Below are 110116 nucleotides of genomic sequence, written 5' to 3' on the forward strand. Positions count from 1 at the left end.
TATTCCTAGCTCCATGTTTGATTGTCTGGACTTCTCTACTAGGCTCTTGTATGAGTACCTTTCCTTCCCCCTTGCTTTTTTGCTCCCTTCTATGTGTTATTTTCCACCCACAAAAATGTAAGCTCCATTTTACTTGCCTTTGTATTTACTGTTTTGCTGTATACTGAACTTTGTGTAATCATGCGACCATCTTGAATTTACCAAGTTGCTGATTCAGATGTATGACTTGACACAGCTAATATAGGCCAGAGAGAGGATCTGGACCCAGATCTCCCTGACTCTAAGGCCAGTCTTCCATCTAATACCCTGAGGACTCATGAGATGATTGATGGGGGCTGAGGTATTCCTTTGTAGGATAATAGGTAACATACCAACCATGCCACTCAAAGGTAACCAACTGTAAGGTCAACCAAATGGAAAATAGCATACTACCCATGCATACCAACCTCATTATTTCCTTAAAGAGGGCCATCTATGGCTGTATCAGTATGATAGAGGAGTAATGTGGTGTGTGTATCTGTACCATAGGGATAGCACTTTAGGGTTTGCCAAAAGCTTCACATGTTATTTCATTTGATCATATACTTTAATAATTTATCTACTGGGGAATTACTTTTAGACTTATAAATTTCAGTTGGTGTCTTAGAAATATGACCTTTATCAGAGAAACTTGCTATAATTTTTCCTGAGATACCTGTTTCTCTTCTAATTCAAATTTCACTAGTTTTGTGTCTGTAAAAACTACAATCAATATTACCCAAATTGTCATCTGTCATCCTCTCTACTTCTTGTTGGTCATGAACTCTTTTCCAATTCATAGTTTTTGGAGGTAATTTCTTCCTTGTTCCTCCAATTTTTTTTTTATGATGTCACCCTTTATGTCTAACTCATAAATTCATTTGTTTCTTATTGTGGTGTATGGTGTGAGATATTGGTTTACACCTAGTTTCTGCCAGTCTACTTTCTTTTCCTTCCCAGAATTTTTTTTTCCTAACAGTGAGTTCTTATTCCTACAGGGTCTTTGGCTTTATCAAACACAAGCTTACTGGATGCTTGGGGTTCCTTGACTCCAAAGGATTAAAGCCTTAGGCTGCTGATATGCCTATATATGCTGGAGTGCAAAACTCCATGCACCCTTTCTGATGCTTGACTGGTGGATCACAATGGGCAAGTCAGGCAAGGGAATTTTGCTTAGCTAAAGCTGGAAGGATGCACATGAGTCTAAAGACTGGCGTCTTCAATACCTATCATTGTAAAATATCCTTCTCCTGCTATAGCTAAGTAAACATCCTTCTACTAGCTGTCAAACCACCTACATGTGTCTCATTCTTTTTTCAATATCAAATCTGAGGTACCAGGAGACTGGCCTGAGTCAGGCTCTACTCCTAATAAAGACTTTAAGTAGGACCATCTCCATTTGTCATATAAAGTCAATCTTTAAAAAAGAAAAGAAAAGAAATCTTTTGGCAAAGAATAACCTAAGTGTCTGTCCTCTCTGTTTGCATTGGCTTGAGAAAAGTTAATGATTAAAATGTTCTAGATTTTTCCAATCATTGCCCTCTTGGATATCTATTTGCATTTATATGATTTTATGTCCACTGGTCCAAGGGTGCTTCCCACCCCTATCTGCTTCTGTGTAGAGATTAATAATTGATTTGCTCATATCATGTGTGGGAAGGAGACAATCACTTTTGCAGATGACCTCTCATAGAGGTGATGAACCCTGTGGCATCAACATGAATTCAAGCAGTCTAACAATGATGAAAGTCCTAGTTTTGCTGCTTTCTGTAACATTTGTTCATGCTGAACACAGAGGTAAGTTTTTAAAGCTGTGATCCTGTACAAATTTTCTTCTATGCACATATTCCATTCTTTTTTTAAAAAAATCTAAAATAAATTGAAATAGAGAGCTGTGGGTTTTCTTTTTCTCATATAAGCATAGCAAGTCCTTGAATGGCTTTTTAACTATTGAGAAGCTTTTGAATTAGAGTGTGTGCCTTGTGTAAGACATTGAAGGCAAAGTATCAGATTGTAGGGGGTTTTTTCTATATTTTTTACAATAAGGAATGGTGTCAAATATATGGCTTTTAATTATAAAAATGAACACAAATGGCTAATACAGTACCTATAACATAAGAGCTGTGTGTTCCTTAAGTCTCAAATTGACATACATTCATAGGCTCGGGGAGATGCTACAACATTCCTTAAAAATTTCATGTTTTGGGGATGGGATAGTGAAAATGGGTAATAGAAATCATGATCCAAATGTGACTGTAAGTATTTTTTCAAACAGTGATTTGTACCACCTTCAACTAGAGCTTTTTCTGGAACCCTAGATAGTTTTTTTTTTCTGGACAGAAAGATTCAGTGACCTGATGAGACCTTTACAAAGCATTTGAAAATATGTTCAATTTCTGAAGTCAGCATGCAAGTAATTATTCTATGGTTAGAGTAGCTTGATTTAAGGAAGATCCAAGTTCGAATTCTACCTTTGACATTTACTAATTGTCTAACTCTGGACAAGTCACTTAATCTCGCTCAGCCTCAGTTTCCTCATCTGAAAAGTTCAGATAATTGTATCACTTACCCTCCTGGAACTGTTTGAGAAACAAATGAGCTAAAGGGTGTACCTTAAAAGTATACCTTTAAGTATACCTTAAAACTTTAAAAGTGCAATATACATGTTAGCTACTGGTTAGGACCAAAATTAAAATAAATGATGACTTCTAACGGAAACACAATTATTCACATTTTATATACATGTGTGTACATATGTATATCATATATATACACATATTCAATATACACATATACCTTACTCAAAACAAAGTCAAGTGCAAGTCATGGTATCATTTCTCTGATGGCATGGTCTTCTTCGGCAACGAAGGACAGACACACACATTGTATATTATCTATAATACACACATGTATATGCATGTGTGTACATCTGTGCATGTTTATCTACGTATAGGCACATATATTCAGAATAGATTTTTGATGACATTCTCATCTCTGCACTAAATCTAAACTTTTAGTAGAAACAATGCTACCAAAAGCATGCAAAAGAAAAACTTCATTCTGGCTGATAAAATTGTTCTCTAATTCCCATTGCTTTTTTTGACTTACTGAGAGATCTGCATTCATCTTGGTATGTCAGTCATGAAATTATTCTATTATGCTTACAAAATTGCTGAATAGAACTTCAGAACTCATTTCAGGTAACCTATTCAAGATGAAATGTCAATTGAATTTGCCTCAGGACTCACCTATTAGTCCTTTAAGCATTAAAATTAATTAGGCAAATATTTATTAAGCATCTGTTCTGGGAAGAGCACTGTGTAGGGGGTGGGAGGGGACACAAAGTGAAAATCGGTTGGGGGGTCCCTGACATCATGCAGCTGATAGTCTAGAACCAAGATATACCCTTCCCCAATGCAATACAAAATAAACTAACCACAGAAGATGGAGGCAAGGTGTCATGTGAGGTCTGCTGTGAGACAAAGGTGATTTTAAAATTTTACCTTTGTCCCTTTTCTGAAGATCCCAGAATTGGTTCACTTTTCTGAGAGTTGTCCAACCCAAGTCTAGAACCAGAAAAGATCTCTTGTGGTTACTTCAGACTAGGATGGCCCCCAGATCTCAAGAAACAGCCTAGAAAGTGTAATCACAAGTGAAGGGTGCACCTATATAATGGGATGCCACTCCAGGCACCTGCTGTTTCAATATATGCTTGTTGGTTTCATACCAGGACATTTTAGCACCAGTTGTCCAGTGACTAATGCCAGAGTATTCCATAACTGTAGACTGAATAGCAAAGTGAGAGAGAGCTGACTTCCAAACCAGGCAGATCTGGGATTGAGTCCTGACTCTGACACATACTGACTTATAGCTCACCTAACCCCTGTGGGTGAGGCAACTCTAAGACTACAAATTGCAGAGAAGGGCTAGACCTGCGTGAGAGACAGCAAAAGGTTAAGTTTCCACAGAGTTACTAGTTGATGAGGTTACTGAGAATAAGTCAGATAGTAAGAAAGTTCCTAGACTGCAGCTGGACTCAAACAATCAGGAGACAGACAGTGGCTTTCAGAAAATTTCAAAGTTCTTGATAAGGGAGACCAAATCTAAAACTAGCTTAAACTAGTCAGGGAATATGACCTAGAGTAACCGGGAGAAAGCTTTCCTTCACTGCGCTTGCGTAATGAACCTCATGCGTATAACCAGACACACCTCACATAAAATTATCCCTCCATTTTCTGATCATGGGTTCTATGTTGAAGCATGTTTGGGTGATTGCATAATGGGCATATAGAGAAGGTGGTGACCTAATGAAGAACGGACCAATCCATCTCCTGATGGGAGGATCTGTCCTGAATTAACAGTGTAAGAATGCTTTCTCTTCCGTATCCAGCACTCCCTCCTCCTGAAAAGGAGATTGGAGTCCGCTTTGGCCATGGCCAAATTCAATTCCATTCAATTCCTCTGAACTCTGTTGCAATAAATTTTTCTTGACACCTTTTTGGTGTCAAACGTGTTTCTAACACCTGCATCCACCAGATGGTTCCCTATAGCAGTGACAGCACAGACCAATTTCTATACCTATTCAATATTAAATATTTCCAAAGGGCCAGCAATAGGAGAGTGGGGGGGTTTCCATCTTACATAAGCTTAAGACTTGTACTTGACTACCATAAAAGAACTGTACTATAGTCTGCTCATTTCATATAAATCATATGTCAAATTATATTTACTTGTGATGAAAAGTCTGGTGTAAACATGGATGAAAGCTCTGACCACCTCTCCCCAACGTGGATGAACTCTAATACATTTTTCTGCCCTTCTATAGAGCACTGGTTTACAAGTCGATGACAGCGTAACCACTTCGCTCTTTTGAGGTTTTCCAAACTCTAAGTCATGCCAATTGGTAGGGCAACTGGAAAACATCTTTATCACTCCTGGATCCAATCAAAGGTTTCCAACCGATATTGGAATAAATTCTGGGGAATTGTTCAGTTGCTCCCCTCCAAATGTAGTCCAATTCTGGAGAACTCAGGAAGTCCTGAGGAAGTAGATGGTTCTGTCTCACTTTCCTTCTGGCCTCCAAATTTTTGGACTGATCTTGGAGATCCCAAAGAAGCCATGGCCACCTTGAGGTTTGGAGATGAGTTAATATAAGCTACCCAAAGATTCTGCTGTCTTTTAACGGGAACCCATGGTATGGTGAAATCAGAGTCAGCAACCCTGTAGTTCTTGGAGCAACACTAATTTAGGGAAGCCATCAAGAGGGGAGGTATTGATTTTCCAGTTCCTGCCACCTGACATCCTTCCCCAGCACTGTGATGGAGGGGGAGTGAGAAGAGAAGAATTTAACACCCTGGTCCTAGGGCCTAGTAGTGAGTCTGCAAAGGGAGGGGATGTCATAAGCTGCAAGCTTATCTATGAAAGCTGTCCAAAAAAGACGCAATTGTATATTTGCAATGGCTTCTTGGAGAATGGAATATTCTCTTTTCTGGTTGAACCATCACCAATTCTGGTCATATTTGAACAAATTTTAATTAAATTATATTTTTAAATTTATTTTTAATTTTAAATTTAAATTAAATTAAAATGATAAAATTAAAATTGATTAAATTTACATTAAATTTGACTTTTTAATTTAAATTATTTTAATTAAATACAGCATCAAAGAGCAACACTGACAACAGGATAATTTTCCTTTGGGTTCTGTAAGGAAGACTCTGATACTGTCTCTGTGATATTTTCACCTTGGCTTTTTCTAAGCAACGCTAGGGTCTGGTCAATATTTCCTCGACCCACTCAGTTGATCTGCTGCGTCGTTTCTCCTATAAGTTGGCCTATATAATTGACTGCCTATAGAATTCAACTGCCAATGTAGTTCAATGGACTACCTATATAAATTACAGTTGCAGGCTTGAAACACTCCTTTGAGGAATATCAGAACGCAGCAGTTTGAAAATGAAAACTACTTTACTATTCTCCAACATATCAATAAGCAAATCTAGAGTCAGTAAAATCCTTCAGGTTCCTTCTTTGCTACCTACAAACATGCCCCATCCCTTGTCTTTTCTTGTGTTCTTGCTGCCACCTGTCACCTCCTCTTTCAGTCCATTGATGCATCTCCCTCCATATCAGTGATAGGAGCTGAATATGTTTTATGTGGGCAGTGAGACACCGGGAGGTCGTTGTTAAGTAAGCAATATTGCAATGTAGCGATGAGGATGGGGATACGTTCACGACCAGGGTCACATCCAGAGCCTTGTCTTTCTACTTTCTTTTTTATTCCACCTCCCCCTTTCCTTTCCCCTGCCCTTATTTTTAGCCTCCCTATCTTCTCAATACCCTAAACTGGCCTTTTGAGGGGTTGGGTTGGTTACTGGTTTCTTCAGTATCTTAAGTATTAAAGGCCCGTCTTAGCAGGAAATGTTTCAGAGAATACCCGTGAATTTCTACCACCTTCTGGGAATAATTTACTGTATCCCTGACTTGGTGACTTTGGAGGAGGAAAGGATTAGGGTGAATCTTTTTAATCCTTTAATAGTCCATCAGTCAACAAATTTTCATTAAGAACTTACTTTGTGTTTAAACAGTGTGCTAAGGTCTGGGGATACAAAGAGAGGCAAAAAGCAAACTATGCCTCTCTAATATGAGAAGGAACATGGAAATAACTAGGTATGTACAGGATTATGCAAAGTAGAGGAAAGGAAGTATGCAAGGAGAGGCACATGGACATTTACGTGGCTAGGGTAGGGATTCTGGCAGAAAGTGGGACTTGAGCTGAGTCTTGAAGGAATCCAGGAAAACTAAAGAGGTAGAGATGTGAGGGTGGAGAGCATTGTGGGCATTGGGAATGGCCAGTATGAGACTCAGAGATAGAAAATGGAGTGCTTTGTTAAAGTAATTAGAAATAAGCCAGTGTCACCAGATGGTAGATGGTGCAGAGGAGAGTAAAGTGTAACAGGACTGGAAAGGTAGAAAGGGACCAGGTTTTGAAGAGTTTTAAATGCCAAACAGAGGCAATTTATATTTCATCCTGGAACTTATAGGGATTCGCTGGAACTCATTGAACAAAGGGGTGAGCTGGTCAGACCTGTGCTTTAGAAAATCAATTCTTAATCCCTTCATTAGCAAAATTGCTCTTGTTATATTTTGTTATCCATGTATGCTTTATTTCATTTCATTCAGTATTAGGAAGCCCCAGCATAGACATGGTTCATAATAACAATCCTCCTCTAACAATGGATGGGTCTTTCCCAAGAATATGTCTTGATGTCTCCCTCTTCTCTTGATCTCTACTATCTCTTTTGATATCATTAACTCTCATTGGATCAATTATCTTCTTTACATAGATGATTCCAGCTCTAACATCTCTTGTGAGTTGTAATCTTGTATTTTCAACTAACTAGCTATTAGCTCTTACCTACCTATTGCCCCTAGCATCTCAAGCTCAATGTGTTCACAACAGAATCTCTTAACCTTTCCACTTAAACCTTCACCTAAACTTCTCTTGCTATTAATGGCACAATCAGTTAACCCAATTCTCAATCTTGGAATCACACTTAAATTTTCATTTTCCTTCCTTCCTCATATATAAATATTTGCCCTGAGCCTTGTTGATTCTCCATTTATAACATTTCTAACATCTCTCCCCTTTCATTCTCTATCACAGTTACCACATTAGCTAAGCCCCCTGGCTTAGCTTTTCCCTGGACTATTGCAAAAATAGTTTTAATACAATAGTAATAATTACTATACAATATTACAAGAATAATTCTTTTGCTTACTTCAAATATCTCGCCTTTCCAATCTATATTCAAAGTATATCCAAAATGATACTCCTAATTCACAGGCTTGCCCATGCCTTTCTATTTACTAAAGATCTCCAACGGGTTCCTAATTCCTCTAGGATAATAAACAAATTCTCTGGTATTTAAAGGTTTTTACTGTCTGGTTCCACCTGGTGTTTTTAGGCTTATCACACAAACAGCTATACTTCACTGTACTGCACTTTGCTTTATTGGTTTTCATAGATATTGAGCTGTTTTGTTTTTTGTTTTATTTGCACGTTGACAGTTTGTGGCAACCCTGCATTGATTGAGTCTATTGGAACAAATTTTTTCAAGAGACACATTGTGTGTGTCTCTGTCACATTTTGGTAATTTTCACAAATATTGTCAACTTTTTCACTGTCTGTTATGATGATCTGTGACCAGTGAGTGATCTTTGAATACTATTGTTATTGTTTTGGGTCACCAAAAACTGTGCCCATATAAAACAGCAAACTTAGTTGACAAGGGTTGTATATATTCTGACTGCTCCACTGACCAGTCATTCCCCATTTCTCTCTCATCAGGCCTCCCTATTCCTTGAGACAAAACCATATTGAAATATCTTAGATATACTTAACTGATAAAGCACCTGCAGGATTTGAGAGGAATGACTCCAGTTTTGAAAGAAGTTCTACTGTGGTTAAAATACTACCAAACAACATGCTTGCTATAGAGAAATCTTTCATGAAAGGAAGTCAATCAATAGGGAAAACTTCACTTCCTATTTTAAGAATTTGCCATAACCATCCCAATCAGTCATCAACCATTAACGCTGAGGTGAGACCCTCCACCTGAAAAAAGATTATGACTCACTAAAGGCTCAGATTATAATTAGTATTTTTAGCAATATTTTTTAATTAAGATATGTACAATTCTTTTAGACAATAGATAATTATCTCAATAGAAGATAGGTTCCTCGATGTTAAGAAATATTACATTTTTTCCTCTTTATATTCCTAGTACCTGGCACAGTGTCTTGCACATGTTATTGTTCAGTTGTCTCAGTCTTGTCTGACCCTTCATGACCTTATTTAGGGTTTCCTTGGCAGAGATACTAGAATAGTTTGCCATTTCCTTCTTCAGATCATTTTAAAGATGAGGAAATTGAGACAAACAGGGTTAATTGACTTGCCCAGAATCACATAGCTAGGAAATGTCTGAGGAAAGATTTGAACTCAAGAAGATGTCTTCCTGATTCCAGGGCCAGCATTCTATCCATTGTGCTGCCCAGCCACCCTCTTGCACATGGAATGTGCTTTAAAATGCACATTTATTGACTGCGAGTGGTTATTGGCTCAGCATATTGGGGTAAATTCTGTTGCTCATTAAATCCATTATCAGGAGCACGTTTCATGGCTATAAATCTTTGAATTATTACAGTTGTTCCAGAGGTGATAGGTGTTTTTCACAAGGCATGAGAACCTTTCACAAGGTTCAAATCAGTGAGATACTTGGGAAACATCACACACACACACACACACACACACACACACACACACACATTTCTTCATAACAGCCTTTAGAGTTAGATGAAACCCATTAAAATGCTATGATATTAGAGTTCAGATGTGGATGCTCCACTCTTCTCAATGGTAGAAAGAGCTGGCTATGAAAAAATCTTGACAGTTCTTTTCCAGTTTTCTTTCTGTTTTTATTATTGTTTTGTGGTGGTTGGATTTTTTGTTCTCCATCAGTTTATTTTTAAACACCCTTAAGTTTTATTGACTAATATGGTCTTTAGGATTTTTTGGTCTCCATGTGGCTATTGATTTAGTATAATTTTAATGTCCGCATGAAATTTTTTAAATTGGTATTGATGTCCTTTTCATTATTACCATGGTAGAATTTTCAAGACTGAGGGTCATTTTGTATTTTTCACAGTTACATGCATTGTTGTGGACAAAGAATTCACCACCAAATGACCAGTTTACTAATAATGAGCCCTTCCATACTCTATAAGGCTGGTTCTAGAAAAGTAGGGCCATTGCTGGGGCTATGCTAGAAGCCAGAAGCTATCATGGTAGACCCTATCAGTGTTTGAACTTCACTCTTTTAGCCTTTAAAATCTGATAGTCATCTCCTCAGCATGACAAGGCATGATAGCATGATATTATGGAATTTACCAATCATAAGCTTGCTTTCTTATCTTTATTACATTTTATTAGAATAATCTACACATGCATTGTGTAGAGCATCATCAATAAAGATACCACCAGTGAACAAGAAGGCTTCTGCAAACAATATACTACCTTAGACAACATATTGAATACCTTTCTATAAGAGACCCTGGAGATGAGCCATATCCCCTCTAAGGATGATATCAGTGTTACAGGGGCACTTAAAATATGTTCAATTACAAAATTTAGCCCAGAATAACACTAAGTACTTATCATTTACTAAAAACATTTCCATTTAAAGAGAAGGCCTTTATTTGTTTTGAAGAGGTTTCATTTAAAAAAAAAGAATCCTCAGTGCCCAGATGAATTAAATAAGCATTAGAGCATAATATTGTGTATGCAGGAAAACCACACACCAGACATGGTGGCACATACCTGCAAAGAAACTGAGGTTGGTGGATTGTTCGAGTTCTAGAGGTCTGCATTATAGTAGGGCTAAAGACCATTGGATATCCGCACCAAATTTGGCACCAATATTGTGAGCCACTCTCCCTTTCCACCTCTCCAAGAGCAGAAGTTTTCTGAGTTGCCTGGGGAGGGGCAAAGTGCTTTAGATGGGAAAAGCAGAGCTTATTAAAGCTTCTGTATGCATCAGTACTGAGATTTAACTCCTAAGTGACTACTGCTTGTCCAGCCAGAATAATATTGGGAGAGCCAGACTCTTTAAAAAAAACACACCTAATAAATATATTGTTATAAAAAAGAATAAAAGTATCAAGGAACTTACCCCGGGAAATGTGACAAATCTGCAAGAATTAAAGATATAAACCAGAAAATGAGAATTCAATGTTAACTAAGGACATTTAGTCTATACATGATTCATCAAAGAGGAATGGGGAAGAGAACAGAATAAGCATCTATTAAGCGTCTGCCATTTTCCAGGCATCAAGCTAATGCTTTACAAAATCATTCACTCTTTAAAATTCTATTTGCTTAACAAAAATTATATTGACAAATACTTTTTTAAAGAACTCCAATTTTTACATAAAGTAGAATACATGGATTTTCTTAGAATTACTTCATTTTTAAAAATTCGAACCAGTGCCATTTTTTTTTTTACAAACATTGAGTTGTACATAATTATGGTGGAACAGGGACCAGACTTGTGATTTCACTGGTATAGGGAATGAGGAAACTTCCTCTGTCAATGCAGGTCAGCACTTTCTCTATGTCTTTCAGTCTTTTGGATTTTCTTAGAACACCAAGAAGCCAAGTGACTTGCTCAGGAGCACACAGTCAGCATGTATCAGAAGGAGGACTTCTTTGTCTTCTTGACTCTAAATCCAGCACTAAAACCATTATGCCAGTGGTCCATTGGGCCACAGCATAGTAGAAACAGATTGCAGTGTCACCAAAAATTATCTTATAATTGTCCAAAAACTTCAGATGGGAGCATGGAACAATACAAAGAGTCCTGAAAGTGGAGACACAGAGATTTGAATCCAAAATTTGTCACTAATACTTGCGTGACCTTTTGGATTAGATTTCTACGGCCCCTTGCACTCTAAATTGGAGTCTACAAAAGCAAACAATAGGAAATCCAATCCCTGAAGATGAACAATGATTGCCTCCTGCCCTCAGCATTGGGCTATACCTTAGCAGTGGTATACAATTGGGAAATAAATCTTTGTATGTTCTTATTCAAATGATAACCTTAGTCTGATTCAAAAACAATTCTACTCATTTAAGTATTCTACAGAATCTCTATGTCTTAGAAGACAGAGAGGATATTTTATTTTTTGTAGCTCTTTCAAAATTGAATTTACAAATAAAGAATTCAGGTTAAGTGCCCAGAACAGAGTCAGAAGGTGATATTAAAAACATAAGTCATGATTCTTGCCTTTACAGAGTTTATGAACTGGTAGCTGAGGTCCCTACCTGAAGGCATATGAACGGTGTTTTTTTTTTTTTCTCAATGTTTTCTTTATTTGTTTTTTAATATTATTTTCAATTTATGGAATAAAACAAAGTATTTTCATAACATAGTATAATAAAAAGAGATTGTTGTACATGAAACTGCAAATCTACTATGCACAATTTATAGTTTCTTTCAAATATACAACAAAATTATCATGTAAATTTCTTTTTTTCTTACCTCTCCCCTGCCCTCACTCTAGAGATGGCTACCATTAGACACAAATAGGTAGATAGGGAGATATTATAGAAATAGATTGCAGACATAATTATTCTATACATATTTCTATTTATCTTTTTTCATATTTATTTGTTTTTAAGATTTTTGTTTTCAGTTCCAAATTCTCTCCCTCCCTTTCTCTCCTCCCCCACCTGTTGAGAAGGAAAGAAATACAATATCCATTATGCATATGAAGTCATGCAAAACATATTTCCATATTAGCCATGATATGAAAGATTTATATAAAGAGAAAGAAAGTGAATGAAAATCTGATTCATTTTGCACTTAAAAGTTTTTCAGTTCCCTCTCTGATGGTGGATGGTATTTTTCATCATGAGTCCTCTGAATTCCTTTCTCAATAGAATAGTGTTAAGTACTACTGCTCAAGTGACCAAATGGCTCCTCAGTTGCCCCATGTGTCTAAAGCTTCATTAGACTCTCAGTTCTTGAGAACAGGGACTTTTTTCCCCTTCTTTATTATCTCAGCACTTAACATGGTTCCTGGTACGTAGAAATAAACATATATTGCCTTAAAGCTTATGATGGATTGGTTGGGATATTTTCTTATTTAAGATTTCAGGAGATGGTTTGTCTCTCAATTTAATTGGGGTGTGATGATTTGGTTGATTTACTCCATCAATCTTTCCCCCTTGCTTTTCCCCTTGCTATTTGCCCTCTTCAGCAAACATCCTAGAGTGGTTTAAATACATCCCTAGTTCCAAATCCTAGTCTGACTTTCAGTGATTTGGGGAAGTTCTGCATTATCCAATCTGAATTTTTTCCCTAGTACCTTGTACTAAAAGAGTGTTGAGGAAAGTCTACGTAGCAAAGTTCAAAGTCAAATATAGTTATTAACATCCTTCCATCCTTCCAAATATATGATGTTACAATTTAACAAAAAAATATCATTTTACAAAGTTCCAGTGGGTTGATGCTTATCTTACTGCTTTCAAAAAAAGTCTTCCCCCTCTCCAAAACAATGAGGAAAGAGAGATCAAGGGGGAAAAAATCAAGCAGCCCCTTCTCAGACAAAGACCTGGTCCCATACAGATATCCCAGAGCATCTGGGACTCTCTCAACACCTGAGGTTGTCTGGATATTACCCTTTCACCTTTAAGGAAACAAAACAAACTGATTTGGTTTAATGCTTTTGTAGCAATGCAGTTCCACTAGCCCCAGGAAGCTGGGGTACCTAACTTCTCTTTTTCTCTCCCCCTGAAGGGTCTATTCACTCAGGGCTCAGTAGGTGCCAAGCACTACAATAAAACTGGCACTGTTTGAGTTTAGTCACTGACATACTTAAAAAATGAAAAGAAAAAACTTCCTGTTCCAAAACGAAAGCTTATTCCCTCCAGAGTTTCCCAAACTACCCTTTTTCTTGAAGAGATTTTGGATCTCGGGTAAACTTGAAGTTATCTGTTCACTGTCAGGTGAAAAAACAAAGTGATTCATGCTTGCAATCTGTCTCTGACTTAGGGGTAAGAGGGAGTTGTAACTTTGCCCTTTCACTTTCCTGCTCTCTAAACCTCTCCCCTATAGTCATGTAAATATACTATAAAATTCCTCTGGGTCCCTGCAACTGCATAGAACAGCCCCAAATTTCTCCACGGATTCCCTAAAACACACACATTTTATCATAGGCAAATGAGTCCTTGGAGTTCCAAGAAAATTTCCTCTGGGTCTTTCTACAAATGTCGCCTGGAATTTACCAGCAGATGCCGACCAGCCAATACAAGTGCAATCCCTAAAGAATTCTAAACTCCCCGAGCAATAGAACAAGTAGGGTCTTTTAGAGACTAAAAAACCCAGCTCCAAACATGCATCAGGCTTTCAAAAATGAGGATGCAAGGGCAGAGTACTTAGGGTTTCTAAGTCAGTAGACAAAACGTATTCTATTTACCTTCAGTCCGTAAAAATTCTAGAAAAGCTGTTTAGACTCATATTACAATATGGCAAGTGTTTTAGATCTGCTTAAAAGTTAAAAAAAAAAAGAAAGTAAAAGAAAAAAATGGACATTTATGAGCTGTCTCAGTATACTTTAGGGAAACTTTTAGGCACTAGTATTTTAGGAATGCAAAACTCACCCTTTGTTTAGCTCAAATATCAAAAAGAATTTGTTAATACAATAGATATTAATACTTCAATATTCAAACATGTAAAATTCATCTCAAAAAGACCTGAGTTGGCTTTTTAAGGAAATAAATAGAAAAACAACAAAAGTTCCAGGTGGAGCATCTCTCCAGCATATGCTGTAAATGTGAAAAATCTAATACTTATCTGAGACAAGACCCCTTATGTGACCTTACAAACTCTGGAGATCCTTATCCCCATCCTCACTTTCACTCATGAGTTTGGTCTCCCAGCTATTTCTCTAACCCTTAGGGTAACCTTAACTTAGGGCTTCTGTGGGTAGCCCTGAAGGGGAGAGTCAGAGGTTGTCAAAGTTTTATAGCCCATGAGCCCCCATTGGCACGGTTTCAGTTTTGATTTTCAGTTGATATCAATTAGTCAAACAAAATTAGCTGTCAGAAAAGGTTATTTTTTGGTAGTGTAATAAAAGTAATTGATACAAAAATTTTCCTCCAAAAGCCCGTGTGGTGCACTTTACCATAAGTACCATAAGTACATATAGGATTCACAGGAAAATGGGCTCAAGCTAAGAGATTGTGCTCTAAGATAACATTTTGCTGCAGTCCTCAAGACAGTTCCCTTAATTATGGCATGTATTTCTGTTAGACTCTTGGAAAGAGCCTTCAATCTCTGTCCAGTGTTTCTGTGGCTCCTGATACTGACCCTTACATCAGTTGATGTGAGAATGTTGCTAGGTCAGTGGTAGGAAAATGGGAAGTCCTTTGGAGAGGTCCTCCTCAGATCAAGAGGTGGACAAGGAGACCTAAACTAAGACCAAGACTGAAGCCCAAGGCTTTGATCCTCTCCCCTAATGTAGTACTACTCAAGGCTTTAGTCAGATGGCTCTCTTCTCTTCAACTGCTTGAGTCTACCTAGTTCCAAACTAACTCCCTGATTTTATACAGAACCCACAGAGCATTACCGAGATTTCTCAGGTACTCTAAGTACTCTTCCTATGTAATATCGCTCTAGTTGATCTAGGACTTTTTCCTCACTTAAAATGTATGAGATGTGTTCTCCTCTGGTTCGTGTATCTTGGCAAAGATACTGGAGTGGTTGGTTTGCCATTTCCTTCTCCAGCTCATTTTACAGGTGAGGAAACTGAGGCAAACAGGGGTAAGTGACTTAGAGTCATACAGATAGCAAGTGTCTGAAGCCAGATTTAAATTCACAAAGATGGAGTCTTCCTGACTCCAGGCCTAACACTTTATCCATGGAGCTACCTCACTGCCCTTTTTGTACAAGCTTTTGAACAAACACAATAAATACAGTTAAAATTTAGAAGAGAAGGAAGTAAATGGAAAAAAAAATCTTTGCAGCAAGTTTCTGAAAAGGTCAAAATTAATGTTACCTGGAGTTTCTACTGTATTGGTTTCTATTTTATTGATTATACAATGTAAGTGATTTTGTGCTACGTTATTTTTATACTTGATCCTGACTAAAATCACCTTGTTATACCCTTGAGTTAAGCTCTGGAACTTAGATTTCCCTCTGAAATGGTTTAAAAGATTTTAGAAGATTAAAAAAAGCTTGTTATCTCTCATACTGGAAGTCTTCAGGATAGCCCTTGTGAAATTAGGGGAGAATTTATCTCTTCCAAGGAGAGAGTAGTATGAAAACTCCCTATACCAAGGGAAGTCAAAATCTCCTTGACTTACAGTTTTGGAGTTTTCTGGAGGACTAGAGTGACTTGTCAAGGTCACATAGCCAGTAGTACTTAAACCTAGATGACTCCAACGTCAGCTGTCAATCTACCCTCAACTGCTGCCTCTCAACCTTGTACAAACTATTTAAAATTCCTTTCTGAAGGGATTTATTTTCCTCTTTATAAGAATAGTGGGGATGATTTAATAAATAAATCCATTTATCCCTCTCCACTTAGGGCAATTGTTTTATGGAACCCATCTGCATTTTGTAATCCGACAGTTAGCTCTGACCAAGTGACCTAAGATCTTCCACCCACAAGGTTGCATCCAAGACTGGACATATTTATTTCACTCTTACTATCCAGTCACCTACAACCAGGCATAGAAACACAAAGCTAAAGAGGAACACCGGCTAAAGCTCACCTAGATGAACCCTCTTTGCTCAAGCTACCATGGGTGAGGAGTTACCCCTCCATGGTTAGCCTCAAATAATGATGATATGATCTCCAAATGGGGGAGGAAGGAGAGAGAGAGAGAGAGAGAGAGAGAGAGAGAGAGAGAGAGAGAGAGAGAGAGAGAGAGAGAGAGAGAGAGAAGCGGGTCATTCCCTTTTAAAAATCCACTGAGTCATCAGTTCTTCCACCTTAGTAGTCAAGGTGGGGCTTACTTTACCATTCCCAAAGCTCCCTTGTCCTTCAGCACTGACCTGAAGCAGATATGGAAGTTCTGCACATTTCTTTCATGGCTTCTGTTACTTACACTCATTGTCCCTTCATCTTGGGTTGGAAAACTTTGTGGGAAACAACTTCTCTGACTCTTGCTTATCACATTCTCCTCTATCTGACAGATGAGAATGCTAAGGGGTTAACCTGGAGGCGTTTGGCTTCTTAACCAAGGTCACATAAGTAGAACGTGCATGAGCTTGGCCCTGACTCTAGATGCTCTGACTCGCATATGTCCTGGTGAGGTGAATTACCCAAGGATTGAGAAGGGAAAAGTCACCACAATACCTTTCATGATACTTCTCTATGACAGTTCTTAAAATCAGGTTGATGAAAATATCAGTGGTTGTCTATATCACCACTCAGATGGACAGATGGGGAATTGGGGGAAAGCCAAGGTGATTTTAAAAGGACAACGATAAGGCAATACAAAAAAACAAATCTACTTTAATCTTTCACAAGACTAAAGCAAAGTAGGACATGATGTTACAAAATGTAGTTTAATGAATAAGACAGGCAAACACTGGAGTTAGATTAGGATGAAAACCCTGGCATTGCACTAGGTTCATGTGGTATTTACTGTGACTATGTCAAAGTCCAGATCACCCACTTTGTAACCAAAGGTTTCAAAGGTGGCAAGGGATTTTCCCTTCTTTAACCATTCCTTTGCAATGTGCTTTTGAAAAATCAATCAGAAGAGCTCAAATAGTGTCAAAGTACTAGTCATTAAGTACTATACAGTTAACATGTCTATTCCTTTTTTGTTAAAGAGAGACAATACTTCATTAAGTTGATTCTGTCCTAGGTCCTAAAATCTGTAATGAACTAAATCAAAGCTGTTTCTTTCCTAAACTGGGTCCTGGCTCACATCCGAGAGATAAATGATGCAACATCGCCCTCTGAAGGTCATTACTGTAGCAGCAATTGTTTCCAGTTTCAATCCTTATTTTCCAAGAGTGTCTCTGTTTCAGTCTTGGTCTCTGTCCCTCTCTGTCTCTGTGTCTGTCTCCCTCTTTCTCTGCCTCACAGTCTCTCTTATTCTGTCTGTTTTGTCTTTCTGTCTTTCTCTCTGTCTTCCTCTTTCTCTCTATCTCATAAATACACGCACGTCTCCACACACACACACACACACACACACACACACACACACACACACGTATATAGATCCAGAAGGTTGAGACCATTCAAAGGCATTCTTGATTTTGAAAACTAATTTCCTTCCTCATAGTACTCTGTCTATGTAGAAGTAGAAGTGAATCCCTGAGTACTTTTTCTGGAGAAAAAAATTGATATTGAATACAATTTATTTAATGTAGGCATTTTTTTACTGGTTAAATAGGGACTAGATCTGCAATTTCTGGGTTTTGATTAAAAAAATACAAACATATATGTACATATATATTGGTTTTGTGTGTGCATATTTTTATGTGTGCACTTACATGCAATAAATATAAATATATTATGTTCTGCATAAATAAATACATGCTATGTGTGTATATGTGTGGTATACACACAAACACATACATATATACATGTGCATATATATATACATACATATTTGGAACTATGCTGGATCCTTCTAACAGTAGTATTTTGTAATAATGTTAAATATATTTGAATGTTTTACTCAATTTTGAATGCTCTGTGTATGAATAGTACATATGAAATGATTATATGAAGTTTCTCCCTTCTTTCTGACCCTTTGCTTTCTAATATCAGTGAGACTTATGGCTAAGCGGGTGTATCTGTCCTCTGTCTGTGAATTGTGCTACCCTCATGAAGGATAGGGATGTGATTTCATTAATACAGAGAATTTTCTGATGAGGAAACTCCCTTCACCAGTGATGATCCACAGACAGTTGCCTAGTGCCAGATTCTAATAGTGAAGTGATTTGGCCAAGGTCATATGACCAATATCTGTCAAAGGTGTGACTCTACCTATTCAATGCCACCTCTCTTATTCATGACTATTATTTAAAAATAAACTTTGAAAGAGTTTTTTAAGAAAAAAGAAAAACTCTTAAATAAAATGAGAGTAAAAAAAAGCAACCTGAAAAACTGGCCAGTCAGTGAAATCTTAGTCTTAGTCTCTTTGGTAAATTAGCGATTTTCCCAAACCAAGTAAATATGTCCTAGTTGTAAATGGGTGGGGAGCTGGCATTTTATGCTGTTCTCCCTTCAGTGACCTTCCAGATATACAGGGAGAACTTGGAGTGGGTGAGGGTGATGGTGGGGGGAGTGATTCCAAATCTTATTGTAAAGGAATTAAACCTCTTTAGGTCATTGTGTAGCCCAGAGTTTAGGACAAACAACCTTATAACTGTGGGGTTTACTGGAAATATTTATTTTATAAAGTGAATAAATACAGTCATTGTTAGTTGTCTCTAAAGGATCTTCTTGGATCAAAGAATCTTTGTGTAGAAAGGGTCACTAACACTGCTCTGGTCTTACTCAATATAGAAATCCCTTCAATAATATCCCAGATATTTTATCTCTACTGGAATGTTCCCAGTGAAAGGAAACTCAATACTTCAGGAAAGCTGTTCTATTTTTGGTCAGCTCTAATTTTTAGAACATTCTTTCTTCTATTGATGTCAAACCTAGTTCCCTCTTAAACAACCTAGGTGGCTAGTGGATAGAAAGCTGGACCTGGAGTCAAGAAACCTGACTTCAAATTCAGCTTCAGATAACTTACTAGCTATGTGACCCTGAGTAAGTCATTTAAGCTCTGTTTTCCTGAGTTTCCTCAAGTGTAAAATGGAGAAATAGCAGCGCTTACCTGGCAGGGTTGCTATAAGAATCAGATAAGATAATATTTGTAATGTTCAACACCTGACATATAGTAGGTGCTTAATAAATGGTGTTTCTTTTCTTCCTGTCACTTTTCTTATTCTGTCTTTTGTGTCTGCTTCTTCCTCCATATGACCTTCCTATAAATTCTGATGAGAGCTATCGTATCTCCCCTTAATCTTCTCTTTTTTCGTGTGTAATGCTTTATCTTTTACAAAGTATTAATTAATTCATTAAATTCTCTGACTGTTTGTCTCTTGGTACTTTAAGGGATTCTTGAAATATTTCTTTGTGACCCTTTGACTTTACCAGGATATAAGATAATATTTTTTTCTTTTATAAAAGGAGCTTTGTTATCCTTCCAATTTATATAGTTATCACTTGCTTATGCTACTGCCTTCTTTATTAAGCACTATTCCCCAAAGGAACCTCCCCTTGCCTTGACACTTTACAGTCTAGGAAGCATTTTATGAGTCTTGAGGAACCAAGGTCAGGACCTGGATAGTAGAACAGTACCTAGTATAGCTGAACAGGGTTTAGTCCTAGGGGCTGATTTTCCTTGGGGCAAAGCCTACTTCCTTCCCACTTACAAGTCTGTCCCCTGCCTCACCTCGAAGTCCTCCAGCAGGGCTCTGTGACCCAAATATCTACTGGAGTCAGACTCTCTGGGGGATGGGATATCTTCTTTCCCAGAGCAATTCCACCTGCTGTCATATTGTTCTTTTGTGACTGTTTCGTATATTCCTCTCAACCAAATTCTTTCCTGGGGGTTGAATCCTATCTCTGCTAGCCAGAAGTTCTGAACTCTCTTTAGTGAATAAATAGCATGGTTGCCATTCTAGAGATAGGTTTCTTAAACTTTTTCCATTCGTGAGTCCTTCAACCCTTCTTAAACTGTGGATCTCAACCTCCCTATGAGGTTGTGATCCACAGTTTAGGAAGAGTACAATTCTATGTGTCTATGTGGTATACCAGAATCATAGAGATGGAGAGATGTACAGATTCTCTCATTTCTGTTTTTACAGGGCGTGATTATGAAAAATCTAAAGTCTGCAAGGAATTCACCAATCTGGGAAAAGATGACTTCCAATCTTTGTACGTATATCAAGACATACTTACTTATACACCGTATCTGCTCTAACCTACCTATAGCCTACCTATCAGGGATAGAACTTTAGTGTCAATCCAATGGATCAAGTGGCCACATTTAGAAAATAATTTAAAGGCAGCAGAATATATGTTTTCCCCAAATTATCATGTCTATCTTTGGCCAATTTGTTCTGAAATTCCTACCTGAGATGAAAGAGGCAGAGCATTAGCTCAAGAAGGTCAATGGTAAAGTATCCTTTGGGAATAGACTCTAATCCCAGATTAGTTACTGGATTGACTCTTTGATCCTGAAGAAAATTATATTCAGGAAAGAAAAATGAAGGCAGGAAAAGGAAGAAGTGGTTAGAAGCAACAAGCTTTGGATCGAGGGTAGGGTGGGAAGAGAATGGGCAAAGAAGGTCTAAAGAAAAAAAGGTCAATTTATTTTCCTAATATAACTTGACCCCAAACAGGAAGTAATTTGAAATAGTCTAGCATTCCTCACTTAAGCCACAAGGTAGGCAATTCTGGGTAAAACTGCTACATAGATTTTTTTCACAGGCTTATTTCAACATGATTTATTGTAAGTAAAATAAAAATCTTATTTGATAGTATATAACCTGACATTTTCTCCTCTTTGCTCCCCAGGTCATTTGTTTCATACAGCAGAAAATTTCCCAGTGGCACCTTTGAACAGGTCAAAGCCTTAGTGGATGAAGTTGTCTCCTTGACAGAGACCTGCTGTGCTGAGAAAGCTGACCCCAACTGCTATGACACAAGGGTAGGTCTAGGTAACTGCATGGGACTGTGAAGGCCTCCACCAAAACATGGCCAGTAGAACATGACATAAGCAAACACAAAGGATCTAATGTGGTAGGTAGGATGCAAGCACAGAAGGCCTATGTAGCCTTGGTGTGAAGGCACCATGAAGTCCAAAAGTCCCAGAGCTCAGGGTGGTTTACAGAATAAGCAGGGTCCATCTAAAGGAGGGAACCCATTTTGATACAGTGGGGCTGGTCCCTAATCATCCTGAGGATATATCACAGAAGCAGAGAACTTTAGAATCAGAAGGAACCTAAGGAGTCAACTAGTCCAACCCATTCCAGAACATATCAAATGAGTGGTCAAGAGGTTATTCAGTATTTTTTCAAGTAGACAGACAGAGAGATAGATAGAAGATAGATAGATAGATAGATAGATAGATAGATAGATAGATAGACGAATAGAATAGAGGAATATTATATATATATATATATATACTCATATGCACCTCTATATATGTGTATTTGTATATGCAACAATATGATATAGATCAAGAAAGATAAAAAAAGAGATATAGAAGAGACAGAGGGGGAAAGAGAGGGGAGAGAGGCAGATAGACATGCAGAGAGACAGAGATAAACCTAAAAATTTTCACTTGATCTGGCCATCCCTACTAGCTCAATTCCTCTATCTCTCCTGCCTTTTATGGCTAACCTCCTTGAGAAGTCCTAATAATAGGATAATAATAAAACACTAAAAAGTGTTTCCTCTTCCTCTTCTCTCATTCTTTTCTCACCTCTCTCCCATTTGACTTACAACCATATCATTCCACTGAAACTCTTCTCTGCAAATTTACCAACTAACTCTTAATCACCACATGGAATGCCCTGTTCTCAGTGCCCATCCTCTTTGACCTCTCTGCAGCCTTTGGCTCTGTCCACCATCCCTTTCTCCTGATCCTTTCTTCTTCCTCAGTTCCTGTTACTCTCCTTTCTCATGGTTCTCTTCCTACCTCTCTCAGTGTTCTTTCTCACTTTCTTCTGCTAAATCTCTATACAAGTTAGACTCCTAGAGATGCAGCAAAGCTCTGCCATGGCCCCTCTTGTGATTCTTTCTATGCTTTTTTGTTTGGTGATCTCAGTCACTACCATGCATTCAGTGATCATATCTATTTATCTAGCCCCAACCTCCCTCTTGACTTCTGCTCTTGTATCACCTTAATAACTTCAGTGTCTTCTTATCACTCCAAGATCAAGTAAAAAATCCTTTGACTTTAAAGGACTTTAATAAAATGGCCTTTTCTGACTTTTCCAGTCTTCTTGCATCATACTGCTCTGCATGTATTTTATTCTCTGGCAACAGTGGTTTTATTGGTCCTTGCACACAGCAACACTGCATCTCCTAATTCCATTGTTTTTCATTGACTACGCCCCAGTCTAGGATGTTCTCCCTCTTCATCTCTGCCTCCTGGGTTTCCTGGCTGCAAGAATCATCTCCAATTCCACCTTCTGCAGCAGGTCTTTCCTGACCCCCATCTGCCCCTCCTCCACGCCACTGCTATTGCCTTCCCTCAGAGATTATCTCCCATTTACACAGTGTCTAGCTAATACATTCATAGTTGTTTGTGTGTTGCTGACTCCATTAGACCATGAACTTCTTGAGAGCAGGGATCATGGAGTTTTTTGGGAGGAGAGGGAGTGTAAGGGTTGTCTTTCTTGGTATCCCCAGCACTAAGCATGGTGAATTACACATAAAGCTTAATAAATGTTTGCTGTCTGATTACCTGGAAAAACAGTCAGAATCTAATAAAGAGAAAGAGAAATATGTGTGTAGGCATGTATGTGTATGTATATATGTATGCATGCACATATATACACAAATATGCATTATGTATGTGTGTATACACACACAAACACATATTCATAACCCCTTGTTTTCCCTTCTGGATTCAAAGCACTTTTAGAAAGGTATTGGCTTTTTTTCTTTTTCTTGCTTTCTTCAGAACTTGTTGGGCACAGTAAAGGTAAGCAAGAACCATAGCAGTAGAACAGGAAGGAATTAAAAGGAGAAGCAGAGAGTAAAAACATATCAGTTTTGGGAGAAGTGGGGAAATGAAAAAGATACGTTTGAAGACTGACACTATAAGTTTATCTTTCATTTTCCTACTTCTGAATAAATGATTACTGATTTAATCAAATTTTAAATTTTATCAGCAGGTGAGTACAACTTACTCAGTTAACTGATTGGAAAGGTTAGAAAATGGAAACAGACAGGGGAAAATCTTGAAGGATTAGTGAATAACTGTTGTGGGAGAGTGTGATGAACAGTTGTTCAAACATTTCTATTTGTCTCCCTTATTGTGCTACTGATCCATTGCCCAGAGAGGTTTCCCCGTTTAAACACGTCTCCTCTGCTCTGGAAAATTGTATCAAATATCTGTACTTCTCTCTATCTTGTGTAGTTCTGAGTCCCTAGTCAGAAACAATGTCCTGGCAAAACACCTCATGGTTCGATCTCTCCCTCTTCTCTGATGTTTCTCTCCATTTATTTGCCCTTGCGACTTTCAGTAAGTGTACCTAGACTAGCAAAAGCATGTGGTTAATACTGTTTATTAAAAACAAATACTAAATATTTAAAACAAGGAAAGTTATGTAGAATTACTAAACCCTAAAGAAAAGGCTTCCACGAGGAACCCCAGAGAAGAAAGGATTATCACCCTGGAGTCTATAATCTAGGGAGTTTTCAGCAGTATATTTTCTTTCCCCACACTGCTCATACCCAAATAGTCTCTCTGCCAGGTCCCTTTCTTTAGAGTGGTTATTTTTAACTCTACTTCCAGGTTTTACGCTCCCCTTTCTCTTACTGCACGAACAGGAGGTGAATTCCCTTTTGAATCTCTTTTCTAGACTACTGAACTGATCTTTTAAAGGACATCTGAAGGCATGGTTTATTATTTTTCAGCTTTCATTTCTTTCTTTCCGATTCACTCAAGACACTCATACATAGCACATAAAGGTGTCCCCTAGCATGGTGCATTTTTATTATCTGGTCTCTTTTCTGTGATTAGGTCTATAAAAGATCAAGCCTCTTACCTGTGAATCTACTTTTTACTAATTGAAATAAACACTAAAACCAAACCAAGATAAAATAACTGCAAGCAAGGAAGAAAAATTAATAAAATTTTTAGCATGTAACACTTTTTCATCACTGTCAGAAAATATTGAGCTTGATCTCTTGTAAGAATGATTTAAGTTCATAAATACATTCTGAAATTCAGTCACATATTCTGGTAAGGAGTCAACAGGAGAGGAGAAATAGTTCATAAATACATTCTGAAATTCAGTCACATATTCTGGTAAGGAGTCAACAGGAGAGGAGAAATATTGCATTGACAAAATATACCAGCAAAAATCCTACTTGAAAATATCACCTTCACACCCACCACCAGTCTGAGATTCATTAACTGATAAGCTCACCTGGGGAAATGTGTATGTGCATTTTCTAGTCATTTACAGTTTGCTGTGAATTATATCAGTCATATCATGAAATAGTTTTCTTCTTGAGAACTACTAAACTACAAAAAAAATGAGAGTTTAGAAGCAGAAAGGGCAAAAGATTCTTGGAGAGCCTTGAGTTTTTGTCATTGATATGGTCAGTTAGTTTCTCTAATACTGAACCAGTACTGCATTCCTGATATAAATCCCACCTGGTCATAGTATATGATTAGTACTTTCTATATCAAAAACTATTGTCTTTTTGTAAACCTTGAAGCATTTTTAAAAATGTGAATTATTATCCTACATGCCATTAAATATCAACATTTTGCTGAGAGTGATGAAATGTGTTTACAATACCCTAGGACCATAGGACGTAGGATCTAGAGATAGAGGGGATTTTTACTTACTTCATGCTCTTTCATTTTATTATATTTTTTAACATCAAAATTAGCCAAAGATTTACTCTACTACTATCCAGGAATGTTGATGATAATGGCTTAACTCTTTTATCGTATTTCTAAAACAGACTTCAGAACTGGCCTTCAAGTCCTGTGAAAGTGACTCTCCATTCCCCAAACACCCAGAAACTGACAAGTGTTGCATCCATGAAGGTCTTGAACGAAAGCTCTGCATGGCAGCTCTCAAGCACCCGCCCCAAGAGTTCCCAACCTACGTGGAGCCATCAAACACAGAAATATGTGACTCCTTCAGAAAGGACCCCAGGGGCTTTGCCAACAAGTAACCTTCCTCCCAACTAATTTTATTTACATATATTTGCACATGTGTGTTCATGTGTATGTTGTATATACATGTGCGTGCGTGTGTGTGCAGTTCTGTGTGTGTGTTAGAAATGCACTGGATCCTTCTGGCAAAATGAAATTTTGTAGTATAGTTATCTATTTTTGAATAATTCATTCAGCTTTGTACTTGTTATGAATTTCTTTCTTCTGTCTAGTACTGTGCATCCAATGATGACTGGTTATATTAAGAGGATGCTCCTGCCCTACTTTTGTGAACTTTGTTTTCTTCGTAAAAGATAGAGGTAGAGACTGGACCTTTGATTTCATTGGTATGGTGAATCCCCAAATGAAGAAGTTCTCTCTTCCCATGCAGGGAGCTCCTGATAACTTAGAGAACTTCTCTGTGTCTTAAGGATTGCCTAGATCACTTAAGAAGTTAAGTGACTTGTCTAGGGTCACATAGACAGTATGTGTCAGATGAGGGGCTTGAATATGTCTCCAAGGCTAGTTCTCTAGCTCATTGGCCCTACTGTTGCCTTCTTGAAAGTTTTGCATAGGCTATGAGCCAAACTTTGCACTATCCCTGGAGATTTCATCCTCAACCTCATTTAGCAAAGTCTGGAACTACAAGTTTGGAACTGAACAGAAAGATCTATAGGCAATCCTTGAATAGAAATCCTATACAGATTCAACTTCCAAATATTTTAAAAACAAATTTAATTAACATAATTTTTTTGACTTTTTTTCCACTTGAGGATAACTTGTAAATAGAGTAGCTTTCATAGAGAATTTAAAACTTCTTTGATTTAGATTATTTTATTTAGGGGCACAAAAACCCTATATTTTCCTAGGAAAATGGAAGCAAGCATTTTTGAAAGATATATGTAGGCCTGTGTTTCTTATGTGTGTGGTAGCTGACATTAAACAGGTTAGTTGAGGATTTTCAGCTATTATCATTTTTAAAAGGAGATAACAAACCCAAGTTGTCAAAGGCTTCAGAAACCTATTTAGCCTTTTTATGTATTTTCCTTTAAGTTAGGAGTCCCCAGTTTTTGGTGCCTGTACAATATGAAAGGAAAAAATTCTAGAGTTTACCAAGACAACATGCATAAGACAGGGTTTTCAAGGTACCTTTGAAATATTATTTCAAATAAAATTTGGGAGATGTTATTATTATCCTTATTTTATAGGTGAGGAAACTGAAGCAGGCAGAAGTTAATTGATTTACCTAAAGTCACAAAGGCTGAATTGAAACTCAATTTTTCTTGAATCCAAGTCCAACACTCTATTCCTAGTGTAACCTTGCTGCCTAAGTAAAAAAAAATTAATTCATTTTAATAAGATTACATACTTATTTATCAAATATTCCCTGTAACTCTTTAACAGGCTTCTTATCACCCTAGGAAGGATACATTTTACCCCATGTTAGAAATTGCTTTGTGCACATAAAATACCCACAAGTTCAGGGGATGCATAAAATTCTCTTTTGAAATAATAATTAAAACTCAGCCTATTCTTTTCAAGACCTGACCAATCATTGTGTTTCTTTCAGGTTTTTATATGAATATTCAAGCAATTATGGACAAGCTCCACTCCCCTTACTAGCTAGTTACACAAGGAACTATTTGTCCATGGTGGGGACCTGTTGTACATCTCCTAACCCCACAGCATGCTTTGTCACAGAGGTAAGTTCTTCTTTACATCCTTGCCTGTTTTGATGCTTTGATCAGAGTTTTCACGTCTTTCACATGTGATTTTTAAATTATCTTAAGTCGTTATCTTAACTGAGCTATTTTACTACTTCTCTGACTTAATGAGAATTGATATTGAGTCATAAACCAAAGTCTAGACACATGAACACTCAAAGGGTCTAGAAATATTGGGCCATGTTTGACTGAAGATCCTCCAAAATCATACCAAATATCCTTCTGAGTGTGATATCTACAAGAAAAGTGCTATGGGTTTTTTTTAGAGCAATATGTAAAATTTCTATGTTGATATAAATGAGAAGTTTTGTTTCTAGTGTTACCACTGAGAAACTAAGCTAACTCAAAGAATTTAATAGCCCAACGTCTTGGAACAGTTGTTGTAAGATTCAAACAAGAGTTGTAGTGTGGTTAGAGTGCTGAACTTAGAGTTAGAAAAACAGCTCTTCTGGTCCTGCCCCCATACTCTTACTACTTGGGTGGCCCTGGCCAAATCAAGTTATTCTGTGCCAGTTTCAGTTGCCTCATCTGCAAAATGGATGATAATGATGGCAGCGATCTCATGGGGCTGATGTGAGGCTCAAATGGGATAATATATGCAACACACTTTGAAAACTTTAAAGCCCTTTATTAATAATAGTTATTATTGTATAAAGTAGTTAGAACAGGATAAAGTATTCTATAAAGGACGGTTCTTATTTCTTTTCCTTTATTGCCAAAGTAGAGGTAGTATGGCATAACAATCATCAATGTTTTATAGAACATTAAGTATTTTAAATACAAATTGTATACATATATATGCACATATATATACAGATGTGCATATATATAATATATACAAAATATTTTATATACATTATTCCATTTGAACATCTAATCAACCCTGTAAGGGTCTACAGGTATTATGACCCTATTTTACAACTGAGGAAACTAAGTAGTAAAATGTTTTGCCCATGGGCACATAGCAAATCTTATAAATGTAGGACTTCCTTTCTCTGAATTCAATTCTCCATCCATGTCTCCAAGCTGCCTGTCTGGGTGCAGTCCGTGGAGTCAGGAATACCTGAATTCAACCCCCACCCCTCCACCTCTGCCATTCATTGTGTTACTTTGGACAAGTTGTCTATTCCTTACACACTTGGGGCAACCTTCTAAGACTCAGACACCAAGATGGATACACAAATTCGAAGATATCCTAGACCTTCACATTTGCCTAATGAGTGACATAACGTTTTTATTCTTGTGTTTCCAGAGCAATTGCCTCCAAGGCTTGGCCCCTGGGAGCTTTTGTCATCCTAACCCTAAATGCACTCTGGATTTTTTACGCTAGGGGAGTTATGGTGCAATATTAGCATTGCTGGACCTTTTAAAGTGTTCTCAGTGTTCTATAAGGTGTCATTTACATACATACATGCATACATATACCCCCACACACAAGTACACACACACACACACACACAGTTCCAAGTGTTGCAGGAATTTCAGAAGTAAGGCTTGCCTTGAGTTCAATACAACAAATTAATTTTATTAAAAAGTATTTTTATTTATTTCATTAAACATTTCTCAATTACACATACAAAAAATTACCAATCATAGTAGAAAAGGGTGTGCTGCAACCAGTTCACAATAATCTGTGAGAGCCAATTGTTATATTCTCAATGTGAACATTTTACATCTCAGAAGCAGGTATAAATCAGGGCTTGATGTATTGCTTTGTTTATTATCTAGACTCAAGAAAGGTATCGGGAAAATGTATAATGCATCTGAAACCTAAAAGTATATTGTACATAGTTTTTTTCAGAAAAAGTCAGTTGTTAAAGATGTACCAGGACATTGCTGGAAATATAAAAACTAAAGACATCAATAAAACATTTTAAATATATAGGTTTACTGTTGGTCCCCGTTAAATTAATTTTACTTGGATCAGTCCAAAATTCTAGACCATCAAGATACTTTTAGATCTTGACTCTATGATCCAATATCCTCCCAGATTTCTGGTCATCTACAAATATGGCAAGCCTGTCAATTTTGTCTTTATCAAAGTCATTGATCAAAATTTTTAAACATCTCATGATCAAGGACAGATTCCCTGGAACTCTCCACCAAAGAATTTCTTTCAATCTGACATCAAATCACTAATGACTGCTCTTTACATCAAACTACCCACGTTTTTTCAGTTTTCCCATCAGAATAGAAAAGAGAGTCTGTCAAATTCTTTGCTAAAATCAAGGTAAACTATGTCTATGCATATATACCAATCTAGTCAGTAGTATGTTGGTAAATATTTAACAAGCAGCTCTTCCTTCAGAAAAAATCAAGACAACTTTCTAAGTTTAATCTGTATTCTTAATATTTTTCTCCATCACTTTTTAAAGACAGTAAACACAATGAGAAATCAAGCCCTGCCTTTGTAGATTTTGGAAATGCAAATACTCACATGGAAAATTTAACAATGTTTTGAACTGACTCCAACACACCCCTGAATCCTTTAATATTCCTTGGAAGAGAGCATTTTCTCTTCAGGAATGTTTTGTTTTGTTTTTTTGTCTTCAGAGTTTCAGTTTTTAAGAACTTTGCATTCTTCATGAGATGACTTCTGCACACACACACACACACACACACACACACACACACACACACACACATATATGGTTCCCAACCCTTCTCTTCCCCACTTTTCCCCCTTTCCTTCTCTTGTTTATGGATTTCCTCACATAAGTATATGTGTATGTACACACACACACACACACACACACACACACACACACACACACACCCTTTTACCTATCCATTTCCTTGTGCATACAGTATACATCTGCAGAAACATATTCCAATAATGGGTCCCTAATCTTACCAAACTTCAGTGATATCTCTCCAAGAGTCCAATACAATGTAAACTTCTTGAGGGCAGAATTATTTCATTTTAGTCTTAATATTCCCAGCCCACTACAAAGTAGGTATATAATAAATGCTTATTGTTGAGTCAATGAAGAAATAAAGATCTAGGAGTCAGAATTGCCTCCTTGACTAAGAAACTCTGGTTTTACTTGCTTACTACCCACTTAGGTATGGATATATGAGGACAAGCATTTATTTGTTAGATCTCCTGACCTTTGTCTTGGGTCAATTTCTCAGTGTCTCTAGTTACCATCTTTCCTCTTGCAATGAGACCATTCTCTTCTAGTAGACTGTAAGGTCCTTGAGGATAGGAGCTCTATTGTTCTTCATCTTTGCAGACCCAGGGTCTAGTAATAGTACCTTAAGCATCTCAGGTACTTAATAAATGTTTGTTGAATTGAGTTGAATCAAAAGTAAATAATATGAAGTAAATATTCTCTATTTGAGGAATAGCTTACAGTGTTTACAGATAATATTGTCCATCTAATGAGACATTTCCCTCTAATGTTCTAGAGGCTTCAGAATAAGCATCTATCCCTACTCACCACAATGTCAAATAGAGTCTGCTCACAATTTGCTATCTATGGGATGAAGGAAACAAGATTCAGGTATGAAACATTATTGGCATGCTTGTTTTCAAATTATCATTCTCATTTCACTCTTCATTATTTCATGCAAGCCAATCCAAGCCTTCCTAAGACTGCTGAGTTCATCATTTCTTACAACACAGTAGTATTCCATCACAATCAGATACCACAACTTCTTAAGCCATTCCCCAATTGATGGGCATCACCTTAATTTCCAATACTTTGCCACCACAAAGAGAGCTACTATAAATATTTTAAAACATATAGGTTATTTTCCTTTTCCCCTAATCATCTTTGGGTCAAAAGGTATAGGCAGTTGAATACTCTTTCTGCATAATTCCCAATTTCTCTCCAAAATGGTTGAATCCATTCACAATTCGACAATAATGAATTAGTGTCCCTGTTTTTCCACATTCCCTCCAACATTTACATGATAATTTTATTATATATTTCAAAGGAATAGCAAGTTGTACATAAAACATTTGCAGTCTCATGGGCGATCATCTTTTTTATTATAATATGTAATAGAAATGAATGTTTTATTCCATAAATTTCAAATAAAATTTTAAAAAACCTAATTGCCATTCTTTTGCCCATTGGAAATGGAACACTTTTTCCTTTCTATGATGCACAGAGGAACAAGGGAGAGTAGAATGAGTAGGTAGGTAGTGCTCTAGGCTACAGTATACAGAAGAGGTTGAATGATGCTGAATATTTCTTTTCAAAAATATTTTTGCGCCAGAAAATCCCATTCATTTCATTTTGTGATGTTTTAAGCATTACAATGAGACCTAAATTCTCCAGTAGAACAACAATGTTCAAACTTCATTTGCCCTGCCTCTCACCCAGAATCATTTTAGATTTCTCTCCAACTCACTAAATATTTGCACATCTTCCCAGTACCCTGTAGTTTACCTCATAAGGAGGCTCTCCTCACTAAGTTAGACTGGTCCTCAGATGACAAGCATACAGTTCATTAATACTGGAGTCAAAAATGCCCTCTTGGAGACGGCATCATCTACCTCTGCCCACCTAGCTAGTGAGGCAGTACAGGCTTTGGGACTTCTCCCTCTCTTCCCAGAGGGTCTATTTACATTGACAGCAATTATTACCCAAGCCACGACTGTCTCAACTTCCTGCTCAAATTTCCCCAATGAATCATCCCACACCTCTACAGCTGTGTCTTGGAAGAGACTCAAAGCTGAATTCTGAACTCTTCAGAAGCCAGGATCTAATTGTCTCAGAGACCATCTGGGCATAGATGTGGCAGGTCTTGAGCAGGCAAAATGGTGATGAGAGGGAGGGTGCCAGCCTACATCCAAGCTATCAAACCCATTGGCTTTTAGAACTTCACTTCCTTCATTGCAGATGTTTATCTGTGAGGAAACTGCAAAGGGCATTTTTCTTTACCAAGCCGGGTGCAAATAGCTCCCCATCTCAATCACCTAAAAAGGGGCAAAGAGCATTCTCATCTGGAAGTTCTAACAAATTTGGTTGGTTCTCTAAAATACACACTCAGCAAGTTCTTCTAAGTATGGAAGACTGCCTCTCAGCATAGATTCCATTAGACCATGCCCAAGGGATTCCTAAGGTTTCTTTTGGGGCTTCTCCAGCAGCTACCTCAGCTTGGGGGTGGAGAGGGCCCACGCACAGCCTGTTCCCTGGGGCATGGAGTCACCTTCCTCCTCCTCCTGGAGCATCTGGCCCCAAGCCAACATCCTCACTTCAAGTTGTTATGGAAAGAGGTTCTTCAACGTCATTGAAAATTTAACAAAAGAAGGATGACTTTTTGCCCTTAAACATGAAGAAAATATAAGGAAGATACTGTGAAACTTATCTTCTGTGGAAGGGGGAATGGGTCACCTATTCTTTTTTACCTCTAAACCAATTTTTGCTATTGATAGACATCTACTGGCCTCCCAATGGTACATATAAGGGTATGAAAACAGTGCTGAGCATGTGCACAGAAAAAAAGCTTAGGAACCTAACCTAGAGACTAGAAGGGACCAAAGTGATGACCTGAGCCAATACCTTCATTTGGTATATGAAGAAACTGAGGCCCAGAAGGTCCCACAGGGAGCAAGTATCAGAGCTTGCATTTGGACTCAGGTCGTTTTATGGTCCACAAGGAAGGTTTGTTTTAGAAATGCAGACATGAGCAGAATAGTGGTGACTTTTGCAGTTATTTTTCAGTTGTCTCCCACTCTTTATGACCCCTTTTTGGATTTTTTTGGCAATGACACTGGAATGGTTTGCCATTTCCTTCTCCAGTTCATTCTTACAGATCAGGAAACTGAGGCAAAGAGGTTTAAGTGATACAACTAGTAAGGCCAGGCACTCTATCCAGTGCACCACCTACCTGCCCAAAACTCAGCAGATAACCCTTAAAAGTCTGATAAACTGGACTAGAAGCAATCGTTTTATTATCTCCAAATAGTGTACCCTCTTATACTACATAGCAATAAATAAATATACTTTGTTTATATAGCATAGTAGTAAACAATTAAGAGAAAAGATATTTGTGATCTAAGAAATTTACAATCTGTCTAGCTACATCGTCAAGTTTTCCCAAAAAGTACCAACAGCTGATTTTGAAGACGTAGTCCAACTGGCTGAAGATATGACTGATGTTCTCTCCAAATGCTGCGACTCCATGGCTGAGGACTGCATGGCCAATGAGGTAAGAGGAAATGAAAATACTTTTATCAGTTTCCTTGTATTTACATTTTCACCTGACATCTTGCGTATCAGCTTAAGAGCCAGCTGACTTCCATTTCCCTTCTGGATGTGGAGCCTTGGAGAAGGCACTAAGCATGCTCAGTTGCTCTAGGCAGTTGATTCAGACTAGAAGGTGCTGATCAGCATCGGGGGATTGAATTTCCTCATCTGACAGTTATTTCCCTTATCTTTATTTTGCATAGTGCCAGGGGTGTGTTGGTATTAATGAACTCTCTGGAAGAAAATAAAAGACATTACAACAGACACTTTTGAGTTTAATCTTCATCATTAACGTTTTCTGTATCATTTTCTTAGGTCTATAGGAGTGGGGAACTTGCAGCCTTGAGGCTACACTTGACCTTCTAGGTCCTCAAATGAGGCCCTTTGAAGGAATCCATCAGGTTCTGTCAAAGGGTCACATCTGAGGACCTATTCAGTCAAAAGGCCACACTTGAGGACCTAGAGGGTCATGTGTGACCTTGAGGCCACAGGTTCCCCACCCCTGGAGGCAATCAGCAAATCAATAGAACAAGCCCGGATTTGTAGTAGTTTGCTAACTTCCAAAGTGTAAATGCTCATGGTGAAAAGTAAATGGTCATCTCTCAGAAACCAGCTAGAGCTGATGCAAGTTACCACTGCATGGTGCTGTGCGTTCATAGCCTTCTTTCACTGGAAGTGCTGATGTCAACAAGTCAAATGGCATAATTTAACGTGAAGCTCACTTTGTCCCCAACCTAACATACAGAAGGATCCCAAAAGTCCTACAGACTTTGTCATGAGCAGAACATTCCTATCTCCTCTGCTCCTTCCATGTTCTCTCACCCCTTCCCCAGAGTTTTTATTTGCTCTAAATAGGTCCATAGAATGGGACTGGGAGGGAGACTGTGACCAAATCAGAAATCCCTTGTGGATCAGGATTTCTGGTGATATGACCCCACATGAGTATATCTGGGAGCTAGATCTTCAGGTCCCAATTCTAACTAGACCCGTATACCACTATGAGTCAGAGGCACCTTCTTGATCTGAAAACTAGGCTTTGGAGACAGTTTAGTGAAAAGATTGCTGGATTTAGAGATAGAAGGCATGAGTTCAAACTCTGCCTCCCAATGGTCTTGGGCAAATCGCTTAAGCTTTCTGGGTCTTAATTTACTCATCTATAAAATAGAAGTATGGGACCAGATGATTTCCAGTATCATTTCCAGTCCTTAATCTATGACCTATGACCTTGTGGCCTCAGATGAACATCCTTGTGCTACTAAAGGGCAACCAGGTGGTAGAGTGGATAGAGTACAAGGTCTGAAGACAACAAGATTCATCTTTCTGAGTTCAGATCCAACTTCAGACACTTAATAGCTAGTGGCCCTGGGCAAGTCACTTAACCCTGTTTGCCTCAGTTTCCTCATCTGTAAAGTTAATTGGAGAAGGAAATGGCAAACCAATCCTGAACCTTTGCCAAGAAAACCCCAAATAGGATCACAAAGAATAGAACAAGACTGAACAACAACTGCTGAGGGGCTGAACTGAGAGCCCCACACTTCCTCAACAATGCTGCAAAGAAACAGAATTCAAATCTGAAATCATTTCATCTAATCTCCTTATTAGACAAATAAGGATATTAAGTTCCAGAAAAGACTAACTGACTTGACCAAAGTCATACAGTTAGTGGTAGATCTAGGACTAGATCTGATCATTGGACATCCTTCCCAGTTGTCTTTCCACTACATAGCACTGCCTAAGAGAAAAGCCAAACCACCTTCTTTCAAGGCCCATTCCCCTCCCATCTCAGAGAGTAAGAAAAATGTGAACACTTACCACTGCTTTTATAGTTAGCAGAACACGCTGTGAAGGTTTGTGAGAAGCTATCCACCAAAGACAAGAGGTTCCAATATTGTTGTACTGAAAGCAGCCCCGTGGACATTTTCCTGTGCGTTTATTCTATGCCAGCTGCACAAACTGTCAAACTTCCAGAAATTTTCAAACCTCATAATGAAGAGATATGTGTCACAGAAAACAACGAAGCACTGGACAGGTAAGGAGATTTGAAATTTGCTTTCATTTTAACATGATAAATGGAAAAAGGAAGGAGGGAAGGAAGAAAGGAAGGAAGGAAGGAAGGAAGGAAGGAAGGAAGGAAGGAAGGAAGGAAGGAAGGAAGGAAGGAAGGAAGGAAGGAAGGGAAGGAAAGGAAGAGGGAGAGAGGGAGGAAGGAAATCAATATCTATAATTTTTTTATTATACTCTTTAGTATAACAGTCTTTAGTCATAAGATTTAGTTCAAGTTCACAGGCTTGAATCATTAAGGGCATAGATAGTCATTGGATTTACAGTGAAAGAGAACTTAGCATATACAAGATGCAACCCCCTCATTTTACAGATGGGGAAAGTGAGGCCCAGACAAATAAATTGACAGATTATAAATGGCAGAGCCAAAATTCTAACTCAGGCTTTCTAAATTCAGGCTGTTAATTCAGTGTTCTTTCTAATGCATGATTGCCTTGTGAACAAACAAATACTTAATTAAATGCAACCAATCTGCAGCATATCTGTTTGCATTGGTATATTATAATCTACTATTAGATGAAAGTGAATTGATAAGAGACAGAAGACATTATAAGGGGAGAAAAACATTTTCTGCATGATCATTTTTAACATATTTGAAAGGAAAGGCTAGAATGAGTTTGCACACACTAAATACAATAAAAATACTATTTAATTCCTGGGAATGCCTCAGGCAATATATCTGGGATTTCAGGAATATCTGACAAAGTCCTTCACCATTTCCTTGTGGAAGATGACTAGACATGGTTGGAATGATACAGTTAGGTGAATTAAGAAGTTGTTGAATGATAGGAGAGGGTTTGGATTTGTGCTTATACTGGAGCAGAAGGAGAAGGTAGGCCTACATGCAGACTTGGTCAGTTGCTGTCAGGTTAGCCAAGAGGACATTCTAGCTGCCCAGAGCAAAGAGAAGAGCCCATATAGAGAAGCCATCTTGAGCATAAGGCTAAGTACCGAAGGCTGAACTCCTCAGATTGGAGGATGAATCTAAGAAAATATCTTAATTCACCACTAGAAAATCACTTCTTCTCTTATGTGTTTATATGTATATTTTTGGCATATGTATATGCCAAATATATAGCGTGTATGTATTGCATTGCACTTATTTTATGAATATAATGCATATACATATTAAATAGTTGCAGCTGAGTCCTTTTTCAGTCATGTCTGATTCTTCATGACCCCTTTTGGGTTTCCTCAGCAGATTCTGGAATTCCTTGCCGTTTCCTTCTCCAGCTTATTTTGCAAATGATGAAACTGAGGCAAACAGGGTTAAATGACTTGCCCAGGGTCACGCAGCTAGCAATTATCTGAGGCTGGAATTGAACTCAGCTCCTTCTGACTCCAGGCCTGGCAATCTATTCACTGCACCACCTGGCTGCTCTCTATATTATACATATATAATATGAATTATATAAACTTATTAAGTATATCTAATAAATGTAATAGTGTCATATTATACATATAGAATTTATGTATTATAGAAACATTATATACCCAATCTAATAAATATAGAACATATTGAATTTTATACGTGTTTATTAGCTATACATAATATGCTTCTATATTTGATCTTGCACCCTCCACCTTTGATTTCATTCGTGTAGGGAACTTCTGCTGAGAGGGCCCTTCTTCCAATGGTTGTGAATTTCAAGTCATAGAGAGTTTCCTGAGACACTGAGAGCTGATCCCATAGACAGCATGTGTCTGAGGAAATCAGAGCTTTCTTCACTTTGAGGCCATTGACTTGACTTCCATTCATAGCACTATGCTGCCTCTTAATACCTTGGATCCAGTGGTATCATTCTTTCTCTGTGTACCTGCAAACCACTGAAAATGGTTCATTCAGGATGCAAGGTTTATGGGGAAATGGATTTTGAATGAATAGAGTTTTTATTTCCCAGGCTTTTTTCCCAGAAGCACCTTGAGTTATTTAACTGGAAGGGCAATAGTCCTTGCTTCAAATTATACCTCATCATAAATCAGTCTTTGAGTGTTAAAGAGGTTTGAGAGAGAGAGAGAGAGAGAGAGAGAGAGAGAGAGAGAGAGAGAGAGAGAGAGCGAGAGAGAGAGCGAGAGTGTAGCAAGTTCTCATCTGTATATACAGATTCTGAAGATGGGTACATAGGGTATACACACATATACACACAGACAAACACAAGGTCTTTTCCTCCTTTTTTCTCTCCCACTACAGATACACATATGAACTAAGCAGGAGGAAACCCAACATTCCAGAAGTGTTCATCACAAAAATATATGGCTTAATGTACAAAGTTTTGAGTGACTGTTGTAAGGCTGTGGAGCCAGAGGCTTGTTTGAATTCGCAGGTAAGTTTCCTCAGATTTTTTTGATGACATTTGGTCATAGACAGTGTAATCTAATTCATACACACTCAGAGCTAATCCCCTCAAAAAATAAAAAAGCTCAATCAACAAACATTTATTAAGCACCTACTAAGTGCTTAATACCTTGATAGTAGCAGGGATTCATTGGAATTTATTGGCAAAGATGGATGACATGGTCAGAACTGTGGCTCAGGAAAATCATTAAGGCAACTGATGGATTGCAGAGAGAAGAAACTTGAGGCAGGAGACCAATGAAAAAGCAAGAAGTGAGGCAAGAGGTGATGAGGTCCTAAACCAGGCTGAAGGCTATGCAAATAGAGAGAAGAGAAGTTGTGAGGGTAGACATGATGAGATATGACAACAGATGAGATATGTGGAGTGAGAGTGTGGAGTTGAGGGTGACACTGAAGTTAAGGACCTGGGCAGCCAGGAGAATAATAACACCCTTGACAGCCCTAGGCAAATTCAAATGGCCCAGTGTTTTAACACAAGCATGTCCTTTCTGGAAATAATCTTTTCTTCTTAATGTATTACAGAGACCATTAGCAAAAAATGAGATGGTCTTGTTCTTAGCCAAGGCAGAAGAACTCTGTGGTGATTACTCTCAACACACTTTTACTGAATACAAAAAAAGGTAAAGTATATTTCAGGTAATGCTTTGGGAGATTACTGAGATCATTGTACTAAGTAGTCTGAATTTTTAGTTCTAGTAAGGTTGTGAACTTAGGGAAATGTATTTGCCCAGAGATGCCCCTGTGAGGTGGAAACAGGAATGTAAGCTTCTGTAGAGAAGGAATTGTACTTTTTGCCTTTGTATCTCTAGCACTCAGCATAATGCCTCACATATAAGGGCACTTAACTAATTCTTGTTAACTGATTTATTGTAGAATAGGAATATTTAACTTCTGGTCAATATCAAACAATCCACATAAGACTAGCCAGTAGACTCCTCTGCTGTGGTAAACACCATTTTATGTGTCAGGTGTCTGGTGGATTGGGACACTATTCACCCAAGCAGAGATCTGTTCCCTAATCACTTAGGGTGTGAGTAGAATGAGGAACTACTAGTTTGTTGTCTCAGAATCAGCCTAGCTAAGTTTTAAAAAATACCTAAGACCTAACAAGAGAACACTGGCTGATATATGATGAATTATGGAGAATGCAACCAATCATGAGAGTGCCCATTAAGACATGAAGGAGTTTCAATCTACATTGAAAGAGGGATCATTCAGCCTCATCTATCAAAATAATAGGAAATTTGCTTGGAAAGTTGAACAGAAGTGCATCTCTAGAATTCAGGAATCCTGAACTCCATTGAGCTAAGCTTATTGAGTGCGTCCATTAAGGCTAGCACCAATATGCTGAATTCCAGAAGGCAGGAGGTTCACCATGTTACCTATAGAGAGGACTGAATCAAGTCGAATCAAAAACAGGGCAAGTCAGTTTTCATACCTATCAATAATGGATTTGGAATGGGGTTTGGGTTCATGAGTGAATGAATGCTGCACTTCTAGCCTGGGTGAGATAGAAAAAAAAAGAAGGAACGAAGGAAGGAAGGAAGGAACAAAGGAAGAGGGGAGGGAGGAGAAAAGAAGGGAGGAAAGGAGGAAGAAAGGAAAAACAGAAGGGAGGAAAAAACAAAGAAAGATAACCTGAGTAAGTACCAAGAAATGGTGAGCTCAGGGTTCTCAATGAAGATGAACAGGTTTATGAGGAGTGAGGCATAATTAGAACGACAAGAGGTTATGGTCAGACAGAAGAACATCTGAGTTCCTAGGGAAACAGTATACTCGTGGGTAATGGTAAGATCTAGTGTGTTACATCCCTCTGTATTACAGAAGTGGAATGAAGGAAAAGGTCATGGAACTTAAGGATCCTAAAGAACTGATTAAGGTTGAGGGCTTCTATTGGATGTGAAAGTATCCTATTATGAGGTTAGGAGCTGGGGAGGACAGGAAGCTGCTGAGGCAGATCTTGAACTCCTTGGGAAAAGAGGGAGGATGAGCTAGGCTTTGATGTATTTCAGCCACCATTATATGAAGTGGGTGGAACATTTTGATAGAGTGAACTTTAAAAGAGGAAAAATTGCTGAGTAAAAGAGGTAAAAGTGAGGAATAAGGAGTATTCTGAGTCCTTCTCTAAAACTAATGTGTCAGTGGATGTGAGAGAAGCCTCAGACATTTCTGTGTCTAATCATAGCTACCATTTTAGCCACCATTATATGGAGTGGGTAGAACATTTTGATGGAGTACATTTTAAAAGAGGAAAAATTGCTGAGTGAAAAGAGATAAAAGAAGAGCACGGAAGTGAGGAATAAGCAGTATTATGAGTGCTTCTCCAGGACTAATGTGTCAGTGGGTGTGAGAGAAGGCTCAGACGATGCTGTGTGTAATCATAGCTACAGTATCATGAGAGGGGAGTCTAATCTCCCTGAAAGCTGGTAGTTGGAAAGGCTGTGGAATGGCTGAACAAACTGTAGCATAGGAATGTAATAGAATGTTACTGAGTCATAAGAAATTACAAAAAGAATGGATTCGGAGAAACTGGGAAGACTCATATGAACTGCTGCAGGGTGAAGTAAGCAGAACCAGAAGAATAATTTCTGCAATGACTACAATATTGTAAAGGAAGGTAATTTTGAAGAACTTGTTTGCTCTGACCATTGCAAGGACCAATCATAACTCCTAAAGTATGATCACAAAGCGTGCTTCCCAACTGGAAAGAGAGGTGATGTACTTTAGGTGCTAAATGAGACAAATGTTTTCAGACATGGACAATGTGGGAATTTAATTTTTTGCTTGATTATGCCTATTTATCACAGGGGAGAGTTTTTTTTATTTTGGCAGTAGGGAGATTTATATGTGGGGAGAGGAGAGGTAATGACTCAAAAATTTTCAAACCCAAAGAAAAATATTTTTAATAAATACAAAGAAAACAACAAAAGGAAGGTCAGGAGGAGACACAGGCAGTTATCAAGCATGTGTGTGTATATGTATGTATACATGTATATGTGTATGAATGTATGTAATAATATTCATATATATTATGCATATATATGTATATACAACATGTGTGTTCATACTGAACTCTTCTTTTTGTTTTTTTATATGAAAATATTTTGTATATTAAAATACAATCATGTTAAATTTAACAAAGGCTGTATATAACCTGTTTATCCATCCATCTATGCCATACATGCCTGCTCATTTTGAACCTTCTTTTTATGTTCTTTGTATATGAAAATGCTTATGTTCATTGATAATTACTAAGCTCATAATATAAGAAAGAAAATTTGAATAGCATTTTTTAAAAGTCTTTATTTTTCCAGGTTAACAGAGCAATTTAAGAATAAATTTCCCGAAGCTAAGTCTGAAAATATTAAGGAGATGGTTGAAAATCGGGCTGACTTTGCCTCCAAGTGCTGTCTGATGAATTCACCTCCCCTGTACTGTGGCACACAGGTAAGGGTATTTAACTCTTCCATTTATCACCTCAGTACCCAAGGACTTGATTTTCTCTGGATTATCCCTGTCCTTTCTGCATGATTGCCTTTGTGTTCATGAAATCATCTTTCCAGGAGCCTTTATAAGTCTGTTTTATTTAAGACTTACCCTCAAATGCAAATTAATGAACAAATAATGACAGAAGATCATTCATATTAGTATGAAATTTTACACATTTGTTGAAAAGAAAATACAAGAGAATAAAGGCTCCTGATTTTATATTCTTGGTAATAATCTAGGTTCATTTCTCATAAAATATGTTAACATGAGTTTTTATGCTTATTTTAAATGAATTAATAAATATTTTAATATAAAAATAATCATCTAAGTTCATCATGGAAGATGACCACTGAATCATTACTACTAAACAGAGCTGTACATTTCATAGTCATGCTTTTACAAATTTAACTTATTTCAACATAAATAATCCATGATGTGATGTCATTTAGACTAGATCTGTTAATATTCATTTTTAAATTACCTATGAAAAAAGAGTTACATAAATGCTTCATATAAATGAGATTGGAAGGGGAATGTTTCACTTACTTAAGAAAAAAACTGGCTTTGTAGCACTTTAGCACATTCAGAAAACAGAAACTGACATGCTAATGATTTGATGGACAAATTATGAACCATTCTATATTCATCAATGCACATTCTTTTACACAGTTTTGACATTTGATTTTGGTCTCTTCAGTTATGTAGGACCATTAATAGTATAGTTTGTCTTGGCAGTGTAGTACGTAAATTGAGTCTTGAGTCAGAAGACATGAGTTCAAATCTCATCTCTGACACTTAGTACTCATAAGTCATTAGGGCAGGTCTCTTTAACTTTCCTAGACCTCAGCTTCCTCATCAAAAAGAAGAGTCAGTTGAATTAGATGGCTTCTGAGATTCCTTCCATATCAGCATCTATCATTCTCAAAAATGGTAAAACTCTGCATCTTATAAAATACTTTGTTATTAAAACTTTGACCAATTCAAGCAGGACTTCTATGCATCACCTCAGGATTAGTAATGAATGAATGATTTTTTAAAAAATATGTACCCAAGCCCAGCATAATAACAAACACTACAGATACAATTACAAATGAGAGGTGATACCAGTCCTCAAAGACCTTACATTCTAATAAGGGAAGGCAACACATGGAGATAAGAGTTGGCCAGAGAGAGACTTGGTTTGGAAAGTCACAGAGATGGTGATATTAGATTCATAAGGCAATAGACAGATATGCCTTTTCCAAAGCAGCAGTAGTATCAATTTGATTCTAAAGCATTGTTCTAGAGCCATCTAAATTCTAGATTACTTTTGATCTAGATTTTTTTTAATCTGACCAAAAGTTTGTGGGTCACCAGTTTGATACATCTGTCATAAATTATGAAGTATGGCTAGCGGTAGATAGCTAACCGAATAAAAGAAATTTTATATGGAAAAATGCATCCTTTCTTATGATAGAAATGCTACAATTTCTTTTATGTTATTTCCAGGGGAGACCACAAAGATTTGATAAAAGGTCTTTCATTAGTTCAGTGTCACAATGGATAGAGTGCTGTACCTGGAGTCAGGAAGACAGGAATTCAAATCCGACCTCACCCATTCACTAGCTGTGTAACTTTGGATATCATTTATCCTCTGTGTACCTCAATTTTCTCATCTGTAAAATGGAGATAATAACAACTATCTCTGAGTTTTTGTGAAGACAAAATGAGATAATATTTTTAAAGTGCTTTGCAATTCTTAAAGCACTACAAAAATGCCTAGTACTAGTACTACTACTAAAACTACTACTACCAATCAACATAAGGAAGAAAAAATATTACTCTTTCTGAAAATTCACACAGGTCTAATGCTTTTCTAGAATGCATTGGAAGTATATCACAGCAAAGACTGTTGATATCACTATTTCTACAGTGCTAGACAGTTCCTAAATTCTTTTTACAATTAATATTCACTTGATCCTTATTATAGACCAGTGAGGATAGATTTTATTGTCCCCATTTTACAGGTATTGCTACTGAAAAAGAAAATTTCAATGCAGAATAAAAACCACAAATTTACAATAAATTATAAAGTTTAAGATGCATCATATATATAAATATATAATATATTTGAAATGACAGGGATTTTTTTAATTGTTAAAAGAGTAAAGAAAGTAGATTACCAAGGGAGTACTGAGTAATTTTTTTTTGAAAAGGGTAGGCCAAATAAGTTTGGGAGCTTCTGTTAAGAACCTGCCCTAGTGACACCACAAGGTTGAGAGTAGTGACATCTTGAAATACCACGGACAGCTCATGAAGGATGTTATATGAAATTACATCTCGCAAAGAAGGCATTCTCATATGAATTGGGCATTGGGGTTTGAGGTCTGTTTTGTTTGTCAAGCAACATTGGGAATCCCAAATCCAAGATTTCTGTGGTTCAAAATTTTCTTTTCAGGGACTCCACTATGTCCAGCTAGTACTGAAAGTATAAATGAAATAAGTCAAAACTGACACCCACTTCTTGGTGCTACCTGGTCCTAAGGCATGGGGGGGAATGAACCTGTCCCCTCCATCCCATAGCTCAGTGCCCAGTACCATAGTGGGTCAAACAGGACCTTCTCTCTCTACATGCAGCTGGAACATAGTCAATGGAAAGGTACTTTCCAGAAGTAGATCTCTGCCCCCTTAGGGAAACTTCCATATAAGGTGATATGGATATTACAAAAGCCTTGTTATAATATTTTAAGCACTGTAATTTTTAATATTATTGCAGAACTAAGCAGCCTATAAATTAAATTAACTTTATTTTTGTGCTTTGTTTTCAGATTGATATTGAAACTAAAGGCTTCTGTGGTCATGATTCATGTAGGCTGACTTTGGTATGTATGGAAATGGAAACAGGTGACAATCAGAGCTGTATTTTACAGTTAACAGTCATAGAACTGTATAGCTAAAAGGAACCTCTGAGATCAAAATCTAAGCTAACCCTTAGTAGAGGAAACTGAGACCCAGAGAGGTAAACCCAAGAGTTGTTGTTCAGTTGTTTTAGTCATGTCCAACTCTTTATGACCCAATCTGGGGTTTTCTTGGCAAGATACTGGAGTGATTTGTCATTTGCTTCTTCAGCTCATTTGACAGATTAGGAAACTGAAGCAACAGGATTAAGTGACTTGCCCAGGGTCACCAACTAGTGAGTATCTGAGAACAGATTTGAAATCAGAAATATGAGTCTTCCTGACTCTAGACTCAGCACTCTATTCACTGTGTCACTTATCTGTCCACACAGCTAATTAGCGGCAGAGTTGGGAATGCCTCATTCCCAGTTTTACAGGAAATAGCAAATGCACAAAGCTGAAGGTTCCTTGCTCTGTCCCTTCTTGGTCATATAACCTCAGTATAGAGTAGATAAATCCTTAGTAACTGATTAACTTTCTATTGTTTTTAAGATCAAGAATTAGATCCGTTCAAATGGGATCAAAAGTAGAGGGTTTATTCAGTCCAGGAGACAATAGGTTAGCTGGAATGTACAGAGGGAATGAATGATAAACCAAATTATCACTGCTACAGTACCATCAGTTTCTAACCCTTGATAGAAAGATCTTAACTACATGAAACGGATGCATGAATAATAACACAAAAATGTACCCACATGCATGTGTAGATACACAAGCATACTTATACACAAGAAACCCTGAAAATTACACCTAAAATTTTCCTTATTGGACTCAAAGGTTGATATTGGCTGAGTCACTTTCCTCTCTGAGACTCAGTTTCCTCATTTGTACAATGAAGAGTTGTATTAAATGGTCCTTAGATTCTCTTCTAGCTCTAAATGCTATATAACCTTATGCTAAACATGTGCATTTTCTTTTGTGAAATAACTTTTGTGAAAAAAAACTTAGTATCATAATTAAAAATAAAATCAAATAATTAGATAATTAATTAGATTAACTAATTACATAATATATTTAATAAAGGAAGAAAATAATAAGCATTGGTCCTGCTGTGTATTCTTACTGGAAGAAAGATTTTTTGATGATGGCCTTTTTCATTTTGCTAACTCATTAGTTTGCCAGAAATGTGGAAATAAAAAGCAATTTAATCTGCTGGCAGGTTAAATTGTTTTAATCTATTCAGCATTTAACTCCATTCCTCTATTTGCATATTCTGTGATCATAAAATAAAACTCACTTGAGGAATATTTATCAGGAATACTTCTGTGACTATGAACAAAAATCACATATCATAGGCACTGACCCAGTGGATAGAGTGAGTATTGGAATTAAAGTTAGGAAGTTCTGAGTTCAGATCTGACCTCAGATATTACTAGACGCATAACTGCAGGCATGATACTGTTTATAGTTTTCCCATTTGTAAAAATGGGGATAATAATAACATGTGGCTCCCAGGACTGATGTCAGGAGAAAATGAGATAATTGTAAAGTGTTTTGCAAACTTTAACATGCTAGCTTTCATTTATCACCCAGATATTATGTTCTACAAATCAAATAATCCCCTCTCTTTGAAAGCCCACTGATTGAATTATGAAAATTAAGGAAATTAGAAGAATATAGTGAGGGAATAACTCACCAAAACTTTTAGATTCCTGCTAAAAAAAAAAAAAAAACAAAGCAAAAAAAAAAACAAAACCCACCCAATAACAACAAAGCAAAACCTTCCATTCACGCATGGACATCTGTAAGAGGGGAAAAGTATTTGTACAGGACTTACTATCTGGCAGGCATTCTGCTAAGTATCTTGCAAATAGTTTCATTTCATTTGATCCTCACATAACTCTGGAATGTTGGTATTATTATCCCCATTTCGTAGTTGAGGAGGTTGTGACTTGCCCAGGGTTAAACAGCTGTATCTGAGGCTGGATTTGAATTCAGCTCCTCCTGACCCCAGGGCCAAGACTTCATCCACCAGCCATCTATGATTCCACTGCTATTTATTTTTATTTGGTTATTTGTTTGCTTGTTCATTTGTTTATTTATTTTTGAAATTTTGTAACTAGAAAGCAAAGAAAATGGACATTTACATAGACAAATAGACAGACAGACAGATAGATGGATAGATAGATAGATAGATAGATAGATAGATAGATAGATAAATTGATTGATAGAGAAGAGATATATAGAGGTACATCCATATATATTCACACACACATATAAACAGAACAGGATTACTGGTAAAACATTTTATCATGTAATCTTATATTTCTTTTTAAATATAATTGATTCAAATATATTAACAGTAATGTTATTGAATATGATAATAGTAACATATAAAATGATAGCTATATGTATTACTTCATATTGGTGTTACTAATATAAATATAATACTATTCAATATAATATTATTGATTATAATAAATTCCACATATAACTTTCAAAGCTATCTATCTTCCAAGCAATTTTTTCTGACTTTCTTTTCATTCTGTGCAGTTAAAAACACTCCAATGATCCTCTTTCTTTCTTCATCTTTTTGATTTTTACTACCCTAGCCTTAGCCCCCCCCCCCACTAGAACTCAACCCAAATTGGAAAAATAGACTAGAATAACAAAACTCTTGCCATAACTATGCATAATCAATCAAAACAAATTTCCTCATTAGCCACATTTAAGATCTGCAAACTACATGCCAATGAGTTTAACCTCAATTTATGGGAAAATTACTTGGCTTCAGTATGAACAGGTCATGCCAGACTAAGTTTATTTCTTTTTTAAAGGTATTTTTTTCATGCTTTGTTTCTGCATTGCAAATATTTCCAGACTCCTCCCCACCCCCACTCTACTTTTATAGTACTAACAGTTAAGAAAAGCTATCAAGTCAATGCCCGTGACATTCCACTACTGTAGCCTTATGCCCTACCTCTCTACCTTTCAGCGTTTTTAAAAGTTATCAGAAATCTATCTTCCCTGCCCCCCCTCCATCCCATTGAAAAAAAGTGAGAGAGAAAAGAAAATGAATACAATGAATATTCATTTCTAAGCAAAAGAAATTATTTCATTGACTAGATGATAGATGAATATATCTACATGTGTCTATATCTGTATTTATATGTACATATAAATATATATGTGTAATATGTGTCTACACCTACAAATATACACATATGCATATTTTATGTATATCCACATAGATGTTGACATATATATCTATAGAATGTGTTTATATCTACATAAATATATGTATATAAATAGACATATATATACACACACATATATCCCTTTGATTCTCGTGTGTGTGTGTGTGTGTGTGTGTATAAAATTCTGCCCACTAAATCCATCACCACTTTCTGCAGGAGGTTGCTAGCATTTTTCATCACTGGTCCTCTGGATGGTTATTACATATATCACAGATCTTAGAGTTTTCAAAGTTGCTTGTCTTCAGAGAGTTCTCTTATTATTGTGAAAATTGTTCTGACCCTGCTCATTTCACTCTTCATCAGTTTCTGCAAGTCTTCAAAATTGTTCATTTTTATAACATGGATATTATTGTACAAATTATTCTTTGGGATCTCTTCCTTTCAATCTGTACCAATTCATTTAAGTCTTTCAACTTTTTGAAATCATCTATTTCCTCATTTCTTACAACTTGAGTATTCAAAAATATTCATATGGTACAATCACTTTCATAATAGCAAAAATCAATTTCTATGAAGCAATTGAGACTTTTCTTTTCTGACTAGATTTTTAAGGATGATAATGAAATATATGAATGTGTTTGTGGGCAGAAGTCTGACATCTTATTTTATCATGTAACAGGTTACACATTGGGTCCTTTCTCATCTTAGGTATATCCAGCCATGATAAGTGGCTCTTGGATCGCCATAAGTTCACCATGAAGATATTCAGATGTTGCCCGTACAGGGCTGAACCTCACATAAATTTCCTGAGCAGATTTATTGGTATATACGCCCATATGTAAAACTTTTCTGACTTGGCATTTCTTTCTTTTGTTCCATTAGAAATAAGTATGATGAATGACCCCTGGAGGCCTGAACTAAAGGGAAATTGCTAAGCTTTTGGAAGAAATATGGAATCAACTCTTCTTCACCGTATGGAGCACTTTCCCTAGAACCACAGAAATACAGTGTATATGCAAATAAAAACAACTGATGTGGAATATATATCAAAGAAATGCTATAAAAAGTGCTGTCATACCAATGACTTGGGATATCATTTATACTTTTGTTACATAGAGATGCTAAAGCACAGGATACTATTCTTAGGATATGGGTTCTTTGAGGACTGGGTATTTTCATTTTTGCCCTTGTATCTCAAGAACCTATGAGAATCTAACACATAATAGTGTTTAATACAGGTTTATTGATTAATTGATTAAAAAACTACTATCCTTTTCAGACACTATGTTTTTCTTTAAAATGAATGAAGGTAAGTACTTATTATGTACTAAGCACTATACTTAGTCCTAACGATTCAAATGGAAAAGTAAGACAGTCATGGATCTCAAGGAGTTCATGTGCTACTGAGGAAGAAAACCCATATAGATTAGTTCAGCTGCCAGAGGTAGGGGGACAAGGTCCAGGGTCCCTAGGGTATGGCATCAAGGTGGATGGGAGTGTATGCAAGATGGGTGTCAAGGTTTTCCCTATGGGAAGTGTATCTCTTTGCTGAAGAAGAGTAAGCACCTTCAATGTGGGATTCCTTGCTTGTCTAGCATAGAGAGGACTGCCATTACCTGCCATTACCCCCTGCTTCAACATTCCCAGCAGAGGACAGAGAAAGGTCTTTCCCCACTATAGCTGCATCCACAGTCAAACCTCCTCCACTGCTGCCTATGACCTGGACATCCAAGGTAGCAGCAGCTGACCAGGAAGATAAGGAGCCATTGTAACTCAACCCCTGTTTGAGTCTGCTATAGCCACTGTTGATAGCTGTATCCTCTCCCACTGGAGGGTCAGGATGACAATGACCATTTAAAATGCCTTCTGCTGCATAATTATTGTTTGAACCTCTGTGGTAGCATGGATCAGCTAAGATTTCCTGGAAATCAAGGCTGTAGAAGCCACAGAGGAGGATATCATGTCAGCCCTTCATAGTTCCCATTGGTGACTATTTAAAATGTCCACTATGGGTCACGGACACAGACTTCCACACCAGCACCAATTAGTGGATGATAAGTTCAATAAAGTGATCTAGGAGATGAGCAACAAGGTTGCAACTGGGAATAGCCAGTCTCCACCAATGGCAGGCAGAACAGCTGGCCACCAGCCAAAATGCCCCTTGATGAGTGGCAAATGCCTGGGTGCCTACAGTAGCGCTAGATGCCTGCTCATAAGCATGACCCAGCATTTCTTAGAAACCAAAACTAATATTTGGTAGCTGTTTTACCAAATCCCACACCACAAAATCTGCCCTGTAATTGTTTTTCATGTAGAGTAGATGGCATTACTGAGGTGTTAATTGAGTTACTTTACTGTTTATTCACACCTTCAGAAAATGGGTTCTTGCTTCCATTTGCAATTATTTCGTTTCTGCTTTGCTTGAAGAAATACTTCATGTGAGCTTTTGTACCTTAGAAATCAGCTATAAATCAGGGCTTGATTTAGCATTTTGCTGATTTTGAGACTTTAGAAAGTCATGGAGAAAACATTAACAGTACAGATCAAACAAAAATATGTGACATACATGTGACATAAAAAGTGACACTTTTTCTCTTGAAATTCACTCATTTTCAGTTATGCCTGACTCTTCCTGTCCCCGTCCTTGGCAAAGATAGTAGGATGGTTTGTCATTTCTTTCAGCAGTTTATTTTATAAATGAGGAAACCATTTTATAAATAAGGAAACTAAGACTGGGTTAAGTTACTTGCTTAGGATCACATAACTAGTAAGTATCTGAGGCCAGATTTGAACTCAGGAAGATGAGTGAATCTTCTTGCCTCCAGGCTTGGCGTTCTACCCACTGCACCACCTAGCTGCCCTTTCCTCTGAAAAGCCAGTTCCTAAACATTTAACAATACAGCAGTGTGTGTGTCCCTTATCAGACACAGCTCCCATTCCTCTCATGAAATAAGAATACACTAGCTCTTAAGTTCAGAGATGATTCAGAGGTGTGGTGGATAGAAATAGCTAAGAGATACAGCAGAAAGGAACTCTTGGAGTCAGAAAGATCTGAGTTCAAATGTAGCTTCAGATACTTGCTGTGGGATCCTGGAAAGTTAAAACCTCATTTAGCCTCAATTTCTTGATCTATAAAATGAGGAATTTGGACTCAGCAGCATCTCAGATCTCTTCAAGCTATGACCTTATAACTCTTCTTCAAATGTTCCAAGTACTAAATGTGAACTCTGAATTGTCTCTGGCACTGGAGGATTAGGTGCCTCTTGAATGCTCACTGACTGAGTGATTCTCTCTTTCCTTCAAAAACATAGGGAATAAGATGTCTAGATACTGAGTTTCAGCTCCCTGATTGCTATGCTCAGCATATTGATCAAAGTGGAGATGGTTCAAATCAAACTGAAATACATAAGATAGCTACAGTGTCTCCCTTCCTACTATTGTCCACGAGATCCTTAAGTCATTTCAAGATCAAAATAATAAAACCAAGTATGGGTAGGCTACCCTCATGCTAAGAAACCTAGCCCCTATAGAATCTGTGGGCTTATAATCTCTATATTTTTGTCATAAAATGACTAGAATTAAATTTGTATTTGGCATCCACTGTCCACTACCACAGGCCATTTTTAAATTCCCCCCATCACTATTTGAAGGAGTCTAAAACAGAAGGTTGTTGGTCCTGGGATTACAGTTTTCAGGTACCAAAATGTCCTCCAAGTGGTGTGGTCAAAAGCCTACTGGACTTGGAGTAAGACGTGCTAGGCTCACATCCTAGCCATTTAATCCTGCATGACGCACTAACCTCTTTGGGTCTGTTTCTTCATCTATAAATTAATAATCATCAGTTAACAAATTTTCTATTCATCAGGTACCATGCTAGGTACTGAGAATACAGACACAATGAGTAAAATGGTCCCTACCCTCAAGGAGTTTACAATCAAATAATACTCAGACTCCCACCTTCTTTGATAATTTCTATGTCTTTTCCTAGCTTGGTGGTTTGCCAAAAGCTGAACCTGAACAGCCCAAACTTGGGCAGATCCTACCAATCTCCAAAGACTAAGAAGGTGAGCCCTGTGATGGTCTATGTGTCTGGTGTCTCTTGTCCATGGACAAATCTCACTAATGTTAGAGAGGTTTGCCACCCAACAACTCACAGAAACCTTTTCTTGGGTTTCAGAGGCATGATCTGTATTAGTGGAAAGAACAGTTATACCAACACAATAACTGAAATCACAAGTCTTGAAAGTATTAAAGCATCTACCTCATAAGACTATGGTGAAGAAAGTACCTTGTGACTTTTTAATAGTAGGTCCTCCATTGGCATAGATCACAATCCATCCATACCTTCTCATGCCGTGTAACTTTTATCTATGTCCTCTGGTAAATTACCCACAAAGGGTTCATTAAGTGAACTCCTCCAGGTTGCTTCACATTATATGGTATATTCACATATATGGTATTATCCTTAGTTCTGGACCCGGTTATCATCTTGCTATAATGTATGTAAGGGCAGCTAGGTGGGGCAGTGGGTAGAGCTCCAGGCTTGGAGACAGAAAGATCTAATTTGGAATCTGTCATCAGACACTTAACTAGCTCTGTGACACAGGTCAAGTCACTTAACTGCCTCAGTTCCTCATCTACAAAATGATCTGGAGAATGAAAAGGCAAACCATTCCAATATCTTTGCCCAAAAAGTGGGTTCACAATGGCTGAACAACAACAAAAATGTATGTCTAAGATCTATGTGACCAGTGAACTTTCTCCATTGGCTATCCATAAAAATTCATTCCATAACCCTGTGGAGTAGGTGCTATTATTATTCCCATTTTGCAGATGAGAAAACTGAGGTAGACAGAGATATAAACAACTTGCCCAGGGTCACACAATAAAAAAGTATCTGAAGCAGGATTTGAATTCAGATCTTTTTTACTCCAAGTCCAGCACTCTATCTTCTACATTACCCTGTAGTATCTCCCAATGCCAAGTGAGAAATAGGTCCAGTAGGGAGCAGTACAACAAGATATTACCAGACACTGACTACTTCTTAGCATTGGAGATGTGAACTGACTTCTGCATTGGAATGCCCTAATCTTTCATGTTCTTTATTTGTATACCTCTTCATGCAATTATCCCCACATGTTTCTTTTGAGTGCAGACCCCACACATGATTGTTGTGCTGATATTTATTTGTGGGAAATGAGCTCGAGATTTGTGAATGGGAAGTGTGTTTGCTATGATTTTATTAGTATGTTATTTCATTAAATACCTTTTTTGTGAACTAAAAGTGTCATCTGGTCAACTAGTAAAAGTAAACTCATTGAAGAGGGCTCATGATCTAAAGTATGGAGATGATTTTGACCTATAAAGTATTTCTAACCTGTGACGGCTACCTGATAACTAGTTTCTTGAGTGAGGTGAAGATTCTCAGGTGTCACATATATTTTTAGCCTCTTGGATTTTTCCATTTTCAAAAGGCTTATATTTAGCTCCTTGTGTAAAGCAGTAAGGATACTGATCATGATTTGCTGAATGAGCTGATTTTCTTGAAAATGAAATAAGTATTCCCTGGCTAAGTTGTTCTCATCTAAACAATCATCACTGCCTGCTCTTAATGAGATTTCCATAAAATGCAGCATCACTTTACAAAAGTACCATTTAATTTCAAAAGAACCTTCCAGATGCTGAACAGCCAATTTCCATTTGACAATCCTGTTGAGAAACAAGACTTCTAGCCTCACAGATGTTACATATGAGGTTTAATTCATTCTTACATTATCCAAATGTAGATAAAAAATTGAAAATAGAACTCTGTTGAAGATCTTTCTTCTTAAACACCACAATGAACATTATTGTAGATGTCTGTGGGTGAGTAGAGAGATTTTGAGCAGAAATAGAGAGCAGGTAAAATTTGAAGGTCCCCCCAAGACACTCATGGCCCTCTGGTGTGTTCGTCCTTCATTGATGAAGACCATGCCATCAGGGAAATAGTGACATGACTTGCACTTGACTTTGTTTTGAGTGAGGGAGGGCTGTGCAGGTCACCAGTCTCACTTTTCCTCAAGAGACATCTGAATTCAGTGACCAGATATTCATCAGGATGATTGGAGATGACCTAGGAGGTCATTGAGGCAGTTGAGGTTAAGTGACTTGTCCAAGGTCACACAGCTAGTGAGTGTCAAGTATATGAGGTGAGATTTGAACTCAGGTCCTCCTGACTCCTGCACTGGTGTTCTATCCACTGCACCACCTAGCTGCCCGTCATGGCCCGCTAGCATCCGTTAAAAATATTTAAGCTAATGGTTTTCCAATTTCCCCCCACTATAAATAAATAGATAGGCAGTTAGATATTACTGATATACACTTTTAATTCAAACAATTGAAATTGTAAGAAAAGGTAGACACTGACATCTGGTGGTAGAAATTGTGTATAACATTGCCTCATTATTCCAGGTCTCCCCATCTCACCTTCCCATGGAGAAAAATTTAGTGCCTTGAACTTTCACTGAGTCGACCAAAACCTTCAATACAAGATGGTGACAGCCTAAGAAAGTGAAGTTGGAAGTTTCCCAATGGAGATTATAAAAGAAATTGAGTTCCTTATTCCTGTGGCTGTTTAGCCCACCCACCTCCATTCCTGCCACAATGGCATGACTTTCAGAAAGCAATTTTGCAGCACCCTACCCAGATGCCAACAGATCCAAAATGAAGCCATAAATTACCTCCTTTCTTCCCCAGTTAGAGAAAAATCTCTCTCATTTCTTGTGCTGGAGATGGTAAGAGCTGCTCTTGAATTGGGGAGTTGTGAGTGACTTGGGATAACTAGAGTGTCAGAGGGCCAAACTTTTCAGGAATAGGTCTAACTGTGAAAGAGCACTAGGGTAATTCCTAATGTTACTGCCAATAACTACATATTCCCTTGAGCCCCTGGCTTTCTGAAATTTGAACTCTTGCTGGAATACAATACTCTCTTCTCCTCTGCCTCTTAGAATGTTTACCTCCTTTTAAAACACTACTCAGGGGAGCCAAGACCCATGCCATCTCAGGGAGGGAGGGAAGAGAGGGAGACAAAATTTAAGGCTTATGGAAGCGATTGTTGAAAACTGAAAACAAATAAATTAATTAATTAAAAATTTTAAGTCAGAAAGTTGCATGAACTCCCCCAGTTTCCCTCACAAACAGCATTAAATCAAGCCTCTAAACAGATTCAATTTTTTTAAAGAAATGATGAACAGGTGAACTTCAGAAATACCTGGATAGACTTATATGAACTGGTGCTCAGTGAAGTGAGCAGAACCAATAGAACATTGTACACAGTAACAGCAACAGTATGGCAACAACTGTTTTTGATAGATTTAGTCCTTCACTGAAATTCAAAGACCTAAAGCATTTCCAAAAAAATTGAAACAGGTTATGGAGTGGCAGAACCTACAAAAAGATGAAGTGAAACAATTTTCAAACTTAAGATGACTTAGAAGGACTTCAGGAAAGATCTGTCTCACTTGGGCAAAAGGGGGACACAGCCCAGCAGAGATGGTGCCCAGACAAGCCAGTAAAAGACTCTCAGCCACAGCACAGATCAGAATCCTAAGTGCCAAGATCCAGGCTCTACAAGCCAGGGATGTGACACAGCAGGCCAGCTGTGAGGCGCTAGCAACAGCACAGAAGGCAAGGTGCCAACCCAGGGAACTCCTGGCACAACAGATGTGACTAGGCTGGGCCAGCAAAGCACAGTGGGCAATTCACCAGCCCCTGGCCCACAGCACAAGAAGCTTGAGACAGTGCCTCCCTATGTCACAGGAGCAGAGATCAACTTTAAAAGTCATGAAATAAGCCAAAAAAAAAAATGAGTTAAAAAAAACACAGAGAAAAATCCCAACCATAGATAGCTACCACAGTGACTGGGAAGATCAAAACTCAAATTCAGAAGAGGACAACAATGTCAAAATGCATATTTGTGAAGTCTCAAAGGGGAAGATGAATTGGCTTCCAGACCAAAAAGTCTTCTTGGAAGAGCTCAAAAAGGATTTTAAAAATCATAAGAGAAGTGGAAGAAATGAGAGTTATAAAAGAGAGAGTTAACAGGTTGGAAAAGGAAGGACAGGGGTGGAGCCAAGATGGTGGAGTAGAAAGACGCACATACACATAGCTCTGAACCCACAACACATAGAACAGCTACAAGGAAGTAACTCACGGCGAATTCTGCACCCAGAGGTGACGGAACATTGGAGCAAGGGAGATTTCTGTTCTGGAGAGACATGCAAACCTCTCGCGGGGGGTCCTTCGCGCTGCGGACTGGGAGCTGAGTGCAGCCCTGCCGCAGCCGCGGCACCGAGAGGAAAAGATCCCAGCGGGCTTCAGGGATGGGATCTCCAGCGGCCACGCAGGTCCTTCCACCCACAGAGGGACCTGCAAACCTCTCGCAAAAGGTCCGTCATGCTGCAGATGCGGAGCCCAGCCCAGACATGCTGTGGCTGCGGCCGCGGCACCAAGAGAAACAGATCTGACCAGGCTTCAGGAACGGCATCACCAGCGGCCGCACAAGTACCTCCACCCACAGGTGACGGGGGTCGGTGAGAGAGTCTCTTTGGCGGGTCAAGAGGGGACTGGGGTGCCCCCATAATTCAGGCCCCCCCCCGGGAGGTAGAAGCTGAGAGGCCGCTGCAGACAGGGGCTCCCCAAGCAGGCGGGAGCCTGAATCCATTGTGGAAGGTCTGTGCATAAACCCCCTGAGGGAACTGAGCCTGAGAGGCGGCCCTGCCCCAACCTGACCACCTGAACATAATCTCATACTGAATAGCAGCCCTGCCCCCACCAAAAGCCCTAAGGCTGGAAGCAGCATTTGAATCTCAGACCCCAAACGCTGGCTGGGAGGATCAGGAGGCGAGGTGGGTGTGAGGAGAATATTCAGAGATCAAGTCACTGGCTGGGAAAATGCCCAGAAAAGGGAAAAGAAATAAGACAATAGAAGGTTACTTTCTTGGAGAACAGACATTTCCTCCCTTCCTTTCTGATGAGGAAGAACAATGCTTACCATCCGGCAAAGACACAGAAATCAAGGCTTCTGTATCCCAGCCCACCCAATGGGCTCAGGCCATGGAAGAGCTCAAAAAGAATTTTGAAAATCAAGTTAGAGAGGTGGAGGAAAAACTGGGAAGAGAAATGAGAGAGATGAAAGAAAAGCGTGAAAAGCAGATCAGCTCCCTGCTAAAGGAAACCCCAAAAAATGTTGAAGAAATTAACACCTTGAAAACTAGCCTAACTCAATTGGCAAAAGAGGTTCAAAAAGCCAATGAGGAGAAGAATGCTTTCAAAAGCAGAATTAGCCAAATGGAAAAGGAAATTCAAAAGCTCACTGAAGAAAATAGTTCTTTCAAAATTAAAATGGCACAGATGGAGGCTAATGACTTTATGAGAAAGCAAGATATCACAGAACAAAGAGAGAAGAATGGAAAAATGGAAGATAATGTGAAATATCTCATTGGAAAAACAACAGACCTGGAAAATAGATCCAGGAGAGACAATTTAAAAATTATGGGACTACCTGAAAGCCATGATCAAAAGAAGAGCCTAGACATCATCTTTCATGAAATTATCAAGGAAAACTGCCCTGAGATTCTAGAACCAGAGGGCAAAATATATACTCAAGGAATCCACAGAGCACCGCATGAAAGAGATCCAAAAAGAGAAACTCCTAGGAACATTATGGCCAAATTCCAGAGTTCCCAGGTCAAGGAGAAAATATTGCAAGCAGCTAGAAAGAAACAATTCAAGTATTGTGAAAATACAATCAGGATAACACAAGATCTAGCAGCCTCTACATTAAGGAATCGAAGGGCATGGAATAGGATATTCCAGAAGTCAAAGGAACTAGGACTAAAACCAAGAATCACCTACCCAGCAAAACTGAGTATAATACTTCAAGGGAAAAATTGGTCTTTCAATGAAATAGAGGATTTTCAAATTTTCTTGATGAAAAGACCAGAGCTGAAAAGAAAATTTGACTTTCAAACACAAGAATGAAGAGAACCATGAAAAGGTGAACAGCAAAGAGAAGTCATAAGGGACTTACTAAAGCTGAACTGTTTACATTCCTACATGGAAAGACAATATTTGTAACTCTTGAAACATTTCAGTATCGGGGTACTGGGTGGGATTACACACACACACGCACACACGCACACATACATAGAGACAGAGTGCACAGAGTGAATTGAAGAGGATGGGATCATATCTTAAAAAAAAATGAAATCAAGCAGTGAGAGAGAAATATATTGGGAGGAGAAAGGGAGAAATTGAAGGGGGCAAATTATCTCTCATAAAAGAGGCAAGCAAAAGACTCATTAGTGGAGGGATAAAGAGGGGAGGTGAGAGAAAAACATGAAGTCTACTCTCATCACATTCCACTAAAGGAAAGAATAAAATGCACACTCATTTTGGTAGGAAAACCTATCTCACAATACAGGAAAGTGGGGGATAAGGGGACAATCAGGGTGGGGGGGGATGATAGAAGGGAGGGCATGGGGAGGAGAGTGCAATTCAAGGTCGACACTCATGGGGAGGGATAGGATTAAAAGAGAATATAAGTAATGGGGGACAGGATAGGATGGAGGGAAATATAGTTAGTCCTATACAACACAACTATTATGGAAGTCATTTGCAAAACTACACAGATTTGGCCTATATTGAATTGCTTGCTTTCCAAAGGGAAGGGGTGGAGAGGGAGGGAGGTAAAGAAGTTGGTACTCAAAGTGTTAGGATCAACTATCGAGTAATGTTCTTGCCACTAGGAAATAAGAAATACAGGTAAAGGGGTATAGAAAGCTATCTGGCCCTACAGGACAAAAGAGAAGATGGAGACAAGGGCAGAGAGGGATGATAGAAGAGAAAGCAGATTGGTCATAGGGGCAATTAGAATGCTTGGTGTTTGGGGGGGAGGGGAGAAAAGGGGAGAAAATTTGTAACCCAAAATTTTGTGAAAATGAATGTTAAAAGTTAAATAAATAAATTTAATTTTTAAAAAAATAAAATAAAATTGTGTAGGACAGAAAAAAAAAGAAAAGGAAGGACAAAAATTGACTGAAGAAAACAATTCCTTGAAAATATAGTTGGCAAAATGGGCGGAAGGATGCAATGAAGAAAACAACTCCTTTAAACATAGAATTGGCCAAATGAAAAAGGAGGTACAAAAAAAATAGCTAAAAAAAAATAATTTCTTAAAGATTAGAATTGGGCAAGTGGAAGTTAATGATCTTATGAAACATCAAGAATCAGTCAAACGACATCAAAAGAATTAAAAAATAAAAGAAAATGTAAAATACCTCATTGGAAAAGCAACTGACCTGGAAAACAGATTCAGAACAGATTATTTAAGTTTTAGACTACCTGAAAGTCATGATCACAAAAATAAAAAAGAGACTGGCTAGCATCTTTAAGAAATTATCAAGGAAATCTGCCTTGATATCCTAGAACTGAAAGGTAAAACAGTACTTGAAAGAATCCACTGATCACCTCCTGAAAGAGATCCTAAAATTAAAAGTCCAAGGAATATTGTAGCCAAATCCCAAACTTATCAGGTCAAGAAGGAAATACCGCAAATAGCTAGAAAAAAAGCAATTCAGATACCAAGGAGCCACAGTCAAGATTGCACAGGACTTAACAGTTTCAATATTAAAGGATCAGAGAGTTTAGAATAAGATATTCTAGAAGGCAATGAGCTTGGATTAAAACAAAGTATCAACTAGCCAGCAAAACTGAGCATAATTTTTTGGGGAGAAAGAAGAAAATTCAATGAAACAAGGAACTTTCAGACTTTCATGATGAAAAGGCTAGAGCTGAACAGAAAAGTCAATCTTCAAATATAAGAGTCAAGAGAAGCATAAAAAGGGGGGAAAAAGCAACACCATGTTATTCTATATGGTTAAAGTGTCTATATCCCTACATGAGAAGATGATACTTGTAACTCTTAAGACCTGTATCTCTATTAGGGACGTTAGAAGGAGTATATACTTAGACAGAGGTTGTGGGTATAAGTTGACTTTAATGTGGTGATATATAAAATTAAGATGTGGGGGGGGGGGGGAAGATTGTACTGGGAGAAGAGGAAAAGGGGAGGCAGAATAGGATAATTGTTTCACATGTAGAGGCAAGAAAGATCTATTACAATAGAAGAAAAGGATAGAGAATTGTTTGAGCCTTAATCTATTGGATTTGGCTCAAAGAAGGAATAACATACACACTCAGTTGGGTATAGAAATTTTAAGGGAAGGGAAGTAGGAGGGGAAAGGGGAAAGAAAAGGGAGGGGGAACTAATAAAAGGGAGGGCACATTGAAAGAGGTGGCAGTAAGAAGCAAAACCATGTTGAGGAGGACCAGAGTTCAAGGAGAGAGAAAAGTATAAACAGGGAAGAAATGAGATGGAGGAAAATACACAGTTAGTAATCACAACTGTGAAGGTGAATGGGATGAACTCTTCCATGAAAGAGAGGCAAATAGCAGAGTGGGTTAAAAACTGAAATCCTACAATACGTTGTTTATAGAAAGCACATCTGAGGAAAAGAGATACACACAGAGTAAAGGTAAAAGGCTAGAGCAGAACTTATAATGCTTCAGCTGAAGTAAAAAAAAAAAAAAGCAGGGATAGCAATTCTGATCTCAGAAAAAGCAAAAGCAAAACAATAGATCTAATTAAAAGGGATAAAGAAAGAAACTATATCTTGCTAAAAGGTACCATATACAATGAAGTACTATAGATACTAAACATATATGCACCAAGTGGTATAGTATCCAGATTCTTAGAGGAGAAGTTAAGTGAGTTATGGGAAGAAATAGACAGTATGATTATAATAATGGTGGACCTCAAGCTCCCTCTATCACTACTTGATAAATCTAACAACAAAATAAAGAAGAAAGAAGTTAAGTAGATGAATATAATTTTAGAAAAATTAGATATAATAGACTTCTGGAGAAAATTGAATGGGGATAGAAAAGAATATACCTTTTTCTCAGTGGTATATGGCATCTTCACAAAAATTGACCTGGTATTTGGGCATAAAAACCTCACAAACAATACAGAAAAACAGAATATTAAATGCAAGCTTTTCAGATCATGGTGCAATAAAAATTATGCCTAATAAAGGGTTATTTAAAGGTAAATTAAAAATTAATTGGAAACTAAATAATATTATCCTAAAGAATGAGTGGGACAAACATCAAATCCTAGAAACTATCAATAATTTCATCAAAGAGGATAACAATAATGAGAGAACATACCAAAATTTATTGCATGCAGCCAAAGCAGTTCTTAGGGGAAATTTTATATCTCTAAATGCTTACATGAATAAAATAGAGAAAGAAGAGATCAACAAAGAAATACTAACATTCAAAAAAATTGAAGGAATTCAAATAAGCAATAAGGAAACAATACTATCACTCTTTGCAGATCATATAAGGTATACTTAGAGAATCCTATAGAATGAACTAAAAAAAACTACTTGAAGCAATTAACATCTTTAGCAAAGTTGTAGGATATAAAATAAACCCACATAAATCATTTCTATATATTACTAACAAAGCCTAGCAAACAAGAGAGAGAAAGAGAAATTCCATTTAAAATGAGAAATTCCATTTAAAATAACTTTAGATAATATAAAATATTTGGGAATCTAGCTCCCAAGACAAACCCAGGAACTATATGAACACAATTATAAAACACTTTTCACACACTTTTCACTTCTTCACAAATAAAGTTATATCTAAGCAATTGGGAAAAAATCAATTGCTTATGGGTAGGCTGAGGTAATGTAATAAAAAATGGCAATTCTTTCTAAATTAATATGATTTATTCAATGCCATACCAAAGTACCAAAAAATATTTTATAGTTAGAAAAAATAATAACAAAATTTATCTAGAAGAACAAAAAGTCAAAAATTAAGGGAATTAATGAACAGGAAGGTGGTCTAGGTGTAGCAGATCTAAAGCTGTTATAAAACAACAATCATCAAAACTATTTGGTACTCCTTAAGAACCAGAGTGATGGATCACTGGAGTAGGTTAGGTACACAAGATTATAGTAGCCAATGATAATATTAATATGCTACTTGATAAACCCAAGGACTCCAACTTCTGGAATAAGAACTCACTATTTGACCAAAAATGCTGGGTAAACTGAAAAATAGTATAGCAGGACATTGTGTGTGTGTGTGTGTGTGTGTGTGTGTGTGTGTGTGTGTGTGTGTATGGTGTGTTCATCCTTCATTGCTGAAGAAGACCATGCCATCAGAAAAATAATGACATGACTTGCACTTGACTTTGTTTTGAGGGAGGAAGGGCTGTGCAGGTCACCAGCCTCACTTCTCCTCCAGAGACATCTGAATCCAGTGACCAGATATTCATCAGAATGACTGAAGATGACCCAGGATGAGGCAATTGGGGTTAAGTGACTTGCCCAAGGTCACATAGATAGTGAGTGTCAAGTGTCTGAGGTGAGATTTGAACTCAGGTCTTCCTGACTTTTGCATTGGTGATCTATCCACGACACCACTTAGTTACCATAGCAGGAAGTAGGGCATAAACCAATATCTCACATCGTATACCAAGATAAGGTCAGGTATGAGATTTAGATATAAAAGGTCTCTTAGCAAAGCAAGGAATAGCTTACTGTCGATCTACAGAGAAGGGAAGAATTTATGACCAAACAAAAGACAGAACAGTTTGAAATGCAAAATGGATAATTTTGATTACAGTAAATTAAAAAGGTTTTACACAAACAAAACCAATGCAATCAAGATAAGAAGGAAAACAGAAATCTGGGAAATAATTTTTACAACCAGTCTTTTTTTATAAAGGTCTCATTTCTCAAATACACAGAGAACTGAGTCAAATTTATAAGAATACAAGTCATTCCTCAACTGAGAATTGGTCAAAGGATATGAACAGGCAATTGTCAGATGAAGAAATCAAAGCTATCTATAGTCATATGAAACAATGCTCTAAATCATTTTTTTTAGAGAAATGCAAATCAAAGCAACTCTGAGGTACCACCTCACACCAGTCAGTTTAGCTAATATGACAGAAAAGTAAAATGATAAAGATTGGAGATCATGTGGGAAAATTGGAACACTAATGCATTGTTGGTGGAATTGTGAACTGATCCAACCATTCTGCAGAACAATTTGGAACTATGCCCAATGGGTTGTAAAACTGTGCATACCCTTTGATCCAGCAATATCACCACTAGACCTGTATCCCAAAAAGATCATAAAAAAGGGAAAAGGATTCACATGTACAAAATTATTAATAGCAGCTCTTTTTGTGATGGCCATGAATTGGAAATTGAGACGATGCCCATCAACTGGGGAATAGCTGTAAAAGTTGTGGTATATGTGTAACATATGTGTAAAATATATGTAACAGCAAGCAAAGTAGAAAGTAATGGAATGCTGTTGTGCTATAAGAAGAGATGAGCAGGTAGATTTCAGAAGAACCTGGAAAGATTTACATGAACTCATGCTGAGTGAAGTGAGCATAATGAGGAGGACATTGTGCACAGTATCAGCAACATAATAGACTTAGTTCTTTATAACAATACAATGATCCAAGATAACTTCAAAAGACTCAGGAAGGAAAATGCTATCAACAATCAAAGAATGATGGAGTCTGAAAGCAGATGAAAGGATAATATTTTCATTTTCATTTTTATTTGTTTTTTTTCTTTCTTGTGTTTTTTCCCTTTTCTTCCAACTCCTCTTTCACAACATGACTAATGTGAAAATGTGTTTAATATGATTGCCCATGTATAACCTATATCAAATTGCTAACTATCTTGGGAGAGGAGAAAGGGAAGGAGGGGAAAAAATTTAGAACTCAACACCAATTTAGAACTCAATGTTGAAAACCATCCTTACATGCAATTGAAAAAGATAAAATACTATGAACTAGAAAAAAAGACGAATATACAATACAGAGACTGGCTCAGGTTTGTTTTCTTTTGTTAGCATTAAGAGAAAAAAGAATAAGGAAGAAGAAAGGGATAAATGAGAAAGGAGAAGGAACTTATTTCACAAAATTGATTCTTTTATTTATATAAATGCAGGCAGCTAGATGGTACAGTAAATACAGTACTGGAGTCAGCAAGGTCCTAATTCATATCCAGCCTTGAATACTAGCTGCAAGATCTTGGGCAGGTCACCTAACTTCTGTCTGCCTCAGTTTACTCAACTGTAAAATGAAAGCACGATAACACTTCACAGAGTTGTTATAAAGATCAACTGAGATATCTGTACAGTGTTTAGCATAGTGCCTGGCATATAGTAAGTATTTAAAAAATGCTTGTCCACCTTCCCTTACAACTGAAGGCACAAAAATGAGAATATCCTCATTTATATCTCAGTCACCCATAGGAGATTTGAATAAGCATATGCATAAGTTCACTGTCTACATTCATTAAACTAAAAAAGAAAGGAAAAAAAACAGGCACAGGGAAAGGCAACAGGAGGAATGAAATTGGAGGACAGACCTAGGGAGGAAATATTCACAAGCAAACACAGATCAAGTTCAGATCATAAAGATTATAAATGATGGGTGAAATGGAGAGAAAGTATAAAAATTAAAGAACAAGATCCAGACTTGTTGAGGAGAAATGAAGCAGGGGAGTCAGAGTATACTCATTCAATTATAAAATACTTGTGACAAGGAGAATCCTTCCTTTATCTATGTGTTTTTTTTCAAAAATGGGGTGGGGGTAGATGGAAGAGGAAAATGAGATATACAACCATAAAACAGAGAAGGACAAAACAATGTATTGGAAAGCAGAGTTTAATATTTTTTCAAAGAAAAGTACTGAAATTTAAAGATTCATGCAAACTTAAAATGAAGGTTTTGAGCAGAATTTATTATGCTTTCAGTGACTTTTTTAAAAACAGGGGCTTCAGACAAAATAACAGTAAAAATATATCCTGTGGAAAGAGTAACCTCATATGACTAGAAATACCATCAATAATGAAATAAGATCAATACTTTGATGAGTAAACTCATGCCAACTGCAAAAATGTAATATTCTCAAGAAAAATACAATTAGAAGAAAAAACTGGGGAGGAGAAAGATGCTTATATTTCAATCCAAACCCCTCCCCACAAGAAATTTTTGTATTGTCCTTTCTTTGAATTGTGTATGTCACCAAAGTATTCAAGCATTAGATATATTTTGAAAGCATATTTATTGAATATATAATATTTAGTATTGACTGTATAGAGTGGAGAGAAAAGAATAAAGTTGTTGGCAGCAGTCAGGCGGGGTCTTTTGGCAAGACATGATCAAAACCTTTAAACTCTGGTTTCTTTGCCCATTGAAGTTTAAACCCTTTTCAAGTAGGGATTATTTTGCCCTTCATTTGGTTTATCTCAATGTCAAGCACACTGTAGACTCATAGTAGGAACTTAATATATGCTTGATGATTGATTTATGGATTATATATACTAAAAAAGATCTTAAAATTTCCATCAAAGGTTAATCTTCTGTGTATTTTTTCACAATATTATGAAGGTTCTTTCATTGAAAGAACAAATTACTCAAATTATCCACAAGGTGGCAGCATGTGGCTTCTATATTTCACTCGAGTCAAGAAAAAAACAAAAAAAACCAATGAGATCTACCCTGCTTTCACCTCCAGGAAATAAAAACCTGGACCCTTGAAATTCTGAGTCACAAATTAGAAGTCATTTAAAACGGGATGTTTTCTAGGTACTTCTGTATAGCTGAACATGTCCAAAATTGAACTGATTTTCCCTCCTCACTCTCCCCTTTGTGAACTTCCCTATTTATATCAAGGGTACCACCATCGTTGCAGAGAAGACTCTACTTCAATGTTGACTCTCTCTCTCTCTCTCTCTCTCTCTCTCTCTCTCTCTCTCTCTCTCTCTCTCTCTCTCTCTCTCTCTCTCTCTCTCTCTCTCTCTCTCTTTCTCTCTCTCTCTGTTTTTCTCTCTCTGTGTCTCTCTCTCTTCTCATAATTTCCAAATCTTTTCATTTTCATTTTTACCATCAAAATATCTCTTATATTTACTTCCTTCTCTACGTTCACAAGTCACCCTCATCACCTCTTACTTGGACTTTTGAAATTACCCCCTCAATCGATCTCTTTTTCTCAATTCTCTACCCTCTCCAATCATGTCCTCCACAAAAGTACCAAAAAAAAGAAAATCCCTAAAGCACAAGTCTGATCATGCCAGTCAGTCCTCCTTCTCAATCAAGTCCAAGGACTCCCAATGACTATTAGAACCAAATATAAAGTCTTCTGTTTAGCATTTAATCCTCTAACAACCTGAACTTATCCTACCTTTCTGGTCTCCTTACACATTACTCCCCTCTATGGATTACATAGTCCAATCAAACTGGCCTTCTTGCTGTACCTCGTACAAAACAGCCTAATTACAGTTTCCATGCTTTCCATTGACTGTCTCCCCTGTCTAGATTGCAATCCCTCTTCATCAATGCCTCTTGAAATTCCTGGTTTCCTTCAAAACTCCACTCAAATGCTGCCTTCCCCAGGGGAGCTTTCTTGCTCGTCTTAAGCACTAGTATCTTCCTTCCCCTTTCACTGCCTTTTATCTATTTGTAGATGTTTTTGTTTTCTTATATATGTTCTTTGTGTGTCCCCTGATGAATTGCAAGCTCTTCAGGATAAAAAATATTTGCTTTTCATCTGTGAATCGCAGGCCCCTGACATGTAATAACTTCATGTTTGATTGACTAAACCTTGGCAATTGATTGATATCAGCAATGAGAAAGAAGGAAATAGATAAGTCCAGACTCAAAGATAAGTTGAAGATAAAGCCTTGGAGCCTGAAGTTCCAGAAAAAAAAAAAAAAGCAAAAAACAAAGTTCTCTGTGGCCAGGTGAAACTGGAAAAATTCCAAGGTTCCATTTGTTCCCATGTCTACATTCCTGTCATCAGCTTTGTAAATATCCACAGTTTCAGCATATCCCAGATCCAGTGAAAAACAGCTACTGCTAGACGCAGTATCAAGACTCCTCCCCACTCCTCTTTTTCTTTCCCCTTGAGGTGTTTCAGAGTAATAAATTATTCATTCATTTAAAAAATTCATTCAATATTGGTTAATTTATTCTGCATTCAAGCTAGGAAACATTTTCCATTTAGTCAACCTAGAGGTCACGGACTGGAGAGCATATTAACAAGAGAAGTTTAATCAACAGATAGTTTGAATGCCTACTGGCTCCCTAGCCAGAATGGTGGATACAAAGAACTAGAAGGCCTACTCTTTGTCCTCCAGCTTTAGGCAACTCATTTTGGGAGGGAAGATCTACATGTAAGAAACTAGCAGAGAACCATACAAGCAAGTAAACAAATGTAAAAATATTTAGTATCAAATTTTTGTAAGAACCCTTACTCCTAATTTCATCCTTGACGTAGACCTCCAAACTCAGGCTCAAGTTCATGCAGCATCCACTTGCACCCCTCCTTCGATTCTAGAGCTTCCTAGGAACTCAGAACTGTACCAATCTGCCAGAGCATCATCACTGCTCCCAAATGGAGATCAGTGCAGGCATGGAGGGGGGCGGTGCCTGTCTTCCTGTGCTGCCTCCCTTCTCAATCCCTCTCATGCTTCCCTCCAAAAAAAAAAAAAAATGTTTCAACAAAGAGAAACCTCAACCCTCCAAGAATGTATACCCCCAAACATGAAATGCAACCTTAGATTGCCTGGTGGTCCAGACGTGAAGAGCACCCTCAGGTCACAGGATCCACTTGTTGGTACACAATATGGAGTCACAAATCACTCTTTCTTATCTCTTCCCCACCCTCTCTTATCAACTCTCTGCATATTCTCCCCATTCTCCATCCAAACACCCAGGGGTCAATTTCCAGTGCTCTAGTTTAGCAATTACAGGTTCAGCAGAACATTCTGATGCTCTTTTATAGCCTAGGGATGGGAGGGGATGGACTGTTTCCATGTTTCTTTAATTCCATAAGCCTCCCCGGGTTTCTCTGAACCTGTCTCTTATCATTTCTTACAGCACAATAGTATTCCATTATATTCATGCACCATAATTTGTTTCAGCCAATCCTCAACTGATGGGCAACCCCTTTGTTTCCAATTCTTTGCTACTACAAAGAGAGTTTCTATAAATATCTTTTTTCTACAAATGTGTCCTTCTGTTCTTTCTTTTAACTCTTTGGAGTATAGGACCAGTAGTGTTACTGCTGAGAGAAAGGATATGCACAGTTAAGTGACTTGGGGGGCATAGAATGTGTGGAGCACTTCATAACTCTACCACCAGTGTATTAATGTGCCTGTTTTCCCATGGCCCTTCCAACATCTATTATTTTCAAACTATTAACTCTTCAACATCTCTCATTCTTGTCTTATTTGATTGAATTTGTGAACAAGTATTCAGTATTACTAAAAATTAAACAGAAGCAATAAACGAATTAAAACAGCATATGGAAATTCTTGCTGCCATTTAGGATTGCCTATCGCTAGCATTATGAGCATCATTGGGGAGAGGGGTGGTAGTCTTGCATATGGGTAAATACGGTCTTAATGGATTGGGAATCAGTAATTTATATCACAATAAGAACATGCCTTAAATAACTGTAGGTCTTTGAACAAGACACTTAACCCCCTACTGAATCCCAATTTCCTTATTCTGGATTCAACTAGATGAACTCCAAGGTGCTATTCAATGCGAGATATCTAAGTTGACTACCAATAAGGAAAATCATTCAGGAGACTCACATGCTAGACTCTTTATGGTTTCCCACCCTGCCCCATCTTCTCAGCACACCCCAGGAAAAAGTTAGCTGATCTCTGAATGTACTTAAAGTTGATGATTACAACAGAAATAGAAAAAAACGTGGCTATGCTTTGTCCCCAAAAGTTTGCTCGCTGATTATCTTCTCATTTACTTCTGGAGCGCACTTTGCATGAAGCTGGGATTTGCAAAGGTTGGTTTAAATTAGATTATCTGAAGCACTAAGTTGAAACTCTTTAGAGGGGGAGTTAGAGTAGACATGGCTGGCAAAGCAGTCCTGTGACATGAATGAACTTTTGATACTGAAGACACCAGTTGTTTTAAGTCTCACTCCTGAGAGACTATTCCAATTCAGGATTCTATGGACATGGGGAAGAAAGGGTTAGACGTATTTCAGCCTGGGGGAGGGAAAGAGATCTTTCTGGTAGGTACTTGGGAGTAAGGGCGGCCTGGAAATAGGTTCTTAGTCATTCCTTTTCTCCTTTTTTGAAATCCTTCATCATAATTTCAGGGACCCCTCACAGAATGTTCTTTGTTGCCTAAGGCACCCTAAATTAATGCTCTACCCTCTCTTTCCTCCCCACAAACTTTCCCCTTAGTGTCTTCTGCCCATTTGTTCAAAGTCCTTTCCCTGGTTACAGGGCAAGGTTAGTTATGGGTTAATATGTTACCCTTCCAGATAATGCATTACATCTATTAAAATTCAAGGCTTCTAAATGAGTCCTCAAAGCCTTTGGAACTTCACAAACTATGGAAGGCCAAAAGGAAAAATTTTGGCCTGAACTTAAGAGGTTTGAATGGATGGAAGTTTCTGTTGTTGTTAGTTTGGTTGTTTCTTTCTTATGAAAATGACATACTGGGCACACATCATGAAGACATTAGAGTAAGGGAACCTCAAGGGATGGCAACATTAAAGGCTTTCAGAAAGTGAGAGAGAAGACCTTTCCATGCTGCCCTTGCTCCCAAGTACATACTAGACTGATTTCTTCCCCTGCCCCAAAATGAGAATGCATCCAAACCTTTTATTCCTCCATCCCTAGAGTCCTGGATTGGACTAGTCTCTTAGTTCTGTGAGGTTTGTGCCAACTGGTGTCCCCAATACGTCACTGCCACACCCTATTGGTATGGGGAGAGCAGCAAGGAGCCTATATTACATTGAATATCAGCCTATAAGGTGCCATCTTTATCTATACATCCATCTACACATCCATCTAGCTAGCTAGCTAGCTAGCTAGCTAACTTTTGTATCCATCCATCTATCTATCCATCTATCTATCTATCTGTCTGTCTGTCTGTGTCTGTCTATCTATCTATCTATCTATCTATCTATCTATCTATCATAGACACCAAATATTAGAACAAACCCAGAAAAAAAGATTAATGGTGTCTCTGAGATCCTCATTTTCCTCATCGGTAAAATAATTGAATTGAGTAAGATATTCACTAAGGATAATTCTTCTAGTGCTAACATTCTATGACTGCCAAGTATTCAGCTCCAGCAGCTCCTTTCCTCTGAATTCTCTGTCTTCCCTGATCATCTCTGCTTTGACTCCCTTCTCAGTGGGATACAAGGCTTACCCTTTACCTGTGCCCTTGATACCATCCTCTCCAGTTTTCTCCATTAATCATTCATTTCCCTTCTTGGATGCCTCTTTAAAATCTCCTTATTAATGACCTCTTTTTCCTCTGTCTATAAATATGGCCATGTTTCTCCAACCCAGAAAAGAAAAGAAAATTGTAAAAAGTTTTTGCTTGACCTTGCTTCCCTTCATGTCCTTTTTATTATATCTGGAGTCAGAAAAATTCCTTGCATCAACCCTTAGATCTGTCTGGTTTTCTGGTCAAGATAACCTGGGTCCTTAGTTAAGAGTCTCTAAACAGTGGGGGGAGCTGTTCTAGTTTCCCAGATGTGTAGGGCTAGGTTCAAACAATGCAACAATAAGATTTTCCCCAATACCCACAACTGAATAAAGTTTTCTCACAGGACAGAATTTGGACTAGAGCCATGATTGAATGGAAAGGCAACTGAGCTAGCTCCAGAACTGAGTCACAAGATGGAGTCAGTGTGGTTCACTCAGTTCCCACAATTAACCACTTTTTGTCATAATCCCCTCAATTCCCTCAGTGTCAGAAGCATAGCTCTAAAAACAACATACTCTTACTTCAGATATGATTTGGAGATGAAATGAGGCACTGATAAATCCTTGGATATTTTGAAAGGGATATTCACTTAGCCCTAATACAGTAAGAATATGCAACAGGGATACAGTGGCATTTAGTTTACCTCTGGTAGGTGCTCACTCTCTTGCTTACTCACAGAAATATGTCTGATTAGCTAGCTGTTCATCGGAGTATGGAACCTTATGTGATCTTAGGCACCCACCAAGTCTGAGATTTCTAAACTCCTTTTTATGCCTCTAGATGACCAGGCAACTATTTTTTTAAAAAACTGGGACTAATGAGGTCACCAGAGATTGGCTTTGTCTTCTTTTAGGGATGTCTTTCCATGTTGTGGCATAGAGGGAATAATGTGCATCAGGGAAATGTGGATCTTATCCTACCATCTATTGGGAAATGACGAAACAAATTGTGGCATATGAATTGATAATTTTTGTGTCACAAGAAATGATGAAACAAATGGATAGTTTCAGAGAAAATGGGAAGACTACTATGAACTGATGCAGAATGAAGTGAGTCAGAAGAACAATTTACATAATAAAAACATTATTAAAAAAAGCTTTGAAAAATTTGAGAACTCCAGTCTAATGACAAATCATAATCCCAGCAAGCCTAAGACGAAGCATGTTACCTACCTACCAGTTACCTACCTACCTTATCAACCAGAGAGGTTGTGGACTCAAGATGAAGAATGAGACATACTTTTTGGATATGGCCAATACAACTAAGTATATTTGTTACAAAAGGTTTTCTTTTTTTTTCTTCAGTGGGGGTTGGGAGAAAGGTAGGGAGAGAAGAAAAAGATTGTTAATTAAAAAAAAACTTTAAAAATCAGTGTTCTTTTCACTGTATTATACTACCTCTAAATATTAAATTCTTGTAATCTTGCCTATAGGACTACATCACCTTTAGAGTTCTATCAATATAAATACAAAATCGAATTGTCAGCCTTTCTAACTATGCAATTAATGAATGAAACATATCCACGACCCTAAAAAATCAAGACTTGACTGAATGTAGAAACACTTAACATGATAAAGAAGTAGTCCTATAGTAATGGAGAGCTGTTTTCAAAGCTATGAAGACCTTTGTTCTAGTTCTACCACTCAGATAATATTGCAAAGTACTTGGCACAGTGTCTAGCATATAGTAAGTGTTATGGAAATATTAACTGTTAGCTATTATTTTTAATTTATAGAAAAGGCACCATCTGTTTTGGTAGAGGAAGTTTCCTTACCAGAGAATGCGGCAATATTTTCCTTCCTACCAATGAAATCACAGATCCAATCCCTATCCCTGCAACTAACATGATAAATGTAATCAGATTACTCAAAGATACGCCTAACAGGACTGGTTATTGCTTAAATTTATTAAGGAATAATTAATAATATTTCATTGGTTTTTGGTGAATCTATGACTGCTTTGATTTATTTCTAGACTGATAGAGATTTTAAATTCACACTCTCTCTTCCTCGCTGAAAGGCATAATAAAATATTTAGACCTGCAGATGTTTTATAACGATAGAAGCCTTAACTTTAAATAAAATTCAAAATCTGCAAAAAATAGACTGGCGGCTCATTGGGTCCATTCCATGAACAATCCCAGACCACTAAAAAGTAGATGGATGCCCTGTGTGTTCTCATCCATCATCTCATCTCCTTCCTTCATAAAACTTTTTGGATTGCTTCAAAGAAACTCAGGATTTTTTATTAATGGTATTTTTTCCAATTACATGTAAAGATAATTTTCAACATTTATAAGCTGTTGAGTTCCAAATTTTTTCTCCCTCCCTCCCTATATCCTTCCTTCTCTATGCCCCTCTCCAAGACAGCAAACAATCTGGTATAGGTTAGACAAGTGTAATCATATTAAGTATATTTCCACAACAGTCATGTTATGAAAGATGAAACAGAACAAAAGGGAAAAACCATGAAACAAAGTGAAAATAGTATGCTTCTATCTGCTTTCAGACTGCATAGCTCTTTCTCTGGATGGGGAGAGCATTTTGCATCATGATCCTTTTGGAATTGCCCTGGATCGTAGTATTGCTGAGAAGAGTTGAGTCATTCAAAGTTGATCATTGTACAATGTTACTGTTGCTATACACAGTGTTCTCCTGGTTCTGTTCACTTCATTATGCTTTAGTTCATATCATTCTTTCCAAGTTTTTCTGAAATCTGACTGCTCATCATTTCTTATAGCAAAATAGTATTCCATTACATTCATATACCACAACTTGTTTAGCCATTTCCCAACTGATGGGCATTCCTTCAAATTTTCATTTCTTCACAGCCACAAAAAGAGCTGCTATAAATATTTTTGTACATGGGGATCCTTTTCCCTTTTTTATGATCTCTTTGAGATACAGACCTAGTAGTGGTATTGCTGGATCAAAGGGTATGCGCAGTTTGATTGCCCTTTGACCGTAGAAAACTCCAGGATTCTAAAAGAGATGTTCTGGAATAACATGCAGAGAGAGAAGCCTCTAAATTCCTGAAAGTGCTCCATAATTTGTCTCTCTAACAAGGATCATTTAATTGGAATTAGACACAAGGATTACATCCATGATGAGACAGTCAAAGATATATCATGAAAACAGTGACCTTGTGTGAAAATTACAATGGTCTAAGCATGTCAGTGACATCAAATGAAAAACAGATAGTTAAAATCTGATATATTTGGACTCCTACTGTCTTTTTTTCCTCTCAATAACCTTCGGACAACTTAAGAATGAGTCAAGCCTAGTTCCTAATAGTTTAACTTGTGAGTCATCTATCCTTCTACGTCTGCTGTCCTCCTGTAAATTACTGATAAAGATATAATTCTGAATGGTATACTCCCCAAATTGCTTTATATTGCTATTCAAAGATATGTAATGATGATTGATTTGCATGGATATGGCTAATAAAGAAAGAGCCCCTCACTTGTTCACAGATTGACTGAAAGACTTTTGATTTATCCATATTAAACCAATGCGGAAGGAGCCTTTATAGGCACCCCTGGGTTCATTATGTGTTGTACTCTGAGTCTATTAATCACCTCCCTCCACTGACCATTATGGTTAGTAGTCAAACTACACCATCCAAGGGAAACAGCTCATCAAGCAGTTGAAGAATCAGTTGGAGAGTAAGAGGCATTTCTGAAGGAGTAGAAAAGAGAAACACACTTCACACATGAAAAACAGAGAAGCAGTTACTCAAGGCTAAAAGCAGATTCTTGGCCATCAAAGCATGGCCATCAAAGAAGAGATTTGGCTATGGAATCATCAAGAGAAAGCTATACTTGGAATTAAAAGTTGAGTTGCAGAGGGAGCAAACCCTGGGAACCTAGCTGAGCAACCTGAACAGCAAAGACACTATGCTTTGCAAGGACTCCACCAGAGAGAAAGGAAATCTTGCTTCAGACACCCACTACCTCTGTGATTCTGGGCAAGTCACTTAATTTCACTGTGCCTCAACTTCCTCATCTGTAAAATTGAGGAGTTGAACTTGATGGTCTCTTTGTTCATGTGGTCTCTAAATCTGTGTCCATGTATAACCTTGAGGACTGGCAGAACTGGAGAAGGGAGTAGCCTTGGCCTCATGAGATCTTTTTATCTATGAATCACAACCAATGTGCTCTTAGACCAGGGCTCCTCTTTCCATTTATTTGTAGGAGAACTTGTCCCAGGTTTATGCCTTTTGTCTACTGCCTGACTGTTGGCATGAAGTACACTGGTTGGGGCTTGTGAGTCATAATGTTATGAGCACAGGTCCCCGTGGTAACAAGGAGGCTAAAAGGAGCAGCCATACTCTGGAGACCCAACCCACCAGTGCAAGCATTAGGAACATATTCCAGAGGAGGTACTATAGAGGTTATCTAATCAACAATCCCCCCTCCCATTTTATAGTTGAAGAAATAGGTTCAAAATGGATAAGTGAATTATCCCAGACCACAAATAAGTAGCAAAGCCGGGATTTGAACATATTTCTGATACCAAATCCAGCATTTTTTCCACTACATCATGACTATAATACCCTGTATAAAGAGTTAAATGATATCCCAGCACTTAGCAAAGTACCTGCTTTAAAAATGTTTATTGAATTGAGTTAAATATCTAATTTAACTTGGAGACTGAGGGTAAGGCCAACCTGGGACCAAATTACTGAGCACATATTTGCCTTTCATACTTTCCCATTCTTAACTCTGATATCCTGGTAATCATATTTCTATGATCACCTTTACTTCCAATAGCTTAATGTTTAAAATCCCACACTTGGATCTCACACCACTCCTGCAGAAGACCACGCACTAGATGGGCCTCACCATTTTGCAAAAACTCACCTTCTTTTCAGAGTTTGGTGTTAGAAAAACACATTGATTAAGAGTCTTGAGATGCACTGAAAAATTAGCTTTCTACCTCACTGCCTCCATTTACTCCTTCTCCACCCTCCCCCCATGCAATTTGGATGCCAGTTTCAACAGCTTCTGTATATATTAAGAAGCTCTTCCCAGAAGAGTTGTCTCTTAATGCTTATCTCATCAGAGGGAGACCTTATCTGTCCCTTTATCTTTCTAAGGAGCCCTAAAATCAGGTCTCCCTTGGAGTTAGTTCCCCTTTGTTCCTGAAGGACTAAATAATGGTACCCACAACCTTAGTGTAGAAGGTTATGTGGTCCAGTGGTCTTAGACTCAAGAGATACATGGGTCTGAATCTTGCCTCTAGCAGGTACTAATTGTCCAATCACTGGCAAATCCCATAACCTCTTTTAACCTCCAATTTTAGTTTTGATCATGAGCACATGAAAGCTTTCAGTGCTGACTGCTTTTTGACTAGTAGCCAAGAGGATATGGTCAGCTTGTCTCTCTTACAAACCTTCACCTATCAAACAGATGGGAAATAAATGCCAAGTAGTTAAACAGAGAACAGGTAACTAAGCTAAAAGGGAAGCAAAGAGTTCTGACTGGCTTGGCATGCTTTACTCAATGTATCTTCTACTCTGTCCTTCAGCCCCATCAGTCTTTGGCTACTTTCTTCAGCTTCCTAACTCCAAAATTCACCTCAGCATATTTCAAAGGAGGTAGAAGGGAAAAGGTGGGGAAAGGGTGCCGTAAGCTCAAGCATATGGCTGGTCATTCTTTAAGCTGATTAATTCTCTGAAACAGCAGAAACACATCAAAATAGGCTTGTAATTGAATGGAAATTTGTTTTTGGTCACATAAAACAATTCTCTCTCAATTTAATGAGCCAGATGTCACATTGAAGGGTTAAGCTTTTTAGAAATAGGGTTAGGCTGGGGAGAGCAAAGGGAAAAGGATTAGGCCCCAGAATGGGAGGAAATGAGAAAAAAGGGCTTTCTTAAAACTTTGTCCTGTCTACCCATTATTAAACTAGTTTCTTTTCAACAACCTGATTTGCAAATTTAAGAACTTCGTTGTAAAGGTAGAGGAGACATCATCAAATGAAATATGTCATGCAATGAAAATCACTATGCCATCATCACCTCTCACTTACGCATATCCACATAAGTATATTTCCAAGTCTCACACTTTCAGCTCTGCCAGTACAGATGTGAACTTTTCCAAGTCTTAGTGGACTTTGAGGAATTGCTGTGGCTAAAGATATTCATCAACTAGTGGTCAACCACATAACAATGAGCGTCTCCAAACAGAATTGTTGACCTTTGAACAAAAAATACACTGTCTGGAGTCAGGCACGTGTTAAAAATCTATCTAACTTAGTAGAACCTGCCAATGCATGTGGTGTACTAGAATAGCTTTTAAGAATTTAGTCTCACCTTCACTTTTAGGCTATGTAGAATCACTTTAAGAGGATTTTTAAGAGAAGTCAACAAGTATTTATTAAGTTCTTACTATGTACCAAGTACTTATGTGGGCTCTGGGATGCAAAAAAAGGACAAAAAAGAAGCCAGTCCTTGCTCTCAAAAACATCATTGTCTAGGGGGGAGTTGATGTGCAAATAATTATGTCCTTATTACATATATATATATAATCTCAGGGGGAAGTTACTAAAATCGAGGGTATAGTGGAAGTCATCTTGCAGAAAGTGAGATTTTAACTGAGACTTGACAGAATTCATGGAAGCCAAGATGCAGAGATGAAGGGGCAGAACATTCCAGGCAAGAGGAGCATTGAACAAAAATGTAGAGTCAAAAGATGGAGTGTTATGTGTAAAGAGGATTTGCCAAGAGGCACTTGTCACTTGATGAAGTAGTTTATGAAGAAGAATAAGATATAAGAACACTGGAAAGGCAAGAAGGAATAGGTTATGAAGGCCTTTAAAAAGGCAAAGAGAAAGAAGAGGTTTTCTATTTGATCCTGGAGGTAATAAGGAGTCACTGAAATTTACTGAAAAGGAGGATGTGCTTTAGACTTGTGCTTTAGAAAGATTCCTTTGGTGGCTGAAAGGAGGATGGAAAGGAGGGAGGCAGGGAGACTGTCTTGCAAGCTGTTGTAATGTTTCAGGCACAAAGAAATGAGGGTCTATACCAAGATGGTGGTAATGTCAGAGAAGAGGAGGAATACATGAGATGTTACAAAGGCAGAAATAACAGGATCTGGCAACTAATTGAATACGGGGGTGGGGTGGGGTGAGTGTTAGGAATTATGACAATGTAAAGTCTGAGGGACAATTTCTGGGAAATAAACATTTTATTAATTATGACTAATGAATAATTAATAAAGGAGGTCTATGGCACTCTCAGAAGTCAAAGATAAGCCCTGGGGCTACTGAATACTTATATACCCTTGGAAGAGTGGTGTTCTCAACAGTTAGAAATCAACTTTGGTTAAAAATGAATGAAGAATGAATATTATAGTGAGAAGTAGACCTATTCTAACGAGGAAATGTGTATATGACTCTCATCATGTCACTGCTGGACCAAGAGATTCATTTCCACACTCAGAACACACTCACCTGGGGTCAATCTAGACAAAAATTCTCCACACAGTTTTACCTGAGTAAACAATGATGGGGTTGCTAAGAGTTCCACCTAGATAAGAGTGGGGTGGATTCTATGGGCAAGGTCAGAAATGTCCTGAGCTTTGAATGAGGAAACAAAAAGGTTAGGGGGAGAACCTAGAGGCCATCATATATTAATGGGCTACTAATAATTATTTTACTCAGAATAAAAGATGACACCCAGGTTGTGAGCCTGAGTGTCTAGGAGAAGGGTGTTCTTCATGACAGTAATAACAAAGTTAGGAAGAAGGGAGGAATTGGGGGAAAAATAAGGAATTCATTTTTGGACACTAGTTTAAGATTTCTTTGAGACATCCAATAAGCAGTTGAAGATTTTAGTGGGGGAATATACATGCACACCTACATAAATGCATACTACTATCAGTGTCAGAGCTGAAGTCCATCAATCAACTCATGATGAATTCATCACTGGATCACTAAGACTATATTTTATATATAGTATACTATATATAGTATATCTATCGTATAGTCTATATATATATACACAATAATACTATATTTTCAAGATAACAATTGATTTATTTAACTGAAATTTTCTATGATCCTTTAGGACCTACTTCTACATTAGAACAGTATTTAAGACTGGCAAAGATATAAATTGTTTATTTGTTCGCATATAAAACCAAATATTTTTAACTATCCTTTCCCCCTATAATGTGATAGCCAGATAAAGATAATGTAAATAAATCAACCGCTCTTTTTTTTTTTAATGCAGATGTAAAGCTGGGAAGGATAGACTAAAGAAAGAGAACTATGCATTAATATCACTAGTGAATGTCAGTTTTAAAACTTTATATACAGTCCTAGAAAAAAACATGTCAACATAAAAATTTAAGTTGGATTTATAATATACACGCAGAGATGATTCAATACTAATCATGCTTAAAACATAAAACATCCAAAACGACATGGTTATATAAGTAAAGATGCTCTATGACGGTGTGAAACACTAGTTTATGCTAAAAAACCCCACTTCAGCAGACACAGAACCATCTCAAAATATGATTTCAAAAATGTAATACCTAAAACAGAAGCTAGGGATATATGCAATAAGGAAAGACTTTACTCATTAATTTTAGTAGGAAAGCAAAAATACTATCTTTCCCTATTGTTACAGTTCCAGAAATCCTAATGATAACGGTAAAAGAAGAGAAAGGAATTAAAGGCAGAAGTATTGGGGAAAAGAGACAAAACTATCACTATTTGTTAATGACGTAGTTTTCTTAGAAAATCCTAAAGATTCACTGAGGAAACTCAGTGAGAAAATGAATTGCTTCGGTACAGTAACAAGATACAAAGTAAGGTCAATGAGCATTAATTAAGCATTTACTATGTGTAAGACACTGTGGTTAAGGATGGGTGTTGGGAGCGAGGGGATACAAAGAAAGTCAAACACCTAATTTCTGCTCTCAAGAAGTTTGCATTTTAATGGGGGCGGAAATATGTAGACCAATAAAATTGGCTTCAATTCCATATAACAATAACAAAATCTTTGGAAAAAATAGGGAGGAAAAATCCTGCATTAGAAAAAAAAAAACTAAATCCAAATAGAAAATAAAATATGTAGGGGTCTACCTAGTAAGATACACTACATATAGATAAAATTCCAAAACTCTGCCTCAAAAAACAAATTAAATAGCTCCATATTTGGTGCTCATGGCCAGACCATGCCAGTATAATAAAAATTACAGTATAATGAAAGTTGATTTGATTTACAAATTTATGGCTGTTCCAATTAAATTACCAGAGGAATTATTTATAGAGCTAAATAAAATAATAAGAAAATTTATTTAGAAGAAATAAAAGATCAAGAATATCAAGAGGAATAATGGGAAAAGATTGGAACAAAGCGGGGAAGCAGTTACAGTTTTTGAAATACACTGGAAGGCAATAATCATCAAAATTATTTCATACTGATAAAAAAAACAGTGAAATCAATAGTCGAAATATGCTAGACAAGAAGGAGTTGCAAGCAGCTAAACAGCTGATCTCAATAACCCAATGTTCCATAAACCTGCATATGTAAATTACCTAGGAAAGAACTCCCTATCTGATGAGAATTTGGGGAAAAACTGGACAGCAATTTGGCAAATTGCAGCTATTATCTTATACCATTTGTCGTAATAAGCTCAAAATAGTCACATTGCTAAATTTTAAAAAGTCTTATAAAAGTTGAAGAGAAAAACATTGGGTCCCCTTTATAGCTGGTTAAGGGGAGAACTTTTTTTTTAAAATGTGATAGAGGTAATTGAAAAAGATGAAACAGATGAAATAGAAAAGCCTTTGCAAAGACAAATACAACATAACTAGAATAAGAGGAAAAGTGGTTGATTGGGAGAAAATATTTGTCTCAAATGTCTCTGATAAAGCTGGGTTATCCAAGATGGTATACTTATATACATATACATATTATACACACACACACACACACACACACACACACACACACATATATGTGGATGGATGGATGTATCGCTACCAGACACCTGTCATATAGTAAGAATTTAATAAAGTTTGTTAATAGATTAAAGAATGTGAATAAAGAATTCTTAAACAGCAGGTGCAGGAAGATGGCAGAGTAGGTGAGAAAACTTACGGCTCTACAAATTTTCTACACACACACACACACACACACACACATACACACACACACACACACACACACACACACACACACACACACACACACAAAGACAGACGATTGCCTCAGAGTGATTGCAGAGCAGCAACAATAAACCAGAGTCAGGGTTAAGCTGCTGTCCTCTTAACACAACTTGAGAAGACCCAACCACGCAAAGACTGATCTTCCAGGGATGAAAGTTCAGTCTGACTGAAGTGCAAACAGCTCCAGATTGTGGAATCAACCAACAACAAAGCTTTGGGGAAGCTGGATTGGGAGGCAGCCTCAGTCTCAGGAACTTTCACCTCATGGACGTCGTGGAGGCAGTATTTATTTTACTGGTTTCCTTGAAGTGGAAATTTCTTATTCTACATTTTATCCTCTCATGTTCTGCTTTGTATGGTGAAATGCTCTCTCTTTTTTCTTTTCTAGTTTTGGATTTAAGTTTAAAACAATAAAAAAATTACAAAGAAGCCGAGGAAATATTAACATAATTTTGGCAGAGTTATGGACTAGTCTCATCATTCTGGACAGCAGTCTGGAATCAATCTAAAATAAAAGGGCTTCTACCTTTCAGCCAGAGCTTCTGCTGATAAGTGGAAGGCCAATGATAAAAAGGAAAGTCCTACATACACTAAAATACTTATAGCAGCATTTACTATAGTAGCAAAGACTTGGAAACAAGATAAATGCCAATCAGCTTAGGAATGGTTAAAGAACTTGTGGAACATAGATCTAATGGAATATCATTGCACTATATAAAATAGGGAACATAAGTAATACAAAGATACATAAGAAGATGGAGTATGAAATGATGCAATTTGAAATAAACATAACCAGAAAAAGAATATACAGAATGACTACAACAACGAAAACACATGGAACAATAAAGAAAAAGTCGTTTAAACTGAATGCTATGAAATTATAATGATCCAGCTTGGACCCGAGAAGAGAAATGAGAAAACACTTCCTTCTTAGCATCTGAATGCCCAGAAGGAAAAACCATGTCTTTGGGATCTGGACCCCCCCAAAAAAAGAAAAGCCCCTGGACTTTCCCACCTGGTCCAGGTCCCTAGAGTTTGCCTGGAGCAATCAGCCCTTCCCAGTTAATTAACTGCCCTTTCCTTGACTGCCCCTGGCCCCACCCTAGACCACCATTCCCTTAATTCCATCTAGACTCCTTCTCTGTCCCCATTTCCTCCAATAAGGAGCTCAGATTCCTTAGAAGTCTGGCCAATGCTCAGATTCCTTAAGAGTCTGTCCAACATTGGGAATTTTTAGAATCACGTCCACCCTGACCAGTGATCTAATAAACATTGTCTTTGGCTAAAAGAAGGCTTGAGTCAAATTCATTTGAGTCAGGACTCACGTATCTCTATTTGGGAGGCACCATATAACCTGGTGCCCAGAATTGAACAGAATACACAATTGTGACTTGCACAGAGCAAAGTACACTATTCTCTCCCTCATTCTGGACATTAAGTTTGAGAACCAAGAAATTAAACAATGATGAAAATAAACCATGAGAAGGAATGAAATAGAAAGGTGAAAGTTGCTAATGGAAATCATATTAGCACAGATTATGACTTTAATATCAACACTCAAATGATTGTTTTCTCCCTCATTGCTTCAGACTTAGTGACCTCTTCACTGAACTCTTTAAAATGACAGTATAACATCATGAAGTGAGCACTGACTAGGAGCCAAGAGGCTGAGGATCCAGGTCCCAGCTCTGTCCCTATTTAGTTCTGTCCCCTTGGGAACTTAACCTATTTCCAGTCGGAGTTCCTTCATCTGTAAAATGAAGGGATTGAGCTAATCAATTTCTAAGATAGTCTTTGACTCTCTTAATTCCATGATGTCATAATAATTTCCCATATAATTTCATCTTCCCACTATGCAATATAGAATAGGTCACCTCCAGTGGATAAAAGGATCACAAAATTCCCACGGACATTTTAAAAAGTTTCATTAGCCCTAAGGATAATCCTTTGAGAAGATTAAACTGCTCAGTGTTTTCCTGCCAATTGGCTTATGTCAAGCAAGGGAGAGTTTGTATTGCTGATGTATAACTTATAACCTCAAATCTCCCAAATCCTGCTGGCTATGTAGGGAGTGAGGAGAGGTTATGAAGGTGATTGAGGCCAAGGAGGGGTGGCAAAGATATTGTTTCGGTGATCCCATAGCCTTAGCAATAACTCCCCCAAGCATATTTCTAACCTCATGTGCCTGAAGGCATTTTTGTACTGCTATGATTCATACTTGTCATACCTAAGATTTTTGTTCATCTATCATATATTCATGTAAGCAATAACATTTTTAAAGACAACTGACTGCAAATATCAAGGGTTTTTTTCTTATTTCTCTCCTGTATTACTGAAAAGAATTCCAGTTATTTGGTGAACTAATATCATTATAAGCTTTTCTCCTCATCAAGAGAAATGAGGATGATTGTGTGCATGTGTCTGTATGTGTGTGTGTGTGTGTGTTTGCGTGTGTGTGTGTGAAAGAGTGAGAGGGAGAAAGAGGGAGAGGGAGAGAAGAAGAGGGAAAAGAGAGAGGGAGAGAGAGAAACAAAAAAGTCAATATTGGGAAAGGGCTTAGAGATCCTCTAGTTATATTATTGAGAAGTTAAGGGTCAGAAAGCTGACTTGTACAAGTTCCTATAAATAAGCAAAGCTGTGACTGGCATCCTGGGTCTCTTGACTTCTAACCTACTTAGGCCTCAGTTTCCTTGTCTGTAAAATGAAGGAGTTGGAACAGATGGCCTCTAAGGTCCCATCCAACTCTACATCTATAATCTTATTGTTCCTTCCCCTATTTCTACACAACTTCCCTTAGAAAATATTTATATTTTCTTCAAGGACACAGAATTGTTATTGATTCAACATGACCAGGAATAACGTGCAGGAGCTCTAATAACAAAAATTAGGGGAAGAAGATGAAAAAAGGCAGCCAAAAGTTAAATGGGGTAACCAAATTCTATCGACAGTCTGTTTCCTCTGGCAATATTAACACAAACTCATTCCAGTCCATGTCAAGAGGAAGAACGAAGTCAACCAGCCACAGAAGGGAGAGAGGAGTTCAACAATGTCTTGATGACAAGTGGGTTCTTTTGGTTTCCTCATAAAAGGGAAATTATAAAATGCCTGTCTGAAATTCTTTAGAGACTGAAAAAGACCGAGTCATGGAATTAACACCAACCAATCAATGACTGTGCCAGGTGATGGGAAGACAACACCAAAATGAAATAATCCCTGACCTCAAACAGCAAAGAAGGCAACCTAAGATAACTAACACTTGTTTAGCACTTTAAGGTTTGCAAGATATTGCCTCATTTAATCCTTGAAAAACTCTGGGTTATAGGTGCTATACTAATCCCCTCTTACAGTTGAGGAACCTCAGAAAGAAGAAATTAAGTGATTTGCCTAAGATCAAACAGCTGACAAGTGTCTGAGGCTGGATTTGAACTCAGGTATTCCTCACTGTGGGCCCACCATTCTCTCCACTGCATCACCTAGATGCCTACATATATAAATATATAGAACATAGGATAAAGGTGGGACATACTTCCTTGCTAGAAGAGTCCCTCCCAAATGGGAAGAAGGCTTTCTGGTCCTCCATTCACCATCCACACCTAGTGTGCCCAGGAAACCATCCTCAGGGTCCTGAGGCAACTCTCATCCTAGGCAATTCCCCCTTTCAAACCTCTGCAGGACTTCAGGTAGACTCTCTAAGCAATAGGACATCTCTCACGGCCCCCAGTAATCAGATTGTCCTCTATATTGTTAGTCCCAACTCATGAGGCCATGTGCATTGACCCAAGGCTCAATTTTTCCTAGTTATTGCTGTGTCTCTGTCTGTGTCTGTCTGTGTCTGTCTTTCCATGTGTCTCTATCTCTCTCTGTCTCTGTCTCGATCTCTGTCTCTCTGTGTGTCTCTCTGTCTCTCTCTCCCTCTGTCTCTCTCTCTTTCTCTCTCTCTCTCTGTCTCTGTCTCTGTGTCTGTCTGTCTGTCTGTCTGTCTCTCTCTCTCTCTCTCATCTCTATCTAACATGATATGGGTCTGAGGAAACTCCACCCCTCCTCTCAATAATATTTCTGGTTCCCCTATAATTATTCCGGGGGAAAACTTTTCATAATACCTTGTCTATATCTGAATTTATCCTTACTCCACCCCTGCCCACCATTCCCTGACTCTTTCCCCCTCCCTTCTTTCTACTGGACAAGTTCCATGCAAGATGAATGAAAACATTTGTAAGAGCAGAATAAAGAACCCTGTCCTGGGACAATCTGGCCTAGAGGAGTTTGCTCGTTTCCTCTCAGCCATTTACTGAAGCATTGATGGCATGCCCACATCCTTGCCCTTCCAGAATTTAGCAACTGATCTCATGAGGGCCCATTTCAGCTGGAGTCTCTGACATTTGGAGGAGGGGGAGATATATATTTTCTTTGACATAGAAATTCCTATAGGCTTTTACCACTAACTTCTCTACCAGAAATACTGTGGAGTTTTGATATAGGATGAATGACTTCCCTTTTATATTTGGGGATAAACACATTCATACAATCTACTGACTTCTTTGAGCCTTTGGCTAATGAATACTGATAAGCATGGTCACTGGCTAAGGAAAAGAACCTTGGAAAAGAATCCAAACCTTATTCATCCAGTCAAGGCAGGAAGAATTTGCCTGGGGAAAATTGTGAAGTTGAAAAGTTTTTATTCAACATTGCCTTTTCTCCCGGGGTGGCCCCAATCCCCCCTTCTCTGACCTCTGAGGGTCCAAAATTACTCTTCATACAATTCATGTCCTTGACAAAGTTTGTTTTAGATAAGGATCTGCAAACGTACCTGATAAATAGATTTGTACAGAAGTATGAATGAATAATAGGAGCTATCTCTTACTTCTCCATGATTTGCATTTTAATCAGGAACAAAAACTCTTTTGTTTAGAGCCCAGATGAGGATGTCAGTGAGGTCTTTTAGGCAATGTTGGTGACCTTGGTAGGAAAAGGGTTTTTAGGGATTTGGGGGGTGGGGGTTAGGCCCTTCCTAATTCCACAAATTCAACCCAGCATGGTCAGTCAATTAGCTTTTATTAAGTGTTTACTGTGTATTGGAACCTGAAATAGCTCCTGCTCTCAAGGAGTTTACATTCCATTGGGGGAGACAATACTTACAGTACCTAAGTTTCACCCATAACTTGAGGGGAGGGAGGGAGGGAAGGAAAAGAAAAGGGGACAATTCCCCCCAAAAGCTCGGGATTTAGGCTAATCAGGTTCAGTCCTGGAAATAAACAAAGACATGTTTTTCCACACAAAACACAGACTTTGATTTTTAAGAACGTTATCTTACTTTTTCTGGGCTGTATATCGTCATACAATATTCTTTAATAAGTTGTCTTATCTATTAAAGGGGAAAGAGAGGGGGAGAGAAGGGAATAAGCATTTATATGGCATCCACAGCATGCCAGGCGTTTTATTAAGTGCTGTACGAATATCTCATGTCAAGCTTCTCATTCCTTTCTTTCTCCCTCTCTCCCCTCTTGCCTTCCTTCCTTCCTCTTTCTCCCTTCCTTTTTTCTTCCCACTTTCCTCTCTTGCTTTCCTTCTTTTTGTTTGTTTCTCATCTTTATCCTTCTCTTTCCTTTCTTCTCTTTTCTCTCTCTTTCCTCCCTTCTTTCCTCCTTCCTTCCTCCCTTTCTTTCTTCCTTCTTTTCTCTTTCTCTCTCTCTTCCTTCCTTCCTTTCTTCCTTGTTTCCTTTCTTTCCTTCTTTCTTTTTTCTTTCTTTCCTCCTCTCCTCCTTCCTTTCTTTTTTCTTTCCTTCCTTCCTTCCTCCGTCCCTCCCTCCCTCCCTTCCTTCCTTCCTTCCTTCCTTCCTTCCTTCCTTCCTTCCTTCCTTCCTTCCTTCCTTCCTTCCTTCCTCTACTCTAGGGGCTTCCTATCACTTCCAGATTTAAATATTAAAATCTTCCTTTGGAATTCAAATCCCTTCCTCTCCTGGCTCCTTCTCACCTTTCCAGTCTTCTTACACCTTTCTCTTCCCACCCACCCCCATTCTGCCACTTAATGACTCTGGTCTCCTTGTTATTCCTCACATACGATGCTCTAGCTTCAAACCCTGGGCATTTTCACTAGTAATGCTCTTGTCTAGAATGCTCTCTCCTCATCACTGCCTCCTGGCTCCCCTGGCTTCCTTTAAGTCTGAGCGAATATACCTACCTCCTTCTGCATGAGGTCTTTCACGATCCCTCTAACTTGATTATTTCCCATGTATCCTGTATACAGCTGGTTTGTGCATAATTGTTGCATGATATCTCCCTAGTTAGACTGTAAGGTCTTTAAAAGAATGGGCCATTTGCTTGCTTGCCTCTTTGGGGCTTAGATCAGTGCCTGGCAGTAAGAACTTGAGAGATGCTGATTGACTGATTGACAGTCAAAAATAAATAATGGAGGGCTAAAGGACGCATGTGGATAACTTGAGAAAGGATGTTGAAGAAAGGAACGTGGAACAGAGCTGCTATTCACCTTTAACCCAGAAAAAACTTGGTCCTAGACAGGATCACTAATACAATTTAAGGAAATAAGAGAAAAAGAAAAACTCCTTGCTCATTGAATTTCCACGTGTCACCAATGCCCTTTAATTCTTCAAGTCCTGATAACAATAGCTAGGTGTGATTGGCATTAGTTCCAGGCTTAGATCTGGTTGACAAGATTTTGTTACTAAAAGACAAGATTTCACAGGTGTGGTTTTGAGGAATGATATATTAATTTCCTCTGGAAAGAGTAAATCATTTACAATTCTGTAAATATATAATCTCAATTCATACTGGGAAAACATGATTCATACTGTGGCAAGAAAGAAAAAGAAAGAAAGAAAGAGAGAGAGAGAGAGAGAGAGAGAGAGAGAGAGAGAGAGAGACCACCTGGGAACTACCTGTTCTGAACTCAGTTCATTCAGAATTGGTAATATGGAAAAAAATTGGATCTAAAAGATGCTCTTACTTTGCCAAGTGAGGAAAATTCATTTTAATCTGAGAAAATTCACTGATTCCACTAGATAAATTCCAACATCTTACTAGAATAATTCACTTTTTAACTATTTAAATATGGAATCCAACAGATCCAATGTATACAAAGTTGGTATGGAACAGATCTAAGAAAATTCTGACGTATGAAGATAATTTCTTACTAAAAAAAAAAAAAAAAAAAAAAAAAAGAACTATAGAGATTTAAGCCAAGTTCTCTCAGCTCTGATAACTGGACATAAGGTTCAGTGAATAAAACTCCATCCCAGTACAAACCTTTACTGGAAATTAGTGTGAGGCTAAGGCATCATATTGTTGAAACAAATAAGCTGAGGCCCTCTATATTATGTTCATTGATCAAATATATTAGAAATAATATTTTATTATAAAATTATTCATATAATTCTGTATTTCCAGCTTAGCAGAGATAAGGAGACCCATTGGAGGGCTAGAGGTGGGGGAAGGATCCAATTTCCCTTCATTTAGCCAGAACTTATGGCCTCCTAACCTCTTCCCAGGAGGGAAGGAGGGTCCTTCTTTCCTTTGGCCTTATGACATCTTTTCCCTTTCCTGGGCACCTAAGGGGCAGAGTAGTGGTTACAGAAGTAGCTGTAGCAGCAGAAGCCAAAGACTGACCAAAAGTCAAAGAAATTATATTAGATACTTTAAGTAATGAACAAAATTGAGTATCAAATTATAAATCCAACAAAAGCAAATAAAAGTTTTTAAAAAATTCAATAAATAATAATTCTTCCATTAAACTAATAGTATTGATATAAAATCAACTCATACCTTCCCTTGATTCCCACTAATGTGTCTTGCCTCTCAAACTACCCCAATTTATCCTGCATGCATCTTATACATAGGTGTTTGATGCTGTCTCTCACATTAGACGATGAGCTCCTTAAGGGCAGGGACTCTCTTTTGCCTTTCTATCCCCATTGCTTAGCATGGTGCCTGGCACAATAGTAGGCATTTAATAAAGGTTTACTGACTGCCTGACTGCAAAGTTACAAAGAAAATATAAGTAATAAAAGCAAAAAAAGCAGAAAATAAAATCATAATTAAAATTTTTGTAATACAGTTATCTCCAATAAATGCAGAAATAATGCAGAAAATAATCTCCTTACAAGCAAACAGGAATACTTAAAATAATTCAAACCCTGGAAGAAGAAAAGAAAGTGAAAAAAATGACCAAGAAAATCCTAGATAAAATATCCATTAAATATTATTAGGCATTACTAAAGAGTTAAAAATGATATATTCAAGATCAGATTTAAGTAATCAAAGGTCAAATTCCATGGCTTAGCTAGTTATTCATTAAAAACTGTCCCATTTGCTTATAAGAGGTACAAGTCTATTGATAAATCTATTTCCTTATTTGAACAGGTAATTACTTGGTAGAAAATTTACATTAGTGAAACTAAGTCTTTCTGACTCAGCACTACTGAAAAGTAATTTACAAATAATTCAGTGTTTTGGTTCAGTTTAATTTTTTTAGAAATCAGACACTAATCTTACAAAACCTTAAAAGAAGACATGTTTCGATTAGGGTTTTGAAAACTGTGCAGTCAGTTTCAGATATTGATATATCTGAAATATTGATTATTTAATATTTCAGGTGGTTCAGTTGGGAACTAATCTCATATTATTATGCTGGGCCAGTATTTCTCATCCTGAAAAATCAATAGTCCTCTTGGTTACCTCTTCCTGACAAGGGAGTTGGTGATTTCTTACTAAACTTAAACTAATTTTTCTATTATCTTGATGAAAACAAGAATTAAGAAAGTAGATTTTTGGTAGAGGGAGATGTGATCAGAGGAAAGCTACCAAAGTTTCCTACCTTGGGGGTTGTGATGCTGAAGAAGACTTATAAAGTCTCTTGCACAGCAAAGAGGTAAAATCAATCAATACTTAAATTAATTCAGTCTATTCATTGGAAAATCAAATACTGAAAGTGAAACTTAAATACCTTAGCCAATAATGAGAACATGTGATTTGTTAGAAAACACCTTGATGTTAGAAAAAGATTGAAGGTAAAAGGAAAAAGGGATGGTACAGGATGAGATGGATAGATAGTATAATGAAAATAATGAACGTGAACTTGTACAGACTTTGAGAAACAGTGGTAGAATGACCTGGCATACTATGGTCCCTGGGGTCTTGAAGAGTTGGACACAATTGAATAATAAAATTTCCTTTAGAGGTATTAAAAGCATCCTCAAGAACTAGACTTAATAGACTCAGGGGACTAAAGACATCACTTTCTGGTTACCTGGGGACAGAGGAGGGTACCACCAGGAGCATCAGCAGCATGCTTATTCTTGACCCGGGGACTCCAATAGGTCATAGAGGTAAGGGATTATCCACAAGTGAATCAACATGGTAAGGTCCTCACAAAATAGTCCTGCTTCATATCCTTCTTTTCCAATGACAAAGTTAATTTCCTCTTGTTAGCTGTTAGATCTACAAGTATATGATTTCGTTTCAATGTCAAAATTAAAATGTCAGAGCATGAGCTTGAGTCAAGTCTTTCTCACAATAGAGGAGTTCATAATTCATTTTGAAATAAAATACAAATGAATGTTGATAGTCTTTGCCATATTTATTTCTTTTTTTTTTTTATTAAACTTTTAACATTTATTTTCACACAATTTTGGGTTACAAATTTTCTCCCCTTTTTTCCCCCTCCCCCCCCAGACCCAAGTTTTCTAATTGCTCCTGTGACCTATCTGCTCTCTCCTCTATCCTCCCTCCCTGCCCTTGTCTCCGTCTTCTCTTTTGTCCTGTAGGGCCGGATAGCTTTCTTGACCTCTTAACCTGTGTTTCTTGTTACCCAGTGGTAAGAACATTACATTTGGTCCTAACACTTTGAGTTCCAACTTCTTTAGCTCCCTCCCTCTCTACCCCTTCCCCTTGGAAGACAGGCAGTTCAATATAGGCCATATCTGTTTAGTTTTGCAAATGATTTCCATACTAGTTGTGTTGTATAAGACTAACTATATTTCCCTCCATCCTGTCCTGTCCCCCATTACTTCTATTTTCTTATGGTCCTTTCCCTCCCCATGAGTGTCGATCTCGTATTGCATTCTCCTCCCCATGCCCTCCCCTCTATCCTCCCTCCCTTCCTGCTTGTGCCCCTGTCCCCCACTGTCCTGTATTATGAGATAGGTTTTCCTATCAGAATGAGTGTGCATTATATTCTTTCCTTTAGTGGAATGTGATGAGAGTAGATCTCATGTTTTTCTCTTGCCTCCCCTCTTTATCCCACCACTAATAAGTCTTTTGCTTGCCTCTTTTATGAGAGATAATTTGCCCCATATAACTTCTCCCTTTCTCCTCCCAATATTTCTCTCTCACTGCTTGATTTCATTTTTTTTTTTTTTAGTATATGATCCCATCCTCTTCAATTCACTCTGTGCACTCTGTCTCTATGTATGTGTGCGTGTGTGCATGTGTGTGTGTGTGTGTGTACTCCCACCCAGTGCTCAGATACTGAAATGTTTCAAGAGTTATAAATATTGTCTTTCCATGTAGGAATGTAAACAGTTCAACTTTAGTAAGTCCCTTATGATTTCTCTTTGCTGTTCGCCTTTTTATGGTTCTCTTCATTCTTGTGTTAGAAAGTCAAATTTTCTTTCCAGCTCTGGTCTTTTCATCAGGAAAATTTGAAAGTCTTCTATTTCATTGAAAGACCATTTTTTCTCCTGAAGTATTATACTCAGTTTTTCTGGGTAGGTGATTCTTGGCTTCAGTCCTAGTTCCTTTGACTTCTGGAATATCCTATTCCATTCCCTTCTATCCCTCAATGTAGAAGGTGCCAGATCTTGTACTATCCTGATTGCATTTCCACAATACTTGAATTGTTTCTTTCTAGCTGCTTGCAATATTTTCTCCTTCACCTGGGAATTCTGGAATTTGGCCACAATGCTCCTAGGAGTTTCTCTTTTTGCATCTCTTTCATGCGGTGTTCTGCGGATTCCTTGAATATTTATTTTGCCTTCTGGTTCTAGAATCTCAGGGCAGTTTTCCTTGATAATTTCGTGAAGGATGATATCTAGGCTCTTCTTTTGATCATGGTTTTCAGGTAGTCCCAGAATTTTTACATTGTCTCTCCTGATTCTATTTTCCAGGTCAGTTGTTTTTCCAATAAGATATTTCACGTTATCTTCCATTTTTTGAATCTGCGCGGTATGTTCTGAGATATCTGTCTTTCTCAAAAAGTCCAAAGCTTCCATCTGTACCATTCCAGATTTGAGAGATCTATTTTCTTCAGTAAGCTTTTGAATCTCCTTTTCCATTTGGTTAATTCTGCTTTTGAAAGCATTCTTCTCCTCATTGGCCCCTTGCACCTCCCTTGCCAGCTGAGTTAGGCTAGTTCTCAAGGTGCCAATTTCTTCAAGATTTTTTTGGTTCTCCTTTAGCAGGGAGCTGATCTGTTTTTCATGCTTCTCCCTTATCCCTCTCATTTCCCTTCCCAGTCTTTCCTCCATCTCTCTAACTTGATTTTCAAAATTCCTCTTGAGCTCTTCCATGGCCCGAGCCCATTGGGTGGGCTGGGACACAGGATCCTCGATTTCTGTGTCTTTGCCTGATGGCAAGCATTGTTCCTCCCCATCAGAAAGGAAGGGAGGAAGTTTTTTTTCTCCGATAAAGTACCCTTCAATAGTTTTATTTCTTTTCCCTTTTCTTGGCATTGTCTCCACCTAGTGGCCTGACCTCTGAATGTTCTCCTCACACCCACCTCGCCTCCTGGTCCTCCCAGACAGCGTTTGGGGACTGAGATTCAAATGCTGCTTCCCACCTTAGGATTTTTGGCAGGGGCAGGGCTGCTATTCAGTGTGAGAATTAAGTTCAGGTGCTGAGGTCAGGGGCAGGGCCACCTCACTGGCTCAATTCCCTCAGGAGGTTTATGCACAGACCTTCCACAATGGATCCAGGCTCCCGTCCATTTGGGGAGCCCCATCCGCAGCCGCCTCTCAGCCCCCACCTCCCAGGGCGGGGGGGCCCGAACTATGGGGGCACCTCACTCCCCTCTCAACCCGCCAAAGAGACTCGCTCACCTACCCCCATCAGTTACCTGTTGGTGGGGGGCCCGTGCAGCTGCTGAAGATCCCACCTCTGGATCCCTCTCAGAACTTTGTCTCTCGGAGCCACGGCCGCCGTCGCCACCACAGGTCCGGGCTGGGCACCGTGTCTGCAGCGCGACGGACCTTTTGCGAGAGGTTTGCAGGTCCCTCTGTGGGTGGGGGGGCCCGCGTGGCCGCTGGATACTCCATTCTGCAGCCCTCTCGGATCTCTTTCCCACGGTGTTGCTGCCGCGGCAGGGCTGCTCTCCTCTTCCTGCCCCGGCGCCCAGTCCCCGGCACGAAGGTCCCCCCGTGAGAGGTTTGCAGGTCTCTCCAGAACAGAAATCTCCCTCGCTCCAATATTCCGTGGTCTCTGGGTGCAGAATTCGCCCTGGGTTAGTCCCCTCTGCCGTTCTGTGGTTTGTGGGTTCGGAGCTATGTGTATGTGCGTCTTTCTACTTCGCCATCTTGGCTCCGCCCCTCCATATTTATTTCTTTAGAGGAGTTTGGTAGAACTCTTTCTTTGCCCATTATCCCAAATAACTTATTTAAAACTGAAATTAGGTGATCTTCAAATGTTTGGTAGTTCACTTGTAAATGCATCTAGTCTAGTTCCTTTCTTTCATAGGAAGCTCATTTATAACCCGCTTAATTTCTTTTTCTAACATACATTTTGTTCAGATATTCTATTTTGTCTGGGCAGTTTATGTTTTCATATGTATTCTTCAATTTCAATTAAATTGCTAATTTATTGGCATACAATTGGGCAAAATAACTCCTAATAATTTCTTGGATTTCATCATCTTTAGTGATGTATTCGCTCATTTCATTTTTGATACTAGTGACTTGGTTTTCTTCTCCCTTTTTTAAATCATATCAACCAATGCTTTATTTTATTAGTTTTTTTCATAAAACCAATTTCTAATGTCATTCGTTAATTTCATGGGTTTTACATTTCATTTTATTATTCTCCTCTTTAATTTTTAGGATTTCCAACTGGGTGCCTAATTAAGGATTTTTAATTTGCTCTTTTCCTAGTTTTTTTCATTTCATACCCAATTCATTGGTCTACTCTTTCTCTATTTAATGAATGTAAGCATTTAGACATAAATTTTCCTCTAATTATTGCTTTTGCTACAACCCATAAGTTTTGGTATGTTGTCTCATTATTATCATTATTTATTGTTGCTATAACATTATTTTTTTTTCTATGACTTCTTTAAGTCACTCATTCTTTAAAATCAGGTTACTTAGTCTCCAATTAATTTTTAATCTGTGTTTCCATGGTCCTCTATTAAAAGCAATTTTGTTACATTATGATCTGAAAAGGATGCATTTAGTATTTCTGCTTTTCTGCATTTGACTATAAAGTATCTATGCCCTAATATATGGCAATTTTTGTAAAGAAGATATATACCACTGACAAAAAGGTATATTCATTTCTATTCCCATTCAGTTATCTCCAGATTTCTATCATATGTAGCTTATCTAAGATTCAATTCATCTCTTTGACTTCTTTCTTGTTGCTGTTGTTGTTAGATTTATATAATTCTGAGGGGGGAGGCTGAAGTCACCACAAATATAATTTTCCTATCTATTTCCATCTGCAATTCATTTACCTTTTCCCTTAAAAATTTGAATACTTTAGCATTTGGTGCATACCTGTTTAGTACTGATATTACTTCATTATCTATAGTACCTATTAACATAATGCAATTTGCCTGCTTATCTCTCTTAATTAAATCTATTTTAGCTTTAACTTTGTCTCTGTTCATGATTGCTACCCCTGGGTACTTTTTTTTTTACATCTCGTTTTTGTTTTTAAATTTTTATTTATTTGTTTATAACTTTCAGCATTCACTTTTATAAAATTTTGAGTTGTAAATTTTTCCCCTTCCCTCCAGCCTCCCCAAGATGGCATGCAATCTGATATAGCCTATACATGTACAATCGTATTAAACATTTCCACATTAGTTATGTTATGAAAGAAGAATAAGAACAAAAGGGAAAAACTCAGGGAAGAAAAAAGAGAGAGAGAGAGAGAAAAGTATGCTTTAATGTGCATTCAGACTCCATAGCACTTTCTCTGGGTACGGATAGCATTTTCCATCATGAGTCTTTTGGAAGTATCTTAGATCATTGCATTGCTGAAAAGAGCTAAGTCTATCAAAGTTGGTCATAGCACAATGTTGCTGATACTATGTACAAAGTTCTTCCGGTTCTGCTCACTTCACTCAGCATCAGTTCATGTCTTTCCAGGTTCTTCAGAAATCTGCTTGCTCATCATTTTTTATTGCACAATACTATTCCATTACATTCGTATGCCACAGCTTGTTCAGCCATTGCCTAACTGATGGGCATACATTTCATTTCCAGTTCTTGGCTACCATAAAAAGAGCTGCTATAAACATTTTTGTACATGTAGTTCCTTTTTTATGATCTCTTTGAGATATAGCCCTAGAAGTGGTATTGCTGGATCAAAGGGTATGCACAGTTTTATAACCCTTTGGGCATAGTTCCCAATCACTCTCCAGAATGGTTGGATTGGTTCACAACTCTACCAAAATATTTTAGTGTTCCAATTTTCCCACATCTTCAACATTTATCATTTTCCTGTTTGGTCATGTTAGCCAATATGATAGGTGTGATATGGAAGCTCAGAGTTGTTTTAATTTGCATTCCTCTAATCAGCAGTGATTTAGAACATTTTTATGTGACTTTAGATAACTTTAATTTATTCATCTGACAACTGCCTGTCCATATCCATGGACCATTTATAAGTTAGGAGATGGCTTGTATTCTTATAAATATGCAAGTTCTCTATATATTTTAGAAATGAAGCCTTTATCAAAAACACTGGCTATAAAAATTGTTTCCCAGCTTTCTGCTTTCCTTCTAATCTTGGTTGCCTTGGTTTTGCTTGTGAAGCATAATAAATTCTACTACAGTCCTTTATTTTTACTCTGTATATGTCTCATTTTAAAATGTTTCTTGTAAACAATATATGGCTAGGTTCTGTTCTGGTAATCTATTTTGCCATCTATTTCCATTTTATGGGTGAATTCATCCCATTCACATTCAGATATAAAATAACTAGTGGTGCATTTCCCCCTATCTTATCCCTTTCCCTCTCTCCTAGCTCTCCTAAGAAGTCTAATTTACTTCTGACCACAGTCTCCCCATCCACACCCTTCTCTAAGAGTAGTTCCCTATTCCTTTGTCCTCCTATTTCTTAATTTACACACACTTCTAAGAGTCCCTTCCTTATCCTATCCTCTTATCCTCCTGTTCTCTGTAAGTTAAGACTTTTATACCCTTCTGCATGTGTACATTATTTCCTCTTTAACTCAGTTTTAACGAGAACAAGTTTCCTGCACTACTCTCTTTTTACCTCCTCCTTCCCTCCACTGTAATAGTTTTTCCATTAAGGCCTCTTTTGTATGAAATAATTTGCTCTATTTTACCTCTCTGTTCAATTTTATTTTTTAGGATCATCCTGTCATAATCCACTAAGCCTTCTTCCTATGCATTCTCTTTTGAACTACACTAGTAATGAAAACATTCTTAAGAATTACAATACTGTTTTCCCATGTTTCTCCTGATTTTTGAAGGTCAAATTTTCAGTTGAGTTCTGGTCTTTTCCTCAAGAACACCTAAAAGTCCTTTAATTAATTAAATATTCATTTTTTCCCTTGCAGGATTGCATGGAGCTTTGATGGGTAAGTTATTCTTGGGTCAAACTCAATTCTTTTGCTCTTTAGAATATTATATTCCATGCCCTTTAGTCTTTTGATGTAGAAGCTACAAAATCTTGTGTTATCCTGACTGTAGGTGCTCAGTATTTAAATTGTTTTTTCTAGTTTTTTGTAATATTTTCTCCTTGATCTGGGAACTTTGAAACTTAGCTAAAATATTACTATAATTTTTCATTCTAGGAGATCTTTCAGGTGGTAATTGGAGGATTTTTTTTCAATTTATATTTTATCCTCTAGTTCTAAAACTGTAGGGCAATTTTCCTTGATTATTTCTTGAAGTATATTGTGTAGACTCTTTTTTTAATTATAACTTTCAGGTAGTCTGACAATTCTTATATCATCTCCCCTTGATCTAGTTCCTATGTCAGTTGTTTTTCTAATGAAATATTTCACATTCTTTTCTATTTTTTTCATTTTTCATTTCATTATTTCTTGATGTCTTATGAAGTCATTAGCTTCCCTCAGCCCAATTTCAATATTTAAGGAGTTATTTTTTTCTGTAAGTTTTTGGATATCTTTTTCCAATTGGTAGACCTACTTTTCATAATTTGTTTTATTTTTCTTAACCTACTCTTATTTTTTCTCCTGATTTTTCCTCAGTTTCTCTTTTTTAATGTTTAAACTTTAAACTTTTCAAACTCTTGCAAAAACTCTTTTTGGGCTTGTGATCATTTTGCATTTTTCTTTGAAGCTTTTGAAGTAGCCATTTTGACTTCATTGTCTTCTTCTGAGTTTGAAACTTGACCTCCTCTGTCACCATAGTAACTATCTATGATTGGGTTCTTTGTCACAATCTTTTTTTTTAATTGCTTATTTCTTGATTGTTAACTTTGCTAGGATCAGGCTCTGCTCCCAAGGTGTAGCAAATAATGTGCCAGGCTTCAGAGTTTTCATGGTTTTGGTCTCTGAGCTCTATCTGGAGGCTTTTGACTTTTGGTTCTTTCAATACAATCCAAAGCCAGGTGTGATCACTGCTCCTCCAGTTTATGCGTTGGTTTGTGGATGTCTTTAGGTACTCCTCTCTGCCCCTAAGCCACAACCAGGTCCCCCAACACTGCTGCCAGACAGACACTCTTGCTCTTTGTGGCCCTCAGGTTGCTACCAGTCTCACCTCTGCCCTGGAACCAAAACCAGGATCTCTATCTATTCTCCTGTGACTCTACTTGGTGATGTGTGCTCCCCTTTCCTCAGAGTCACATCCTAAGACTGTGTCTAGTCAGCACACTGTACCCCATGTCCAGTGCCAATGGAACTCCTCCCCCCATCCCCACAATCTTCCCCTGATTAGCTTGCCCACACATTATTTGTAAGGCAGTCACAGGGCTTGCTATGTGTTGACTCAACAAGGAGGTCAGAGCTTTCCTAATAGCCTCACACATTACGTTAGGATGAACAACTTCTTTATCCCAACTTTTAATTTTTCTGTCCCTCTAAAATTTATTTGAGGTGTTGTTTTAAGTTGGGGGATGGGATTTGGGAGGGCAAGGTAGTTTCCTGGCTTATTCTGCCATCTTCTTACAATTCCTTCTCTTAATGATCATCAAGCATATTTCTTAAGTTCCTGCAGTGCACCAGACATTGTGCTAGGGTTGGGGATGTCAAGAATGACACAATACATATTTACAGGGAACTCACATTCTAACCAGGTAAGAAAAAAAAGCAAATTGTAAGTGTAAGGCTGAGGATTTCTATCCTTCCTGTGATTAATATAATCACAGAAGGCACAGATTGCATCAGTTTAGCAATTCATCAAAAATGTGAACTAGGTGTTTTCTTAATCAATTTAAGAGTTTTTAAAGAGCTGAGATCATTGGATAAAATAGATAACTCTATAAAAAAGTCTTGATTGACTCAGAGTCAGACACACATTTATACAATTTTATATGTATAAAATATATAGTCTAGTGGCCAAGGCACTCTAGCCAATCCCATGGGAGGGAATTGCCAGTGGGGAGGAAAGATGCTAGTTCTCCAACACCTATTAAATAAGTATTTACAAACAACAAGGGAATAAATGAAAAGGAGGGAAGGCACCAGCATGGGGGGAAACAAAGAAAATCTTGCTCAAATGAGTTGGATCCCTGTGGTACCTCAGAGTGTGATGTCTCAGCCCATGTATCAATCTACTACTAGGCTGATGCTATGTTCAAATATCTATTCAAATTTGAGTGCAGCTGAATCTTCTCTCTCTTTCCCTCTCTCCTTGCCTCTCTCTCTCTCTCTCTCTCTCTCTCTCTCCCTCTCTCTCTCTCTCTCTCTCTCTCTCTCTCTCTCTCTCTCTCTCTCTCTCTCTCTCTCCGTTTCTTCCTCTCCCTCTGTCTCTCTGTCTCTGTGTGTATGTATGTATGCATGTATATATATATATATATATATATATATATATATATATATATATATATATATATATATATATATATATACACATATATACATAGACTTAGAAATCTATGTATAAATAGGCCAGTGTGATAGAAATGTGTGTATCTCACCAGAAAGGGCAAATCTAAACATGCTTCCAGGACTGGGCCCTCATAAGACATTCCTCTATTACACACACTTTGCCCCATTTGTTAAATGACAAGTATTACTGACATGGTCATCCACCCATTTGGTGACGTTCAGAAATGATGAAACAAAAGGATTTTTAATATACTCACCTTCCTTCCAAGTTTTCTTGAACTTCATTTTCTGCCTCCTTGCATTTTTTCTGTGTTTCTAATTGGCCTGAATGTGTTGCAATTTTTCTTAGCAGTTCATTTGTATACTGCGAAAAAAAATCTCATTTTTTTTCTGAATTAATTTACCTTCTCTGCATCTCTTTCCCATTTTTCACAAGTTGCACAATGCACAGCGGGGAGGAAAACGGTCTTCATTTGAAATGCAAAACCAGTGCCCCCCTTTCTTTTCTTGTTCACTGGAAGTACACTCCAGCTTTTAGCCTTCACCAATTGCAGAGCCCTGGCCCAATGCACCGCCTGGGAAAGGATCTTGTATCTCAGTTAGAGACAGAGATTAGTCATTGTCTACCCATGCTACTGGAAACAAGGAAGCAGTTAGGGTTCGCAAGAATAGGTGAATACTGGGGCTTCCTGAATAAGGTCAATGGCATTCACCCAGCAAGATGAAAAGTCTGTCCAAAGCTTCAGAACAATTACTTCTGAATTCTGAAGCTCTGTAACTCAGCGAACATGCTGGAATAGTCATTATTTTTTGAAGTTTTAGTAGTTTTTCTTTTACCTTTGTACAATAGGGAGAGAGGGAAAGCTACATAAAGGAAGAGAGGAAGGGAGAGAGAGAGAAAGAAAGAGAGAGAGAGAAAGAGAGAGGTAGAAAGAGAGAGGGAGAGAGATAGAAAGAGAGAGGGAGAGAAATAGAAAGAGAGAGGGAGAGAAAGAGAGAAAGAAGAGGGAGAGACAGAGAGGGAGAGAAAGAGAGAGAGAGGGGGAGAGAAAGAGAGAGAGAGAGAGAGAGAGAGAGGGAGAGGGAGAGAGGGAGAGAGGGAGAGAGAGAGAAAGAGACAGAAACAGAGACAGAGAGATAGAGAGAGACAGAGAGAAAAATCAGAGAAGGAAGGAAGTTCTATGTTAGAAAAATAAGATGATAGCTCTGGAGAATATGCTATTTCATATTAAGTAAAGAATTCCTTCAAGATAAAATAGTTCCTTTATTTGAATTTCTTCCTTTACTGAAAGCAAAATTTCAGTTTCTTCAAGCTAATTCATCTTGGGAGAGCATTTTCTTCATGAGAAGGGCATTAGTTTGTTCGGCTTTCATTACTGCATCAGCTGCTAGGTTCTCAGACTACCCTTCATTCTGAGCCCTCAAATTGGGAAAGTACAAGTATTGTCCATGCTTACATCCAGAGGGCAAAAGCATATGGATCATTCTATGTAGATTTTACTAACATTCTCCTGAAATTCTTTTTTTACATTAATTTTATTTATTTTCAGTGTTCTACAATCACTACCATATAACTTAGATTTTTTTCCCCTCCCTACTGTCTCCTTCCCCCCTCCCTCCCCGAGATAGCATACAATTTTCTATACATTCCCTGTAAATATACATATACATTCTTATTAAATACATTTTCACTATAGTCATGTTGTGTAGATGAATTAAAATGAATGGGAGAAACCATATAACAAACCAAAACATGATACAAAAGAAAATGATCTGCTACATTCTGCTATTGAATTCTGTAGTTCTTTCTCTGGATATGGAGGGCATTTTGCCTTCAAAGACCATTGGGATTTTTTTAAGTCCTTGTATTGCAATGAAGTTCCAAGTTTACCAGAAAAATTCCTCACACACTGTGGTCCTGGCTGTGCACAAAGTTCTCCTGGTTATGCTCCTTTCCCTCAGCATCAGATCATATAAGTCTTTCCAGGCCTGTCTGAAGTCTTCCTGTTCATCATTTCTTACAGCACAATAATGTTCCATTACATTCATATACCACAACTTGTTCAGCCTTTCCCCAATTGATGGGCATCCCCTTCATTTCCAGTTTTTGGCCACCACAAAGAGAGCTGCTATAAATATTTTTGTACATGTGGGATCTTTTCCCATTTTTATGATTTCTTTGGGATACAGTCCTAGAAGCGGTATTGCTGGGTCAAAGGGTATGCACATTTTTGTAGCCCTTTAGGCATAGTTCCGAATCACTCTCCAGAATGGTTGGATCTGCTGAGAACCTTTATAAGTTTTAGAAGGATGCCATTACTCACATCTTGGACTAATTTACTTTCCAAGCATTTTATTGTCTTCATTAACTGTTTAATCATGTCATACCGGCTTTGTATTTATGACTGTAGCTCCCTAACTTAAGTCAATAAAGTACAATAAGAACAAGAAGGTTTCTGTATAAGCCAGGAAACTTCACTTCCTTTTACCATTCCTCTCGTCATTGCTCAGTCATGTCTGACTCTCTGTGACCCCATTTGGGGTTTTCCTGGCACAGATATTGGAGTGCTTCGCCATTTCCTTCTCCAACTCATTTTACCAATGAGGAAACTGAAGCAAACAGGGTTCAGTGCCTTGCCCGGGGTCACACTACTAGTACGTGTCTAAGGCCAGATTTGAACTCAGAAAGATGAATCTCCCTGATTTCAGTCCTGGCCCTCTATCCTCTGAAGACCTACCTAGCAGCCCTACCATTCCTCATCACTGTTAAGCAATGCCAGTCTTCTTTTGAATTTGACCCCATTTGTCCCAGAGGACAAGATACAAATACTACAAATCTCTCCCCATTACAGAAAAAAAAGGCAAAACTAAAAACTTATGGGGAGTCAATAGTATTCGCTTTTTAAATAAACTATTTATATAACATTTCCATTGAATCTATGCTTACGGTAAGTCAGTAGTATTAGGCTGGCTACATAGTGATGAATGGGGAGTGGAGAGTGTCATGACAACCCATGAAATAAACAAGTCAAAAAATTTGTCATCCAGTCCTCTATAGCTCCCATCTACTTCTGCTGGGATGGTGGCCAAGTAGCAGGGAAGGAGGCACCATCCACCATCATCAGTTAGCCTAGACATAGAAGAACATAGATGAAGTGGTTGCCACACTGCTTACTACCTTCAGACGTGAAATATGTAAGCTGGAAGTTAAACAGTTTTTACATGGAAGCTAAAAGTCCTAACAAATCATTTATTACTCAGTCTCATTCAAATTTGTAAATGTAAAATAATAAGTTGGCTTATGACTTTTAAAAATTGAAATAACAAGAATGATGAAAATCATTTGAAATTTTCAATAATTATTTTTATTGTCTATTTTTTCATTATTTTTATTTTTTATTTCCATAAACTTAAATTCATCGATAAGCATGAACATCTCCTTATTAAGGAACACCAGAGTAAGTTGACTGAATAGGACACCATTAAACATCTACTCTTTATTGCTTATTTTTTAATAGGGTGTTCCTGACACTGCCCTGTTTATCTGCATCCACTTTTTGAACTGCCTTCTACTCTCTTCTCTGTGAATTTCTAATGTTTTCATCAATGCTCTTTTCCTTTCTTTTTTTTTGGTGTCACTATCATTATTGTTACCACTCCCTATAGTCTTCTCCTAATTACTCCACAAGAGGGGCAGCTAGGTGGTACAGTGGACAGAGCACCAGTGCAGAAGTCAGAAGGACTTGAGTTCAAATGTCATCTCAGACACTTGACACTGACTAGCTGTGTGACCTTGGGCAAGTCACTTAACCCCAATTGCATCATCCTGATGAATATCTGGTCACTGGATTCAGACGGCTCTGGAGGAGCAGTGAGGCTGGTGATGAAGGACGAACACACACGCCTCAAGAAAAATAAAAATTCTCCTTTGTAACTAGTAAATATAGATAAGCAAAACAAATCCACATATTAACCAGGATTGAAAAATCAGTATCTTCTTCTATATCTTCAGTCCATCTGTAGGTTTGTCCTTTGTTGCCAAAGAAGACCATGCCATTAGAGAAATAATGACATGACTTGCACTTGACTTTGTTTTCAGTGAGGGAGGGCTGTGCAAGTCACCAGCCTTACTTCTTCTCCAGAGCCATCTGAATCCAATGATCTGATATTCTTCAGGACTGCAGATGACTGAGGATGACTTGCCCAAGGTCACACAGCTAGTGAGTGTCAAGTGTCTGGGGTGATATTTGAACTCAGGTCCTCCTGACTCCTGCACTGGTGCTCTATCCACTGTACCACCTAGCTGCCCCTCAGTCCATCACTTCTCTGCCAAAGGATGAGAAGCATGAAACGTTAGCAGTCTTACAGACTCAAGATTGACCCTTGATCATACTGATTTGATCAAAAAATATTGATCATATTTCTTAAGTCTTTGAGAGCTATTTTCCTTTATGATGTTGCAGTGACTACATGGCAAAATAGATAGAGAACTGGGGCTACAGTCAGGAAGACTCATCTTTCTGAGTTCAAATCTGGCTTCAGACACTTTGGAGCTATGTGACTCTGGGCAAGTCACTTTTAATGAAAATTGCCTCAGTTTCCTCATCTGTCAAATGATCTGGAGAAGGACATGGCAAATCATTCCAGCATCTTTACTAAGGAAATGCCAAATGAACTCGTGAAGAGTTGGACACGACTGAACATGACTCAGCTAGAACATGGTTCTGCTCACTTTACTGTGCATTGCTTTACAGAAATCCTTTCACATTTCTCTAAATCTTTCTCTCTCATCATTTCTTATCATTCACTAATAATCCAATTTTTTTCAGCTATTCCCCAAATGGTAGGTACTCACTTTCTTTCTAGTTCTTTACTACTATGAAGAATGTTGCTTTAAAATGCTATTGAACATATGGGTCCTTTTTCTCTTTCTTCGATCTCTTTGGGAGTATAGACCTAGGAGTGGTATCTCTAGGGCAAAGAATATATACAGTTTAGAGATTAAAGAGTATAGTTCTAATTGTTTTCCAGAACAGTGAGATCAGTTCCTAGATCCCCCATGTATTCATTAGTATGCCTATCTTCCTCCAGCCCTACCAACAATGATCTTTTTCCTTTTATGTCATATTTATCATTTTAATGAATAAAGTATAATCTCAAAATTGTTTAAATTTATACTTTTCCTAATATTAGTGTTATTAATTTAATGTTGTCCCTTCTCTAATACTATCAGCTTCAGCCCCTGTTGGTTGTGCTCCACTTCTCTTTTGGGTACCAAATAAGTATGTTACCAGTTGAATTTAATCACTTAACAAATTAACTTTTACAGTATTTATTCATTTTAAATATATAACAAGAACAAAGGAACCGATATTTCTCCCCCACATCTTAGGAGCACATTTTCCTCTATCATGTTACAGTCTTTGGGGAGAGTGGGATCAGATTTAACTCAGTGACCACATAACATTGATCTTCCAACTTTATGTCCAAATACTGAATTGACTACCATGTGAATCCTGGTCTCCATCATCCTGTGCTAGATCCTAAAGGTTACTTAGCAGAGCTTCAGTGATGAGAGGGCTGCAAAAACCTAGATCCTAGAATGACAGGAAGTCATTCTCATTTCACTTAAAATGAAAAAAAAACCCACAACAAATGTTGAGGCAGTAAAGAACCCAACCCTGTACTCAATGTGCCAAAAAGCCAATCTTTCCTCTCACTTCACAATATTTACTCTTACTAAACATCATCAGTGAATGAGTCAAAAAGATCAGCCAAAAACAGTCAAAGAGAAAATCACCAAAAAGGCTAGATCACAGCTAATTCAGATCTTTTTGGATATGACTCAGTTTAGCTATTCAGCGAATCAAAAAAAGTCTTCTAACCACAAGGTTAGCAGACAAGAACGAGGTACAGAAAGTCTATACATGCTCCACCTCTTCAGTCTCTAAAGGTACGTCCTCTCCATCACTATGTCTCTCCCAGAAGTAGACTTCCCAATGGGGAGAGGCTGTCAGAGGCACTCTGTACACTCACCAAACTTTCTTACACTTGTCTGCTTAATTCATTGATCTATTCTTTCTTTCCTGTGTTGCTAAAACTACTCAGAGGAATAAATGTTCCCCTAAGGACTGTTTTGGCTGCATCTCAAAAGTCTTGTGATATTATATTGCCTCATTGTTATCATTTTCTTTGATTAAATTATCTTTTGTTCTGTGGTTTCTCCTTTGACTCACATATCCTTTAGTATTAAATAATTTATTCTTCACTTAAGGTTAAGTCTTTTCTTCAAATGCTTTTTATTTATTATAATTTTTATTTAATTGTGGTCATTAAAGGATGTTTAATATCTCTTAGTCTGTTTATGAGATTTTATTGCCCTGGCATGTGGCCAATTTTTCTAAAGTTGCCATGGAAAGCTAAGAAATTTGTACAGGACTTTTTATGCCCATTCAGTGATCTCCAGCCATCTATCTTATTCAATTTTTCAAAATATCTATTATGACCTTTAGCTTCTTCCTTGGTTAACTTTTGGCTGGATTTGTCTAGGTGTGAGGGGCCACACTGAGGATTCTGTCTATTCAGTTTTATTGTCTTTTATCTCAGTAAACTAATTAGTTTTTCCTTTAAGTAGATTTAGGGTTAGAATACATTCTAACCCTAACCCTAACCCTCGATTCTAACTGCTTTGTAATCTGAGGCATATGTTAATTACTGATATTATTTCATTATTCATGGTAGAATTCCCATAGTGTAGTTTCTGACCAAATCTGGTGGACCCATGTTTGTCTTTAAATTAGCTTTGTCTGGAATCACAATTGCTACTCATGCTTTTAAAAAAAAATTTACCTGAAGGATAATAAATCCTATTCCAGGAATTCATTTCAATGTTGTGCTAACTTTTATATTTCACACAGTCTTTAGCAACATATTTTAGATTCTGCTTTCCAATTGATTATGTTTTGTGCCTCCATTTTGTTGGCAAATTCATCTCTTTCACATTAACTATTTCTGATTATTATCTATTTATCTCTATCACATCATCTTATGCCTCTTCTTTTTTTTTTTCCATCCCTTTTCTTTGTAAAGAAGGAGGTGGGCAACAGCCTTTGAAATCTTCAGCCTAAGGACGGGACTTCAGTGGGTCACTACTTGAACATCCAGAAGCTGGGATGCCGGAGTGATCAGTAAGTGCTCTCCCCTCCCCCCCCCGATGACCGTGAGGGAACCATAAAATTCTTCCCCAGATTGATCCTGGATCAGTGGGAGCAGCAGAAGGGGGCGGGTGGTCTCATAACACCTGAGGCTGGAGAGGTGGCAAAGGGGGATTCTCCCTACCGTGGTGGAGGCTATCTGGAGGGACAGATGACCCAGGACAGAGAAAAATTTGCACTGAGACCCAGGCAAGCCTCAGCCCGGAGATGAGCCCCAGGAGGGGCGGGAACACGCATTAGCCTCTAGGCGTGCCCCAGCCCTCCAGGGGAAAAGGGAAGACAATAGGGAAGCTGGGATCACCATCCCCGGACCTTGCCTTTGCCTCAGGCCAGCTGAGGAGATATCCTGAGACCAGACCACACCTCCCACACACCTATCAAGCTAACCCCAGGGTTGATCTGGGAAACAACAACAACAACAACAAAAAAAAAAAAAAAAAAAAAAGCCTGCTTTTAGCCTAGACAAACATCAACTCAACTTAAAAGATCTGTATCTTCTGACTGAAAGAACCAAAAGCTACAACACTCAGCCAACATCATGAATCGGAAAAAGCAGACGAAAAGTGAAAAAACCATAGAATCTTTCTATGGGGATAAGGACCAAAACACAAACACCAAAGAGGTCAGAGCTGAGACTGTACTTCCATCTGAAACCTCAGATGGGACTATGAATTTCTCGCAAGCACAACTAGATTACCTGGAACGTCTGAAGAAGGATATAAAAGAAAAACTGGCCAATGATTTTAAAACCATAAAAAAAGAATTCACTGATGAGAACATCAATCTGAAAAAGAAAATTGAAGAAATGGAAAAGGAAGTTCAAAAATTAACTGGAGAGAATAATTCCCTAAAAGGAAGAGTTAATCAAACGGAAAAGGAAACTCAAAACCTAATAGGGAAAATTGATCAGATGGAAAAGGAAACCCAAAACCTAACTGGGAAAATTGGTCGAATGGAAAAAGAAGTACAAAAATTAAATGGAGAAAATAGCTCCTTAAAGGGAAAAATTGGCCAGATGGAAAAGGAGATGAGAAAGCTAACTGAAGAAAACAATACGATCAAGATTAGAATTGGGCAAGTAGAAACTAATGACTCAATGAGGCAACAAGAATCAGTCAAACAAAATCTAAAGAATGAAAAGATAGAAGAAAATCTAAAATATTTAATTGGAAAAACAACTGACCTGGAAAATAGATCCAGGAGAGAAAATCTAAGAATTATTGGCCTGCCAGAAACCCATGATGAAGAAAAGAGTCTGGACAATATCTTCCAGGAAATCATCAAGGAAAACTGCCCAGAAGTACTAGACTCAGAGGGCAAAATAGTCATCGAAAGAATCCACCGTTCCCCACCGGAAAGGGATCCCAAACTCAAAACCCCAAGAAATATAGTTGCCAAATTCCAGAGCTATCAAGTGAAGGAGAAAATACTACAAGCAGCCAGAAAGAAACAATTTAAATATCAAGGTCACACAGTCAGGATCACACAGGACCTTGCAGCTTCTACATTAAAAGATCGAAAGAATTGGAACCCAATATTCCGTAAGGCAAAGGAGTTGGGACTCCAACCGAGGATCAACTACCCAGCAAAGTTCAGCATAACATTTCAGGCAAGGAGAAAGTCATTCAACGAAATAAGGGATTTCCAGAGCTTCCTGACCAAAACACCAGAACTCAATAGACAATTTGATCTTCAAATGCAGGTCTCCAGAGAATCATAAAAAGGTAAACAGAGGGGAAAAAACAAAAACAAAAACTTGCAACTCAATTAGGGCAGTCTGTTTACCTCCCTGTAAGGGAAGATGATACCTGTTAATCTTGAGAACTGTGCAGCTATTATGATAAAAGGGATATATGTAGAGGGAACGGGCATAAAGTAAATGATGTCATGGCAAAAATATGATTTAAGTATGAGAAGGGAATGTAATAGGAGGTGTGGAAAGGGGGAAGCAGAAAATGGCAAATTATATCACAGGAAGAAGTACAAAACTATAGTAGAGGGAAGGAGGGGAGGGAGATGAGCATTGTTTGAGAGGTACTCTCATCTGATTTGTTCAAAGGAGGGAACAATAACCTTAAGCAGATAATCCTAACTAGCTCTATAGGTAGTAGGAGGGGAAGGGGGAAGAAAGGGGAGGGTGGCTAAAAGGGAGGAAAGAAGCAATAAGAGTAAAGGGGACTAAAAGGGAGGGGGGCTAAAAGAAGGAGGGGAAGGCTGCAGGAGGAGGGGGAGAAAAGTGAATACTATTGAGGAGGGGAAGGGAGACGGGAGAGTTAAAAGCACAAATGGTGGGAAAGAGGGTGGAGGGAAATACACAGATTGTAATCATAACTGTGAATGTGAATGGGATGAACTCTCCCATAAAACGGAGACGGATAGCAGAATGGATTAAAAGCCATAATCCAACAATATGCTGCTTACAAGAAACACATTTGAAACGGGGGGATACACATAGGATAAAGGTCAAAGGATGGAGCAGAATATATTGTGCTTCAGCTCATGTAAGAAAGGCAGGAGTAGCAATCCTAATCTCAGACAAAGCAAAAGCAGAAATAGATCTAATCAAAAGGGATAAGGATGGAAACTATATCCTACTAAAAGGCACCATAGACAATGAAGCAATATCATTACTAAACATGTATGCTCCAAGTGGTATAGCATCCAGATTCTTAGAGGAGAGGTTGGGGGAGTTGAAGGAAGAAATTGATAGCAAAACTATACTAGTGGGGGACCTCAACCTCCCCCTCTCTGAACTAGATAAATCCAACCTTAAAATAAACAAGAAAGAGGTTAAGGAGGTAAATAAAACTCTGGATAAGGTAGATATGATAGATCTTTGGAGAAAATTAAATGGGAATAGAAAGGAATATACCTTTTTCTCAGCGGTACATGGAACATTTACAAAAATTGACCATGTACTAGGACATAAAAATCTCACAATCCAGTGCAGAAAGGTAGAGATAATCAATGCATCCTTTTCAGATCATAATGCATTAAAAATTACATGTAATAAAAGGCCATGGAAAGAGAAACCAAAAATCAATTGGAAACTAAATAATCTAATTCTAAAGAAGGATTGGGTTAAAGAAGAAATCATAGAAACAATCAACAACTTCATTCAAGAGAATGACAATAGTGAGACAACGTACCAAAACTTATGGGACACTGCAAAAGCAGTTATTAGGGGAAGTTTGATATCTCTGAATGCTTAAATAAATAAAATAGAGAAAGAGGAGATCAATGACTTAGGCTTGCAGTTGAAAAAGCTAGAAAAAGAACAAATTGAAAATCCCCAAGTAAATACCAAATTAGAAATACTGAAAACCAAAGGAGAGATTAATAAAATTGAAATAAAGAAAACTATTGAATTAATAAATAAAACCAATAGTTGGTTTTATGAAAAAACTAATAAAATTGATAAACCTTTGGTTAATCTGATCAAAAAAACGAAAGAAGAAAACCAAATTACTAACATTAAAAATGAAAGGGGTGAACTCACCTCCAATGAGGAGGAAATTAAAACAATAATTAGAAACTACTTTGCCCAACTTTATGCCCACAAATTCGACAATCTAAACGAGATGGATGAATATTTTAAAAAATACAAATTGCCCAGATTAACAGAAGAGGAAGTTGAATACTTAAACAACCCCATCTCAGAAAAAGAAATTGAACAAGCCATCAATGAACTCCCTAGGAAAAAATCTCCAGGGCCAGATGGATTCACAAGTGAATTCTATCAAAAATTTAAAGAACAGTTAATTCCAATACTACATACACTATTCTTGAAAATTGGGGAAGAAGGAGTCCTCCCAAATTCTTTCTATGATACAAATATGGTTTTGATACCCAAACCAGGAAGAGACAAAACAGAGAAAGAAAATTATAGACCAATTTCCCTAATGAATATAGATGCAAAAATTTTAAATAAGATTTTAGCAAAACGAATACAGCATCTTATCACGAGATTAATACATTATGATCAGGTAGGATTCATACCAGGACTACAGGGCTGGTTCAATATTAGGAAAACTATTAGCATTATCGATCACATCAACAACAAAGCTAACAAAAACCACATGATTATCTCAATAGATGCAGAAAAAGCTTTTGACAAAATACAACATCCATTCCTACTAAAAACATTGGAGAACGTAGGAATAAAGGGAACTTTCCATAAAATAATAAGCAGTATCTATCTAAAACCTTCAGCAAGCATTATATGCAATGGGGATAAGCTAGATGCATTCCCAATAAGATCAGGGGTGAAACAAGGTTGTCCATTATCACCACTATTATTCAATATGGTACTAGAAATGTTAGCTGTAGCAATTAGACAAGATAAAGATATTCAAGGAATTAGAATAGCCAAAGAAGAAACTAAGTTATCACTCTTTGCAGATGATATGATGATTTACCTAGAGAATCCCAGAGATTCAAGTAAAAAATTACTTGAATTAATAAACAACTTTGGCAAAGTTGCAGGGTACAAAATAAACCCACACAAATCCTCTGCATTCCTATATATTAGCAACAAAGTTCAACAGCAAGAGATAGAAAGAGAAATCCCATTTAAAGTTAGGGTAGACAGTATAAAATACTTAGGAGTCTACCTGCCAAAACAAACCCAGGGACTATATGAACACAATTACAAAACACTTTTTGCACAAATAAAGTCAGATT

The 110116-nt window shown here is 37.8% G+C and overlaps 2 protein-coding genes across 2 annotated transcripts; both read left to right on the top strand.

Moving 5' to 3' along the window:
* Positions 1-1674: 1674 nt before the first annotated feature.
* On the top strand, positions 1675-48503 carry GC (GC vitamin D binding protein). The gene is made up of 13 exons (XM_072624404.1): positions 1675-1815; positions 20469-20538; positions 21181-21313; positions 25318-25529; positions 27084-27216; positions 30649-30743; positions 33273-33402; positions 35267-35469; positions 37693-37825; positions 38380-38477; positions 41172-41304; positions 44154-44207; positions 48302-48503. Exons 1-13 carry the CDS (start codon positions 1698-1700, stop codon positions 48305-48307), a joined length of 1518 nt encoding a protein of 505 aa, XP_072480505.1. The 5' UTR covers positions 1675-1697; the 3' UTR covers positions 48308-48503.
* A 295-nt stretch (positions 48504-48798) lies between these two features.
* On the top strand, positions 48799-58091 carry LOC140514256 (uncharacterized). Its single transcript, XM_072624405.1, has 2 exons — positions 48799-51483; positions 53870-58091. Exon 2 carries the CDS (start codon positions 56351-56353, stop codon positions 57437-57439), a length of 1089 nt encoding a protein of 362 aa, XP_072480506.1. The 5' UTR covers positions 48799-51483; positions 53870-56350; the 3' UTR covers positions 57440-58091.
* The last annotated feature ends 52025 nt before the right edge of the window (positions 58092-110116 follow it).

This window comes from Notamacropus eugenii, chromosome 7, assembly GCF_028372415.1.
Source record: "Notamacropus eugenii isolate mMacEug1 chromosome 7, mMacEug1.pri_v2, whole genome shotgun sequence".
NCBI lineage: Eukaryota > Metazoa > Chordata > Mammalia > Diprotodontia > Macropodidae > Notamacropus > Notamacropus eugenii.

What these genes read in the sequence shown, in the direction of transcription:
- LOC140514256 (XM_072624405.1), top strand. Translation starts at nt 56,351, where the DNA reads ATGCCCAGAAAAGGGAAAAGAAATAAGACAATAGAAGGTTACTTTCTT.
- GC (XM_072624404.1), top strand. Translation starts at nt 1,698, where the DNA reads ATGACCTCTCATAGAGGTGATGAACCCTGTGGCATCAACATGAATTCA. An exon ending in CCCAGGGGCTTTGCCAACAA is followed by an intron (nt 25,530 to 27,083) that starts GTAACCTTCCTC and finishes TGTTTCTTTCAG; the next exon opens with GTTTTTATATGAATATTCAA. An exon ending in AGGCTTGTTTGAATTCGCAG is followed by an intron (nt 37,826 to 38,379) that starts GTAAGTTTCCTC and finishes AATGTATTACAG; the next exon opens with AGACCATTAGCAAAAAATGA.